The sequence below is a fragment of the Arvicola amphibius genome, chromosome 5 (genome assembly GCF_903992535.2).
Source record: "Arvicola amphibius chromosome 5, mArvAmp1.2, whole genome shotgun sequence".
NCBI classification, from domain to species: Eukaryota; Metazoa; Chordata; class Mammalia; order Rodentia; family Cricetidae; genus Arvicola; species Arvicola amphibius.
Genome location: NC_052051.1, coordinates 805,224 through 922,326, shown reverse-complemented (window position 1 = coordinate 922,326; position 117,103 = coordinate 805,224). Strand labels below are relative to the sequence as shown.

Here is a 117,103-nt window from a genome sequence, read left to right as displayed (position 1 = left end):
GTTCCAGCATTTGTCACAGCAGATGGATGGTTACGAGCATCTGAAGTGACATTATTGTTGTTACTTCTATGATATTAAAGCCAAGGTCATTGCAGAAGGAAGAGAGACCAGCTCTGAGACTACCCCCCCCGCCCCCATATTACAGCCTCTGGACACTGGATTCCCCAGACCTGGGGTGCTAACATCCTGACAGCATCTCGAATCTCATGATGTTACCCTCCCCCACTCCCTCCACACCCAAAGAAGCCCTGTCCTCCTGAGAGTGTCTGCTCAGGGGAGCAGTGCACATGCCTTATTGTCAAAGACATCTACAAATAGCTTCGCCCTCACATCTCCAATCCAAAAATCCAGTGTTTCAAACTTGTGTTGTTTCAAACAGGAGCCAACTCCATGCCTGCCAGGGCCAGCGGCTACCTAGGCAAAGCTACGTGGCTCATGAATATTCATGACTGAGGACACATTCACAGCCTTTCCATTTGCCTCCAATTAAGCCAATTGAGCTTTCCCAGGAGCCCCAGTCCCTGACTTTGAGCTCCTCTCTTCAGATGGTTCTCTTCTGAGCAGATAGGGTGGGCAGACTTAACCTCTCTTTCTGTGTGCTGGCACCAGTTTCAGCCAGTTTCAGCTCACTGTCTCTGTGAAGTTCATGGTACATTCCTGACCTGTTCTCAGAGAGCCCTGGCCCTTGTCCCAGCCCTGGTGAAGATAATTACCCTGATGTCCATTTGCGGAGTTTAAATATGATTTCAGCATTGGAAACATGAGTTTGGCTGTGGTATGTTGATGGGTTAGCGTGTGTTCCTTCCCTCTGGCTGGGCCCCAGCTGGGAAAGTCATCTCTGTTGAAGGCCAGAAGGTTCCTCTTCATTGGGCCCTCAGCACCAGCTCAGCCATGGGCATCAACCATCAGAGTACAGGAGCCTGTCCATTGAGGAAGATCACTGCCTACAGAGTACCTAGATGTCCCCATGGGCCAGTGCCAGCAAGAAGCACAGCTCATCCTATGCTTTTTGTTTGAGTTAAGGTCTGGCTGCCTGTCAGCTTTGCAATCCTGAAACTAGGCTCCATCTTGAGCAGGGAAGACAAGCAGAAGCATAAGGGAGTTGGGACTATGGAACACCAGTAGACTGGAAGACACTGCCCATCCAGGGACGTCCCAAGGGCAGGTTTGAGATCTCTAAGATAACTATGAATGCCAGCCATCCCATGGCTCCATGTTCTTGTTCTTTGGTGAGGACTTACCCTCCCTGAAACAGGTCTGCAGTTCAAGGCCCAGACAGTCCAGTGATGGGCTGCTGTCCATCCATTCAGCCTAACAACCGTCTGGGCATGCTGCCAGCCCCACCAGAAATAAGAACGAAATAGTCCTACCCCATCCCAGAGCTCAGATCAGAATGACGTTTTGAGCTGAATGAGGAGACAAATGAACCCATGATATAACTCTGTCCTTGGACAAAAGGACGCCAGTGCTCTGGCCTGTCACCCTGCCCCACCTCTCAAGTGTGTGGCTAGTTCTTGAACAGTCTAAGCTCCTCCCATTTACCTTTCTCCTGTTTCACAGAGCTCTTAGCACAGCCGGCTGCTTCACAGGGGGGCCGTTGCTGCATCATCCTGGGTTATCCTGACTCATGCCTATGACAACACCTCTGAGTGTAAAGACCGGGTGGGGGTGGGTTAGCAGAAGCTTTGGCTAGCCTGGTGCCGTTAGATATTGGGGACAATCCTTCTGGCCTGATGGAGGAGCCAGCTGTGGCTGAGAAGGCTTAAAAGGAGGAACATGGGATTGACTTTTTTCTATATTGAAAATCCTGCCCTAAGAAATCAATCTGGCATTCCAGAAGGAGGCCCCAGAGCTGCGTGTGAGCCACCATCCCCAGGTGCCTGACCCCAATCTTCTCGGTGAAGTGGCTCTGAGAGGCTTTGCAGGCTGAGTAACAGCTTCTTACTGGGTTTCAGCCCTGGTCTGCATCTGAGCTATGCCAAGCACTTTGGCCTCTGGGACAGCACCCTACTTCCATGCCTCCTGATGCAGCCCGAGGAGCATACCCTGGGCTCCCCACCTACCCCCTGCAGCGCTCGCTGTGTTCTAGCAGAGCCCAGGGCAGATCTGAGCCTTTGTCATCTCCCTCACATGGGGGTCACATTGAGAGTCACCTAAGCAGGCCTGAAGGGACAATTTGGAACCATGTTGCCACCAGTCCCTTGCTACTGCCAAAATGTGCAGCCAGAGCTTGCTCCCCACACGCAGTGGCCTCTCTTGTTCTCTTTGGGAATCCCTGGCTCAGCCGTCAGGAGGAAACAGTCTCAAGTTGACACAGCCAGGGTTCAGCCCCAACATTCGCTAGGTTTTGGTTCCTGAGCAGGTCTTTTCATTTGTGCAAGCTAAGTAGGACAATCAACACCCAGTGCTCAGCTGTGGAATTAAAAGCCCAAGACAGCAGGGCCTTGGCACAAGACATTTGTTTCTTAGATCTGTCCTTAGAGCCAAGCCCGAGGGCAGTGCCTTCTAGGAGCCAGGGATAGTTAGGTAGTCATTGTCTGGCGACCACATCAGAGAAGAACCGAGGACCCAAGAGTTGGAGGCCTTGGAGTTTCTTTTTCAAAGCAGGGCATCATTTGGTCCCTGCCAGGAGCCCCTCACAAGCACCCTCTAGACACTAGGGTTCATCCATCCTCAGAAACCCCCAACACCCCATGGTGGAGGTGGGGGTTTCTGTGTCACAGAAGGAGTGTGGTATCGGAAGGGAGGTGGGTCCGTGAGCCCAGGCAGGTTCTCAGCAACGCTAGCTGTGGCAGCTGCTTGCTCATCTATCTCCCTTCTCCAACACCTGTTCTCATCCAATCTGAACTTCTGCTTCATAAACCACCTCCATGCAGCTCTGGAGAGGTAGAGGCTCCTTACGCTGCTAATTAAGGTTCATGCCCCTTACCTCCCACTTAATTAGCAGCGACACCCACTCAGCCCCAGCGGGCTCTCTCTATCTCCTACAGAGGTTCCTGTAGGCTTCACACAGAGCTCCTTCATCTCCCACAGCTCCGGATGTACGGGGCGGTGTGCTCTGCTTGCCAGCCGGGCTGCTATGACGCTGTAGCAGAGACGCTTTGCTCAGAATGATGTTAATAGAATTCCTATGCCTGAGGCTATGCTTGCTGGATAGAAGCAAGTGGGAGGAATCCTCAGGGTTTACGGGGACCCCTCTCCCACCTCCCAGGATATGTAGGGTCTCCTGAGATAACCTTCCGGCAAGGCATGGAAGCACATCAGGTCACAGTTGCCAGAGTCTCTAGGATATAGTACGTCCAGCGTTCTCTTTTGAACTCATCACTGGCCCCTGCCTGGGGCTTCTCCTCCACCAGCTGGCTCTAGGACAGGCGGAGAAGTCACTGTGGGCTGTGGCCCCAGGTGGAGGTGGTAACTTTGTTCTGTTCACAGGACTTGCCTTCAAAAGCAAGCTTGCATAGTCGTTCTATTTATAAAACAGAAAAGACAGGGCTGTCCTGACACCAGCTGGGAAGTTTGAAACAGGTCAAACAGCCCCACACCCTCACCCTGCACCAGTTCTGCACCCCCAGTTCTACCCACTACCCCAGACTAGCCCTGTGCCCACCCCAGATCCACACCTCTACATTGTATTAATCCACCTGCATGGACCTGGTGTTTCCCCGGAAGCCAGGGTTCCAGGAAGCAGGCCAGATTCCATCATCTCTGGGATTTGTGACTCAGGAATTTGGGTAATTTTCTCAATAACTGGTGGTAATTCAAGTTTTGTGGACTAGGCACTTCCAGACACACAAGTTTCCTCTTATATCCATGCATTTAAGTTTACTTCAATTCCATGGGTTAGACATATATGTTTGGGAAAGATATCAGACAATCCAAGCAAAGGGAACCATTAATGACTCTCAGTGTTGTCAGGATCCCTGCTCTGAAGGTGGCCTGAGAGCAGTCAGCTAACTGCAGGCTTCTTTAGCACCATGGTGTACATGCTTGTGGTGTGTGTGTGTGTGCGTGTGCATATGTCTGCACATGTGTGCATGTGTGCGCATGTGCGTGCATGTGTGTGCATGCATATGCGTGCGTGTGTGTGTGCATGTGCATGCTTGTGTGCGTGTGCATGTGTGTGCATGTGTGTGTGTATGTGATAGAGACACAGAGAGAGGAGCAGACAGAGACAGAGAGAAAAGGAGACAGAGACAGACACAGAAACAGAGAGGTAAATGAGGAACTAGAAAGGAGACAGGGTACAAAGGTTTGGGGGCTGGAGGACTTCTCCAGGATTTATCATTCACATGGAAATACTTGTGGCTTTGTTGGCAGCTCCCAAACCCTGGTGGATTCCAAAGCCTAGAACCTCTTGCCAGGATAGGCAGGTGTGAGATAAAGATAACCAGCTCCTGGCCCTGACTGCCGCTCCCACAATTCCCAAGAAAGAAGCAGCCGGAAAGAGGTCTGGGTGCCGTGAACATTCATTTGACGGTGCAGATTAGGACAGCAGTTCTCAAACTGTGGGTCACAGCCCACTTGGGGGTTGAACGACCTTTTCACAGTGGTTGCCTAAGGGCATCAGAAAACACAAAATTATAGTTATGAAGTAGCAAAGAAATTAATTTTATGGTTGGGGGTCACTACAACACGGCATTAGGAGAGCTGCGGCCCACTGCTCTAGGAAAAGGAGGCTGGTGATGATAATGACGGAGCTGTGGATGGTGGTGGTGAAGATGGTGAGGACGGTGGCAGCGGTACTCAGGATGTCTGGGTTTTGATCTGACTTTTCTGTGGCTTCACTGGAGCTGCCTCAGTTGCTCCATTCATATCTCTTTGTACAGGCACACCAGAATCTGTAGACAGAGGCTGTGTGTTTGTTTCCCCACCGCCCCGACACAACATAATCACACTGAAACTATACTAATTGCAACACTTCTTGGCCAAGGGCTCTAGTGTATTCCTAGCTAGCTCTTGCATCTTAAATAGACTCATTTCTATTAATCTGTCTATCGCCACATGGTTGTGACCTACTGGTCAGGTTCCATCCAATGTCAGGTGTCAGTCTCCTGCAGTGGCTTCATGGCTTCTCCTTGACTCCGCCTACTCTCTCTAGATCTCTGTTTGGATTTCCTGCCTGACTTCACTCTGTTAAGCCATTGGCCGAAAGCAAATTCTTTATTAATGGCAATGAAACATATTCACAGCATACATCAACCTCCCACATCAAGAATCCTACAAACTGAGAAAGTGTCTCAGTCCCAGAACCTCCCCAGCATCATGACATCATACTAACCAGCACCCCAGCAGGTGCTGCATGAGCAGATTCCAGGAGGAATCAGCTCCTGGACTTTGGGTTCCCACCTTCTGTTTTGCCCTGATGAGATCACTGACAGGTGGGGGCTAGAGAGATGGATCAGAGGTTAAGAGCACTAACTGTTCTTCCAGAGGTCCTGAGTTCAATTCCTAGCAATCACATGATGGCTCACATCCATCAGTAATAAGAGCTGGTTTTCTCTTCTGGCATGCAGGCATGTATTCAGGCAGAATACTACATACATAATAAACAAATCTTAAAAAAAATCACTGACAGGTGCTGGTGATTTGTTGGTGTGCCCAATACTTCACTTACCTATACACAGAGACTGTGCCTTCATTTCCCAGCCACCCAGACCCGAACAATCACACAAAACCAATGGCTCAGATGTATCCCTAGCTAGCTCATACATCTTAAATTAACCCATTTTTATTATTTTATATTTTACCACAAGGCTCAAGGTTTGTTACTTCACATCTTGCTTCTTGGGTGGCTACATGGTGTCGGCCTGACTCTGCCTTTTTTTTCTCCCTGCATTCAGTTTAGTTTTTCTATCTAGTTATAATATGCCCTGCTATAGGCCAAAGTAGCTTCTTTCTTAACCAATGGTAATAAAACATATTCATAGCATACAGAGGAGAGTCCCACATCACTTACCTACCTAATTAATTAATAATGCTAGTAACAATGATGACTAGTTGCTTGTCCCTTTCCAGGCACCTGTGTTTGGGGTAGACTTCTGAGCCTCAGATGGAAGACAAGACTAGAGGGTCTCATCATCAGACCTTGGACCCTTCCTACACAAAGAACCAGCCTACCGGACACACACACTATTCTAGTTCTCCTGATGAGACCTCAGCACCTCCCTAAGACCACAGGGAATGCATCACCATCCTGCTGTGTCTTTGCTCATATCCACTTTGGGGTAACCCCCAGGCCCTGACTATGCAGAAGACAGGAACTGGGAGAGCTTGTCCCAGAGAAAAGCTAAGCGAGAGGCTACACCCTGCAGTGGGCACACGTCTGCGGGCCTCTCCCTCAGACCCATAGGTCTCCTGAAGTCTTACTGTAACAGCAGAGTTGCTGAAGAGGAAGAACTGAGTTCTGATGCCTGCCCTTTATAGTGGGTGGGGCCAAAAGAGGAAAGGAGGAGGGGCATAACACAGCTTTTCTGGATTCCTGTTAGAAGATCCCAGACTATTTCTGAGGTTCCAAGTCCCTATATTTGGCCAAGGAGCACCCCGTAGAGCTGCCGCCACGGAGGGACACCACTCCTCACTGAACTGCTTCTACTCGGGATGAACTGTGCAGAATTTTGTCTAATACAATACAATTCAGAGCAAGAGAATATGCATACCTTCAGAACCTGGGATCTGGGACCTTTGAGAGGTGGGGACCCATAATTCCTTCATACGACTTCATACAGATGGAATCGTCCTGCTCTCTTCCAGGGCCTGAGGAGCTGAACCAGACCCAGACTTCAGGGCAGGAGCATCCACAGATCACATAGCAGTAAGCCAGTTGTTCTGCCTCTGCCACCCAAGCCAGCTGAAGGGACTGAAAGCTTTGTGCCCCCCAGTCTGAGAGTGGTTTTGCTAGGTACACTGGTATCTTTGTGTGAATCTTGGTGGCCTCTGCCTAAGGTTTTCAAGCACCCAGGAGCTCCCTACTTGTTCAGGATAGTCCTCCATCCCACCTCCACTTTGCCCTGCTCTGCTCAGCAAACTCATTTATCTTTCAGCGTCTCTTCTCACGACCCTCGGGGACCCATCCCCCACAGCAAGTAGCCCATGTGTTTCCATAGCAACTAGCACATGTTCTCTTCAGACAGTGAGCTCTTTGAAGGTGCCACCCTGACTTGAATACTTCATGACAGTTCAAGTGTGGGGGCACCGTGACCTTGAACCAAAACCATGGGCAAGTAGGTACCTCTGTCGCCTACCCTCCTGCTCTGCTCATCACCTCCTATGTCATTTCCCTAAGCACATCCTAAAACAGGCTTAACATCATTTAACAGATAAATGGTCAGGCAAATTTAATAGATAAAGAGGTCCAGAGAGAGCTCTCCTGTTCAGATAAAAAGAACAAGGAAATCATGATGACCAATGACAACTATGAACCAGCACAGGACACACACAACGATGGAGTTTGGTATCTCAGTGAGAGGCCAACTGTTGGCTCTAACTGGGAACCCTCTGGGGAGAGGGGTCCCCTGACAGAACAGCTCCAACAGCCCCCTCCTTTCAGGAACTGTGTAGCCCAGGTTATGCCGGAACGCTTGAATGCAGAGATTATGGGAACTTCATGCCCTCTACCCAAAGCCTGTCCGTGGAGCTAGAAAGCCAGGAGCACTCACTGACGCCTCAGTAGCTGGAGCCTGGGGAGGCTGGGGACAGGTAGATGGAGGGTCTACCTCCTTTAGCAGTGAAACCAACTTTCCCAGTGCTGCAACATCTCACACAGCTGGTGTAGTGTCTTGTGGGTTCCCATCTTTATAGCAAGGCAATCAGGTTTTCTAGTATCTACAGTGTCAATATCTAGGGCATCCTGAGTTAGCACTGGGTGAACAAATGGTGACCCCTCAGACCCGGGCTATAACAGGCCCAGCTGAGACCCAGCCCTGTGGCTTAAATCATGTCACACATCCTAAAAGAGCAACAGGAAAAGGCCCCTTTGTGAGCATCTGGCTGTTCTTTCCTCGGGGGCAAGTGAATAGCTTGTATCAATTCACATACACCAGACTCTACATTTCAATTTCTGGTAGAAAAACCATTACTTCTGATGCAAATTTCTCAGCCCAAATAAATCGCCAGAACTTACCCACTGGGGAATAAAACGTGGAGACCATTATTGTTCCTGTGTCTCCGTGACTGCCCAGGGACTTTTGTGGTTTGCTTCAGTGACTCACCTGTCATCACTCCTGCCCCAGCCCTGCCAGCTGACGCTTGGCAAAGACTAGTAGAGACCACTGTGGTGCCACGGGCTCTGCCACACCTTCATGATGGGCACTCAGATCTAGGAGTCCTGGGATGGGATGGGGGGCTGGAAGGGACTGAGACAGAGCTTCCCACAAGCCTGCTGTTCGCTGGACAGGGAAGACCACTGGGTACAGAGGTACACACCACAGCTACTTCAACTTCAAACACCTGACTCCTGCTGTGCACTAGACCTTTTCCCTACCTGCCTCTGTGCTTAGAGCCAGACCTGGGCAGGCCCAGGTTAAGCATGGACAGGGGCAGTGATGGGAGGCCTTGTGTAGAGGGAGTCAAAAGATGGCCAGAGTGGCTGCCCCATGGGAAGGGTTCCCAGGCATGCTGGGCTCCAGATGTTGCCACGGAGGCACCCTGATAGGCCCACAGACTTCTATAGGCAACATCTGCCTTGTCCCATCAAACACTTGGCCCTGCTACGTCTCTAGCCTCAAACCCAGGAGTGGACTTGAAACAGCATCAATGTCTCGTATTTTGAGTTCACCTCGCTCAAAATAAGCTGAACCAAGGAGACTGGTGACTGAGAGATGGTGGCCACTGGATGTAAGGATGTGAACCTAAGTCCAGATACCTTCCCTCACCCTCTCCTGACAATCCTATCATCTCAGAGAAAGGGGACCTGGGAAACCTGCACCTTCTCTTCCTGAGCGATCCGGTGATGCCATCTACCAGTCCCATCCCCCACCTCCGGTCCCAACCCCCAGGTTGTGTTGACATCCCTGGCCATATTAAGGCCTAGGGCAAGAGGCCCTAAGTGAATTCAGTGATGCTTGCCTCCTCCACTTGGAGGTTGCCTCTGGGATACACAGTCTTTCCTGAGGGGAATTACAGCAGAGGCTTCTTTGGAAACAGTTTCTCCAGAGTAGCTCAGACCCTGAGACCCAGGAAACCCTAAGCAGATGCAGCTCAGATATACTATTTAATCTGAAGTCAATGTGCACTTGAGAAAGCTGTGGGTTCATTTTGTGAAATGGATATTAACACTGGCCCGTCCTCTACAAAGGAGGAACCCTGACCCAATCAGGTACAAGACTACGCTCCAAGCTCACCAGAGCCAAACAAGTAGGTGTGACTGCAGTGCCACCTGCTGGAAAACTGTGGAAGTGTTTGGTAGTGGACCCGCAAAAGGATACAGATGCTGGGACCATATTGTTTGGCTATCAATTCTAACCTCACCATTCAATCTTGGCCAGAGTTATCTCATCTTCACCCTAGATGTAATAATACGTATCCAGTCCATTTGAAGGGAGGACAACAGGCAGTGAGGAACCAGAGGAGACGCCCCCAGGAGGGTTAGGTGCCTATGTGGTATGAGCACCTTCAGGGAAGGGGTGGCAAGTCCTGTAACCCTGGTCCTGCTCCCCTGGGGAAGGGGTGACCTCTAGATTGGAATGGAGTAGAAGTCTAAATAGGGACTTCTATCTGTCTCCTCTTGCTCAGGGGAAGTGCTGGCCAGGCTGCCAGTGGACTTGGCAATCCCTTAGTTTCCAAAGTCTTTTATGAAGGCAAATGTGCAGCAGGACCCCAGGCTGCATCCTGCTGTCACTAGGCCTGGCCCCTCCCATAGGTAGGTCTCTTCCACTCTTGATTCATCATCGTCCCTCTCTCTTAGGGAAGAACTTGGCTGCTTCCTGACGTGCGTCATTTTTTAAATATTTATTTATTATGTATACAATACTCTGTCTGTATGTCTGCAGGCCAGAAGAGGGCACCAGACCTTATTACAGATGGTTGTGAGCCACCATGTGGTTGCTGGGAATTGAACTCAGGACCTTTGGAAAATCAGGCGGTGCTCTTAACCTCTGAGCCACTTCTCCAGCTCCCTGATGTGTGTCTTATAACCAGTCTCCTCCTCCCCTTGCCTTCTCCCACCCCCAGATCTACTAAGAACCTGATGGTGACAGGAAGAACCCATTCTAGACTCAGCTAGGCTCCTCCTGCCTTGAGCAGACTCGGGCTCCACGTCACTGTCCTACCAGCCATGGGCCCATCTGACTTGCTGAATTGTCCCCTCAGCTGAACTGTTACGGCAGAAAACATCTTACCAGATTGCTTCTTGCTGCCTGAAGAAAATACATTTCACTTCACATTCTAAGTTGCCACATGGCCCCTTTAGACCTAGCCTCTGAGAGCTTGGTTTAGGTTATTGATCACAAACCCAGGTGTTTGTCTTGTGGAGCTGCTGCCTGGCCACTAAGGATCCACGTCTGTTCTGCATGGGCGGTTTATGAAGCTGCTGCCTGGCCACTAAGGATCCACATCTGTCCTGCATGGTTGGTTTATGAAGCTGCTGCCTGGCCACTAAGGATCCACGTCTGTCCTGCATGGGCGGTTTATCATTCTCAGTTCTGCTTCACTTCCGTTTGTTGTTTTGTTTCCTTTGTCTCCCTATATTTACTGCTTTGCTGCTTGTTTAATTACAAAACTAATGCACCATGCTTGAAACTGTCTTGAGAGTTACGCATGTAATTAGAATGAGAAGGGTCTCCACAAGTCTCCACCAACTGCTGAGACAGGAGCATGACCACCGTCTCCCAGGGCAGCATCCTTCAACCCTTACCTTCTCCTATAACTGGGAGCAAAGAGCTGGAGTGCTTGGGAGAATGGAGGACAGAGGAATGAAGGGATGGAGGGTAGGAGCCCCTTCTGTGCTGCCTCGCACAAGCCTCCATTATCCCTTAATGGACTGCTCAGGGTCCACCATCCCTGCAGTGCACAGTGGTTCCCCAGGGTAGCCAGTGTTCTCTGGGCCTCTGAGTACACAAACCCCCAAAGCTCTAGCAGATATCAGAGAACTTAGGATGGTGGATGCCTGACATTGGGGACACGGGCGAACTTATACCTGTGGGATTTGCCCTCAGGAAAAGAAAGGACCATATGGATAGAGGAACCCCAGTGGCTTTCACCAACACATTCAGGATTTACTATCAGCAAAAACAAGAGCACTGGAAAGCCTGGCATCCATCACACCGACCCCTCTTCCTAGCTCTCCAGACAGCTAACCTGCGTGAGGGAAGGACCAGTGAAGGAAGTATGACGTCATGACACAAGAACAGTATACACGCACACGTCATGACGCAGAACAGTATACGCAGCACGTCATGACGCAAGCACAGTACCATCAGTAGAGCAGAGCTAGGGTCCCTGAACAGCTGACAGGGTGCAGAAAGGAGCATCTTTGAGGCACGGACGCCAAGCAGAAGGGAACAGTTCACCCAGGACACAGTAAGCAAACAAGACCTCTGGTTCCTCTCATGTGCTTCCTGGCTGCCCCAACTTGTTGAGCAAAGCAGGAAGTCTGCAGAAGTGGCTGGTGAACGGAGGAGAAATAGCTGAGGGTCCAGAGCCTTGGAGATTTGTGAGTTTCCGGTTTGAGTGCGCTCCTCCACAGAGGTCTGCTCTGCAGTATTTGGAGAAAGGACCTGCAGGGGTAAGGCCAGTACAAGTGTCCATACAAGGACAGAAGGAAAGTCTTATAACAGACACCAGGCAGAATTCTCATCGGCAGAAGGCAGCTGAAACCAGGATAAATGCTGATTCCGATGCTGATGAACAAATCTTAAAACCAAGATCCAAACCTCGAAGTATTCCAAGAAACATCACATCACCCCATAACAAGTGTCAAAATCACAGGCACGCAAAAATATCCCTACCAAAAGAATCACTGCGGATCAAATTCACAATGTATAACATTAAATCAGATTTCTAGGCATTCAAAAAAACAGAGTAAATGAACCAAAATCCAAACAATTGGAACTGACCACAATTTGCATTTATTTTAGACTTGGCAGACAAGAACATTTGTAAATTATTATAGCTATATTTAACTTACTAAAAAATTAAATAGAGATGGAGAAAATATAGAAAAGATCCAAATGTTTCTAGAGAATGCAGTAGAAGATTTGATAAAACAGAAGACCAGTAAACTTGGACAGCAAAGAAAGGACTAAAAATGAAACATAAAAGAGAATTTTAAAGGAAATAAAAGAAAAATCAATGATCTCCACAACGCAAAGTGACGCAATGCACTTATAATTATAGTCCCCATAAAGAGACAGAAAAGAATACCTGAAAAAAAAAAACATGACCAACTGGACTGGAGAGATGGCTCAGCAGTTGTGAGCACTGACTGCTCTTTCAGAGAACCCTGGTTCAGCTCCCAGTGCCCCCATGGAGGCTCACAACCTTCTATAACTGTGGTCACGGGGAATTCAGTCCCTGCTTCTGGCACCCATGAGCACTGCACCCCGTGTAGTGCACAGACAGAAATTATGGCAAACACTCACATTTATAAAACAAAAGTTTAAAATATCGGGCTACGCAATGGTGGTGCATGCCTTTAATCCCAGCACTTGGAAGGCAAAGGCAGGCAGGTCTCTGAGTTTGAGGCCAGCCTGGTCTACAAAGTGAATTCTAGGACAACTAAGGCTACACAGAGAAACTCTGTCCCCAAAACTTTTTTTTTTTTTTTTTTTTGGTTTTGGTTTTGGTTTTGGTTTTTCGAGATAGGGTTTCTCTGTAGCTTTGGAGCCTGTCCTGGAACTAGCTCTTGTAGACCAGGCTGGGCTCAAACTCACAAAGATCCGCCTGCCTCTGCCTCCTGAGTGCTGGGATTAAAGACACCGCCCGGCCCCCAAAACAAATCTTGACCAACAATTTTCTAGAATCTCAAGACTCCAAATTGAACACATTACAATCATAGGGCATATGTGGGACTTAGTCCATGCAGACTCATCTTAATTAAACTCCTCATAGTCTCTGGCAAATAGAAAATCTAACAGAATCCAATTAAATAAATCTGTAAAGCAGCTGAAGATTGGGAAAGACAAGTCAAAAAAAAAGGAAGAATAAAAAACAAGAGATTTTGGGCTTAGAGGCATGGCTCAGAGGTCAAGGGCACATGCTGCCTTCACAGAGGGTCTGGGTTGGGTTTCTAATATACATTCCAGGCAGCTCACAATCACTTGTAATTCCTGGTCTAGAGGGACCCAGGGCCTCTGTCTTCTACTGACACACACACACACACACATACTATTAATAATAAATTTTAAAAAGGAAAGCAGATGGGACTAGAGAGATGACTCAGTGGTTGCTCTTATAGAGGACCCAGTGTTCAGGTCCCAGAATCCACAAGACATCTTACAACACTCTGTAACACCAGTTCCAGAGACTCCACACACCCTCTTCTGGTCTCTGCAGGTACTGCATACAGATGACACACAGACATACATGCAGTCAAGATGTCCACACATTAAAAAAAGTTGGAAATTAAAATTCCAAAAAGAATAGGAGATTTCCTCTTTTTTCTAAGAATATTGTCTTCCTGGTGAATACAATTGTCTTTTCTTTGGTTTCTTCCAGCAGTGGTTTATACCGTATCAGTACTACATGTCCTTGGTTAGAGTTACTATTAGTGGTTTTTATATGTTGTTTTGCGTGTCTTGGGCTCTTTGTATGTGCAGCCCTGTCCAGCCCCCACAGCCCTCGTGTTCTCCAGAAATGCCTTGCTTGTGAGCTTCTGCTCGTATTTTCCCTCTTTGAGTACCGCTCTTTCTTAGGCTGCTGTGTATTTGGTTTCATTTGTCTGGTTTTCTTTCTTTGAGAATGGGTCTCACTCTGTATCTCTGGCTGCCCCACAACTCACTATTTAAACCAGACTGCGAGTCTGGCCTCAGACTCGCAGAGAACCTCCTGCCTCTGCCTCCCTCCTGATTTCTGGGATTAAAGGCACGTGCTACCACCTGGGCTAAGATTAATCACTGTTCTTAACAGAAACAATGTAAGAAGCTGTGGAGACAATGTATTTACATATAAAAGAAAAAAAACAACCTAGAATTTCATATCTCAATAAAGTATCCTCCAAAAACAAAGGCAAGGCTGCGTCACAACTCACTAGACCGTTCAGAAATCATCACTCCAATCTCCGCAGGGAAACCAAAAACACAGATGATCGTTTCCTGGCCCAATTAGATGTTAGGTCTCAGGGAATCACTTACTTAGAGCCTGCAGCAACACTGGTCTTGTTAGGTAAGGGCCTGAGTGATAGTGACCCAGTACATACTCCTAAGTGCCAAGAACAATATGGCCCTAAACTAGCAAACTGCTGATGCCTGAGTATGAGCTAGTCTCACTGTTAAATTGCTTGGGAGCAAAAGTTTAGGATATTCTACTCTTTCCACAGCCCACTGAGTACTTACAGATCAGGGACATTACGAAGGATCATGCCTCTTAGCGTGGCACTGATTGAGCAAGGGAACAGTGGCATACACTATGCCCAGATCCATCCATCCAGCAGGAGGAGTCTTCATCCACAGAGAACATTGAAGACAATATTGCCACAGAAGGAGAACAGAGAAGAGATCCTTGCCCTGAAGGAATACCATGGAGTGGTCAGCTAACACACAGCTGAGAGCCCGGAGAAGTCAGAGTGTTGGGAAAGGCATAGCCCCAAGATCTCAGCACAGCTCCTGCCTAAGATGGGGCTTACTAATCAAGTGGAAGAGTCACCACCCTACCACATGACACCGGAAGGGTTAGACCGAAATCAAACTGTGTAAAGATTCTCTCTAGTACAGCAGGAGGAAAAAACACAAACAAAAAGGAAGACGTTAAGACCCCCTCTAGTGCAAAGCTATAGCTTGAATAAGGACTGACGGGACCAACCTTAGCACCAGCTTCCTCAAGCCAGCCTGCCCCTGACTTGCCCTCAGACGGCCACATCACCACCTTGAAAGGAAAGCCAGTCATGGCCAAGTGTGAGGATGTCCCCTCAGTGTTCACTGTCCTCCACGAGAGCTAAAATGAGCAAGGAGAACACTCCCAGGAAGCAGAGTGGACGGGATGTGACAGATGCCGGGACTGCCAGGAGAAGAACTTCAAATATGGGCAACAAATAATGGAGACAGAGACAGTGTGCAAGGTGCTTAGAGCTATTCCAGCAGACTGAGCCTATAAGGAGGTAAGGCCCAGATGGAAATAATGACTTGTGCAGAACAGCGCCTTCGATGCACAGGAGACTCGTGCAGCTGAAGAAAGGCAGAAAAGGCCCGGATCTAACCTGGAGCAGAATCACATGAAAGAAAGCAAGGAGAGCCATCTAGACCAACAGTGGCCATTTTGCTTTCAAAGTTAACAACAGACTCCAAAACAACAGAGCCAAGAAAACCCAAGAATACTATGCAGGATAAAAGCCAAAAGAACTATGCATGAGAACATCTACCTCAACATTCTGAAAGCCAAGACAGCAAGATGGCTTAGTGGAAAGTGTGCTTGCTGCCAGGCTCAATGATCTGACTCCAGTCTCCAGAACCCACATGCTGGGAAGAGAGAACCAACTCCCATAAGATGTCCTCTGATCTCCACACTTGTGCTATGACATTCGCAAAGCCACACACATACACACACACACACACACACACACACACACACACACACAAAATGTGCATAGATACATACATTATGTACAATTGCTTATGTGTATACCTACACACATGCACATGAATGCACACTTACATATGTTGTGGGAGAATTGTTCACACTGCCGCTCTGCTGTGCCAACAAAGCCACCTTGAATCAAGGACGGAGTCAATGATTGACTAACCAGGATTAACCATAGAGATGTTGGAGGACTGAGGAAATTGGATAGAGAGGGACAGGAAGAGAGAAGAAGGGACTGAGGGAGATTTTCCCAACCCTTTTCTCTGAGATAATATCTGTCTCTGAAGTTGAGGTGTATTTATTGTATGCAGCAGAAAGATGTGTCCGTTCTGTTAGCTTGTGTCTTGTTATAGGTGAACTGAGGCCACTAACCTGGGAACACCAAATTCTGGAGCCCCTATGTTCCATTCTGATGAAAATAAAGCAGGATATAGGTTATAAATCAGGAAAACTAAGTAAAGTGGCTCAAAGCCCTTATGATGTAGTTAAAAAATCAGAATTATATGTTATTCTCATGGTATTATTAGATTTTCCAGAACCTCTTGGTATTATTAGATTTTCAGTATGCAGTTTTATTTTATATTGAAACTTCCAAACTTATTCCAGATGATTCAGAATTAGCTTTATTATTTATTTAATTATAAGAAATAATTAGGAATAGAAATCATCCCATATTTTATATCAGATTCCATATCAGATTCCATATGGGTCTACCAGGCCTTCTAGCACAAGGTAATGATGAAATCGATCAGCTATTGGTAGGAAATGTACTAGAAGCCTCAGAATTTTATAAGAAACACCATGTTAATAGCAAAGGTTTAAAGAAAGATTTCTCTATCACTTGGCAGCAAGCCAAGGAAATTTCCTACTTGTTCTTTGTATAATCAAGCCCCATGACCTGCAGGAAGTAATCCAAAGAGTAGTCAAAGAAATTAAATTTGGAAAATGGATGTGTTCCAGTTTGCGAAGTTAGAAAAATTGAAGTATGTACATCATACCATAGTTATTTATTCAAGATTTCAATGGGCAACAGCTTTGAGTTCTGAAAAGGCTGATTCTTTAATTACATATTTATTAGAAGTCATGACCACTATGGAAATACTTATACAAATTAAGACTGACAAAGCTCCAGCATATGTCTCTAGTAAAATAAAATGTTTTGCATATTACAGTATAAAACATATTACAGGTATACCACACAATCCTACAAGACAAGCAATTATAGAAAGATCTAATTTTACTTTAAAATACATGCTTAATAGACAGAAAGGAGTAATAAAGACCTCCAGAGATTGCACAATGCTTTATTAACTTTAATTTTTTAAAGTGCTAATGAAAAAGGCAGAGATCTGTGAAGAGACATTGGATAATGGGGGGAAAACCCTGTTGAATTAAATTAGCCTGTGTACTTAAGATGTTTTGACCTTAGGATGGAAACCAGGATATATGCTACACTAGGGAAAAGGTTTTGCTCTTGTTCCCACAGAGAAAAAAAGCTAAAGATATCATCACGATTAATAAAGATTAGATTTGAACAGGAGAGGCCTCATGACTAGGAAAGGTGATAATTTATCAGCCATATGGTTTCTATCTAAATTAACTTATAAGACTAACAAATGTCTTTCATTTGAATAGACAGAACTTGCCAAAAAAGGTTTTGTTTGTCTTCCCAGGAGAATAAAAGCATCCTGGTATGGGAAATCCTTCTGTATATGTGCTGCTTTTGTTAGTTAATAAAGAAGTTGCTTTTGGCCAATGGCTTAACAGAACATAGCCAGACTGGAGAAGCAATATATAGAGACGGAGTTAGGAGATGCCATGTAGCCACCAGAAGAGAAAGACACAAGCCACCAGCCAGAACCTTGCTGGTAGGCCATGAGCCTCATGGTAAAATATAAAATAATAGAAATGGGTTAATTTAAGATGTAAGCGCTAGATAGAAATACACTTAAGCTATTGGCCAAACAGTATTGCAAGTAATATAGTTTCTGTGTGGTTATTGTGGGACTGAGCAGGACAGCAACCTCAGCCAACAGCATCCAAGTAAAGGATGTGATGACACTGGACAAATAAGACAGCTGAAGAAGAACAAATCATACAGAAAAAAAAGGTTCCAAGAAAAAGAGTAAACTGGTTTAATGGCATAACACATTTCTAAGAAGAAGTTTCATAAATCTTCCCAAGTGTTTGTTTCTGCTGTTCTCTACAGACATATAAAGCAAATGGTCTTTTTATAGTTCCAATTCAATTAAAATTAAAAGCTGGCTTTGGAATTGAAGTGTGACTTTCTCCCTCTCTAAACTGTCTCAAAAGCATGCTCATTACAGGAAAATCTAAAGTATCTGTCTCATGTCAAAAAGCCACCTGGAATGGGACAGAAGAAAACTAAGGGACTATTCTATTGCCACTAATCTCATAAACTTTGGTTTTATTTTGACTCTTTAAAACTTGTCTTAAGCTATAAAGATTATCTTAAAATGTGTAAGATAATATATTCACATATTTATATATGTATACACATACATATATATACATATATATGTATATATATATAAACTTTCTGTCATGATATTAATGGTCATAAGGAGTACTAACTCATTCTAGAAATAAACTTCATCTACCTTCCTGTACATGATTTAGGGCTTCGGTCTGAAGCAGGTAATTTTATCCCAGATGTATTGGCTAGCTTACAGTCCTACAACCTCTCTAAGATCTACTGCGCATGACATTTAAAATGTTTAAATTTCTGCAGTGAACTGTCACCATTCCTAACGGTGACCCCCTAAAGTGTCCAAAAGGATGCTGCGACCTCACAAAGATAAATCAACCTGGATTGTGATAATGCCACTAAACAGACAAACACCCTGCACAGACCAGTTTTGGTCTACAAACTGCTCAGAACAACTTCCAAGTAGTTAGCTAAGCTGGTCCAACATCATAGACTACTACAGCCAGGACTTCTGATAAGTCTTGCACTTTTCCCATCACACCAAAACTAGAGAACAGCTAAGTCTTCCAGGACTTGATCTTTACCTAAGTTTTACAGGGTCCCCTAAAGATGCCATCACTTCCTGACAGAAGGAAGTAATTTTAAGATCACAATGACCACATTTCCAAGAGGTAGGGTGGGTGGGTTTGGTCATTAGATAGATGTTTGTCATTGTTTAGGTAGGTTGGTTTCAATTGTTATTGGTTATGGTCAGGGAGAAAATTAAACAAAATAAATAAGTGTCAGGGATCTTGTTCTGAAAAGAAAAGGGGAGGCTATAGAAATGACAGGATAAAGGGGTAGATTATTGAATCTACTTTCAAACTAAAAAAGCAAATACTAGTCTCAAATATTTTACACTGGTATGGATTTTTGTATATTGATACAAATTTAAGTTTTTTGTTCTATTGAGTTATGTTTCTATTTCTTGTTTAAGGTATTGTACCTATGCAGCTCATTTAAATATGTAATATAAAGTTCTAGTCCTTGAAAGTTATTTGGGATAATAAAGAAATATAGGTTAGTAGTTACTTATTTATACAATCAAACTTATAGTCGTGTTAGGTATGCTTTCAAGGTCAAACAGAGATATATTTTAAAGAGATAGATGGTCTTCAAACACTTCAGAATAAGGTATTTAAAATGTTTTTACTAACGTAAGGCTTTTAATGACAGTGAGACATATCTGCTCCTGGCAACACCAATTTACTTCAAAAGAGGATGATAGGCATCAAAGAACCTCCATATGGTTCTTTTTGTGTTAAAGTTAGCCACTGGGCAAAGAAACCTTGCTTGCCTCGACTGCTGACAGAATGCTGTCCAAATTGGACTAGCAGAAAACCAAAGAAGACAATTGCAAACATTGCCAAGACGAGGTGGGACGGTTCTTCAGAACTCTAGGACCATAGGCTAAAGGTGGATACCCCAATGTTGCAAAGGAACCTTGGGGTGACTATCCAGGCAACCAGATGTCTCTGTCATTTCTTAGTTTTAGAAGCTGCTTGCTCTGCACTTCCTGTTTAATCAGATAATATTATATCCTTCTTGGGGCTCTGATAAGGTTGAAGATTAGACAGTATAGTTACAGTTTTCCATAGTTCTGAAAGAAAGGAGGTCAGATACAAAACTTTGGAATCACCAAGATAGAATAATGGAGTATTTTCTTTGAATTTTCCGAATACTAATGGACTGGACATGGTGAGTGTATTTCTTATTTGATAATTATTCTTTTTTTTAAAGATTTATTTATTTACTATGTATAGTATTCTGCTTGTATGAATGCCTTTAGGTCAGAAGAGGGCACCAGATCTCATTACAGATGGCTGTGAGCCACCATATGGTTGCTGGGAATTGAACTCATGGCCTTAGGAGGAGCAAGCAGTACTCTTAACTTCTGAGCCATCTATCCAGCTCCTTGATAATTATTATTGTATATTGGTTTGTTACATTAGAGTTAAAACCCTTCCTTTTTACTTAGACAAAAGGAGAAAATGTTGTTCACACTGCCGCTCTGCTGTGCCAATAAAGACAACTTGAATCAAGGATGGAGTCAGCAATTGGCCGACCAGGATTAGTCATAGAGATGTTGGAGGACAAAGGAAGTCAAGAGAAGGAGGGGCTGAGGGAGATTTCCAGGGCTTTTGGATGGAGAAAACATGGAGAGTAGGGTCAACATACCTTCGGTGCTCCTTGAATTTATCACGTTTTTAATCTCGATTTCTGATCCCTGACTTTTTATTAATACTAGAACACCTTAGGTAAATACAATACACATATAAGCTACATAAACATAAAAACATATACACTCACATATCATATACATGTTCACATATATACGTACATATACACATGTAGACAGCGTACATACAGACAGCAGAGAATCAAAGGTGTAAAACACACTCAACTTGGAGCAAGAAATCAGTGGGGTGATGCCTTAACTGAGAAACAATGCTGTCTGCCCAGAATTCAATAGCCAGCAAAATGACCATTTATTAAGGAGAAAGACTTCCTTAGGCATAGCAAGGCAAAGAATTCATCACCTCAGATCTCCTCCTCGACACACTGGGGAACTTCCTCGGGCAGAGGAACCACCAAGACCATGGGTGCACATGAACCAGAAGTGATGGAAATCACAGTGACTCTGAAATAAAATGTACTTTTCTTATTTCTACTTGCTTTTAAAAGATACTCCATTACCCAAAGTAAAGACAGAAGGACCCCATTTCCTGTTGGTAAGATACAAATGAAACCATGTAAAAGACCCACAGGAGATGGAGGAACTGAGGCTTCGTGGTGAGCACCTGACAAACTGGGAAGAGGGAACTTTAGTTAAGGAATTGTCCACAGGGCTGGCCTGTGAGTGTGTCTGTGAGAGTATTTTCTTGACTGCTGATTGGTGCAGGAGGCCCCAGCCCTCTGTGGGTTATACCATGCCTAGGAGGTGGGCCTGGGCTGCAGAAGACGTAGCTGGAAAAGGAACACTGAACGTTACTACTCCAGACTTCAAGATATGTGATAGAGCTAAAGCTAAAAAAATCTGTCCAGCTAGGGAAACAATCAGTCAAGTGAAGAAGAAACCCAAAGACTGGGAGAAAATGTTTGCCAGCTATGCATTTCACAAAGGATTAATATCCAGAATATACAAAGAACTCAAAAGAACAAACAATGACCTAATCAAGAAAATCTATCACAGGTGTGTCCAGCTGCTTGGGTTTTAGTTAATCCCAGATGAAATCTAGTTGACAACCAAGATTAGCCATCACAGTATGTAACGAAAATAAGAAAAAGAGGCTATCAGCTTGAGTAGGGGTGGGTGAGAGGAGGAGCATGGGAAGAGTCAGAGGGAGAAAGGGGAAAATGAAAAATTATATAATTCTATTTCATTAAAATATTTTAAAATTTGTAATTGAAACAAAAAAAGTTATCACTTTCAAAAAGAAAAGGAGCTGGGCAGTGGTGGTGCACACCTTTAATCCCAGCACTCAGGAGGCAGAGGCAGGCGGATCTCTGTGAGTTCTAGGTCAGCCTGGTCTACAGAGCAAGTTCCAGGACAGGCTCCAAAGGTACAGGGAAACCCCGTCTTGAAAAACAAACAAGAAAAAAAAATTAAATGGGCAGCCTCCAACTTCCTGCCTTGACTTCCCTTGATGATGGACTTGAAACCTGTAAATCAAATAAACCCTTCTCTCCCTAAGTTGTTTTCAGCCAGTGTTTTCTCACAACAGAGAGCGAACTAGATCAGAGAGAAGAGAGAAGCAGGGACAAAGGGAATAAAAGCAGGCACAGCCTGGTAGATTTACTTCGCCAGTGTCCAGTGTCACGATGAGCGAGAAAGCCGTGGTTGGAATGCTGCAGAGAACCCAAGCAAGCCCCCGGATACAGCTCCACTCAGAGGGACCCCAGCACGTGCCTCCCAGTAGCATGTCTTGCTCTCAGCAAGGCAGACTGGATCCTGGGCCACAACGCGGAGCCTCCTGTGAGCCGAAAGGAGCAGGACTCACACAAACTGTGGTTCCAGAATATAAAGAAATTAAACTGGATTAAATAGTGGCCCCCAAAGGATCCCCAGAAATGAAACGTAAGGAACATGAAAATCTCCTTAGAACTGAAATGAAAATGAGGCGCACATATCGAATGTGTGGGAGGCAGGCAATGTGGTGCTGACGGAAAGGCACGGGTAGCATCAAAGCCTGCGTGTAACAGAATAGTTCAAAGATGCTCTGAGCTCTCACCTAAAGAAGCTGAGAAGGAGAGAAAATTAAACCTAAGAAGAAAAGCAGAAGAAAGGAAATAGTGAAGATCAGAATAGAGACTAGCAAAATTGGCGATAGAAAGCAGCTGTCAATCAGATTAAACTGTGATGGGGCAGGTCTGGATCCAGGACCCACAGTGGCTTATATAACCAATGCCCCAGCAGAGAGGGTGGGCAGGTAGAATGTACCCTAGTACCAGGGAAGGAAACATGGAGACATTCCTACCAGAAGGGAGCTGATGAGTGGGGAAGGAGGTGTGCTCAGACACCTTCACAGCAAAGCAGGGGCTGTTGAGCAGGAAAGGGAGCTATGTCCTCTGTCCAGATGAGGACAGAGGTCAGGATGGGGGCAAAGCCGCTCATGTCCACCAGGCTCCCTGGCGGAGAGCAGTGGGCAGGTGTGAAGCGTCCATGCTGCACCAGCCACGGAGAACTGTCTGCCAGCAGCAGCAGCAAAGAAGTTAGCGGGAATCCATTCCAATGCAAATGTAAGACCCACGTGTGAGAGAAAAATAGCAGCTCTGAATGTCAAGCGTAGCCCCAGATGCAGCTGTCTGGCTCTGTGCAGGATTGGGAACACGGTCTGCAACTCCCTGTGAGAGCCAGGCCGCTGAGGGCTGAGAGACTACAGGGTGTGGTGAGCAGAGATTTGGGGGCACTCTTCACATCTGGCAGAGCCCAGCCAGGAAAGAGCTGTCCCCTGGGGCCTTCCTTCCGACTGTGGCTATACCTAGAGTGGATGACAAGGTCCAGTAAGACAGAGTTACACCTGATCTAAGGTTGCTCAACCAGCCCGACTTCACCGTTAGGCCAGAAAGTGGATTCACAAGGCAAAGGTGTATTGAATTAACCCTCTAGATGCAACCCGGCAGCCTTGCAAGAGCTCTCAGGTCCCTACCAGAGTTTGGTGCCCTGGTTTCCTAGGGTCAAACCTGATAGGGATGCTGTGGGTTACTTAGATATAAACAGTACCCGAGGATGAGAACACGGTAGTGGACAGCCCATAGCAAACTGAGGCCCAATGGTAAGAGTCCCAAGGCCACAGATCAGCCAGGCATTGGGCAGAGAATGCCAGGCAGCACCTTCAGTCGGGGTGGGCACTGCCAGGCAGTAGTCCTGCAACAGATGCTGGATAGATGCCCCTGGCCACAGTGTCAGCCTGGGCAGCACCTCTGTCTGCCACCAGCTTGCAGACTTGGCAGGCTTTGTCCAAGGTTCCCACTTCTAACTTGGTGCATGTTGTGCTGAGAACTGAATCTAGGACTTCTTCATTTTAAAATGAAAACAAACCTTCTGCTGGGCGGTGGTGGTGCACACCGTTCATCCCAGCACTCAGGAAGTAGAAACAGGTGGACCTCCGAGTTCGAGGCCAGCCTGATCTACAGAAAAAGTTTCAGGACACACAGGGCTACACAGAGAAACTCTGTCTCAACAAATTTAAAAAAAAAAAAAACAATAACAAAATCTTTCCATTTCACCTTGTAACAGAGCAGATGTGACTGTAAACTGAGAGGGCATTATTGAGGACTAAGAGGTATCCAGAATCTACCTAGCAACAAGCCCCCAACCCTGGATGCCAGGAGCGGAACCCAATTAGAGGGACAGGATCACAGAGGAGGCCATAGGAACAAGAGTGCTCCATGAGAAAGGCTACCTGTGGGGCACAGTGCCTGAGGGGCAAGAAGTGTGGCGGACACAGCAAGATTTGAGGTAAATTTAAGGGGAAGAGGACATTGTAAAAGAGGGTAAGAAGAAGGGAATGGGTTTGGACCCTAAGGAGAAGATGGGAACCCAGCCAGGTGGAAGGGCAGCCAGGTGAAACTAGAAGAAAATTACGTCGAGTTTGGTGCAGAAGGTCGGCATCAGCCTGTAGAAAACAGATTGAGGGTAGAATGGGGCTGTGTGGTTTTCAAGTCAGCAGCTTGAAAAGTGCACCAGGTGTTGACCGTGGGATACCTGGGGTTCCTTGCTGTGGGAGCCTGAATTCAGCACCTTCGTAAGTAGCCAGCTGCTCTCTGAAATCTCCTACCTTCCTCGCACAGGTGCCCGTACCTGAGAGAGCTGCTCAAGGCAGAAGGACTGCAGGAACAAGAAACAAGGAGGAGGCTCTAGAGTTCTGTTCCTGACAGCTGTTGTGCCTAAACAATATTATTTATTGTTCCAATTCCCTGGCCTCAGTTTCCCGGTCCCTGAATAAGCAGACCCATGCTTTGGGCGCCACTGTTATTGCTCTGGTTGGGATTCTACAATGCAGCAGAATCAGGGGTGGGTGTGGGGCCAGAGGCTCTGGTTGAGGGTCAAGCTCACAGGGGAGGTATGAATAGGAGCATGTGGCTCCAGGCACCAATGATTCAAGAACCTCTTGGGCCTCAAGGGGCAAAATGCCCTTGCTTGCTAGGACCTGCATACTAGGCCAGGAATAGCCTTCTTTCCAGAGATTGGGACACAAGGAAGTCAAACCAGTCAGCTCTAGGGAGGTTAGGCGCCTTTAAAGTCAGATCCTGTGGAGGTCACATCCTGTGGAGTAGAGATCCATGGAAGACAGGCCCAGCTGGGTCCTGTGGAGTTTGGGCTTTGAAGGGCATCAGTGCTGGTACACACCCTAGGGAGGGCTACAACAAGCAGGGGTGGAGGCCCTCTGGGTCAGGCTGAGAGTGTGGGCATCCGGGGTATGTATGACTCCAGACAATGAGAGAGGCAGAGGGCAGGCTCCATGTGGCCCCCTCGGTTCTTCTCACACATCCCCCTCACCTCCAGTTTGGACCTATGCAAGAGGCTGGAGCCAGAGCTGAGACTGACAAGAAAATGCCGGAGAGATGGGTTCACAACTTCCCAAAGTGAGACCCCCACATTAGCTGTGGCAACAGCCCTCCTGGGCAGATTTGCCTCCTGAGTCATGGGACAAGCTGAGCCTTGGTGCTCTGGTCAGGATGGGGCCTGAGATCGTGCATTAATCAGCTCTGCACAGAGGCCCTCTCTGTGCCCTGGCCCTGGGCACTGGACGTTCATTGGTTCAGGTTCACATTGACTTCAAGGGTCTAGGCTCAAGTCCCACAATCCAGGACATTCCAGAGACTACCATAGCTGGCAACTCCCATGCTTCCCTCTGCCCCTTGGGCTCCTGGTGACCTGTGTGGCTAACCAAGTCTTGTTAGCCAGGCTGAGAAAGGCAGGACTTAATGGGTGTGCCTGGCCTGACCTCTAGGAATCTGGATTTGCCTGTGACTAGTGGCAGGAGTCTTCTCCTGGTAAGCATTGCCACCTGGTGGCCTTCCTAGGCATGGCCTCCCCTCCAACATCCAAAGCCTCTGGGACATCTATCCCTGAGAGACGTTAGCAGCATCATAAACTTAGGGAATCATTCCCTAGCCGCCTCTAGACAGTTAACCCCCAGTGTCCCTCAAGCCATTCTGAACATGGCAGTTATCCACATGGTATCTGTAGTGCAAATTCTAATTGTTCTTTATAATAAAAGCCCAGAGTCAGAAATCAGAGGGTGAAAGCTGAGAGATCAGAGAAGCCATGCAGTCAGCAACTAGAGGGACTTTTTACCTCTACTGAATCTTTAGACTGAGGGGGCGATCCTGTCTCTACGGATCCTCAGACTGCATGCTCAGACTGCAGACTCACGCCTGTCTCCACCTCCCTAGTGCTGGGATTAAAGTGTGCACCACCACTGCCTGGCCTCTATGGCTACCTAGTGGCTTAGCTCTGCACTCTCATCTTCAGGCAAGCTTTATTTGTTAGATCATAATCAAAATATCACTATAGGTACATTGTCCCTTCTGGTCTGCGAACACACCCCATTTGGCCCCTGAGAGTGTGCCTTCTCATGAGAGACCCCTCTCAGGTGACGGGCGAGTCCCTAGTGGTCTAAGTGGAGTGTGGGGTCATAGTGTATTTTGCCCAGATGTGTGCTTTGTGTACAGAGGTTCACTAACACTCAGTTGGATGTCACTACAGACCTGTGGGTGTTGATGTCACCAGGGGGAACCCATCTGAGGCAATTGGATGAGGTCCTTCTGCTAAAGGGATAAATTTGACCATGAACAAGAGAAAGGAGGGGAAGGAGGTGTCAGGAGAAAGACAGGAAAATAGACTCAGTGGATAATACATGAATTAAGGAACAGGAAAGGCCCTCGGAAACAGTACCAGGATGCAGTGGCTTCCCAAGGCCAGAGTCTTGGGGCCTTGGGTTTTTCTGTGCCTACACAGTCCCTGAATGCCCAAGCTCACTGCTTACCTAAGAAGAGCATCCCTGGGTGTCGGCTGTCCATGGGATCCCTCATAGGATACAGCCCCAGGCTCAGTCTAGGGACCTGCTTCTTATTCCTTCCCACCGGCAGGCCACTAACCCATATTAGCCGTTAGCTTTCTAAAGGACCCATAAGACACCACGGTGTGGCTGCCTGGTGAGGGTGAGAACAGGGGATACTCCCAGAGTATCCCCAGCGTGGCCATCCTTGAAGGAACTTGCCAGAATGCTTCTGCACTTCCCTGCTGACCAGAGACTCCCAGGCTCCCATACGCCAGTTTCCCTTTCTGTGAGACGGAGTAACAGGTGAGGCTGCTGCCCTACAAAGATAGCATAGCACAGAAAGCCTGGGCAGGGCACCGTGGCCAGAACAGATTGCAGAGAGCCTGGGGCAGGCACAGCTCTGATCCGAGGAAACCATCCTTGATACTCTACTCTGTCTACGGTCACTGCCTGACTGGCCAATGTCTATAACCAACGGCCATGTGGCTCTGATGTATGGATCAGGTGCACCCAAAGGGAACACACATCTGGTGACCCCCCCACCCAGTCATCTTTACCCGTTCTCTTAATAATGGGCTTCTTCTTCCTTTTTCCTTTTTTTTTTTTTTTTTGTTTGTTTTTCGAGACAGGGTTTCTCTGTAGCTTTTTTTTTTAGAGCCTGTCCTGGAACTAGCTCTTGTAGACCAGGCTGGCCTCGAACTCACAGAGATCCGCCTGCCTCTGCCTCCCGAGTGCTGGGATTAAAGGCGTGCGCCACCACCGCCCGGCTAATGGGCTTCTTTTAACCAAGTATTTCCCGGTCTTCTGGCTGCAATGGCCTTACTACAGTGGTCATATTAAGAGTGGTAGCCATACCCTAAAGGAGGAAGCCATGCAAAACAAGACAGCAGACTCCCCTATACTGGGGTGATATCTCTGTGAACAAGTGACAGGCCTTCTCTTTTCACCACAGCCAACTCTTAATTCCAATTCCAATCCTATAGGAGACCTCTAGGCTCAGAGAAGTGAGGCAGGCACCACTGAAGGTGATTATAGCCAAAAAGAGGAGCACAGGACATTGGCCATGCCCCAAAAGGTGGAAGCCATCATGAGTCAGGCCACCCAACTGCCCTCAAACTCAGACTGATCACAATGGCCCAGAAACAGAAGGCTTCGCTGGCATCCACAATGCCTGCCAGGATCATGTAGCCCCATAGACTCTCTGGAGGTCATATTGCAAAGGAGACATAGGATGTCTTTTTAAGCTCTGCCAAGAGCTCTTGGCATCTGTCTAGGGAGAGCTACCACCTTGAAGAGCTCCAAATCCAAGTACAGCTACTCCTCATGCTCAGCTGCTCCTCATGCTCAGCTGCTCCTCATGCTCAGCTGACCCCAGAGGCCTAGAGAGGGGCTGTGGGGTAACAATTCCAGAGGTCAGAGCAGCAAAGTCCCAAACTTACAGGCCAGAACCTACCACAGCGAGACTCCTCCAACATTCAGGCAGTAGAGAGACAGACTGGGTGGCTATCTATCCTGCACCTCATCCTGCTGGGGTTCAGGGTACCCAGAGGATAGGTAACCAAAAGTCAATGCAAGAGCCAGGGGAGGGGAAAGGTGTCAAAGGAGAAGAGCGGGTGGGCACACAAGGGCAGTAATGTAGCCAGGACGATATCAGAGCCCACGCCATGTGCCAGCAATAAATCAAGCTTGGCCAGAGAGATCCCTGCTGGCCCAGGTGGTCACAAAGTCAGGACATAACATAAGGGCACGTGTCAGCATGGAAATCAGTGCACTGTTGAAGAGGATGGGATGGCCCCAACCAGAAGCACCTGTTGTTCCAGGATCCTGCTATCCTGACACCTGAGCGCTATACCCTGAAGATGCAGACTTGTGCTGTCTCAGGCTGGTTCCCAAATGGGCGGGGCATATCTGGTGTTTCATAGTCTCAAGTCTGTGGCTATTTGAAGGTGCCCTGTAAGGTGTTCTGGTAGAAAGATGAAAGACCAAAGGCTGGGCAGGGCCACACTTTGACCAAAGCTGTTTGGTTACACATACCTCTTGTCTCCTATTTAAACTTCAGCCTAATGGCAAGACCCTGAAGATGGATTTGGTATGTGGAATGGGGTGGTGTGAGTAGATTTCTTCATCTTCACTATGTAGCCACATTAAAGATCTTTTTCTGCTTCTATTCCTTCATGACTGATGGGCCTACTGAGGATGAGTGGCCGAGCCTAGGTTGTTAAGACTGGAAGGACCCAGCATCTGACGCTAACAACTCAGGTAACAGCCCCAGGAAACACAGAGCCTGGGACTTGAGAGGCCCCAAGTTGAAGTGCTGAGTGGCCGGGCCTCCCCAGCTAGACCCTCAGCCCTTATACCGGCTTCCAGGAGACACGTGCAAATGAAGAGGCCAGGCAGTTCAAGTTGAATCACTGTTTTACTAAGTGCACAGGTCCACTGGGCATCTGAACTCAGCCCTGTGGCAGCAAAACTTTCCAGAACCATCTGCATGCATCCCTGTTGCGGGATTAATGCCCCGAAGTTCCCTGCGAGCACACACTGGCCTGCTCGCTCACACAGCACAAGTGCCATTCTGTTCATGTCGAGTAAGTTAGCATTTCAGCTAGTCAGTTAGAAAACTAGAGTTCATTCCCTGGGCATCTATCCCTAGAAGACAGCGTTGTGTGCAGGTGGCGGCACGCTGGCCAAAAGGAGAAGGCCATTTGCTGTGGCCCAAGGGCACGTACAAAATGTTTAGGGTGCACGTCAGTATGAAGGCATTATGAAATATTCTTTGGAGCATGAACAAAAGTGCAAAGACAGCCAAAGGCAACAGCGCAGATGGAGAAGCTGCAGCCGCAGCTGCGGCCGGGGGGGGGGGGGGGGGGAGGACAAGACTGCAATGGGCAAGTGTGGGCTGGAAGCGCAGGGTGCGCGCTGCACTGTATATGGAACCATCCCGGGCAGATGGATGATGTCAAGGGGATCACAGCTTTGAGCCCCTCCGTGTGGGACTGCTAAGGGCAGCCCACCATCCAGCACTCCTCTCCAGCAGCAGGACCTGGAGGTGGAGTCCAGTGTCTGTATCAGGCAGAGGCAGGGGTGACCTTGGTGAATTTCCCTCAACATACATTAAGGCAACAACTTTGTAAAGCCAATCCCAATTGGATGTGCGGTGTTAGCAGTGTGTACTCCTGCCTAAGAGTCCCAGAACAGCCTGGGGACTATCCCTTCGCGGATAGGGAGCTAGACCCCAGGGGAGCTTCGGGGTGGGTCATAGGTCAGGTCCAGTATACTCTGTCAGCCAGGACACCAGGAGTATCTAAGACAAAGCTCTGAACAAACAAAACCCAGGCACCTCTAGGTGTTTGATGGGTCTCCTTCCTAGGATGTAAACCTTTCTCTCTACTCCCATTCCTGGTGCTCCCCAAGGCCTGTTGCTAGAACCACCTCATAAATAAGCAAAATTAATCAAACTGTGGCCCCAATTTATTTACTCACAGGGACACTGGGCCCCCTAAACCTAGGGCCTAAGGCATGTGTTGAGCACATGCTGAAAACTCCTCAGAAAGAAGAGGCACCCTCATTTCCATTATAATACCTCCTCTGGGAAGCTCAGCTGGGGCACAGTAGGAACCTGGGACAGACAGACGGACAGACAGACATGCCTGCAGACTCTTCTTGGAACTCTTTCCCCACATCCTACATCCTATGCCCTGGGAAGTCTCAGGTGAGCAGAAGGCCAGTGTCTCTACATCATGGGAGCAGATGACATCATTCCAGCCACGTGAGCTTGGGTTTCAGGGGTATTCTGTGTATGGATTCTCCACTCTAACCCAGCCCACCCTGCCGGAATGCAAGGTGCCCCAGATATCTGGGTCCTTCTACTGTGGGCCCCACTGTTCAAACCAAGTTTTCATGTTTATTTCAAGAGGTTGTGGCCTCAGAGAAAGGCCCACATGTTGTCCTGTTGGTGTTGGGGTATGAGCCATGGGCAAGTGTATTAGCCTCCACTCTCTGCACTACTTACAGTCAGAAAACTGAAAGACCCAATCTCCGGTGTTTCAGAATGGCATTCCTGCCCCAGATTTCTCTCACCTCTGAGGTCTAAAGACATCTCTGGGCCCACTTCTTTCCACAAAAAGCAAGGGTGTTCTTCACAGTGCCCCTGATATAGGATAAACCCAGTAGGGATGGCAGAAGGCAGGTTGGCCTCGTTTTCCACATTCTGAGTCTGTAGCCACCTGCTCAAGGGGAAAAAGAACCTTAAACCAGTGCATTAATGGTGGACGGTGGTCCTGGACATGAGTCCCCTATTCTAGGGACTGGGGATGACTACAGCTTAGAGTGTCCTCCAAAGAGACCCTTTTAGTGTCTAGTGCAGATTTAAAGGGAAGCCCATAAAGGCGAAAGGGTAACAACTAGATTAATGGACACTTGGTCTGCCCAGACCACATGGAGGACAGCAGATGGGCCCTCACCCCAGGTATTCTGGCCCTGGTAGACAAGAGTACACTTCCTGGAGGCCAACTGAAAAGGTCCAGAAGGAAGATGTTAAGCCAGAAAACACCAATCACAGCCTGGCATGATGAAGCAGGCATGTATACAAGAGGGCACTGAGAACTGGCCAATACCAACAATGACCCAATGCAAAGACTGATCTGGACCTCAGTAGGCACTAGAACTGCTTCACCCTGACCTAGCCACAGTCTCTCTTGGCACCTACAGACAGCTACCAGCTAGTCCAAGGAGAAGGCAGTGTGGGAATTCAATGGGCTCTCTACCACTGCTGCCCAGAAGCTCTAGACAGCAAAACTCCCACCCAGTCAGTGCTCAACACTTTAGAACAGTCATCGTTAACTCTTGTGGTACCCTCTCCAGGTAGCTCCCATTAGGAAAAGCCAAAGACAAAAAGATTAAAGTGTGGGGCGCTGAAGCCTACATGTGTGTATACATTATACATACAGGTTACTCATATGTGTGTGTGCACATGTGCATATATGTGACTATGCAGGTATAAAGGTGGATACCTGCTGTATGTGCACATGCAGAATTAACATGTAACCTATAAGCCTGTATGTTTACATGTATTCATATGTATGTGTATATATATGTATGCATGTGTGGTATGGCAAACTGTGAGTTTTCATGTGTATGTGTGTAACAAGGAATACATGTTTGAAAGTATACCTGCTATATGTACACTTGTGTCTTTGTGTGTATACTTGTATGTGCATATGAAAGCATGGTCTGTAAGCTTTTATGTATACATATATGAATGTACCTACATGCCCATTGTATGGGTATGTGCTGGTAGGCATGTGAGGGAATGTGTTGGGACAAATGTTTTCAGGAGAAAATTTTGCCATGGGGCAGCTGCTGGCCTTCAGCCTCACTTGGTTACATGAATACCCAAGAAAGTGCACAAATTTCTTATAGGAGCTTCTAGCCTCCATCCTGTTCTGTTTCCCTGAGGATGGGGATGCCAAGGCAGTGGACATTTGTGTTGTTCAGGCCTGGGTCTAGGTCCCCAAGAAGGGGTTCAGTAATCTCTCATATTAGGGTTCCCATGTCACCCCTCGAGATGAACTTGCTCTGAGTAGCCAACACTGCAGCCTTGACCAGCACACCTCATTTGCAGAGCAGGCCACGGCCTGTCTCTCTTTACTGTAACCTAAATGAGAGTTTCTGATAGATTCTGTATGGTCAGGATTTCTGGGGAAGGGAGGGTGCCTGTCCACCTTCATCCCACAAAACCTCAGCTCAGGGTACCCCAGGCTCTTGTATCCACAGCAGCTCTGGGGGCAGGATGTGGGGCCACGAACACAAGGCAGGATACACTGTGTGTCCATGTAGGACAGATGCAAACCTCTTTCCCACATTCCCTAGAGCTGAGACAGCTATGCCTACCCAGGTCTAGGGGAGGAGTACTCTGGCGGCTGGTCTGCCCAGGGCAGGTGCACTTGCCCCTCTGCTCTGGAGTCTTCCCCTGTGTCAGGTGGAGGGTCTGAGCCCAGGCTCAACTCTCCAAGAGAAGGCTAATGAAGGGGCGGCTACTCTTCCTATCTACACTGCCCACCACGCCCACAGAGGAAGAGATATCTCTCATACCAAGGAGCTGTCTATGGCACTGGCCCTAGGGGACCAAGGGGCACATAGTGTGACACCAGTTCTCAACCAGGAGCCTAGCAGAGGCATCCTGAGGTGCAGTCCCTAGAAGCTGTGACATGGAGGCCACATCAGATAGAAGACACAGCTCCCCAGATGCCCAGGTCCCTCACAGAGACATGACCACAAGCTCTCCTCAGGGATGGGATGCCTCCTCTGAGTTTAGCCCCCCCCCCAAGCTGCTTCTACCCCTTCCAGAACACTTAAAAGGGGATGGGGGAGAAGTGGGTAGAGCTCTTCCCAGGCTCAAGCTCTCCAGCCCTCGCCTTCACTGACCAGGAAGGCTGTGGCCTCATAGAGACTGGGGCCCCAAAATGTTATATAATTCATTGCCAGACACCCCTGTGTCAGATGTTGCAGGACCACAGCTGAGGGTTCTACCTTGTCTTCCTCTAGAGCTGGCTGCCATATGGTCCGAGATGGCCCACTCACAAGATGGACAGAGTCCTGCTCACCAGAGGACTTCTCAATTCCCCCAAACACTCAGAGGCCACAGCCAAGGGACCTAGAGTGGATGAATGACTGTGGATGGCCGGCTTCCGTGGGAAGGATCCTTGACCAGACACAGAGGCCATGCTCTCGTGTAGAAAGAGCTGGCAGTTTGACAATGTCGTGCCATCCAGCCCTGCCTGGATCTGTAGGGCCAAGTGGGCAGCAGGCAAGCTGGTGCCCTGGCTGAGGACAGTGCTGGTCTGTTCACCAGATGGTTCTCTTGACGTACTGGCTACAGCCGGAAGACCAGCGCCACACCAGGAAAAAGTGAGACCATGAGGTGCCAAGCCAGACCTCCCAGGCTATAGTGCCAGGGAGGAGGCAGCCAGAACCTCCCACAGAACCCCCTTCCAGAAAAAGGCTATGGGCTGGGTACTCCCCTAAGAGGTGGAAGCCAGGGGTGGGGCCCAAGGGTCAGTTCTAAGCTCCAGGTTGGTCCCTAAGGACTCATCCCTTCCTCAACTCCAGGAAAAGGGTCCTGATCTAAGGGCGGCTCCCATGGAAGGGTCCACAGAACCTGGAAGAGGAAGATGCTGGCCAGCAGCTCTCTAGCTAGATGCCCAGGGACGAGGGGCATTTCCTAGCCACACACAAACAGTGGGCCTGGCAATACTTTACTGGGGCAGTCAGGAACTGGGAGATAAGCAGTCAGGTGTGATAGTGGGCCATTCCCAGCGACCTATGATACCTCCTGAGCTTCCAGCCTATGCTGGGAGACCCCTGGGCCTCAGGACTGGCCATCAGCAGTAGACAGGCCCTACTTCACCGCTACCACCCACATACTTGATCCACACCCTCACCCTCACGTACAGGTGCCACCGTCTCTCTGCTGCTCCTCACGCACAAGGTGATGTCTGTCCCCCAAGAAGACCGAGCAGGGCTAGCTTTGCTGTCATAGGTAGCTCCTGGGGCCTCCAGGGTCCCGCCTCAATCTCCCCCTCTTGGTTGGAAAAGAACTTCTATAAAATGTTACCATGTGTGCCAAGGAGCCCTGCCTCATCTCCACTCCACATGAGCCCTGAGAGCCAGATCCCACAAGCATCCCCTCAATCCACACTACTCTATGTCATTCTGTCACGTTAGGAGAGGCCCTGGAACTCCAGCTCCAAATCAGGACCTAGAGTGGGTGTGGCACGGGGCCCAGCAGCCCAGCCCAGTCTCACTTCCTGGGCCCCGCCCAACCCACATCTCCAAAGGGGCCCTCGCCAGTGGCAGAGCGTGGGGGAGGCCCACACGGTGTGCAGAGGTCTGAGTCTGTGTCAGACTCCCCCTCCGCGATGTAGGGCCTGACCTTGGCACACGGCGCCACGGCTGCATAACAGCTGCCTAGAGCATCCAGGTTCTCCTTGGACTGGGAGATACTGAAGCCACTGAAAGAGCGCTCCAGTTCCTCATGGTCCACAGATGGGATGGAGATGGAGGTGTCGCTATCCCGCAGGGCACCCTCAGGGGGCCTGCAGGCTGGGGCACTCTCCAGCCTCAGGAACTCTGTACTGGGCCCGGTTTGCCCCCACTGTAGGCAGACAGCGACTCGCATCATGCGCAGGACGCAGGAGGCGTGGTGGGATGCGTACAGTGAGCCATGGTCTCCCACAGGGGAGGTGCCATGGCGCTGGTGACCGTGCTGCCATGAGGTGGACGGAGGAAACTGGGGCAGGGGGCATGGCTGGGGGGTGCAGCGTAGTTCCTCTGGCTGTAGACACTGGTGGAGCGGACTATCTTAATGATACAGCCATGCTTGTCCGCATGCTCACGGCTGTCCTCTGGACTGTGGTATGGTGGTGCCGGCTCAGGCTCCTTGGCCCCAAATAGGCCTCTGGTCTCTTGCTGGTGGGATGCCCATCGCTCTGCGTATAGATGCTCACCAGGAAGTCTATCTTCTTTTCCATGGACAAGACCTGTAAGAGTGGGAAGCTGTTTGACTGCGCCTTTGAGGAGAGGACCCAGGATGCACCCAGGTGAGAAGGGGCAAAGGAAGGAAACCCGGGAACTGTGTTTCCTCTACCCCAGACTCCCAACAGCTCAACCTCTGAGCTTAGTGTGTGTCTGAGCTCAGGCCAGCTCACAGAGGGATTCATGTTATAGCTCCTAAGGATCCATTTCCAGCAGGCAGAAGACTAGCACTGGGCAAGGAAAAGACAAAGGGAAGAAGTAGGGCCAATGTGCAACTTCCTGGCAACTTCCTGCTGCATCTACCCTTATGCCTGGGCTACTCAGCAGCCACAGGTTAACAAATGAGGACTGAGAGAGACAACAGAGACCATTCCCCTCCCAAGCCTTCTCCCACCTGTTTCTCCACCTTCCCAAGCCGTCCCATCATGCTGGGGTCTTCGGGCAGCTCCGTCTCTGCTGGGCCTTTGGTGCGGTCCTTGTCCGTTATTGTTGGGCCCCGCCCCACAATCTGGTCCCACTCTAGCGGGAATAGAGACCCAGCCCCCAAGTATGAGTTTGGGAGGGTGTGGCCAGGCCCCTGCCCCTTCTTCCTGGGCTAACCCGCAGCCCCCCAAGATCTGGGCTCCGAGCCCTATCCAGAGCCGACCGGGGGGGCAGCAGGTGCCAGGCAGATGGACACTGGTGCCTCATGACCTCAGGCTGCCTCCTGACACCTTGGGTCCTGTTTCCTATTCTGTTCCATCCCCATGGGATCTGGCACATTAACAAGGAGTAAAGGGAAATGCCTCCCTAGGGCCCTCCCTAGCGTGGCTCCAACCCCACTGGTCTTGCTTCATAGCTCTTCCCAGACTGGGATTCACTGGTCTTTGCAGCATACTTAAGGCCCAGGGGGTCAGAGGTGGTTGGTGGGGCATCTAGGTCAAGTGATCAGAGTAGGGGAGGGTGTGCCTTTGCCCAAGGAGCCGCCCCCTGCGAGCTTTACTCCCACATTAATGTGCCATGGAGTTCCTTGGACCCCAATGGGTATGACAGGGACAGTGTTAAATGTCTGCAGCAAGGACAACAGAAGCAGGGAGAAAGTGAGTGTCAGCTCCATGCATCAGACGAAGGGAAAAGGAAACAAGAGCCACATAGGAACGGTCAAAGCACAACCAGGGGAGAGATGAGCACTGCCAACCAGGGATTTGTGAGGTGGGGGTGGGGGGATATACGCACACAAGTGTGCTGATGCATGCATGCAAGTGTGATGCATGTGTACTCACATGTGTGGGGGTAGACTCACACCCATGTGAATGTGTGTGCTTGTAAAGTGTCGGGCGAGGTGAGAAACTCAACTGAGTTGGTCAGTGATGATAGCATAATACCAACAAGAAGGGAAGAAGTTCCTTTGTCCTCAGGGGATGGGGTTCCTATCTGCCCAGTGGGCACCAGCAGATCCAGGCATGTTATGCGAGCATGAGGCGAGGCTGGCAGGTGTCACAGGGAGTGAGCATGGGCTGGGAGCTGCAGACCACTTAATAACAAAGAGCCTGTGAAGAGCCTAGAGCCACTGCATCCAGAGTGTGGCTGAGCTGTGTAGCCCCACCCATGAGCCACACGCCAGCAGGTGCATTTCATCAGGTTCTCCCTTCACTTTATACGAACTGGGTGGTGCCCTCCCTGCTTTCCTGGCAACTCCAGAGGGAGGTGCAGGCTTGCATCAGCCAGGGGCGGCTTCTGCATGCTCCACTGGACTCGTGCTGGGCTCATGCAAAGGAGGGGGGGAAGGGATGGCAGGGGGACCTTCTGGCTCCAAAGCAGAGTGTCAGTGACAATGGCAAGGGAACAGGTTCCCTGTTGTCCCGCTGTCCCCACGTCCAGGCACGGTGCACAGCCCCTTCACCCTGCCACATGATGAGCCATCTGCCCAGTGGGTCTCAGGGGTGGGCTTCAGACAGGGGTCCTCTGCAGACCTGCACCACTCCTCCCCCAAGGTTCAGGCTGGGGCATCAGACTCAATCCCCAGGTGCTGCTCACCTCTTGGGTGAGAGAGCAACTGTGCCGTAAGACCTGTCCGTGTGTTGTGTCTGTCTATCACCCTGCTGCAACACAGGAGAAAGCGAAGAGGGCTCTGAGGTCTGCAGAGCCCTTCTCAGCCTACGCCTGGATGGCTATCTCTACCACGACTGTCAGAGAGAACCAGGGGACCAAAACGGGCTTCACGGGCTTCTAGTGTCCTCGGCAGGTAGTGTCCTGGGCCACTTCTTTAGTCTGGAAGTCATCTGTCGGACCTCTCAACTGCCCGCCTCCCCCTAGGGTCCCTCTCACATCGGATTTGGTATACTCATCACATTGACCTTTGTTGCTCTATGAGCAGCAACCCTGAGCCCAAAAGGGCAGATGCTACATCTGCCAGTTTCCAGTCTTCCCAAACTCCTTTGAGCTTGCCTTGGAGCTCTTCTGCCCCCAGGCTGACAGACAGGGCAGTGTCTACCTGCCCTCCTGGAGCCTGTGCTCCTGGGAGCTTTACATTTTTGCTGGCCCACCAGAGGGAGACAGGAAATTATCTGAGTGGTCACAGGGTAATCAGGCCTTGAAGTCTCTATTAACCACACCAGAGCTGGCTTTTGCCATCTGACTGTTCCCTGGCCCCCATCTGTCATCTGGATATGGTGGGCTGCCATCTTCCTTCCTTTCCTTCCTTCCCTTCCTTCCTCCTTCCTCCCCCTCCCTCCCTCCCTCCCTCCCTCCCCCTTCCTCCCTCCCTTCCTTCCTTCCTTTGATTATGTATACCAGGGTTCTGCCTGCCTGCATTCCTGCATGCCTGCAGGCCAGAAGAGGACACCAGATCTCATTTTAGATGGCTGTGAGCCACCATGTGGTTGCTAGGAATTGAACTCAGGACCTCTGGAAGAGCAGCCAGTGCTCTTAACCTCTGAGCCATCTCTCCAGCCTGCTGCCATCTTTCTTATCTATGACATCAATGATAGTGGTGGTAACTTGAAATAACACCAGAACTGAGAGAGTCAGCTTGGGGGGTGGGTGTACTATGGGGATTTTCTCATTTATTTCTGTCCCCTGCAGTGCTGGGAATTGAACTTAGGGGCCTTACACATGGCCCAAAAAAGTGCTCTAGCACCAAGCTACATCCCCAGCCTTCACTATTCTTCAGAACAACTTTAGGAGGCAGGTGCATCTCAAATCTAAGGAAGAAGCCCAGGAAAGTAACCCCATCTGCTTTAATCTACACAGAGCCAAGGAGTGCACGGTGGTCACCCCAGTAATGGGCAGCGTATGAAGGGCCTGAGCTGGTCAAGGGCACAATGTCCTCTGCTTTAGTAGCCTCACCAGATAGACAGAGAAGTCCATGGAAAGTCAATCCCTGTAGATGGAGGACTCTGGGGCACTACCTAACAGCCCTGGCAGAGAGAGCCTTCTTCTCTAACGTTGCCTTTAGGAAGAGAAGAGAACCTGAGTGTCCCCTCGCCCTGTAGAAAGAAAAGTGCAAGCTGCTGCCATTCATGCGGCCAAGAGCAAAGGGGCTGGCCATTCACAGCAGGGTTGGGAGGAGGCAGTGCATCCTAACCTAGGTGAGTACTGGGGTGACTCTCTCGAAGGGGCCGTGGGTCCTTTGGTAGGGTACTTCTTGTGCCCGGGGAGTTGAAGGGGGCTGCTGGGTGGGGGGCCCACAATCATATCTATCCTGGCAGCATAAACAAGAAGAGAGACACCAGCAAAACACATCATAAACAACCCAAGGTGACTTGCGAGGCATGCACAGAAACATGGAATAACGTGACAATAGTGATTCTCCGAAAACATGATCAAAACAGATGTGGACCCGCACTGTGGCCCTCACATCTGCCCAGGCTTCTCCCATGTCCCAAGAACCATCCAGCCTGCCCACTGAACCTCAGGCGAAGTATAGGATGCATTGGTGCCTGGGCGCTAAGTACCACAAAGAGACTCTGCAGTCACAGAGCAACCCGAAGTCTGCATCAGAGGCCAGAAGCACAGGGCTCCCTCATTGGCCGTATGTTTCCCAGATAGGAAGAGAAGGAGCAGGGAGTGTGGAGTAAAAGGCGTGGAGCAGATAGTTTGTGGTGATGATGGGCATGGCATTCAGCTAGAGGCTGGGGATTCTCACTCACCCACGTGCAGCATATATAGTTTCTTCTGCTCTGGGAAAGTTAGTCAGAGGGCCCAGACTGAGCTGATATCACCTGCCTGGCCTCTACCTATGAGAGCAGCTACTACTATAGAAGCCCTACTATCCTGACTCCTGCCATTGCTGCAACTTTCTTTGACCCCAAGGAGTCCCCCAGGCTGTCTTTATGCTCCTTACTTTCTGTCTAACTGAAACCCATGCTCCATTTCCAGGACTGGAAAGCAGGGTGTGCCCCCACTTAGGAGACAGGTTCCTCCTATGTATCACAAACACACACGTGTGCTAAGGATGTGTGCCTAGAAACATGGGGAATGGGGACATGCTGGAACAGTTATGGACACGGTCTGTGCATAAGCCTGTGTGCTCCTGCACATGGGAATGCACACTTGTATGTGTGCATCTGAGGATGCATTCCTGTGAGCATGTTGTAGCAGGGGCTGAAACAATCATGGACTTGTTGCTGTATATGTACAATCCGCATATGTTGAATACATGTGTATGTGTGGGTTGACTCAGGCCCTACTCATGTGTATATGATGACATGTGTATATAAACTTCTGAGTAAGCAAGCCTGTTGCACACACAGAATAAGCCAGTGGCTGCCCTCTGATGTCCTCCCTACTCAGAAAGTAGGACCCCATCATGAGGAAGCAGATGGCTGTATCTTGGAGGAAACAGCTCCAGGGTCCCCAGCCACTGACTGGCAGGACCACAAGAATCCCTGTGTTTCCACTTTCTTCACAGAAACACTTCCATCTCAGCACATATGTGCCACACCACACAATGCATACATCATTCACCAACACACATATGCATATATACAGCACAGCACATGGCTGCTCGTGCATACACCCACACATATATGCCAGTTGCACACATATATGCACACATGCCTGCACTTGTGCATGCACATGAGTATATTCAGATGCCCACACATGTACAACATTCACACACATGTACACTCAATATATACATTGGACACACACACATTATACATACTTGCACCACAGTGCAGGGAGTGGGAGGAGAAAAGGGAGGGGCAGAAAAAATACTAAAGACAGACCAGATAGTGTGAAAACACAAGCAGAAAGCAAACAGAAGCCAACAAGGTGGGAAGAGATCTCCAATGGTGGCACTGGCCCTGTTCTGCACACCTGTCACCCAGCCCTTGGTGCCCCCTTGTGCACGCCCTGGTTTTGTCCGGAGGGCCCTGTTCATGCCCAGACTGGACAGGCAGGGACTCTTGCCTGGACTGCAGGCTCTTGATGCGGGACAACATGTCCAAGTGTCCAGCCGAGTACTGTTCGATGACATCCATGACGTCATAGGGACGCAGACTCTCTTTGAACTTTCGCTTAGACACCAAGAACCGCATAACACTGCAGAGATGGAGAGATCATGAATTCTAGACAGAGGCTATACTGCAGGGCCATTTCCCATATCCACCCTGCCTGTCACCCTCAAGACCACATCCATGGGTAGTTAGTACCAATTCTATCTGGGATACCACACTCACCCTTCCCCCACCATGGGCCCAGTCACTGCCCAGCCTCAAGATAGGTCCCATCCTCCTGGAGCAATGGTATGGGGAAGCTGTTACTTGTCTGCAAAACCCTCCTGCCCTTAGCCTCTGTCTCATCCACACAGTCAGGGTCTGTGCTCTCAGGTTCCGGCAGCTCCACCAGGGCTCCCTGGCCCTCTGGGCTCTAGTTGACAGATAGAGGAGCTAGAACGGGCAGGGGTCTCCCTCAGGACTCTCTGTGCTTTCCCAGGAGTTGTGGTCACTGCACAGGGTCCCTCACCACACAGCTCTGATGCTGACTTTGAGGCCAGGGGTGAGATCTTCGGTCGCAAACTCGCAGTTGCAGCTCTTGTTGTCCTCCACGATGTCTTCCCCGGGGAGGCTTGCTTCTGGGTGGAAGGAAGCACAGACTATGAGCACACAACCATAGGGCCCACTCAGGCTCCCCCACACCCCTTCACCCCTGCCTCTCGGCAACTCTTCTTTCTCAGTCTCTTTTCCATTAGCTATCACCTGCACAACACGAGGGTTTAAAAGGATATCCCTGCCAACAGATGCATGGTTGACCACATTGTGGTCACTGCTCAGCCAAGAAATGAACGAAGCTATAACATTTGACAATGCGGATGATCCTTGGAGACACCATGCTCAGTGTGAAATAAACGGCCACCATGGCCCATATGAGGCTCAATATCATGCGTGTGGCATGCACAGACTGGAGGTAGAGAAGCAGGTATGGCATCCTGTGCTGGAGAGGGCTGGGGTGATACCTAGAGGGTTCGGGGCTTCTCCATTATCTGCAGAGGTCGCACCGCAGGTGATGGAAAGACGCCAATGAATGATGTGTGTCAAAGCGGATCATCTCACATGTCGCTTAAAGAATAAGAGTGGGGGCTTCCCGCTCCAAGAGACTTCCATTTGTACCATATAGCCAAGTGCTAATGCCCGTCCCCTAGCAGCCTTGGGGAAGGTGGTGCTGACCCACCTTCTGAGTTCTGCCGGGATGCAGCACCCTTGATACGGAAAGCCTGGCGTGCACGGCTGCGATCACCAAAACTCCAGCTCTTGGGCACCTTGCTTGGGCTGTCGTCAAGACTCTGATCAGCACTGGGGGACCGCCGGACCGTCTGGGCCTGGGGAGACCCCTTCCCCTTGGCAGCCACGCCTCGGGGGCTGGAGAAGACACGATCTTTCAAACTGACCTTCTGACTGTTCCCAGGATAACCATTCAGCAGACAGAACGGGCAGACAGACAGACAGAAAAACAGCAAGAGAAATCACTCTGGAAATAACAAGTCATGTCTCTTTGAGACTGATACCCCCAACCCACCCCCAAGCTAGGAGGGAGATGCAAGTCCAAAGAGGAACCAACCACGCCGGGAACAGGGAGCAGTGGCTGGTGAAGCACAGGGGAGAGGTGAGGTGCTGCAAAGGTGTGGCCAGACCTGGGGAAGCAACGGCGGGACTCCTGAATCATTCAGCTAACACCACAAGGTGCCAGAGCTCTCTCCACACTGTCCTGTCCGCTTCCCCCAAATGACTCTTAGACACATCCCCATACACTTGAGACTGGATCTCTTCCCTGGGCCTTGTCTGTACTGGCCCAGCCAACAGCTTTCCCTGTTGCCTGTGCCAATGTCTCCACCAACATCCTACCACTTTCCTCTCTTCCAGGATCACCAGAAATCAGGGCTACAACTAACGCGACTAGTTCCACCTTGGCTCCAGCCTTTTCTGTGAGTCCCAGAAGCTGCCTGGCCTCTGTGTGGGACTAATGCCCAATACTCTCTGGTCTCTGGGCTTCAGACCCCTTCCCCGGGATGATTCTAGAACATCAGGGATGAGGTCACTCTGAGGCTAGGCTTCCACTGTCACAGGAGTGGCTGTCCCAAGCCTTGGCCAGCCCCAGGCCGTGGCTATAGAAATAGAGAGATGATGGCCAGCCCCTGCCCAAAGTTCTTTCTCACTGGGATGCTCTTTCCAGACTCTAGAAGGTCCTAGGACCTCCCTCACCCTGTGTTTCTTCATAACCCAGAGTTCAGCAGCTCACTGTGATCTAGACGTCAAGAGACAGAGAGTCTGTGACTAGGTTGCTCCAGACAGAGGTGACCTCCACCATTACTCTGGAGGCAACGTGCCTCAGTCCAGGCCAGTTACTTTTTCTACTGATGACCCCACCGTAACTCCAGAGGCAGAAGGCAGTGAGTCTCTTGTGAAGTGGGACTCACACGTTCAGCCACATAGGAGTCACAGGACTTCCAGGAGTACTACAGACAGGGCCCACGCCAATACCTGACAGAGTACTAAGGGTAACTCCAAGGAAGTTTCAGTGTTCAGTATTGCTCATCAGTGCCTCAGAACCCAACTTCACACCCAGTCACAGTGCCCCACCATGGGCCACCAGCCAGAGACATGTTCAGCAGACAGAGCAGAGCTAACTATTGCAGAGAAGCCACCGTGCTAAATCCATCCACTTTGGACTGCGGATGGGGCTAGTGGCCCTCCCCACCCCATTGGGACAGTACGCGACTTGGGAGATCATCCTTGCCTGCTCAAACTTTCTAAAGAAGAAGGAGAAAGAATAGGATGTCAAGATTCAAAATGTCCTGTGTCCTGGGGGCATCAGGAGCCAGGGGCATCTGCTAGCTTTGGAAAATGGCCTTGAGTCTGGACTTCTGTGTTTCACTGAAATACTGGAGGCCACACATAGGCAGTTGGTGGCCAGGGACACCCAGAATCCACATGACTCTCTGACCCCTTTCTAAAGAAAAAAGTCTAGTTAGGTCTAAGGAAAACTGGATATTCTAGGGTCTGTGGCTTCCATAATGTTCTCTCCTCCTGTGGGCCCCTCTATCACAGGAACTGGTCCACCCAGGGTAGACAGGGTAGGAGCTAGGCTGGGGGAGCTCACATTTCCCAGTATCACTCAGGGGCTCCTTCTCTATCCCTCCCCACCCCCACCCCAGCTCACACACTGAAGGAAGGGAAATGAGTCACCACTAAGCAGCCTGGCTTTGATCATCCTGAATCAAGTTACAGAGCTGCCTTCCTGCTGGGGTCCCAGGAGTCACTCAACGGTGCAACAATTTATAATCAGTGTGCATTTAACTCCGGCTGTCAGTCAGACTGAGCTGGTGAGGTCAAGTCAGGCTCTCCCTGACTCCCGACCCCTGACTCCTGTTACATCAAGAGGGACTTAAATAGGTCCCTTCTGGCAGATTACCCCAAGTCAGCCCCTTTTCCTTCCTAGTAGTGATTTCTTCCACAGCCACCAAGAAAAGTTATCAACCACACAAATGCAGGCCTGGACTCCAGCCCTACACAGGGCTGCAGCCCACAGCAGAGGTACAGCTGCCAGGAAAGAGACCCCCCACCCTTCATCTTGGTTCTTCAGTCTCCAGCTCTTCACGCTGTCTCTTCCTTAGAAGGAGGCCTTGACAGAAAGGAACAAAGTGGATTGCTGTTGCCAGGACATTCGGTCCCCACACAGCCTTCCACATCTCTAGGGCCTGGATAGAGGCATGGAGTCTAAGGGTCTCCCTCTTACCTCCCAAGTCACCAAGCCAAGATCAAAGCAAACATCAGGGAGGAGGCTCTCCAGAGTGACCCCAGAAGCCCCAGCAAGTGAGCCCATGAACAGAACTACCCTGTGTGTCACAGGCATGACATCAGCCAGGAGTCAGTTCAGGAAGACTGGGGAAGCAAGCAAACCCCCCAGCCTCTTTCTTCCCGTCACCCTCCCCAGAGTTAAAATTACAAAAGGAAACCAGCCATGAGATGGGCCTTGCCCTAGTCAGTGCATGGGGACCCAGACTTAGCAATGGCAGGGAGCCAGCATCCATAGAGAACTGCCCAGCCTGTGCTGGACCGAGGATGCCCAAGAGACAGTCTACAAGAACACACAGGGCAAGGCAGACTTCGGCTGGGCTCCTGCAGGCCCATCCTTCCCAGCCCTTATGGTCTTCAAGCAGCCTGACCTTAGCCTCTGCCCTGAAGGTCCAACCTGTGGCCAGAAACGCCTGGACACGAAGGCCATGGGCAAGCAAGGCAGTTTCAGCCAGGGCCTCAGCAGGCTGCCTTGCAGGGCAGTCCAGACACCCAGCTCCCTGTCTACAGCTGCAACATTCTCCCCACAAGCACCCACCTCCAGCACACAGAGTCAGCAGAGAGGCCCGTGGGGTGTGGAGGTGGCCTTCAAGCCCCTCTCCCAGTGGAGAAGGACACGGAGCATGCACGGGTGCAAATGCACAGCATGCTGCTCGGCACGGCCGGCCACATGCACACGATGGGGGCTCCCCCATGCGGGGGCCACCACAGCTGCCTGCATATGGCTGGGTTGCACCAGCCAGGAAAGGGACAGGCATGGGAGGGCAACCAGGAGGCAGGGGCCCCAGAGCAAGCAGGACAGATGCCTTTACACACGGACAACAGACAGGGGGATGGGACGGAAAAGGTGTAGTCAAGGTGCAAAGGGTTCGGAGGCTTTTCGCTACCCCGATTCCAGTCTTCCCTAATCCAGGCCTGCAAGTCAGAAGGGGGAGACATGGCCTTTGGCTTTGGGGGGTCCTGAAGGGCCCAGAACACAGCGAGCTGCCTCCCTCAGTGAGATGCCGGCTAAGGTTCGGTCCTTAATGCCTAGTAGAGGTACCAGAGTGGCCGGCCCCAGAGGAAACGTTCCTTGAAGGACATCGTACTGTTTCTAAAGCAGTAACCCTGGCCAGCCAGCCCCCTGCTCTGACAGGAGGGGGTTCTATCTAGAGTCAGAGGCCAGGCGCCCAGCTCCGCCCTGTGCTTAGGCATCAGGGAACTCAGAGTTGGGTGGGCACCGTGCCGGCTCCTCCTGAACCTCTAGTAAGCAGGGAGGGCAGGAGCGTGCAGCGTGGTCAGTCCGTGCGAGCATTGCGTGGTACCTAGAGTGTCCGGGGCAGCATCCACACAGGCACCCTCGGCACGGTCTGCCTTTACTGGAAATGAGGAGAGCATAGTTAGTCCCGGGGGCGGCGACAGGACCGGAACAGAGAGCAGGTAACTGAGGCACTGTGACCACCCGGGGAGTTCAGGCTCACAGTCCCCCAGCCGCAGTATCTGCGCCTGAGCAGGGACAGAGAGAGAGAGGGGTGCGCGCGAAAGTCTTCCGCGGCCTGGGAAAGAAAACAGTTTTCTATTTTTGGAGAAAAGGAACCCCTGTGGTTTTCCTCCAAAAATACCTTTTCCTTCCAAAGCCAGAGAGTGTGGGTTCATGTTTTAAGAGATGTATTATTTTTTGCTATATTCATGCCAACAAAAATAATAATAATACATGAACCAAGATGTTGCAGGAGGCCAGATGTGGATGGAGACAGTCTGGATGTGACCGCTGCAAAGCATGCGCCTTTTAGGGAGGGAAAAATGTGCAGTTTAGCTTAACAAACCGAACGGCAAGCGGCGAGGTTTTGCCACACCAGCCTATGGCCCTGTTGGTAGTGGACTTTGATTTACCCAGGAGGCAATGGCTGCCCCCAATCAGAAGGAAGCTCAAGAGAGGAGGCTTGGAGACACACTCGTATTTAGGACTGACCAAGTACATTCATCTGGGATTCCATGAGTCCATCTTATTGCGATGTCCAGCTCCAAAGAGGAACCTGAGATACCTTAGCAAAATCCTAGCAAACACTGGCCCTTTCCAAGAATCCCTCCAAATTTTTGAGATTTGTTTTGCATTAGAACATACAAAAAATAAGTAAAAAAAAAAAGAAGAAACAAAAAAGAAGGAAGGAAGGAAGGAAGGAAGGAAGGAAAGAAGGAAGGAAAGAAGGAAGGAACTGGTGTCTAAGGTGAGCCTTGTCTACAGAGTGAGTTTCAGGACAGCCAGGGCTATGCAGAGACACCCTATCCTGAAAAACCAAAGAAAAACGAAAAGGGAAAGAAAAAGAAAAAGATAAAATTACAAAACACTTTTTTTTCTCCAGGCCTTCTTCCTGTGTAGTTATAGCGGCGCTGGTACAAACTTTGCACCTGAGGAATCCAGCATAAAGGACATAAAAGACCGTCTCACATCAGAAACAAGCCCCAGAAAGCCACTTTTTTACATATTTATTCAAGCCACTTCCACTCTCAGCTTTGTGTCATTGATGCGTGAGCCTCTCCACTTAGGAACAAAGGACGTATTTCGCTAACTGGTGTAAATAGAAATTAGAATTGGAGCTAGATTCTGGAGAGCAGGCTAGCCCCCAAACTGTTTGTACTTCTGCCCAGGCATGGACATACGTTTGACACTCTAGGTAGATGAGCAGCTTCAGGTGCCTCACACACTCTCAGGATGCTGGACAAAAACTGGACACATCCTCATGACTTACTACAGGGTGCTGCTGTCAGGAGCATTCCCTGACTTGACTCAGGGTTAAGCAGCAAGTGAGCACCTAGCCCCTTGGGCCATGGCCCCTAGGTCAACACTGAGAACAAAAGACAGAGGTGGTTCATTCCTAACACCTTTGACAAAAGTCCCTTTTGTTCCTCAGCTCTCTGGCTTCTTGAGAAGCCAGGATCTGAGGCCTAGTTCTGCAGTAGAGACCATCTCTGATAGTTGTGCTGTCTAGTGGGGTGGCCATTGACCACACCTGGCCACTGAGACTCAGGAATCAATACCAACTGTGTCCATTTTAATGAATGCTGCAAGTGGCTGGTCATTCCTGTCTGGAAAAACATGGTTTGAGAGCCTGACAAGATCTGAGCAAGAGGAAGCTTCTGTTCACAGCCTTCTCTGATTGGTGGGTGCCAAGGGTGTGACACTGTTCGTTCCCTCGGACCCCATTTTTTCTGACCCATCAGCAATGTGAAGCTCTGCCGTATCTGTGAATGATTGGTCGATCTCAATCCCATGTAGATACCAACTGGCCAGCCCACAAGGAACCCAAGTGGGGAACAGATATGCCCATAGACACTGGCTCAGGCCAAACAGGGCAGATGGGCACCAAGACACACAGACACCTCCATTGTGAAGAAGAGTGGATCCATATGGACAAGAAAGGCAAAGCTGAGGTTAAGGGCTCCTCTAGGCACAGGGTAGGAGACAATGAGGAAGAGGACAGGCCCACAAAGGACAGTCACAGCAAGTGCAGTCACAAGAAACACTGATACAGCACAGGCCTGAGCTCCCACCTGCCCTGGACCCCCCAACCCAGATGCCCCTAGTAATTCCAGCCTAGTCACGTGGGTCTCCTCAGGAACCAATCCCCCTACACCTTTGTCCTGAGTCATAAGACACTGGGAAGGTATCTTCGGACAGCTGAGGGAGAGGCCCTGGGGTCACACCACCCACGTGTCTAGAGAGATAATGCTAGCTAGGACTGCCAGGCAGTATCTAGAGCCCATCAGAGCACGGCCACTGACTCCTGCTAGACTACAGCTAGTTGAGTCCAAGGATAGAGAGACTCTGGGGAACTAGGCTTGCCCCCACACACTCAGCATTTCAAACAAGGCTCATTCCACTATTTCCATTTAAGCAGCAGTTTCCTGCACACTTCCTGTGTTCTTGATGCTAAAGAGGGGGTATAGCTGCTCCTGGGAGAGGCTAAAGATACCACTCCGCCCTCCATGACCTGGCCAGCAGGTGTACAATGAAGGAGTAGGGGTCTTGACAGAAACTGTTCCTCACTCGCTCAACACTCAGCTCTCCAGGTGCCCCAACCTCCTTGAGGAGCCCAGTGTCCGTGCAAAGGTCCTGCACACCCTTCCCAGGGATGGCAAACTGCTGCCCCAACTGAGCGTTTTGGAAGCAGGGCGTCCTGGGAGGAGGACTGGGTTGGTGGGCGCTGGCCCTCAGGGAAGGGTGTGGAGGTACAGGCAGGCAGGGGCCACTAACACGCAGGGAAGACAGAGGAGTGGCAGGGTGGAGAGCAGGGGAACCATGGAACATACCGGAGAGCCAGGGGGCTCCCGTGGGTCCTCACCTTGAGTCCTGCTTTCAGGGTCAGCACCTCATCCCAAAAGACAGAGCAGACGAGAAAGGGGCCCAAGAAGGGCAGTGACAGTGTTTAAAAGCACTTGGGGGCAGCAAGATTTTCCAGATGGGGGCAGAAGAGGAAGAGAGAGAGAGAGAGAGGCTGAGACGAGGATCGCGCAGGGCGTGCTAAAGCTATGGCAACAAGCGCAAGAAACTGCGGGAGGCCAGATGCCTCCCGCACAGCTCGCTCCCAGTCAGTCAGGGTAGTGTGGAGACGAGACAAAAGGTCTGGACCCATCACCACCAGGACAGTCTCGGTTCACCTGGGGCAGAGCCGAGCGTTAGGCCAATCTCAGCCCTGGTGTCCGTGATCAAAGGGACTCCTAGCCCTGGGGTCACTGGAAACAGTGCCGCGCAAGGAACAGACCAGAATAGCCCTGATGGACGGTGAGGAGCGAGAGTGGGTGCCCGTAGACAGTGAGGCTGCCAGTGTTGTGTTACCCACGCCAAGGCCAGGCGAGGCCAGCTCACCTACCTTCACTTGTCAACAACCACGACTACACTAGACTGCCCGTCTCTCTCCAGCTAGCTTTCTTAGTGACCAGGGTTTCCCTTCATTGGTTGTCCGTTGAGGTGATTTGGGAAGCTAGTGTTTGCCACTCGGACAACCACCCATAAATTCTCCTTTTGTATGGGGGGGAGGACGGTGTCCTTCTCGAGGGGACAGAGGACAGGTTCAGCCTAATTCTACCCTCCTCTGCACAAGAGCAGTTTATTAAAGAATATATTCTAGGTCACCCTGCTATGCGGGGAGAGGGGCACAAGAAGGCAGGCCTAAAATCTAGGGGCCATAGTCACATTGCACCCTGTGGACAGGTCACTTGAGGAGAGGGACAACTCAGCCTAAAGGCCTTGGAGACTCAGGCAGATGCACACCGAACTCAAAATCTGCGAGGTAGTCTTTCTTTGTTTATAAGCGCCAGGACAGCATGGTCTGTGTCCATCTTTACCAAGCGATAATGACACTGGATCCCCATCTAACCAGCCTGGGCAAATAGAACTTCCTTGGAGGGCAGCAGGGTCCAGGAGAAGGAGCAGCGAGGTGGAAATCTCCATGGAGATATGAGAGGGGATAGGGTACCTCAACCTCCTCAGGAGGGCTCTGACTCTCTCCTACCCCAGGGGGCTCTCAGGGTAGCAAGATTCTCTTCCCCCCTGCCAGCATCTGGCTCGATATCCCCACACACACTAGACTGGTGGGAAGGACACCTGCTTGGGTTGCCAGCTGGGTCTGCAAATTCCAGCAGCATACACAGGAATCAGCCTCAGAATCCCATGTGGGCAGTGGTGGGGGTAGGGGTGGGGGGAATGATCCCAAGGAGCCCCACCCTTCTGCTGCCCAAATCCCTGTGAGGAGGCTGCAACTGAGCAGTGACTCCGGATGTGTGTCAGGACACACTATCACACACTGCACACAGAAGCACACACAGGGCCCCATGGTAGCCCCGCCCCATGGCACGTGGTTTACACAGGGGGAGCGAGGCGAGATGGGCATGGCACACACCAGGGCAGCTGGAGGCAGGAGGGACTGACCTTGGTGATGGCTCTGGTTGTGGCTCCTTCCTTCAAACAGAGGAAGAGAGAGTTAGTAGAGACCCCCTCTGGTAGCCCCATGGCACACCCAGTGGCCCAGGAATGGGGACCTCCCTGGACACCCTCTAGGATCCCTCCGATCTGCTCAGGCCCTGACACCTGTCATGCCCACAGGTTGGGTTGTATGTTACAGGACCCAATGCAAAGAGCGGTCTTCCTAGAGTACCTGACAAGGCCTAGGAGCAAGGCTCGGGGGAAGAAAGGGACTCCCGACGGGACTGTGATCCTCTAACCCAGAGGGCTCTTTTATTTGAGATTAATGGATACTCATTTCAACAGGATCGTACCAGCATAATAATAAAATTACAAAAAGAAATGTGGTTGAAGAAAGCTCTTGACTTAATGGAATTTCCCTCCTTCCGTCCAGTTTTTCAGTGGTAGCAGGAATCAGACAAGGACTCTGTCGAGGTCTAGGATCAGCGTCTGTTTCAAGGCCAGTAGTCACCCCCGGCCCTGATCGACCTACAGGCCTATGTTGTCCATTATCTGTTTTATTGGGATTGGTTCTTTCTGGTGGCAACACTGAGACAGTGGCTGGGTCTTATTTAGCGGAGAAGGGAAAATGAGGAGTGAGCCCTGGTGCCCTCAGGAAGGCAGTGCCCTGGTGCCCTCAGGAAGGCAGTGCCCTGGTGCCCTCAGGAAGGCAGTGCCAGGCCAGTCTTCTGTATGACATTTCCAAATGCTGTGCACAACAGCTACTGCACCTCTGAGGTTGGCAGAGACGACACAGCAGAGATAAAGTGGTTCAGACCTGCTGCCGAGAAGCCCAAGCCATTGCAGTTCCCTCCACAGCCACATGGAGGCTCCGTTGAGGTAACCCTGTGATCTTTCCCAGAGAGCCTGAGCAGCTGAGGGACGTGCACACTCCCACCCACCCTATCAACCCCAGCTGCATCTGGGGGCAGTCAGACATTCGAGACTTCCCTTCTTGGCTCTGAGGCCACAAACCCAAAGCTAAGGTGTGGATAGCCACTCCTCCAGTGGACCAGGGAAATGGCCGTCTCTTCCAGCTTTGGGGTTCCAGCTTATTTTGGTTAACAGTTCATTTCTTAAGTTTCTTCTTCCATCTTCCCCTTGCGTACATTCCGGCATTCTGTGTCTCCTCTCCTGACCTTCATGCAGACAGTCACATAGATGCTGAAGCTCTTAACTTACAACCTGAACAAGGGCCTTTTTTTTTTTAAGTTATGTTCATATTCACAGACATGTTTTCAGTGTTACTGCTCATGCACCCATATTTGTGTGTGAGGTCTAGAATACACCACCCATCCCTAAATTCCTTAAGTCTCAACCCTCTGCAGTATCTGCTCTGTTTAAAAAAAAAAAATCACTTAATAAGCCAAGTGGTGGTGGCACATGCCTTTAATCCCAGCACTCGGGAGGCAGAGGCAGGCAGATCTCTGTGAGTTCGAGACCAGCCTGGTCTACAAGAGCTAGTTCCAGGACAGGCTCCAAAGCCACAGAGAAACCCTGTCTCGAAAAAAAAAAAAGATGAGAGTTAATTCCATGACATCTAGGGCTGATTCCACAGAGAACCCCCCCCCTATCTTGAAAAAAAAATCACTTAACTTGTCCGTTAAAACAACATAAATGAGGTTATCAACAAACTCCAGTGTGTTGTCCTGTGCGAAGCCCTCTACACACAGGCATGAATCTCAAAGTCAATCCACTCATTTAGTGGCCTGCGATGGGCAGGACAGACATAGGGTGACAGTTTCTCTCAAAATGGAAGGTTGGTAAAGGGATCCCTGGCTATCAAAGTCTGAAATGAAATACTCAGATTCAAGAGTTAGTAAAGCCAACCTTGGTTCTATTAATCTTCACTTCTGCTGCTCTGACAAACAGTATGTGACTACTGGCATCCTTCCTGCTTTGTTACAATCTACAAAACTGCCTTATTTCACTTGTATCTGCCCTTTTCAGTCCAAGCTGAAGTGTCTCTGCTGCCCAGAACGTTGTGGTACCCCAAAGAGCCCCAAGAATAAATATTACTAGTCAGGGGGATCCTCTGTGTAATCCTGATGTGGCCCAAGGTGAGTGCACTAGCCAGTATCTTAATGTGGGACACTGAAGTAACCCATGATAAAATTCATTGGGCACTGTAGAATTCACTGTAGAACCCTGAAGAGGCTCAGCCATGAACGACATCAGTCAGGAGAGTTCTCTGAGTGACCAGAGGCAGTCCAAGAGTGGATTCTATTAGATATGAGCATCCCATTGAGAGCCAGAGGCAGCTGAGGAGTGATGTCATTCCATGAAGAGGCCTTTGCACAGCTTTCCAGGATAAGCACCTTCAAGCCTGACTTCCATCAAGACGAGTGATTGGCCCTGATTCGCACGCCGACTTTCTGCCTCACCTGCAGCCTACGCTCTGTAGCTGAGCAGCCTCTCCCTGAACTGCTTCTCCTCAGGCAAAGTCCTTTGCTGTCCAGACAGGCTGAGAACATCCCAGATTTCCAAGTTTCAAGTTCTCATCGGGGTTCCTTAATTCTTTCTCTAAAATTGAAGATCGAACATTAAGGAGAACAATCAGGCAGTACTCCGGTACTTGCAGGAAAACTCGAATGGCTAACCATCCAAATCTACTTCATGATTCTGCTTCACCCAATGGGGAACAAAGCAGGCCAAGCCTTTGAAACTCCACCACAGGCACCATCTCTCTTAGTTTCTTTGCTGACCTTCCTTCTGAATGGTGCCAGAAGTATCAATTCCATTTAGTTGGATAGGAAGTATCTCCTTGATCATATCATGTGCTGGTCTTGGTCCTCAGACAATGACATTATTGAGATGTGATTGAGTTAATCCATTCATGAGTTCCTAGTGAACAGGCTATTAGCAGTACAGGGATTGTAGACAGAGACAGACCAGTGGAGCGTGGTGTACTGTGAGGGGTGAGTCAGGTATGCTCCTGGCTTCTTCCTGCCTCTCTCTCTATCTTCTTTATCCATCACATCCTTCTGCCATGATGGTTCTGTCTCCCCACATCCTATAAGCAATGGAACCAACCAACCATAAACTGAAACCTCACTTCTTGGGAGACCTCCTGAGTGTCTGTAACACCAATACCTTCCGTCAGCCATCCCTCAGCGGTAGTGTGTGTTTGTTCTAACATGCACCTCGAACCTCTTCCAGCCCAATCATTATCCCTTTGAAACTCACGGTCACGCTTTTGGGTATTTGTTACAGCATCACCCCATTTTATAGACTCAAATCTGAGTTGTCTGGAGCTTCAGAAAGTCATAATCGAGTTGTTGACCCACAAAACGTTACTCTCTTATAGTTCCTGGAGTAGAGATTCCAGACGTCAAGGTGCATGCTGCTTGTCTTCCACAAACTCCAGGGGAAGAAACCACCTTGCCCCCTCTAGGTAGCCCTTGGTTTGTGGCTCTATCACTACAGCCCTCTGCCTGTGCCTTCATTTGGCTTCTTCCCTGTGACTCCAAAATCCTTCTTCTCATACGGACATTATGAATGCACCCAGGGTCCACTCAGAAAACCCAGGTGCAGAACGGTTGCTGAAGGTCACATTAGCAGGTTCAGAAGTTCCCATATGTGTTTAGGAACAGGTCCTACCGTTAGCCCACTGCCACCCTCCTGCCCTTCCAAAGGCTCTTCAGAGTCAGGAAGCTGCTTGGGGTTCTAGCTAGCCCTATTGTCTACTTCTGTAGAGAGCAAGCCCTTCTTTATACCCATCACTGGTCCAAATACCGTGAGTCACAGATTCTGTAATTAAAGAACCAGTAGGTATTATGACATCTTTACCACCCAACACTGGGAGATTTCATTGCTGGGACACTACTTCCCACCAGGGTCCTAAGCATGAGCCATGAATGGAGCCAGATGACTCTTTATCAAATTCCACTCCTTACCCAACTCACCTTGGGCCCATCTCTCAACTAGCTACTCTCCTGGGAGCAGGATCCTCAATCCAGCCAGGAGACGCAGAAGTCACCGACATCATCAAGACTAGCAGTCAAGTATACACCAGTCCCAGGGCTTTTTGTCACTGGCCAAGGTTCGGGAGTCTCTCGGGAGACTCAGGTTTGCCCACCTGGCCCAGTGTTCGGCCTTAGGAACAGACCCTCAGGAGGAGACCCTGTGCTGACCTGAAAGTGAGTCCGGATTTGCTCTTGAGGTTCCCTAGCAGCTCCAGCTGGTTCAGAGGTGGATGAGTCTGGTTGCAAGAGGAGGGAGAAGTGAGTAGCCTAGCCTTCAGGAGAGCTGAGGCCTCAGCTCTGCACACCCACATCCACTTCACCCTTGGGAGCAGGCAGCAGATGCCAGAGCATGGTGTAGAACACCTGAATCTCTGAGCTCAGCGCCTCCACCTCTCCCAAGCTCAGGGCTTGTCTTTACTCTCTCTCTCTCCTCTCATGTTGTTCCTGGGGCCTCAGGACACAGGAAATGGTCAGGACCCAGCATGGACAGCAGGGCCATCGGGGCCCAGCCCTTCAGCATGGAGTAGATCAAGAGAGCAGAGTTGGGATACCTCCTCCCCTGACCTCTCTTCCATTCTACTTCCCTGTTCCTGAAATTTTTCAAGGAGCCGCAAGCACGGCACCCCCAACATATTCAAAGTCTCTTAAGTCCCCTGGGGGAGCTTCTTGGCTAGAATGGTACGGGGAAGGTCACAGAAAAAGGCTTTGCTGGGCAAAGAGAAGCTCATTTCTGGGTCTATGGGATGTCAGCTTGGACAACTGAGGGGAAAGCTCTGGTCTCAATCAGGTCCTGAAGCCCTGGGGACCCTCATCAGGTAGCCTGACTGTTCCTTTTCCTGACCTGGCTGTACACAACTCTCAGCCCCATGCCTGGCCTCTGCTTGCCTGCCCTGGCACTTGATTAGCCCATTGCCAGTCAGTCTCAGAGAAAACAGGCTTCCATGTGGAAAGTGAATGACTCCCTTCCCGCACAGGGGTAAAATCTCATCCCAACCTGTTTTTGCCCTTAGACCCTCAGCTTCCTCCTGGCAAATGCCTTTTTTTACACAACCCCCCCATTTTAGGATAAACACAGTGGTCCCTTGGCTCCTGTGACCCCAGTCCTGACACTCTTGTCCCGACTCTGACTATACCTGCTCTAGGACAGCCTCACTCTGCAGATTCTCTTGTATCTCTATATATCAGTACTGGCCTCCTGGAGTCCCAGCTACGCACCCGGACCCTCAGGACCCTCGCTCTGTCCTTGCTCTTGTCTTTCGTTCTTGGCCCCTCAGGTAAGAAGCGCAGAACTTGGGTTCTTGTGCTTGGGTTCCTTACAACACTTAGCTGCCTCCTAGCCCATCACTGCCAGCCTCCTCTCGGTGTGGCCATGGGAATGCCCTCTCTTCCTCATCCTCCGCCTGCCTCTCTCACCATCTCTCTGCCCCACCCTACTCCATTAGCTCTCTCAAATATGCACAACAGTCTTGCTATTCTTCTACTTGAACATTTAATGGCTTCCCACCACCTCCAACACAGAAGAAACACTGGGTTTCCTGGAAAACTAGTCTTGCTCTTCAATCTTGTTCCTCCACTCAGAGAGACCTACCCTGCACCTCTGGGCCACTGCTGCCTCTGCCTTCTCCTCCCCTCTCCCTTTACCCCAGAGCCACAGGCTCTGGCAAGGATACCTATATCTGGGCCCCTCCTTGCTTCATAGCCACAGCCCCAGAGCCAGACCTAGAGGGTCACTGAAAATGTTGGTTAAAAAAAACAAAACAGAAGTCCCATGAGCTTCTCTCCTTTACCCCTTTCTGCCTTTCCCCCAACCCCAGGCCATTCACTGTCCTGACAAGTCAGCCTGAAAGCAGGAGCCTAGCATTCAAAGTTAGCAGCTAGAACCCTGAGGGCCTCCCTCTGCCTTTTCACCCAGCCCTGGGGCCTGGAGCAGAGGCCTTGGCACAGTTATCTCCCTTGGACCCCCACAACCACCACCACGTCAACCCGGGTTAGACACATGTAAAACCAGTCCTCCCAGCCACACTGGACGCATGCCCAGGACACACAAAGCAGCCACCAGGGGTAGACACATGGAAGTGGGGCCGTGCACATAGCTGGTCACCCCTGAGCAGTCACAGAGGATTGAGGGAGGGGCAATCCCAGGAGAATACTGACTGATCTGTATAGTGTCGGTCTCATGGGACAACTCCAGACTGGGGACAGTGTGTGTGTGTGTGTGTGTGTGTGTGTGTGTGTGTGTGTGTGTGTGTGTGTGGGGGGGGGGGCATCTTCTTTCTGGGTGTGGTACTGGCTGGAAAAGATGGGCTGAGGCGAGGAGGAGCAGGACAGGACACAGTTCTTCCATGTGCCAGGCGACTGGGAGCCCCAGGAAAGGCGGGACATTAGGATGTTACTTCCACAGCTACCCGTGCCTCTGGCATCTGGGAAGGAGAAATCCAAGGGCATCCCCAAGAGAACAACCCTTCTATTTTGAGAGACAGGATGCAGCTCCAGAAAAAAGAACTTCTACCTGCTCCTGGACCAGGTCAGGAGGGACTTTATAGGGCTGTGCTGGTACACGGGTCTTCCTCCAGCACAGGCTCCTCCTGGACCAGGTCAGGAGGGACTTTATAGGGCTGCGCTGGTACGCGGGTCTTCCTCCAGCACAGGCTCCATGCAAGCAGGGAAAGGCTGGCTCGCCCTGAACAGGTAGGGTAAACCTTCCTGGGCAGCTCAGCTGCTTGCACATGAGCAAAAAATAAGCTTCATGCTTCTCAAATTGGCCCTAAACACAGCAAGAGGGAGTCACCACTCAAAATAATCTGTTTCTGAGCCTTCACACTTTCTCCACTGTGGTATTAAGGCTCCAGGGTTATAGGGGAGATTCAGACTCTGGAAGGGAGACCCTGGAACAGATGACCAGAGTACAATAACGGTCTGGGGTGTGCTCCTGGTCCCAGATATAGATCTTTCAGAAGCATGGTGAGTCCCATGACCATCACTCTGCTCGTAAGTGGGGCTGTGGGGGTGGAGTAGAGGCAGAGGTAGGGAATCAGCTGTAAGACAAGGCAGGAAGCAGGCCAAGAAACAAGACACACTGAGGACAAGGGATCCAGCAACAGGAAAGCAGCAGCTGAGGAAGCAGGAGTCAGAGAGGCAAGATGTGCTCACACTGGTCTAGAAGGAGCTACAGGTTAACACAGGGACTCCAGGCAGGGAGGGGCCACAGGGCGACAGGGTCCAACAATGGAAGCATTAGAACTAAAGGGTGGGTACTCTGGGGTGGGATATAGGCTCTAAAGGGCTTGCCACACTCCGAACTCAGACAGACGAGAGCTACACACATCTCCTATCCCATGCATGTCCTACCTGGAGGCCCCATAGGTTTGAGTTTGCGAGCTTTCAAGGGTTTCACACACACACAGAGGGAAAAGAACCAAAAATTTTTAAAAGAACGGGATAAGAAAAAGAAAATGAAAAAAAAAAAGTTGAGGGAAGTAGGGGAAACAACAGAATAAAGAAAATTAGCCCACAGCTCAGTCCTGTCCCAATGCCCTGCAAGGAGCATGGAGCTTGGGGCAGGGCCAGGCAAGGGCTCAGGGCTCCAGAGGAGCCTGGGGTGGGTGCTGAAAGAGGACCGGCAAGGCCATCTTTGTCCCAAGCAATGCCTGGCTGTGGCTGACGCAGGCAGAGTGGTGTATGGTCTATCTGACCATTGCCAGATCCCTGAAGATGATCCCCAGCCCAGGAGACCTGGCAGAGCTCTGTGCCCATGCTACCTGGAGGTGACTCGGATGGATAGAAACAGGTGGGATGAAATGATCTGACAGAGGCAATGAAGCTGAAGCTGGTCCAGCCTCTTTTCTCTCACAGCACCCAAGGAAGGGGCTCTGACTTTAAAGCATCAGGCCTCCCCTCTTCACCTAAGCTCAAGTTTTGTGCACACAATTCCCAAGCCAGTGCTGCTACCTGACTTCTGAGCAGTGGCCCTCAGTCCAGCTGGCACTCTTCCCTGGTGACCCCCCAGAAAGGCACTTCCTGACCTCTTCCTGCTTTTAGATCTTCCTGGGGTATCGGTATCCATCCTGTGCTCTGCCTTGCTAACGCACGCGCACACACACACTCATGCTCACACACACGCTCACTCACGCACACGCACATGCTCACTCATGCACACGCACACACTCATGCGCGCGCGCACACACACACACACGCACACACGCACGCACGCTTGCTCACTCACACACACACACACGCTCACTCACGCACACGCACACGCTCACTCATGCACACGCACACACTCATGCGCGCGCACACACACACACGCACACACGCACGCACGCTTGCTCACTCACTCACTCACGCACACCATCATCACCCTGGTCTCTTCTGGAGAGCACAGTCAGAAGAACACAGTCACCACGGCCCTTCTTCAGCATTGCAGCACTAAGGTCATTACTCATCTCACGGAACAGCTTGGGGTGGGGATCACAACACAATGTTCCCCAAAGAGGAGTGGAAAGCAAAGGATGGGAACAAGAGTAAAAAAATAAAAGCCACGACACTGTAAAACAAAGAACCAAATCAATACGGTGAAATAAACCACACAGAATCCTTTGTGGAAAAATACATACGCATGGGGAAAAAAATCAATGGGGTAAAGAACAAATGGAAATTAAAAAGCAAACCACCATGCAGGGTGGCAAGGCCGGGCCTGGCGCAGTACCTGTACATGGGGACAGTGACGGTGCGTTCGTAGTACTGCCACGTGGAGTGCAGGTCGGTGCGTGAGAGGTTAGTCGCATAGAATCTCCAGGCAGACTGCAGTGGAAAGAGATGGTCGCGGCTGGGCTGAGGCTACCCCGCTCCAGGGACCTCATCGACGTGGACCTGCAGCCCCCGTGCCTGTCCTCACCCCACAGCCTCAGGGTGTGGGAGATACTCGCTCTGGCTCACAGTGAGCCTTGGTGATCTCCTTCCCCTCTGTCTCTCCTGACATCGAGTGGGTGACTTCATTGCCCTCCCCAGGCCAAACAAGACCTAACCCAACCCTATGAGACCTAGGGAGGGAGGTAAGGTAAGGTGGTAACTCCTTCCTCCAGGCAAGATGGCACAGGCTCGGTCTTCCTCACTGGCTCGGGCTTCTTTCCATTCCCTATATGTTCTTTTGTTGTCGTTGTTATGTTTTGTATGCAACATAATCCACACAACATAAAAGTCCATCACTTTGACTGCTTTACACACGCGATTCTGTCACCATGGCCGCTATCTAACCCTCAGAAAGGCATGCCCATACTTCCATTCCAGCCTCCTCCCAGGCTCTGGCAGCATCAGCCTTTTAGTCTCGAGAGATTCAACTGTTTTGGAAATTTCCTAACCATGATTATATGGCCTGACTTTTAGTTTCTGACAAGGAGGGAAAGGCCCTCGGAGCTGACCTGAACTTCAGTGCGCACTTAGCTCCATCCCTTTCCTGACTAAACACTTGGTTGTACAGGTATGTCACATATACTTTGATCATCCACCAGGGATCATGGCTATCCCATATTCTGGCTGTCATGTATAGGGCATGATAAACATGCAAGCTTTTGGCTGAATACCTGTTTGGGGTTCTAACAAAGGAGAGAACGTGTGGGTAAGAAAACAATTCCATGTGTCACGTTCTTTTCTGTTTTTCTTTTCTTTCTGGTGCTGAGGGTAGAATCCAGAGCCTTGCACATGGGAGACAAGAGCTCTCTACCAGTGAGCCCAGCTCTGATTATTGTCTTCTGAGTGGCTGCTGTACCATACATCCCCTCAGTGATGAGTGAAGACCCAATGCCACCAAGTCCCCAGCAACACTTATTTTCCATTTTTTAAAGTTTTATTCATTCCAGTGAGTGTGAAGTGGCATCTCACGATTTGATTTTCATTTCTCTAATGACAGAGCATCTTTTCACAGGCTCATGGCCAGTTGTCTCTCTTCTTGGAAAAATGTCTCTTTGAGTCCCTTGCCTCAAAACCCTCTGGGTTGTTTGTCTTTTTGTGATTGAGTTTTGGGGGTTCTTTATAGATTCTGGATATTAAATTCATTTCCAAACTTTTTTCCCATTCTATAGGTTGCCTTTTCACTCTTGAATGTCCTTTGAGGAACAAGTTTTTTTTAATTTTAATGTCCTCTAATTATTTTCTTTTGTTACCTTTGTGATTTTTGGTATCATACATAAAAGATAAAAACAACAAATCTTGTTTACTTCTAAAGCGTTTAATAGTCTTAACTCTTTTATTTGAGGCAAGGTCTCACTGTACATCCCAGCCAAGCCTCAAGCTCGAGGACTTCTTGCCTCCATTTCCAGAGTTCTGGGAACACAAGCAAGCACCACAGAGCCTGGCCAAACATCACTGAAAAAGAAAACAAAACTCCAAACGGAGTGCGAGGTCTGTGGTACAGAACTTAGGAGGCTGAGGCGAGAGGATCACATGAGTTTGAGGCCAGCGTCTGCTACAAAACAAGCAAAAACGCAATAACAATAACAAAACCGGTCTCCATTGTCCCACACCATGGACTGAAACAGTTCTCATCTGTAACCGGCCTGCAGATGGACTAACTCAAATGAGCACTCACTGTTCTGCGGGTGTACCTGCCCTTACGTGAAAACTACACCGTTTTGATGACCACAGCTTTGTAATTTAAAAGCTGAAAGTGTGAGTCCCCATACTTTGTTCTCTTGCTTCAGCACTGCCTGGATATTCAGAGTCTGACATAATTCCATAGACACCTTAGGATTAGCTTTTCTGTTTTTGCAAAATAGGGGTGGAGGTCATTGGACTTATGACCAATGCAAGGGACCTGCATATCAATGCTTGGGAAGAGCATTTTAACGAGACGAGGTCTTCTAGTCCATGAACATGGGATGACTTACTTTGGTCTCCATCAATAGTTCAGTTACATCAAGTACATGGAGTCCAGGTTGGCCAGACTGACTTAGACAGAACGGCAATGCTTTGAGAGCTTAGGAGGCCCTGGTACCTCCTCTGAGACTCCCCTCCAAGCATTTTTCTGCTTGGGAGCCAGAATCATACCCAAGTGATAAATCTCTTGAAAAACCAGTCTTTATACCCTTGCCCCTACCTCAAGGCTACTGGGGTCACCGCTAACCAAATCTTTGGCTCCCAAACATGCAGAAAGGTCAGCTTCTCTCAGTGGAAGGGCCTTTTGATCAATTACTCTATGGCCTTGCATCATAAATGGGTTGGAGATATCTAGAAGACATCTTGAAGTCACAGTGGAAAAACCGTGCAGGTAAGGCAGAGAGATTGCTCTGTCCTAATAAGGACACTTCACCCACAGATGTCCTCTGTCACTTGTGGGTGAAGCAGGGACAGCATATGCTGTTGCTCTTTGGTGGCACTTCTGACTTTTGGAAAACTCATAGGCGGCTGCTGAATGGCCTTTTAGAGAAGTATATGGGGAGACAATTTTTGCTGTCTTCTGTTAAACCTTTGGACCCCATGGGCATGCAGTCATTTTCTTTTTCAAATGAGCATTCTGTTTTTGTTTGTTTGGTTTTGGTTTGTGGGGTTTTTTTTTTGCAATTACAAAATAGTAGCCATGTGTTTTGTGGTGAAAGCTATGTAATACATACACAAAAAAAGGCTAGACCCAAGGTCTAGACTGTGAAGGCCACACCTTTAGAAAAGAGAGACAGATATAGGGCCACATTCAGCTGGCAAGAAATCCTGGCCAGCTCTAGGGTCCAGCAGAAATATCTGTTTTCTTGCACGCATGTTCAGGTGTTCTACATTCCATCTGCCCCTAAATGATAAGGCCAGCTGGATAAGCTCAGGGAAGGAAGGCACCGTGTGCACAGGCTGAGCAGCTAGGCTGAATTAGCACAGGTGTGGCTCAAGCGCCACTTGATGCCAAACTGCCAACATCTTTAAGCTGTGGGTCTCACGGCTGCAGAACGGATATGATGAGACACCTACCCACAGGGCACTGGAAGGATCTGGATGGTACAGCCTTAGCCAATAACCCGCTGGGAAGAGAGCCCAGCCACCATCATTACCATGAGTCACTGGGTGTGACCTCAGGTTGTCTGAACTATTCTCATATTGAAAACAATCTTGTCTTCCAAACATGGGTCTATCCATAGACATGGAAAAGCCTGGTACAGCCATGGTCAATGTCAAAATCTTGGTGGGCTCCCTTCTAGGTAAAGTGGAATCAGAACGGGGGCTGGTCCCTGGCAGGGACTAAGGCTTACCTGGATCAGACCCGCTGCAGGGTTCCGTCGCTTCTCAAAGTGTTTTTGCCGATGCTGCTCTTGGACTTTCAGAGCAAAGCCAGATCCCAAAATGCCCTGCAAGTCACTGAGGTCAGACCACACCCTGGGACCACGACCCTCCTCACCCTTGCCTACAAGGCTTCCTACATCCTTGGGATTCCCTAGCACTCCATCACCTAGAGACCAGGCTTGGGGGAATCTCTGGCCAGCAGAAGGCAGTGCCTAATGATCCCAAACAGGAGCCCTCCTAACCTGCTCTGTCCACAAGGCAGCTGCAGCCAGCTGCCCTCTGCCATCCCCAGTGCAGCAGTTGGCACACCCATCCTATTCTGTATAGGGTGAATGAGGACCCCACTGTCTAGGGTCGCTCAGATGGGAAAGCCACAGAAGTCGACAGAGCTGTGTCAAAAGGCCTGGTCTGAAGATACTAGGAGTCTACATACTCAGATAGTCATCAAAATCAGGAAAGCCTCACTCTGGTCTGGTATGGGACCTCTCTAGGGAATGTGAACCCCATGGAGACAGTTCACAGGTGGCCTGTGGCTACAGGGAGCCTCTGAGACACCCCCTAACATCCCTAGGGCAGGAAGGGGTATAGGACTCACTGCAGGAAGGGCGAAGAACGAGACACCAATGAGGGTAAACGTCGCGGCCAACAGCCTCCCGTTCCAGGTCTGAGGGTACTTGTCCCCGTAGCCAATGGTCGTCAGGGTGATCTGAGGGGCAGGGGGCTCCGGTCACTTGGGCAGACTGGCAATGGCCTACCAGAGGCCTTTAATCCCAGGCCTGATGTCCCTGCTCAGTTGTGAGAAGCTCACCCAAGTAGTTTGCCTGTATCTTTGGGGGCAGCTGGACCCTGAAGCCACTCAGACTTGGGCTGGACAGACAGGAGGGTCACCCTTGTCACATCACCCATATTCAGGCAATGCAAGGCCAGGGTCAGCATAGGCTGTCCTTTATCCTTCAATCCCACCAAACCCCAATCTCTCTTCATTCCCAAGACTCTAGGGAACACTTGAGAGGGGTGGGCTACACAGTATACACCAGAACCAAACAAGGACAGTAGTTGCCATCAGGCAAGTTGCTGCCGTATCTAGCCCCTGCTCTGTGTTCAGAAGTAGGGGCATCAGTGAACTGATAGGAAGTGCAAGGATGCCAGGGTCCATAGAGGACAGGAGAGTAGGTTTCATGGATGATGGGGACAGTCTAGGGTAGGAGGAGGGCAGTGGTGGCAGGATAGGGGTTGTCCAAGAAGACAAATGAGTAGCAGCGAGGGGGGCTGTATTTTAGGAACCAGTAAACATTTTAAAATACAAGAATTACTTCAAAACAATACCGATAAAATGTTTGCTTCAGTTCTGGGAGAGAAGAAAGGCCTAGGCCCAAGAAAATTCTGAAGAGACTGGACTGCATCACGCTCCAGGACCCAGGGGCCAGCTGGTTACAGCTCTGATCTCCTGGGCGCCAAGTTGACCCCTGCGGCAGAGCCTGGGCACACGGTCAGACAGTCCAGCTGCTCCCGCCCTGTGCCTATCACACGCTCGCATTGGCACGTATCTCCCAACCTTAAATTCACTTCACTCCCAACAGCCCTGCTCCTGCCCAGGAGGACACAGGATTCGGGGCTGTGGTCATTAGGAAGATCATTAATAAACTACCCTGTGGCTTCATCCCCAGGGACGCTGTCTGATCCTCTCCCAGAGACTGCAGGTGCAGCACCTGTCTAGATCACCATCTCATGGGCTTCCAGGTGACAACAGCCTCTGTCCTGAGTCTCCAAGGAGTCCAGAGCACTGGAGTAGGAGGGGCTACAAGAAACCCATTTCTCTCTAATTGGTGTGGTCTTCAGAAAAAAATGGGTCCAGGAAGCCTGTCATACTTGCCCACTCCAAGCAGAAGTCCAATGGTGTCTAACAGTCCCTCTGAAAAGGGACAGTGACAGAGGACTTCTGGAGTATCCCAGGCAGAGTCCAGCATGGGGAGCCTCGGGCATAAAGGCCAGGTAATGTTCTAGCATTTGGGCAGCAGCAAGTCGGGGTCACTGTCAACAGGTTGCAGACCATCTAAAAAAGCCCCAGAGAGAGTCAGGGCCCCTTTTGCAGTGTGTATGTGTGTGTGTGCATGTGTGTGTGCGTGTGCATGTGTGTGTGTGTGTGTGTGTGTGTGGTCATTCAAGCTTTTACATGGGTGCTGGAGATTCAAACCGAAACTTCCATGCTATCAAGGCAAGCAGGTGACGGGGAGAAAGAAACCCAGTCTGTCCGCTACCACATCTACCAACACAATAACCACATCACCCTCAACTGTCATCTCCATCATGACTACAGTCAGACACCAGGGGGCCTCCACGAGACATGCCCACTCCGGTCAGCCTAAGGGCTGTCAGGTCTCCCCTCCAGGTCCCAAGGGGCAGGGTATATCTTCAGGACAGCAGTATCAAGAGGATGTGGAGGAGGAAGTGATCCGTGACCAGGACTTACCAGGCCCCACCAGAGTGCATCTGCATAGGTGTCAAAGTGGTCATTCTCACCCTTCTCTGCCAAATACACCAGAAAGGAAGCCAGAATGAGGCAGAGGAATCCGATGTACCAGGCAGTCACCAGTTCCTGCAAAAGCAGGAGAACTCAGGCCAACTTGGACAAGGTCAAGCGTGAGAGCCCTGCCCTGAACTGTGCACCTCAAGGGCTTTGGGGGGGGGGCTGGAAAGATGGCTCAGTGGTTAAGAGCATTGCCTGCTCTTCCAAAGGTCCTGAGTTCAATTCCCGGCAACCACATGGTGGCTCACAACCATCTGTAATGAGGTCTGGTGCCCTCTTCTGGCCTGCAGACATACACACAGACAGAGTATTGTATACATAATAAATAAATAAATAAATAAATAAATAAATAAATAAATAAATAAATAAAAGGGCTTTGGGGGATAGAGTCCCCTCGTGAGGCCAACAAGGTACAGCTAGAGTAGACACTGGTCAGGGCTGGCAGCAGGGCTTGTCTGATAATCAAGGGTGACTTCTGGCCGATCAGCACAACTCTTTCAACTGAATATTTTAGACCTTGGAGCAGAGCATCCAACAGCCCAGTAAACATCCTGCCCATGGCTGGGAACACATACCCCAGGCCAGGAACTGTAGTCCCAACATTGTTTGGATACTGTGGAGATATCCTCAAAAGGGGGTGCAGGCCTAAACAGGTATACACTCAGTTCCTAAAATTGAGGGTACAATGGAGGGAGGGTACAATAGGTTCCAGGGAGCTCAATTTCCCCAGGGTCCAGTGCCTGCTCCCACACCACCATGGCCAGAAAAGGGGGGGTAGCAGGATAGAGAGCATTTGACTCAATGAGTCCATCATGTACACAGAGGCCCCATAGTTCAGGTCTTGGCCACTAAGAACTCCTTCAACACAGATCGTGTGCCCACAGTCACCCCATGAGTACCCTGGTCAGCAGCCACCACAAGCCACAGCTTAAACAATCCCTACGCAGGTGATTCAGGCATAGTATCGATCCAGGCCCTCAGAACCAGGAAGGGAAACACTCAGCTACAGGGGCTGCCAGCTATAGGGAGGACAGCTCAAACTAAAAATAGAAAACAGCTTCTGGAGACAGGTGAGGAAGGAAGGGGGAAGATCGTCCATATCTGGTCCCTGGTTACATCCACTTTAGAGCACCCCCGGACTTTGGAGCCAGGGTAACCAGCAAGACCCAGGTTGGGCCAGGGCTCACCTTGCTGTGAGCATACACCACGGATCCCAGGAGCTTCCAGGTGCCACCCCTCCTGTCCATGCGGATCATACGTAAGATTTGCAGGAACCGCAGGCTCCGAAGCGCGGATGTGGCAAAGACATTTCCCTGGGAGCCGGCAGCCAGCACAGCGATGGAGGCAATCAGCACCATGATATCTGTGGAGACAGGCACAGCGCCCAGGGTCACCTCCTCCGGATCCCCAAAGGATCAATGGCCCCATAGACATGCAAGGTCGTGTAGGGCCCGGGGAAAGGTGGTTCCCAGTGCCCACACTGCCTACCTGTGGTGTCCAGGGAAGACTGCCTAGCACTTTGTCCCTCCCAACATCTAGGCCCTGTCAGCCAGGGGCACCAAATCCAAGTCAGTAGTAAGAAAGGCTTCCAGATGACCCTCCCCTTTCATTCAGCCCACGGTGGCCAAGACAGAAGCTACTCCTGCCCCAGACCCAACTCTGGTGGCCATGTCAGCCAGGCCTCACCAATCACACAAAACGGCTTCCTGGCAAACTTGAGCCTGCCCCTCCAGCCTCGATACCGGCAGCAGCAGCCCGCAGCCCAAATCCTCACAAAGTACTCAACGCCAAACACCACGATGGTCACGATTTCCTGGGAGGTGGGAGGAGCACAGATGAGGACACTGTCAGGTCGTAGGAAGGCTGGCTGTATACTACACGGGCAGTCTCAGGACAGGGATAGGTAAAGTCCCATGGCTCAGGAGCTAGAAGTTAGAGCTGCAGGTTTACCCCACAGGTCCCCCAGCTCACGTCAGCCAGGACTGAATCCCTTCTAGATACACTTCTCCCAGGACTCACTGCTATCAGCAAGTCCTGGCCTATAGACCGCCAGAGGAACCACCCTTCCTGCCTCCCTTCTGAGCGAGATCTGTCCTGTTTGAGATGGCATGGAAGGCTCTGGTGTCAGGGTACTGGGTGGGCACACTGACCGGCACTGAGCGAGTTCTCAGTCAAAGTGAAGGGAGAGCAGGTTCCTCTAGAATTCAGGCAGCCCCAGGGCAGTGGGGGCAAAGTGGGCGGAAGAGCATCCTAGTGGGATTGTTCTCCTTGAAGGGCCACCTCCGTTACCAACGGCAACAGAGCAATTACGTACTGTTTCCATGACGCCCACCCCGGCCCCATCGCAGGGTTTATGTGAGTGAGCATCACGGCCTCCCACCCCTTCACCCACATCTTCTGTGGAGCACCACACACTTCCAGGGGAAGCACCTATGCACTTAGACTCCAGAGAGCCGGGTGGGAAGGAGAGGTGGTGAGAGCTGTTTGATGTTGTGATGTCACTTCTACTGTGGACTGGGAGTCTGGGAACGGGCTTGAGGTCTGCATCACAATGCCGGAAGCAACAGTGGCTGTGGATGTATGAAAGCCTTCTGCTCTGGAGGAGCCCTGGATACAAAGGCCTGACTTGCTCAAACACTCAAAGTTAGGGGCAGAACTGGAGGGCTCCAGGGCTTGGGAGGAAGACTACTGCAGAGGTTTCAGCACGGGATCAATCAGGGCTCTTTCCCAGCCAGGCCTCTCCTCCCCGCTGCCCAGCCCAAGGGTACGGCTTACCAAGATGTAGAGGGCCCCCTCTGAGCTCTTCTCGTACTCCTTGATGGTGGAAAATACAGAAAGCACAAGGCAGGAGAAAACCAAGAGAAACCTGCAGGAGGTGAGAGGCACGCGGTTAGTGGGCCAGCCTGGGACGACAGTCACTGGAGGGCCCTTGGAGAGCAGCAGGGAGAGCACACTTCTCACTATTTCCTACCCAAGACTCTGTAATCACACTGGTTGCTGGCCAGGCCCCTCCCTTTCTCTGGTCTATCTGGTTTGGGTCCTGACAACCTCAGTTAGTGCAAAAGCAATAAAAAGAACCAACCCCACACTGCCTGCCCCACAGAAGACAAACATTCGTACTTTTTCACGAAATGCAACACTTCCTCCCTAGGTTCAGAGGCCAAAAGCTTCTCTTCCAACTGGATTTGGTGCTGAGCAAGAACGTCTCAGATCATCGTCCCAGCCTTGCCCTAACTGCCGTAGTCTCTCCGTTTCCCCTTCCTGAAGATGTAAAGACTCCTGCTGACCAGTGTGTGCTGGAATTATTCTTCTCTCTCCTTTTTTACCTGACCCTCCCTGGCCTACCAAAATTCTCCTGCAAGATCTCTGCCTCTTTCATGGCTATGTGCACCCTCTGACAAGCTGTGTACCTTCTCTCTTACCCAACCCCAGAGGACAAGTGCCAGAGTTCTACCACAGAAGCCCAGCTTGCAGCCTTTGACAAGGGCACACCAAGCGACCTAAACACATGATAGACAGCACAGCATTAACACTCCCGGCTGAGGACCACCACACCCACATCTCATCCCGGGAGACTGGAACAGCTGCAGCTAAATCACCAGAGGCAGACTCTAGAGCCGGTGAGATGGCTCAGCAGGTAAATATGCTTGCTGTCAAGCCTCAGGACCTGAGTTTCATCCCCTAAACCACATGGAAGGAGAAAACCAATCCCCATAAAGGGGATGGGTGGAGGAAAGAGAGAGAGAGAGAGAGAGAGAGAGAGAGAGAGAGAGAGAGAGAGAACTATAATAAAAAAATTTAAACAGAATATGAAATCTCCAATACAAATGAGCCTCGCAGTTGTGCATGGGATGTGTGTGTGTGTCAGGAAGCCACCTCTTAGGCAGCTCAAGTAAAATTAGCACTTCTCTGCAGATGACAACACATCACACAAAAGAGGCACATCCAACACGGAGTCATGGGGTCCTGTGCATGGAACATGCTTGGCCACAAGGCACCAAGAAGAACTCCATGTCCATCCGAACCACAAGAACTCTTGCTCCAAGAGTTTCTCCGGCCTGTTTCCACCTGCTGGCCGTCCCCTGCTACCTTCAAAGGCCAGGCGTCCATCCACATGCCCAGCACACGATGATAGCAATGATGATGACTTTGTCAACAGAGCTACCACGCTCCTGTTGGGCCTCCGTGTCCTCCTGTGATATCCCTACCTGGATAGCAGACGAGTCCAGAGGGTCAGGTTCCTTCCACACAAACCTCCCTCAGCCTAATGTGTGGCACCGGCCACAGTCCCCACCCGTTATCTCACAACTTCCCTCTTGCCACGCTTCGATTTATGCTGCTGCAGGCTCAGGGTGCTGTCCAGGAGGACACGCTCCCTCGGGTGGTCACCTCCAGCCCAGATGGGTTTGGAGCACAGCACAAAGGAATTGCGCCCAAAGATTTCCAGGAAAACCAGGAGTGTTAAGCACACAGAATTGTCCTCTCAAATGAATGGACTTAAAACCTGTTCCTTTATCCAGAAAGCTAAGAATTGGAGGTGATTCACAGCTTGGTGATCTGCATTATCTGCTGGGCCAGGCCATATTAAGCTCCCACAGCCAGGACCAGAGGTGGCGAATCGTCCAAATGACCTCTACTATATCCATATGACTGAGACCAGGCCACATCCTTTCTTAGGCCCGTTAGCTAATACAGGTAGCCCATCTCCAGAGCCCATCCTCTTGGAAGAAATGACATGTACCCTGAGTAGAGTTTCAGCGTAATTATGCTTCCTTGTGCACCGGGAATTGTATTACACTTGGAAAATTTCCCCCAAATTCTATTGTGTTTAAATATGCTGACAATAACCCCTCTCCCCTGGCATCAGACTCTCTAGATGCTAGAGTCTAGAAAGTTTGATCCAGGTTGGCAGAGTCAATGAGCCAGGTTTCATTCTCACATGGGCACAGTTTGCTTCCCTACCTGCCATGGGGTCCTCCTCACAGACACACCCCTTGTCACATGTCTCCTTGGGGATCACTTCAAACACAAACATAACCACTGTCATTGAGTTGCTGTTATCAGTATGGGGAGTGTGTGCCTTCTCTCCTGTACAGCACAGGCACACTCTACTTCCTAACTGTCTTTTCTAGTCCAGGGTTCAGAGTGCTCACGGGTAAAATCCTAGCCAGCCAATGCCAGAAGTATCAGCCCAGGATTTTTGCCCAGACATCCAGGACAAAGGTGACCCTTTCCACCTGGAAAACGGTTTTAGCCTAGGAAATTAGTCTGTGAGTTAGGTCCCAGGAAACCAGCCACAGGCAGATGGGGAAGAGAAAGAGCACACAGCTGAGCCCTCCCATCCATTTCTGCCAGAACCCCTGGAGCTGCAGGTGAGGACGCCCATTACTAAAGATGCTGCGTCTGGTTTCTGGTCCTGCAGATTAAAGACCTCTGACTTTTCTAGGCTGAACGTGGCTGAGGGTCAGGGAAGGCTTTCTACAATCTCACCACTCATCATAATGGTGCTGTGGTCTACCTCACCCTGGCCCCTTCCCTTCAGACAACCACAACGAATGAGACATAAGGCAGAAAACAAGGAGCTGTGGATCCTGTTTGGTTGGCAGAGTTCCTGCCCTGGGTTTGGTACCCGACAGAGTACAAGCCAGGCATGGTGAGGCCTACCCATCATTCCAGCACTCAGGAGGTAGAGGCAGGAGAATCCTGAATCCCCAAAGCTGGGTCCCACATCCTGAGAGGAAACAGTACACAGCACACAGGTCCAAAGGCCTGCTGTCCAGGTGAAGAACCTAGGACCACCAGTCTGGCATCTCAGACCCTCAAGGGTCCAACATTCCCAAAGCATAACTGGCCCATCGGGGTAGTGACAAAAATTCAAGCACTTCATTGAGCCTGGCACATATCAGTAATCAATACATACCCATCCTGTGTTATCATCAGTTGCCCACCTGGCCGCCTGAACTCAGTGACTTGCTGTAGGCCTTACTCATAGATGCTTACTATCTCATCCCCCATTCAGCAGGCTCCTGGCACCAAAACGGGCTCTGAGACCAAGCACATCTCCACCCTCCATGATTCCAAGTACCTAAACTCTATTGAGCATGACCTGTACTATGGTTTCTGACTAAAGTGTCCATTACATCTGAAAACACAGCAGCACCAAGACGTGCTTGGCCAATGGCGTATACTAGCACGGCCACACTGATATATACAAATGGCTTACATAGGTAAGGAAGGGACAAGGGGACTTAGCCAGGTGCTTGGGGACCCCAGCTGAGTTACGGTCAAAGGGGAATGCCCTGATGATACTCTAGGGCTTCCATGGGAAGAGATTTGGGGCCAGGTGCCACCAGCAAATGTCTCCATCACTCAACACTGACCTCACCAATATCTACCCAGGATCTGGTTACCCTACTCTCAAAATGCCAACTAGCAGGTACCATAAAGACCCATGCAGGCCACTGAATATACCATGCCATGACCTATGCAATATGCCGGCAGGCGTATATCCAGCCCAAGAGGATGGCGAGGTTGGGGTGGTACTCTCAGAAAGACATAGGGAACTGGCCAAGGGAGATAAATAAAGTATACAGTTCAAAAACCGAAAAGTAACTCCAAGAGACCGAGAGGAAGCCAGCTGGTGTGAGAGACAGTGTACCCAATCACTCTGATTACCAGTCAAAAGTCAAGACACCATTTTTCCCCAGTGAGAGCCGAGGATGCCACAGGGGCCCACACTGTATGTTCCAGCTTGAATCAGGCCACAACAGCAGATAGCCAGCAGCATTCAGAGAGCATCTGTCACCAGGATTCTCAACCTTAGCCTTAACTAAAGCTCCACCAACACTGGCCCGGAAGAGATGCATGGTCCCTGACGATCTTCCTGGACTTAGGTCCCAGGTTTGTGGTTCCTGAGAACACCCCACCCTGGAGCCCCAGGCTTCCGAGTTCCTGAACAGAAGAGGCACTGGCGGCAGTGGCAGGCTGCTGGCACAATCAGAACAACACAAAGCCACAGTCACATTTCAAAACTGCAATTAATTTCCTTTGCTCATTAGCCAATTTGTTCAATTAACTAAGCACTGAAAAGATAAAAGAAAGTACAGACATCTCGAATGCCTCCTAGCACTTACTCCGACTGCCTGGGTGTCTACTCCCAACGTGGTCAGCAGGAAAGGAGTGGGAAGGAAGGATCCATGCCCTGACAAGGATCACGGAGTCTTGAGTGGTGATGAAAACATGTGAGAAACACGTGAGAACACCAGGAGCAGCTCAGCCTGGGCAGGAACCCAGGGGAAGTTTCCACAAAGAGGGGTCCCTGGGGCCAAGGCCTGCTGAGTAGTGAGGAGCTAGCTTGGCCAGAAGGGAAGCAGGGAAGGTGTTGTGATGGAATGGTTTGGCAGAGAGGATGGATTTGTGCTGGACATGGGCAGAAAGGAATTCAGGGTGAGGACAGACCTACAGGGCAGACCTCAAAAGCAGAGAATCCACACTCAGTTCAGAGAACCCAGTTCCCCGTGGTACAACATATTGTTTTATGTTTAAAAGACCCAAGGGACCCTGTCTTCCTATTACCCATCTCACTTAACCCTTCCTGTACCAGTATTCTCTCCCTGCCCCCTCCCTTAAAACCTCCCTCTTGCCCCTTAGGGTTTCTTGGGCTTCTTGGCTTCATGCAAAGACCCGCACAAGATCAATCCAGAATGGAAGAGTGGGGTGGTCATGAAGTCCCACCTCTGGCTGAAGAGCTATTGGCAAATTACGGCTGGATAAGATAGAGCCCATTTTCTTCAAGGATCCTGCCCCCAAGAGGCTATCTACCCCTCAGCCCATGGCCTGACACTCACTACACATTAGCAACACCAAGTGGACCCAGAAGGTTTTTAAAAAAGAACACATGAAGTTGGGAGGAAAAAAATAGTGGTGGGTGGATAAGGGAGCAATTAGAGAGGGGATGATGGTAGATTTAAACACACATTACATGCATGCGTGAAATTCTCAAACAATAAAAAGTGAAGAATAAATGTATCCAGGTTTTTTCCCCATAAAAAAACTAAAAAAAAAAAAAAATCACTGAATCTGAGCCAATGAGATAGCTCAGCAGGAAAAAGAGTCTGCCACCAGACCCAATGACCTGAGTTCAGTCAGACCCACATGAGAGGAGAAATCAGCTTGGCACATATGTGCATGCCTGCATGCAAACACACACACACACACACACACACACACACACACACACACACACACACACACACCAAATAAGTAAATTTAATAATAAAAAAAAAAAAAACACTGAGGCCAAGGTGCCCTCTCAGAGCATTGTAGGGTCCCTACAGGCAGGGGCATGTATGAATGTGGCCATGATGACCTGATTACATAAAGCCAATGACGGGAACATCAACCCTAGTTCCCCAGAACACTCTCATGCAGCCAGCGGGTTATATATCATCCACCGTACAGAGAAAAGCCACTCTGGAGCCCTGCTACCCCAGCAGCTTCCAGAAAGTGCCTGCCATGGCGCCTCCACTCCACGGTTTGTTTTTTAAGTTTTCAGAACAGACAGAGCAGATGGCCCCCTCCAGGAAGGCTGGTGCAGGGGAGGCTGCAAGGGACACGCAGGAAGAGTAGCGCCCACGCTGCTCTTGGAAGCTCAGAGACAGGAAGGAGCTCAGGCTGTGACCAGGCTCCTCCCAGGCAGGAAGCCTCGAAGGAGAGGGGGCCTAGCCTAGCCTCCAGGCCCAAGACGACTACCTAAACACTTGTAACTTCATCCACCTGTAAGTACCTCAGTGACGTGACAGTCCCGTCCAGCACACACCGGGCCCAACACATCCCACAATCGTGTCCGCTTTAGAGAGGAGGAGGGGCACTGGGGCTCTAGAAGGCAGGCAGGGCTCTTCCTACCTTCTAACCTTGGGAGGGGTAATGGATGCTCCCCTACTCTCTAGCCTCCATGATGTGGGCACTTCACAGGATCCAGGTCTCGGCCTCAGTATGGGGGAGAAATGACAACAGGAGAACCATGGCGATCTCCCTCAGACCTACCCCCTACACAAGGCTAGCCTCCTCCAGGCTAAACCATCATGTGTCAGTGGTCATTCAACCACGGGCAGAAACTGTCCTGGGGATGTCCAGCCCCTCCCTTACCCCCTGCCCTGCTATGCTGTGTCCTGGTTTTTTTGTTTGTTTGTTTGTTTTGTTTTGTTTTGTTGTTTTTGTTTTGACAACTCAGGAACTGCAATAGGAAGATAAGCAACACTTTCCTTCCCCTCTGAGAGAAGACAGAAACCCTGGGATACTCAGCCAGCATGAGCACCAGTGTTCCCAGGGCCTGGAACCATTCACTGGGACATAAGAATTGTCCCTGTGATAAAACATTCGGACTTGGAATTCAGCATTGTCCTCAACCAGACAGGACTGGGGGGACATGGGAGAAGCCGTTTTGGGGGCTCCAAGCCATTAGACACCCTCTGACGCTTGGTCATATCTCCCCACAGCACCCCCAAACCAAGGTTAGGAGCCTTGGATGAGAAGAGGTTCATCACAGTCTGCAGTACAGCCATTACTAAGTCTGGAGGCTCAGAAAGAACAAGAGGCCTGGGTCAGGAAGAGGGCTGGTTTCTCTGCAGCCAAGAATTACAACACAGGGGTTTCGGGGCTAATTATGATAATAGATTCAACTTCAGGAGGCTTCCCTGACAGCAGTTGCCAAGGAGACCAGCATCATGAGCAGCTGGTCCCCAGCCTCAGATTTCAAGAGCCAAAAAGGAGCAAGGCAGGGACCTCAGACAGTCCTTGGCAACCCACCCTAGCTCAGAGAAAGTCACCTAGAAATGAAGCTTGCATGGAACTGTTCTGAATCTAGAGACATATCCAGGCCCAAATCACAAGAAAGCACTGGGAGAATTAGAGCCAGGCTATCTTTATCCAACAGCTAGAGGGACTTCTCAACTCTGGGTAGAGGATGATCACTTGAACCAGGATGCAGAAGAGAGGAGACAGGCTGGAAGCAAAGGTGGGGGATGGGCAAAGATGCAGGGCCAAGGGGCCCTCAGTCAGTCCCAGAAGCACCTCCTAGTGGTCAGTGGCAGCCGGTGCCAGCCTACGTTGTCGAGGGCACAGTTTGGATATGTATGCAGCCATGCAAGGATCCCTGCACACTTGGAAGGCTGCCACCCCAGGGAAACACTCCTCCTCCCGCCCCCTCAGTCTTATAACAGGGAATCTTTCTCTTCTGGAAAAACATAACAAAGGTGCTGCCATCTCCTCCCAATACTGCCTCCCACTGGCTATCCCACTGCCAGACCCAGAACACATTCCAGCCTGGATCCTGATGCAAAGGCTGCCCCAAGGAGGCCAGGGTCCACTATCCTATTGCATGTTTAGTAACTGAAAAAAAAATCTAATGTCTGAACAGTAAAGGAAGAAGGGTTAGCACAGATCTCCACAACTCTTAGACTACTGAGAGCTGGGTCCATGGGCTGAAAGTCTCAGCTGGCGTACTTCACGCCAGGTGTGTGATATGATGACCCTAAACGCAGACTGCTGCTCTTGCCCCCACTTACAAAGGGTAAAAGAGAGACTCCAAGGCCACTGGCGTGGCCCACGTGGGACTCAACTAGAGCAGGCGAAGTTACCCTGTATGGGAACCCTGTCCATAGAAGGGAATCATATGCCCACACGGGGTCCCCACCACCAGGATAATCCCCATTCCCACAATGCTGGGCCTCTCCTGCTCTGAGGCTGGAGCACCGTAAGGCCCGAAGAGGGCAGCTACAGCGAGACCACGCACAGCCCCTCTGGTGCAGATCACACATGACTCCCTAAGGACCTCCTGCCGCCTCGTCCATTAGGCGCAGGCAGCGCTGTAACCTGGAATCTAATTTCTGCCCCTAATAAACTGCTCTGCTGCCAGGACGACTGCCTCCGTCGATGTCAGAAATGAAGCAGAGCTGGGATGCTGATGGCTGCTCATCCCCTGCACTTAGACAGGACGAGGCCACGCTCCATCTGAGCACCTCTCTGCTGGAATGAGTCCTACCCTCATGCTGCCCTACCCCGGAGGAGTGTTAAACAGGCCTGTCTGTCACACCAAAGCCCATCTACCCAACCCAGAGCCACTCACCAGAGTGAGTCCACTCACTCAAAGTCCTCGGGAGGTGAGAGGAAGCTGCTCAGGAGAGACAGACAAGGCTCTGCACACACCAGAAGCTCTGAAAATGCCTTAGACCCTGAGGGCCATATCTCAGGAAGCCCCAGGTTCTCAGAGGCTCCGCTGCTGACTCAGCATTTGAGACCTCCACAAATGGCCCCCATCTTGTCCCTCATCTCCACCAAGGTCGGGAAGGATTCTCAAGGGACCCCCTCATCCTCACTGACTGACAATGGTTATCTCAAGGACGGGGATGCTACAGAGGTCTGGAGTTTCCACTGCCCCGACCCACGCCTACACATTGCTCTCTTGTTATTCATCCCATCAGAAGTCCAAGATTCACAAGGACTCCAGCCTCAAAAGCTGCTACAGACACCATTAGGCTTCCCCAGAAAGCCCAGGTATCTGCTACAGGCACAGATGGCCAAGCTGAGGACCATGGAGGGCTCGGCTTGGCAGAAACCTGCCAGCTCAGCACAGGAAGAGCCCTTCCCAGGCACCACCTCAGGACCTGGCACCTCTTACACGGGATCCCTGGAGACTAAACCTCCACAAGGTTAATTTACTCCCATTAGTCTTCATGGGTGCCGGCCAGAGTTCGGTATAGATCAGCTACGGCTGTCCCGGGCCTACACACTGCATCCCTGTCTGTCGAATCATCCAAGAAGGCAGCCCTACTGAAGGCTTATAGCCCTGAACCTAGAATCTTTACCACTTCCCAAGAGCTTATCTCTGCCCTCCCCTCCAGGATGCCCCACGCCGGTCTGCTGTGCAGTCTCGAGACCATAGGAAACCTGTCCCATCTCAATCCCAGGAGCGGCCAGAGTTGCGGTGGAAATGTGTGTCAGCCGGGTTCACAGGTCTATGCTGGCCCCAGGGCCCTAAGATCCTGGCCATACCTGGTTCTTTCCTTACTCCTTTCCGCTCTTTCTCAGCCTTGCCATGACCCTCCCATTCCTCGGGACCTTTGCACATCTCCTTTTGATGCCTGGAGCTTCCTTCTACTCACACAACCCAGAGCCGCGTTTTCTCCAGACTCTCCTTCCTCAAGCAAGTTCACTTTCACTGAGGACACATCTCATCTGTTCTGTCCTCCCCAACGCCCAGAAAGCCACGCCCACACCTGTGCACAGGCCATGGGTCCTGACTAGTGGGATCTGGCCCTGACCATACTGGAGCCAGCTCCAGAACATGTGTTCATGCCACTTCCAGCATCACTTGGGGGTTCTTCGTGCGGTTCACAAGCACGGCCAAGGGGGCCGAGACAGAAGGAAGTCAGTACGGTGTGTAGGTCTGAGCACAGATGAGATCAGGGGCTGCACAAGACCCTGGCCACCCTAAGCCTGGCATGGCGCAAAAGCAGCTGACCACAGACAATGCTGTGCCCCCAAAGAGATTACATGTGCATCACAGAAATTAGCATCTACCTATGGCTATGGCTTGCATTGCCTAATGATACAGATAACCCACGTATCCATCAGCAGACAGTTGAACAAATAGACCCCAGCCATCCACAGAAAGAAGTAAGGCCTACAACCCAGGCACTCAGAGGAAACCGCACATGGGGAAAAGCACTGGACACAGGGAATATGATGATCCCACTTGTAGGAAATGTCCAGAACCAACCTATCACAGACAGGAAGATATCAATGAGCATCAGAACATGGAAATGGGCACTGTGGGGAACTGCCCATAGAGACCTGAGTCCTTGGTGCCACGTGGTAATTCCTCAAACTACCCCCGATTTATCCACCCACAAATGGTAAGGGTTATGCTAGGAGAATTTCATCTCAGTTTTAAAAAACAACAGGCAAACAGAGAAAATTATTTCTCCAGAGTGGTTAGCTCTGCTCCAAGCAATACTTCTGCTTTAGGGTCTCTTTGTAAAAGGACAGGCTGCGTGCTCTCCAGAGACTCCCCAGCCCGTGATCACTGGGCTCCATGGAGCCATCTTTGTGAAAATCGAGATAAAGATGAAGGGTGCTCTCTGGGGTCTCTGGGGCAAGACCAACCAGGTTTCTCTGAACAGGACATACCCTCTCCCACCATTGAAAAGATGATGCCCTTGGTCAGTACCAGTACCAGTCCCTCCGTACCCAGGCACTCCTCCCTATATCAGCTAGTCCTTGATACTCAACCCCCAACACAGATGATACTCCCTATTAGCCAGAGCTCCTCCCCATATAGGCCCCACCTTGCAGCTTTGATGGGTAGAAGTAGCTAACAGAAGTCCTCATGAAAGTGACATTTCTCCCTAGCTGCTGCTGATGAAACCCCTCCTGAATGTGAATCTCCATTTTCTTCCATGGTTCAGGTGGCTTTCCTGACAGAATACCTCCCAGGCCTCCCCATCCACTATCCCAAGTTAGATGGACAGCCATGCCCCTGCCTCCTGCCCAGGCTGTGGTCCTGGGCTGGCCCCACAGCTCACAGCATTGATTCCTGATCATTACTGAATACTTTCTCACATAAATGTGCACAGCTCCCATGATGGAGATCTCATCCCTCAAAGAGAAGTTCGTCCTGATACTAGCCTCTCCTGGGCCACACCAGGGCCTCTCTTGCTCCTTATCAGACTTCCTAATGATCCAAATGAATGGAGCAAGGGACGGGACCATAGTCAGAAGCACAGCCTGCAGAAATGACCCAGCTGGACAGAATATACCGTGAACAAAGGCATATGTAGACATACAGGCTTACAGGACACTAACTCTGACACAATCCTAACCTGGGTGTCCCCAAGTGAACTAGATGGAATGACAAACAGTCCCTAGGAGAAGACACAGCACAGAACAGATGATCCGTAAGGAAACCCCAGTGTGGTGTGAACACAGGAGAGAAACCAGACCCCAGGTCTCATGTTGCTCTACAAACTCACAGAAAGGCAGAGGATGGAACTCTCTACACACTTCTTGTTTTCCAGCATGTTCCCAGTTTCCTACACTGGGGATATAATAAAAAAGAAAAGAAATAATATCCATAACTAAGCGCTTCTGTGAGAGACAAAGCAAGCTGGTCATACCAGCGCCTCCAGAGCTGTCCGCCCACACATTCCTTCCGCATGCCAGAATTCAACACCTGGCTAATTCAACGAGGTGTCACAGAACACCGTTATGGAGTTCTTCTCATGCTGACCCAGGAAGAAGGAAACCTCCCTGTGCCTTTGACTCATAGTCCCTACTACCCCATAGAAATCATCCCCCAAGCTCTTGCGCCTTCCGAGGCTAACAACTGTGAGCTGAGCCTCATTTTGTGAGAAGGCAGGAGCAGTAATCACAGCTTGGAGCTTTTCACCCAAAAGAAAATACAACTGTGCACTTGAATCCAGGACCATGGTCAGCACCACGGAGCCATTCCTCTCTCCCTACCTCCTCCCCAAGTGCAGCAGGCCTTCCTCTGCTGGGCATCCTAATAGAAGGGGTGACAAGAATGGCCCAGACCCTTGCCTTGCTCCACATTGTTGTCTCCCACCAGGGGCTTTCTACAAACATAATGAACACCAAGCACCAAATCCATATATCCAGCCTGAGAAGAAATACTGTTTTTGGATGAGAACATTTTCACAGTAGTCTAAAGCTTCTTGCGATATCTCCTACAGCCCAGACGTGTGTGTTAAGACATCCAGGGATCTCACAGCAGCAATATTAGCAGAGGCAAAAGCTCAGACCCGTCCTTCATTCCTATCAACAAGGAACCCTTCACACGTTAGGATGTGCCCAGGCAGCGGGCCTGGAGTGGGGTTGGGCACCTCCTCCACACTCAGTACAGGAAAATGCCAGGACTGGCAGGGTAAAGGTGGCAAAAACAAGGCTATTATAGATTCCACATGATCTAAAAATGTACCCTGGGAATACGTATAAACTATATCTCGAGAGGAGAGAAGAAGCTGGAAGACACAGCTAAGCAGAGAGAAGGCCAGTCTGGAGAATCTCTGCACTGCTAACCACCTCATATAGCCCCAGGTTTTTCCACTGGACTGCTGTGTGATTCATGTGAATTTTGCCTATTCTGGAAGTAAGGGCTGAAAAGAGTGAGTAATACCCCCCACCTAGTTCTAATAACTACACACACACACACACACACACACACACACGATGCATGCACACACACGAACATACACATGCGCACATGCGCACACACACACACGCATACATACATGCATGCACACACGCGCACACGCACACACACACGCACGCACAATACTCAAAGAACATCAAAAAAGAGAAAACTAAAGAATGTAAGAGTTGGAAGATTGGAAAGCCTGCTGTGAAGTGTCCTCTGGATGTGACCTATCCATTGGACAAATGAACTCACAGCAGCTGTGTTTACCTACACAAGACCTGCACAAGATCAGACAGCTAATAATTCCAACACAGAAGGGGAGGAGAGTCACCCAGGCCCCACCCCCAGCTAAGGAGCTATCAGCAATCGATGGCTGCTGTGGAAGGGTGAGTCGCCTTTCTTTGGGAGGTACAACTGGTAGGTTGCCCAGGCCCTAGTGGATAGCCCACACCCACGTTTTAAAGGCCATACTAGCTGGATTCAGTGGGTTATAAAAAGTAAAACAGCCAAGTGTGGTGGTGTAGGCCTTTAATGCCAGCACTGGGAGGTACAAGCAGGAAGATCTCTGTGAGTTTGAGGCCAAACTGGTCTACATATCAAGTTCCAGGCAAGCCAGGGTTACATGGTAAGACCTTTTCTCAAAATAAAGTAAAAGTAAATCTAAAATTAAAAACAAAATTTAAAAAAAGAGGACATGAAACAGATAAGATAGCTGGGGAAAGGAGCAGGGAGAACAGGCATGGATATGATCAGGATATATTGCATATGTGTGTGAATCTTTCAAAAAATATCCAAACAAAAATGAAGAGAGCATCTAAAGAGCCTCCTGCCAAACCGTGGTGCTCCAGAAGTCCTTCATGTGCCTCCTCCAGGAATCACACAACACCATTGCATCTGGCTCAGAACCCCACACATCCACTTCAACACAGCCTCTTCTGAACAGGGTCTCCAAATTTTTCTCATTTCTATCTTGCGTCCCAAAATTGAGTTGACCCTTGCCTCATGCCCACCAATCAGGGTCTTTCCAAGTCAAAGTAGACAGGTAGCACCAGTCTTGTGACATCTCCAGCACAGGACAAAGTTGGTGGCTCTTGTATGGAAGGGGCCAAAGTCCAGGCAGAACCTGGAGCCAGAAGAACCCCCCTACTTAGGGGAAGGAAGGCTCTCCAGGGATGCCACCTTGGAAGCGACTGACACCCGTGAGATCATCAAGGAATCTATGCAGACAGTTTCCAAGCAACTCTCATTTAGAATATTCTAGAATAATTGCTCTGCTAGGCATTCACAAAATTATTCCCAATATAAAAAGAAGAAAAAAGAAATTGAAGATCTAATTCTGCTCCAGCTGGATAGCCAGCAGAGCCCAAAGACAATGAAGAGTCTGTCTGGAACATATCCTGCCTCCTTTTTCCACGTAGAGAAGCCACTGTCCCACAGCCCTTGCAGCCACTCCCTCAGCCAACTGAAGAGAGACCGGGATGGCCAGGGAAAATGCTAAGAGCTTCCCCTTGGGTGGGTCTCTATGCCCAGACCAAAGACCACCTGCTCAGAAGGAGTGCGGGGGTGGGGGGACAGCTGCTGCTGCTCTTAGCCCACATCTTTCTAGCATGTCCCTCTGGAACAATCCTTAACCTCACCACTAAGTCTCTCACCTTGGGTGGTGCCAGGAATGATAAAGAGAATAGGGGCTAGACAGATGGCTCAGTGGTTAAGAGCATCGGTTGTTCTTCCAGAGGATCTGGGTTCAATTCCCAGCACCCACTTGGCAGCTCATAACTGTTTGCAACTCCACTTCCAGGGGATCCGACACCCTCATAGACATATATGAACACAAAACACCAATGCAATGGAATAAAATAAATAAATCATAAAAAAAGATAATAAAAAATGAGGCTAGGGAGATGGCTCAGATGGTAAAATTCTTCATGTACAAGCACGAGGACCTGCGTTTGATCCCCAGTACTTGTGTTTAAAAAAAAAAAAGGCATAGTGGTACAGTCTTGTTATCCTGGCACTGAGGAGGCAGAAAGAGACTAACTGAATCAGTGAAACCCAAGTCCTAGTGAGAGACCCTGTCTCGAAAAGCAAGGTGGATAGCTCCTGAGCGCCTCTACACACATGCACACATAGACCTGCACACACAGGATAAGAGAGGATGCAGAATGCCAGGACTCTTGCTGCCTCCAGTCCTGCACAAGGAGGCAGTCCTGAACAGGACGTGCATCTCCACACTAGACAGTTGCTCTCAAGACCCTTGACCTTGGACATAAAGTATAGCACCCTTCCACAGCTCACAGCACACACCTCAGATTCTGAGAACTATAAGCAAGTCAGCAAGAAAGCAGAGTTCACTTGGAGCACAGACCCCCAACGAAGGCCTGACTGTAAAGGGCTGGGCAGGCACATGGCAGCCATGAGTCACCGCCAACCTGATCTTTGGGGACAGTCACGGGTCAACTCACACCCTGCATTTGCCCTCAGATTGGCTGAACTGCTTCTGCTGCTGTTAGGCGGTTGGAGGGCTGCAGCTGGGTTTCCTCCTCCAAACCACAGCTTGGTGTCTGGTATACCACTGTGAGTGAGGCGGTGTTGAAGAAGCTCCCGGAGCTACCAGCAAATTGTTTTCTGGAAGCAAAGCTCCAGCCATGACAAGGAAAGGCCCATGCTCGGCAGGCATCCACACACAGAGGACAATGCTCGCTGTGAAGGGAGCCCAGCCAAGCCAACTCATCCACATCTGGGTAGAAACCAGATGTCTACAGGGCTTACACAGCAGTTCCTCTGCAGTCTGAGGGACTTACCGGTAGAACCTGCACACTGTGTTTGTCAAGACAGAAGCAATCCTCTCCTCAATGCCCAATCGTGAGAGTCTTGTAACATATGCCGCTCAGCTCCACACAGGAACACATCCTCGAACTTCCAAACACACAAACACATTGTTCTAGGGAAACGGTTGGTATTCCAGGAGCTGAGAAGCATTGGAAAAGCTTCTGACACTCAGAACTCATGCCTAAGCCTTCTAAATCTGTGCCTCCTGCTAAACAGTGGCCCAAATAGGCTTTCCAGGGTCAAGGTACAGACTATATCCTGAGGCTTTGCCTAAGGACTGACTGATGCGTGGGAGGCGGAAAGTCACTGTCTACAACTGGGCCAGCTGTGGTCCCCACTCTTCCACATCCACTGGATAAGGTCTCAATCTGCCAATCTTAGGTGGCATAATCCATGAACATCAGTACCTATAAATCTTTGTGTCTAACGACCCAAATCCACACCCACCTAGGAACGTCACTCATGTGTGATGGATGAGGGAACTGATGTCCAGAATCTGGAACTAGTCAGTGGCAGGAGGGCCATCCAGAACCCTCAGTCCCGACTCTGTCATCCGTCACCCCTGAGAGGTGATAAGAGTCCCCTGCCAACCCCACCTTCAGCAGCTAGAGCACAAAGGTGCACACGTGGTGGGTGGAAGACATGTAGGTAGTTATGTGACGAGGTGGTCTGCTTCACTTAACGCTATTCGTAATAATAAGAAAGTCCCTGAAAAGAAGCATCCCCTTATCAACTCTGCATTACCAGGGGACAACAGTGGCCGGCTCAGAGCTTACTCTCCTCCCAGAATGGGGCTCACGAGTGTCACTTCAGCCTTTAAAGGATATGGCCAGGATCAGGGCCAGGGCCAACCCTTTCATCCAACTTCAAGGATACACAGATGGCACACAGCACATGCTACATCCTTTCTCCATGCTTCCACATGTCAATTCAGCCCACGCATGCTCAAATCCAGCTGTTAGTAGAGCCCTTGGTCCTAAGGACTTGCCCTTTCCCCAGATTCAACCCTACAATAAGTAGGGGACTCACCGTCCTCACTTCAACTGAGGGACCCTGTTCTTTCAATAACAGGGGGTCAGAACACCTCACCCAGGATGCAGTGACTTAGCCAAGATCATCAGGATGTACAGAAGCTGTGTATTTTGCTTACTGGACACTAAACACTCCACATTCACCACTAGGTTCCATCTTACTTAGACACTGTCCCTGGCCCCTTGAAAGCACTCCAGACTCAAGCACCTTTCAGAATCAGAGATAGGCCTCCTACCTACAAGGCCAGCACTTGCACTTGGGAGCATTCCCAGCACCTAGCAATCTCCGTGTCAAATTTCTTTAGGCTGACAACATGCTGTGGGCCCTTCTGAGTCTCCATATAGATGACTTTACATATCTGACTCATTACATATCTGACTCATGCTGGTGTCCGTAAAAATGAGGTTTCTCTGCTCGCATCTGGAATGCTACCCAGAGAGCTCCTTGCCTACTTGCTAATTCATTGTTTCTTTACAGATGCAAGGGTGTTTAAAGATTTACTCCACACATAACCAGGGCAGAGGGACTGCAATTGTTCATCTCTTCAGTGTTGTTTGAGTTATCGCTGAGGGTTAGAAACTGTGAGCAGGCTGGGGAAGAAACACAGGTTTCCCTGGAAACCACAACTCTCTGAGGTATTCCCATCTTTTGGGAAATTTCCATAAGATTTTCTGAATCTCAATCAATGAGGATGCAGGAAGACCTGCTACTTGAGAGAAGCTGAGCACACGCCACCGTTCAGTGATCAGGGTTCTTCCCCAAATGCCATAAACCATACAGTCGGAGACCAGACCTTGGAAGTCCAAGTCAACATCTCTCCTGTCTGCTCTAGTGAGGACCAGGCCTGTACCTACTCCTCAAATGGTCCACCAATTCCAACTTCCAGCCTCAGAGCTAAAAGCAGTTAAGTGGAATGAGAACAAGCTACAAGGCAGCCCAGATACCATTTTACTGGGGAAAGAGGCCCATCTGGGTCCAAAGCACTCAAAGACCCTTGAACAAAGCCCTGATCCTGGATGTTGCTCTTACTGTAAAATGGGAGGTGTTACGTAGTTGGACAGCCTCTAGCAATGGCACTGGGACTCCTTGGGCCCCTATGGGAATACCTAGACACAGTGGACAGAGGGGTCTTGGTGATCAACCCAAAGAGATGAGCCATGGGCAAGCCTAGAATCCACAGAACAAACCCTCATGACTTGGTTCTTTACTTAGCTGTTTCAAATGCCATTTCTTTTCTAGCTGGCCGCTGGCCTGGATGTTGAAAGACCAAGTAGTCCACACTCTCAATTCTAAGGCCACCTCTCTGCTCACACGGGAAAATCCTTTCAGCCTCAGTTTCCCCACCAAGCTCCTCTGGCCATGAGGCAATTAGGCTAGCGTGTGGTAGGAACATCATGACCCAGCAACCTTTCCCTTTGTCCCCGAGTTACTTGGAGCTCCCATCCAGCTCTCTTGAGCACAACAGATGGATTTGATCCCTCTAAGGCCCCCATAATACTCCCACCTCTGCCTAGATTTGTCTTTGCTGTGGCTCACCCTTGAAAAGAGCGAGGCAATCCACAGTGTCTCTGCCTGGGTGACCCCCGCCCCTGCTCCAGATGAGTGCAGAGCTGTTTCTGAAAATATCTCTCACAAGCAGTACACAGTGGCATCACTTTGTAAAAGGCAAACGGCAGGGCCCTGTGGACGGTGGGTCCAACTGGCCTTGACCACCAGAGTCCAAACCAAGGGTGGCCACCTCTCTCCTGACTCTGGACAGCGGCTGACCTTCAGAGAGCCAACAGGACTGGACAAGAGGCTGGTACAACTGCACTGCTCACAAATCTGGCTTTGGTGGTCAAAGGCAGAAGGAAAGTAGTCCAGGGAAATCCAGCACAGCTTAGATGAGGACACACTTCTATGAGCCTTGGCTCTGTTACCCGCGAGATACCAGGAGAGGCTGCATCTTCCTTGGTAACCAGTGAACAAACCAAATACTGCCGAACACACAGCATGGCCTAGGGGGGGGGGGGGGGTGTGGAGCAACTGTCAACAAAAGGGCTGAATGCAGGCTCAGGAATCTCAAGCCACTGGACTGCCTAAATCAGATAGAGGTCAGTGTGGAGGATTCCATGTCTGGAAGCTGGGGGGATGGGTCGTGAGCAAGACAGGCAGTCAGATGTGTCACCGTTCACAATGGGATCAATAGGCAGCCTAGAAAATACCGGTTGGTCTATATAAAGTCCAGGGAGCCAGGAGTGGCTGTTATCGCCTTACTGATGAAATGATAAAGCTATCAGGGGTTCTGAGACTAAACACTTGTGTTTGGTCCCAAGTTAGCAACCAGAGATCCTCTGTTCTTCAATGCTCTCCCTCCTGCTCCCAACCCCCAGGCACCTCCCTGTGAGCCTTAGGCACAAAGTAGAGGAGCCAAGGGACCTGCAGTAGGCTGAAGCAGGATGCCTTCATGCTACAAGTCTAAACCCTAAAGTTTCTAAACCCTGAAGTGTGCCCTAAAGTCTGGCACACTTCAGGGGCAGGGGTTGCTCTCTGATGAACTGGGGCTAATGTGGGGATAGGTAAGTTGGAGTAGGACACACAGCCCATAAAGCAAGGGCCTCCCATGCTGGACTCTGAGCTCTGGATGCTGCTGCTTTTAGGAATCAGGATGCAGGCAGCAGAAACAGAGAAACTGACAAGTCAGACCCAGGGACAGGACAGGGCCCCATAAAGGCTACAGACTCAAAAAAAGAATCCTAGATAATGCTGCCATCCTGGATGTCCACACCCAGCCCTGTGGACACAGGATTCCATCCTGTCTCTGTCCCAGGCCAACCACAGAAGAAACCCTTGTGCCTCAAGACAAGGATGGAAAAAAATGGATATAGCTGAAGAACACATGGGCTCTTCCTTGGAGTAAAGAGAAACACAGTGCCCTGAGCAGGGGAAAATCAAATTCACCTCTCTGGAGGGGGTAGGAGTTGATCCATGGGCTGCTCACCTTGGCCAGCCTATCTGGAGAAACCTCTGCCTTGGGGAATCTCAGGACTGTCCACAGGAACACACACACATACACACACACACCAGTTGTGGCTACCCTCTGGACATCATTCTGCAAGCAGCTCAGAATTCCCCTCTATGGACCTTCCCTTGTCCCCAGACCTATCCAAATCACATGCAGAACACTCCCAGACACACACTGGCCCACTCACAGGACACACACCCTGCTGAGGCCAGGACAGGTGAGCACTTTGATAGAGACTTTTCCTGAACATGAATCTCACTCCCATCCCCAAATGCTTCTCATACAAAATGGCCGAGTCTCAGTGCTCCTCCTCTGTCCCTGGTTCCACTGGAATGGGAGCGCTAGCGTCCTTGCACTAGGAGGTTATACACACACACACACACACACACACACACACACACACACACACACGAACACTCATGTGCACATGAACACAGGGTTGCCCCTTGCCAGCTGTGCCCCAGGAGGAGTTCCAGACTTGGAGACAAGGACCAACCAGTCCCTTCCAGGCCCAAAGCTGGCAGTGCTGGGGGTCAACAGTGGTCCCTACTGATGGCCTCCACTTGGGGATTTAGAGCCCAGAATGTACAGAGGGGCCATCAGCAGGTGCAAACGGGCTGCTTGGAGTGTAGAGGACAAGGTGAGTGGGCCTCCAGGAATGGGTGCACGCAGCTGCCCTCAGCCCAGCGCTGAGGTGATGTGATGTGAGGTCCCCTCCCCATTTCTGCAACCCGGAAGCTCAGATGGGTAGCAAGAGGTTAGGAGGATGGGGGAGAAGAAGCCAGCCCTCTTCACCACCCCTACTTGGTTGTCGGAGAGACCCATGGGTGCAAAGGGGCGGATGAGTTCAAACCTAAAGCCTAGCCGCCCTCCCTCCTCGCCGGCCCTTTGTTCCGCGCTGCGGGCCGTGGGGAGGGGCCTCTCCGGCTGAGGGGGGCTGGGGCACCAGCACATCCCGTCCTGCGGGGGAAGGGCTGATACAACCCAGGCAGGCAGCCGTAAACGCCCCCCCCCCCCGCAAAAAAAATCAGTGACTCCAGAATGATCTCCAAAGTCACTCTCCAATCTCTGTCCTTCGGTTTAACCAGAGACTGCAATGCCGTGACCCAAACCCCACGCCCACGACGCGACCCAAGCGCGAGCGGGGACACGCACACCAGGGCCCCTCAGTCCTCCGCAGCTGCGCCCGCAATCAACCCACGGCCGGGCTAGGGTATCGCAGGCCCACCGCGCACCACATCGTTTGGACACTTACACGTAGGCGTGGTAAATGAACGCCCAGCCGCGGGGCCGCTCCAGCACGTTGTAGAGGAAATTCTGCAGCTTGCGGTAGAAGGCGTTGCGCTTCGGGGGCTTCCCGGCTCCCGCGCCACCCGCGCGCGGCTTGCTCAAAACGCTGCCGCGCTTGGGGGCCTCGGAGCCCGCGATGAGCAGCGCACCGTCGCGAGTGGAGTCGGGCGCGCCGGGGTCCAGCCCCACGAAGCCCACCTTGAGCTTCTTCTCCCCGCTAGTGCCGGGGTACACGCCACCGTTGCGCGACTTCTGCACCATGGTGCCTGCTACGCCCAGTGGGGCGCGGGCTCAGCGGGGGCGGCGCGCGGGGGGTGGCGCGGGCCCCAGCCCAGGCCTCCGGTCCGGCAGCCGCATGGCCGAGGCGGCTGCGGCGGCTCCGCGTTCCTACCTGGCCCGGCCGCGCGCGGGGACGCCGCAGCCGCCCGGCTCCGCGCGCGCCTCGGTGCCTGGCCCGCTTCCGCGAGGGCTCCGCCTGCCGCCCCGCCCCGCGTGCCTTAACCCCTAGGACGCCATTGCAGAGGCAGGCAGGGAGAGTAGGTCCAGGTGTACTGCCTCACCGGACAAGGCTTCCCACTCTCCTAACCTCGTGATGCTTGACAGGGAGTCCAACCATGTTGCCACCTCTGCGAAAGGCAAAGCTACACTAGCAAGTCCTGTGACCCAGCTCCAGCTCTCTGAGGAATCCCAAAATGGGTCCAGAGTGGACGTGGGGTCAAGAAATGGATCCCTTTGGGAGAGGAGGATACTGACCATTGTTAAGTTCTGAGTTAAAGATCGCCCATTAGGATCTTAGCTTTTAGCATCAAGCGGACCAAACATGGGGGCTCCATCTCTTCACTGGGTAGGTATTCTGGAAGTCTGTAGAGGCTCTCCAAGAGTTAGCCTGAGCAGTGCCTAGAACAGAATCCTTGCCTACTTCAGGCTTACTGAGCCAATTGGACTTGGTTAAGGGAGGTCTAGCTGGCTCAACCCAGTCAGTCAGAGGAGGTCTTGATTTTTCCAGAGGAGAAAAGTGCTGCCCACTCCCTCCGCAGACTGGCTTTATCATGACCTCTGGGTCATCTTCTCCAAGCAAGTCTCTGTAAAGGAACTACTTAAGTCGAGCTGGAGAGATGGCTCAGTGGTTAAGAGCACTGATTACTCTTCCAGAGGACCTGGGTTTGGTTCCCAGCACCCACAGAGCAGTTAACAATTGTCTGTAAGGCCTGGCAATGGTGGCTCACGCCTTTAATCCCAGCACTCGGGAGGCAGAGGCAGGCGGATCTCTGTGAGTTCCTGATCTGCAAGAGCTAGTTTCAGGACAGGCTCCAAAGCTATGGAGAAACCCTGTCTCGAAAAACCAAAAACAAAAACAAAAACAAAAAATGTCTGTAACTCCAGTTCCAGGGGATTCGACACCCTCTTCTGGCCTCCTTGGGCACTGAAACCATATGGTACATGTAAATTCATGCAGGCAAAATATACATACACATAACGTAAAAATAAAAAATAATACTTTTTAAAATAACTAGATAAGTGACCACAGCTCATTGATGACAACTTGGGAGGGCCTGGCCCATTTCAGCTCTCCTCCTGGGACAGCAATTTTTCTGATTAGAAGTCAGAGACCTGAGGGACAAAGGTCCTGGTTCCCAAGAAGAGAAATGTGTTCCCAGAGGAGACATTGAGAAAGGGGCAGGTTCAAGGTTGTCTGTACTTCCATGACATCATCTCCTCTTTCAGGGAAAAAATATGGGAACACATCCTTGAGGTTGTTAGGAGCCATCGGTTAGCCTCACAAACCCCCTGGTGCTGCAGAGTAAGAACACACACACACACACACACACACACACACACACACACACACGGAAGCTCATAGGGGAGTCAGCTTGGTGCAGACACCACGACACTCCTCAGATCTCTGTTCTCTTCTCTACCAATGTTTTATGAACCTACAGCTTTGCTACATTTCAGAAAATTCTAGAAAGTGACTCCTTCATCATAGCTTATAACTCCCTGCTTCCTCTGTTTAGGATGTCTTCCCAGCAAGCTGGCTCATTAATCATTTATGATATTTTTTTAAATATCATGCCTTGCTTACCTGTGGGCCATGCACTGTCAGCAGCTCAGTTACCAAAATGCCACTGGCCTCCCCAAGACTGAAGAAAGTGGGTCATGAACACCCCGTCAAACAAGCAACAGGAATTTCATTTGATTTAAAAGTATATGGCAAAAGCTTACAGACTCAGGCCATCTATGCCAAGACTGCATCGACAGGATGCCAGAGGGCGGGGTGGGGGTGGAAAAATTCAGATGCACACGATACCCAGCTCCAGCCGAGGAAAGAGAGCTCTGGTCCAGGCTGCAGGCACTAGCAAAGTCATCGCCCGCTGGGCGCTGTCCCTTCAGCACCCCCTTCTCAACCTGACGGCTCAGCCTGTTCCCTCTCCTGCTCCTGGGGTTTGGGAGACAGCGGGGTTGGGGGGGGGAGCTCCCCTGCTCTGTTACCACTGAGCTACATGAAGTAGGCAGAGACGTCAGGCCATCAAAACAAGGGATCCCATTGGTTCCTGCTCTATCAAAGAGCAGTATGAAGTTCATGCCAATCCCCATTGCCCTTGGAGTCCTCCTTCATATTCCTTCCTATACGAAACAAGTGCCTGGGGGTGGAGTTGGTGGTAAAGTGCTTGATCAGCATGTATAAAGTCCTGGGTTCCATCCCCAGAACCTTTTCAAAATTAATGTATTTATCCAGGTATAGTGGGTCACACTTGTAATTCCAGCACTCGGGAGTGAAAACAGGAGGAATATCAAAAGTTTGAAGCCAGAAAGACCCTGCCTCAAGAAACAAGTAATAAGGGGAATGGAGAGATGGGTCGCTGGTTAAGAGCACTGGATGCTCTTTCAGAGGACCAGGGTTCAATTCCCAGCACCGACATGGCAGCTCACAACTGTCTGTAACTCCAGTTCCAGGGGACCTGGCACCCTCATACAGACATAAATGCAGGCAAAACATCAATACACATAAAAAAAAAACAAATCTTAAAGCAAAAAAGAAACAAGGAATAAAATTCAAGAGGTTATGGCCACATATTTCCTACCTGGGTCTTTCTGAGTCTGTATCTTTGTAACCAGTGTCCCAGAGCCTGGAACAGGTGAGGGTCTATAAGCCATGGGTCTTTTTTTAATATTTATTTATTTATTTATTATGTATACAATATTCTGTCTGTGTATATGTCTTCAGGCCAGAAGAGGGCACCAGACCCCATTACAGATGGTTGTGAGCCACCATGTGGTTGCCGGGAATTGAACTCAGGACCTTTGGAAGAGCAGGCAATGCTCTTAACCACTGAACCATCTCTCCAGCCCAAGCCATGGTTCTTGTGGCTACTCAGGATGGAGGTCCACCAGCGTAAGAACCTCTCTGGAGAGCTACACAAAGCTACACCGGTCAGAGGAATCCCAGTGCTTTCTGGATGGAAACCGACCATTCTTTTCCCCTCCAGCTGAGGCTGGGACTCTGGTCTCACGGATGCCAAGCACAGGGAATGCTTGGAGAAGGATGTGGAAAGGATGTCCAGCTTCCATGATCTGTGCTGCCCAGACCGTCAGAAGCCTCGAGTGAAGCCACAGAGAATATGTGCAGACACTTGCCACTATCCGAAACCCCTGCCGGGAAGCCCAGCTTCATGCGTTCAGCACACTTGGCTGTTACGTAATAGCATCACAGCCGGGAGTTTGGTCACCCCCATGCTAAGGGTCAGTGATCACAGTACATGGGGGTGCTCCCCACTGCAGCTCTTCCAACAGAGACCTCCTTCCAAGCGAGATCTCAAGAAGATAGAACAGCTGCTGTGGACCAGAAGAGAAAATGCTGCCAGCCGGGAAACAGACTCAATTTGGGGAAATGAGAAGAGACAGGTTCTCAGTCACTCTGACTGGGCAGAACTGTGGTTGTTTTAATCCTATAATTTGGACAACAGGAAGTGCCTACCCAGGCAGAAAGGGCCCCCTCAAAGGAATTTTCCACTATTAAGAAGGACTGTGTTGGTCTGGATAATGGAAAGCACTGGAGTGAAGATGGGAAAGCATCTTGTTTTTTTGTTTTTTTTTTTTTTTTTAAATCTGACAGGAACGCTTACTGGTTGAAGTCAATAGGAATTTAATTAATAGTTGCTTCATTTTTTTAAGGACCAGAGCTCTCAACAAGCTGCCCTAGCCCCTGGCAAACTAGCTAATTACATGAGGAACTGAACTTGTACTTCCCAACCACTGGTAATAATTTCACTGTGGTGACAGATAGAGACGGACAGGGAATGGTGGCAGCCCTAGAAGTGTCCAAAGAGGCCCCAGGACAAACTTTCCAGGCTTCTAGAAAGCTCTGATCTCCCTCTTCTATTATGGTCTTATGTCTTTTATATCCCTCCTTCTTCGTTTCTGGACCACAGTTTTGTAAGTACCACCTACACACCCCTCCTCACATCCTAGAAGCTGTGGCAATTTTCCCTGTTCCATTAAAGATAAAAGGTTAAGAATATCGTGGCCCCTTGATCCAGTGAAAGCATGATACAGCCCCCACTGTGGAGCAATCCATGATGCACCACCAGGGCACGTGTGTGCTAATATTTTCCAACTCACGGCCACTCATCTGTGAGACTGGTCCTGCCACTCCCTCTCAGACACTGGCCAAGCAGAGCACCCTAGTGACTGTCACACAATTACAGGCAGTGCACTCTGTCTAGAATGCTGTCCTCTATCCTGGTATTGTTGGATGGACACTGTGTCTCTGCTCAGGAAAGCCCTGAAGTCAGATATCCCCGTTCCACTGCCTTCTCTTTCAACCCAAGTTCCTTGTTGGTCTAAAACTATCGCTCATTTGCCTACCATATGTTCATCTTCCTTGTGCAGTAAGCTTGGCTCAGGGTTTTATGACCCCTCACAGTTCACAGCCTAATTCACAGAGAGACTTGTCCACTTTCATCAGAGAATGGTCACTCTGAGCCTCCAGCCACATGAGCCCTGGAGGGCAGCCCAGGAACTACATGACTTGGAGCCCTTGGAGTGTACTCTGGGAGGGTGTGGGTGGCTGGAACTCTGTTCTCTAGAGATGCTCCTGCTGGTAGAGTGGTCAGCACCTGCCCACGCACAAGCTATCTGCTGCTGGCTCCTGCCTACAGCCAGTCCAGGCTTGCTATGGTGCCTTGCTTGACCAGTAGGCTTGAACAATGCTTTCCAGCCTGGGGAAGTGCCCATGGGTGTTTGAGGTTACTTCTGCAACTGGCTCTTATCCTCAGAAAAAGTTAGCAAATGCCCCACCAGCAGATGACTTGGGAATACTCAACAGGAGCTTCAGACTCTTCCTGTGACCCCTGTGGCTACATCCCAGCATCCAGCAAATTTGCCTTCCTCTTTTGTCAAAGTCAAGGTGGTACTAAGGGCAGGGCAGGGCCATGCCTGCTACAAAGTGTGGCCCCCAGGATCCCTGTAGCTCTTGCAGATTGGATGACCTTGAGCAGCCCAAGGGCTAGACTCAATTTGTTTGAGAAATCCTGGACTAGACTCAGTTTGTTTGTGTCTCCCAAGTTGATTTGTTGGGGTCCTACCCCCAAAGTGATGGTGTAAGTTCAGGGCATCTAGGGAAGAGCAAATGGTGAGGATGGAGCCCCATGGTCCAGTCCAAGGCTAGGTAGGGAGCTGAAGCCTAAGTGCCATTGCTGATCCCTGCACATGAGGCCACAGAGAAGGTTGTAGGTCCAGAGTCAAACCCTCCCCATACATCTCAGTCCTGGACTTCCATCTCCAAAACATCCTGGCTTTGAGTTCTTCTGTCACAGCTGCCAACAAAGCCCCCAATCGTCCTCTAGAAGAAGGAGAATCACAGCCTCCTCTTAGAACAGAACAAATGGCAAAACAGCCTGACCTTCCTAGCTGTATCTAGCTACTTAATGACAGGAGAATGCCCACAGTGACCCAGGTCCAAGCATCCATCTCCTCCATGGCTCTAATACAGACCTTCCCATGGTTACAGTAGAAGAGAGAACGCTACATAACCTGAGGCTGGCTCTTAGGAAAAAGACAGGAATATGTGCGCTGCAGGGAGGCTACCTGTCCCCAAAACTAGTGTAATCACACTTAATGCAGTGTACAATGTAAAGACACACCATCCTCACAAGAGAATGATCCAGCCCAAATGTCACTGGAGCTAAAGTTAAGAAATGGGGGTGAACCATATCCTTCCTTTTTTGTCTTGGGTTTTTTCTTTATTTTTGAGATTGCAATATAATTACATCATTTCCCTTTCCTTTTTCTCCCTCCAAAGGCCTCTCATATAACCCTCCTTGCTCTCTTTCATGGTTCTAGGAAGCACGATGCCAGCTTCCAAAGGAAGGAAGCACCAGCAGTCAGTCCCACCTAGCTGTGAAGCCTCTGAACCACAACAGTGACAAACATGGCACATAACACTGAGCGTGCAGCAGTAGTAGTACCATGAACTGCTATTATATGGCATAACTAACAGTGCTTTTATTGGAATTAAAACCTATTCAGCAAGAAGGGCATCATGGGGCTGGAGAGATGGCTCAGCGGTTAAGAGCATTGCCTGCTCTTCCAAAGGTCCTGAGTTCAATTCCCAGCAACCACATGGTGGCTCACAACCATCTGTAATGAGGTCTGGTGCCCTCTTCTGGCCTTCAGACATACACACAGACACAATATTGTATACATAATAAATAAATAAATATTTCTTTAAAAAAAAAAAAAGGGCATCATGCTTGGTGTTGGAAACCTCACCAACTACCCAGAGCTAGTGAAGGCATGGGTCTTGGAGGAGAACCTACAGCAATCAATTTACTAAATCAACATAATCCTATAACTACACTCTAAATATTTGTCCTTAACCCCCATAGATAAGTGTAGTTCTCACCCTTTGTCAGGAAACATCTCTTTATAACAGATGGATACCATTACAGAAAACCACAACCAATCAAAATGGGTTTCAGAGCCCAGTCCCAGGGAACAGATCTACAAAACAATTCCTTCAGGGAACATAGTACAAAGAGGGGTGGAAAGATTGTAAGAGTCAGAGAGAGGATCAGGCAGTTTTCTGTGATACTGTATCTTCTAGAAATGTCAGAAACATAGCCTTTCTTTAAATGAGCCTGTTTGTGGTATGTAACCTAGCGTGAAACAGCCAAAATAAACAGATCCTTCACTCACCACCCACCTCAATGTTGCTCTGAGTACACCAAAGCCAAGAGATGATAACTTCCTTGAGAACGGAAGGCAGAGTGGAAGCACATGAAAGAAGGCTACCCATCCCCCAGGAAGGGCTTTTAGGACATCCAGAAAGTATTGGTGTGACCCCAATGTCCAATTTCAGCAAAGCAACTTTGGTGTTTCTGTTCTCAGTTGGTGGGCTGATGCTTCTTTGAGAGCCCTGCAGGATAGTGGGGCCACTGCCTGTGTTTTTCAGCTATGAGCTTAACTTCCAGGAGTGGTTCTGGGGAGGTAACTGAGTCTCTGTGCCTTTGTTTCTTTACCTATAATGGGAATAAGACAATCACACTGCAGGATTGTGATGACAGTGGAATGAGATTTGTGAAGCCCTGGAACGATACTGTGCAGTATTATATAAGTGTTAAGGTAAAAATAAATGAGCCGACTCTGGCTGGCTAGGCATATCTCTGCCAGGCTCTGCCTTCCTCAGCACTCAGTACAAAACCCAAGGCCATCAGGGATGCATCAGGGAAGCAGTGAGAGGGTACCAAAGACAGCTAAAGGGCCAGTTGGAAGCAGCCTCAACCTTCCAGGAGGTGGAAATACAAGGAAAAGCCTATGACCCACGGCACACCCTGCACAGGCCTGGGCTGAAGGATCCCTTCCCAGTCAGGATGTTGACACCCAGAACGAGGCAGGGTGGGCAGCCTTTTTTTGGCATCTTCAGGGAGACAACCAGAGAATGTGAACTTCTCTGTGTTCCACAAATCCCTTCCCAGATTCATTATACAAGCGCTGCCTCTAGCTACATCTCCAGCTCCAGTCACACCCCAAAATCCTGCTACACCCCCAGCTCCTTCTGTACCCCCAGCTCCTGTTGCACCCCCAGTCTCTGCTACACCTCCAGCTCCTGATATGCCACCAGTTTCTACTACAGCCCCCGACTCTTTATGCACCTAGTTCTTGCTCCACCCTCAGATCCTGCTATTTGCCCCAGGTTACACAGTACTCTCAGCTCCTGCTACATCACAAGCCCCAGCCCATCCAGCCTGTCTCCTTGTGAGAAAGAGACCTACCGCAATGTTCTTCAGTCCTTGGTGCTGTAGCATCTTCCAAAGAACAAAGTGAGCCAGTGCCAGGAAGAGTAGGGGCCTGAAGCCAGATAGTGGCACACCCCTGCTCTGTAGCCAGGACAAAGGCCTCATCACCAAGTGGCCTCCTTCCAGCCACTTGGAGATAGAGAACAAGAAGTAGGGCTCCACATTCTCTCATACTATCCCAGTTTCTGTCCCTCCAGCCACTCAGACCCTCCATCCAAATTCTGACTCTGATTTGACCAACACACTGGCAGGAACCATGACCAATGCTACACCTAAGCAGCTCTCAGCCTCATGCAGACTTAATGACCTTGTTGGTGCACATGGCCCTCTTCAGCCAACCAACCCCAACTAAGATATCAGGCGCAGCAAAGGAAGCCAGAACTGAGCCTGCCCCTCACAGCTCCCCAGATTTCATTTAGGGTTCTCATTCACCATTTCTACGGAAGAGATTTCCCTCACACCAATAAACAGAGTCTTGAAGTAGACACCAGGCCCACGCATGTTCCAGTACAGTCCTAATTCACACCAGCTCCATGCATGGCAGAAACAGCTTCCCCAGGGCTGTTTTGTTTCAGCCACCCAGAAGGCCCCTCCTGGACAGTCAGCCCCAACCCAGGAGTCAGCCAGCAGCAGAGACAGAGCTAAAGCACGGGCATGAAACCAATCTCTTTGTATGCACACACACACACACACACACACACACACACACACACACACACACACAGCATATACTGGTAAGCAAGCATATTCACACAAGCATATACACATGCATATATAAGCTACCTCTAACATCTCTGAGACATTCTTTCAGGTTCTCTGCCTCACAGTCTGCATAGGTGCAGTTCCACACCCCGGCTACACCCACACAAGACCCCAGGTCCACACAAGCACACACTGGTAAACACTAATCCTCACACTCACAAGCCCATTCAGAAGCACCTATGCGTACCCACAGCTATCCTCAAAGAGGCTATTACTCTCGTCACAGAATGTGGGACGATCCAGAGTCCCAAAGCTGTCACAAGGCTCAGTCCTTAAAAGGGGGCTCAGAAGCCACGGTCCAGACAACAGACTGTCACCCTCAGGACCCTGGGGAAGGAAAGAAAGGTCCCTCTACAAACATTACGGGAGGGTGCTGCATCCCTGAGACTTGGCCAGCTCAGCATCCCTGAAGCCCCACTTTTTATGCTTGCTTCATGAATCTTTCAGAGTCCTTCAAAGTGTACATGGAGGCTACTGGTCAGCATTGGTGGAGCCTGCTGTAAATCGTTCACTAACCCAGCATTCCCTGGCCCTCACCCCATCCCATACGCTGCCTTCAGAAATGTGACTCTTGATACTGTCACTCCTGCCGGGCCCCTGAACGTTATCAGCTATGGTGATGCATCATTATCCTACAGCTTTCCTGTCTGACCGCCTACTATGTACCCCAAGTCAGTGTCTAGGGGCCAGACTTCAGTCTCCCTGTGCCTGCCTGCTCACTATTTACCCCAAGTCAATGTCCAGGGGCCAGACTTCAGTCTCCCTGTGCCTGCCTGCTCACTATGTACCCCAAGTCAGTGTCTAGGGGCCAGACTTCAGTCTCCCTGTGCCTGCCTGCTCACTATGTACCCTAAGTCAGTGTCCAGGGGCCAGACTTCAGTCTCCCTATGCCTGCCTGCTCACTATGTACCCCAAGTCAATGTCCAGGGGCCAGACTTCAGTCTTCCTGTGCCTGCCTGCTCACTATGTACCCCAAGTCAGTGTCTAGGGGCCAGACTTCAGTCTCCCTGTGCCTGCCTGTTCACTATGTACCCCAAGTCAGTGTCCAGGGGCCAGACTTCAGTCTCCCTGTGCCTGCCTGTCCTCAGACACCGTTTGTCATACGTTCTCTCTGCTCTAAGTGCCCCTCCATCTCAGTCCTGGCTCAGGCAGCAGCTGAGGCATGTACAATGGTTGCTGTGTGCCCATTCTTCAAACCAGCGCTGGACATCCCTCAGGAAAGCAGATGTATCTCTTACTCCTTTTATCTTTCAGCTCTGATAGTCAATGGCTACAGTCCTCTGATGTCCCTCCTGGCCTAAGTGTGGACAGCTCCTGGAATTCCCCAGAAACCCAGTAGAAAGTGGAAAATCAGTTCTTGCCCTCCAAGAGATATAGGTAGGATAGACATAAGAAGCCCCAACTCAGAGGACAAAGGGAATGTCCTGGCAGTCTCAGAGGTGACTCCATGTGTTGGCCCCACTGGTTACAGACACCAGGAACTCAGTCCAGATGTCTGCCATGACCTGGAGTAGAGACTACAGTAAGGCCTCAGACCCTTACTGTACAGATCTGTGTCTGCCTTTATCATCACCATAGCCTGGAAGAGGGGACCAAGGCTTAAAGAACTTTCCCAGAGGCTCCACCTTCTAGACACCACAATCAACAGATACTCATTTACCAATGACCCCAGTGGAAACCAGGAGTGCAGTCCAGGGAGTCCTTGGAATGTGCCATGAAGGACATGTTGGACAGCATGGCCAAACACACGCCACTGTGACCAGCTGGCCAGGCAGAACTGGGACAACCTGTAGTGTTTGGGTCGCCAAGGTTCCCGGAGAACACAAAAGTTTGCTACAGGAGGATGAGGCAGGTCTGCCTACAGTTTCCTTTAATTCCAGCCAGGGGCTCTTACATGTGTCCTCTCTCAGGCTAATGGATTTCCTTAATTTGGCTCCAATTCAAAGAGGGCTAAGTGTTAAACAACTTTCTGTGACTGACACACTCTACCTGGCCCTTCCTGCCAATAATGGTGGCCCGGAAAAGACCCAGAATTAGCCAGATGTCCAGGATATGCCTAGTGTCCTTGGACAGAGTCATCAGACAAAGTACAGGGCACCCAAACCAGAATTCCAGATTAACAATCAACTCCTTTTTACTATAAATGTCTCAGATCTTTTATATTAAAAAAGAAAGTATCTGCCAGGTGGTGGTGGCACACGCCTTTAATCCCCAGCACTCGGGAGGCAGAGGCAGGTGGATCTCTGTGAGTTCAAGACTATCCTGTTCTTCTACAGAACAGCAGCCAGAGCTGTTGCACAGAGAAACCCTGTCTCCAAAAAAAAGTATCTGATATTCATCTTACGTTCAGATTCACCTGGGTGTCTGTATCCAACAGCCTTCCCTCAGAGGCCTGGGATTCATCGGTTCAGACCCATCTTGTGTGGATCTGTGGGCACAGCTCTGAGGAACCACTTTACCAGACACATCATTTTAAAAGTTATGAAGGTCTTCCTCCCTTCCTATCCTGCTTCATGGATGCTGAGGTGCCCATTCTGCCTTGTGGTTAGGTGGGAGAATTCAGACTGTGTGCCTGTTTCTCTGGAGGTCAGAATTGCCCATCACCGCTGCAATGTCTCTGTCTTCACCTAGCCTAGGGGCTGAATGTATCGAAGGTGTCGGGAACCTGACACCTGAAACCTGGAACAGCAACTGTGAGCAAGGAAAGATTTTGAAGATGCAATTGGCAAGGTGGAAGCTTATGTGGGTTCTCAGATATGCTCTAAGCACAGCCAGGGGTGTCCTTATAGAAGAGAGATTCACATTCAGAAGAGATGAAGCTACATGAAAAGCACAGGCTGCAATGGTTGGGCCAATAGCCCCGATATGCCAAGGAAGCCAGGAGAGAGGAAAGTTACAATGGTTTCAACTCTGTCCAGTGGTGCTGATTTCAGCCTGATCTGGCTCCAAAGTCACACTAGGCATGGCCATTTGTTACAATAGCCCTGGGAGATTGACACAATGGGACCTGGGAACACTAAGGACCAGTACCCTTGCCTGATGTTCAGAGAGCTTTACCTTGGCTTTGTGGAGGGAATCAACTGCTACGTGCAATAACATGAACAGACCTTGAGAGGTGGGAAGTGGGGAGGCCAGCGTCACGGGACAGCAGTGAGTGGAGAATAGCTTTGCCTGGCCATCAAAGTCATGGCATGTTCTGGGACAAGTGGACCAATCCCAGCCCACCTAACATAAGTCACTGGCCTCTGGCTTCTAGAGCAGGTATTGCTGCAATTTAAGGGTTTAAGATCTGGGCAGCATGGGCATGGGGCTGGCTCAGCAGTCAGGAGTGGAAGCAAAAATGGGCTTCTATCAGAGCCAAGAAACCTAGGGGGAAGAAGTGTGTGCCCACACTCATGGGGAGGATCTCTCAGTTCTCACGATTTCTTAGGGGGACCCTTCATGACACCCAGCCACAGTTTTGGTTCTACGATCGGTCTTGCACATCCCACCGAGGCACACAAAACGGGTCATAGCCATCAAAGCCATTTGGTCTTTCCATTCTCACCTAGCTGCGAGTTTCCAGCACCCGCTCGGTGGACCCACACAGCTTAGGAGGGTAGGTGGCTAGGTCACCTGTCAGCGGTGAGATGTGCCAGCCTGAACACCTTGGGCAACAGGACTTTAACAATAAGGGCCCCAGCAGTAGGCACACACGGCTCTGGGGTCGCTCAGTTTATTGGGAAAACGGGCACTGAGCGTGGTGAGCGCTGGTGCGGAAGCCTGGGGCGGGGGCGCTTTTCCTCTTGAAGAATTTCCACTGGACCTTGATGGCGAGCATCCAGTCGCTGACGTAGAGCCTCTTACAAGCGGAGGTGCAGACATGCGCCTGGCGGGGAGGAGGGGTGGAGGGGCCGCGCCTGGGCCGGGGGAGGGGGCGGGGCCAGTGCCGGGGGCGGGGCTGGGGGCGCGGCGCGGCGCCGTCGGGGAGGGCCACGCCGCGGGCGCCCGCGCTTCACTTGCCCGCTTTCTGCGCCTTCTGTGCGGACTTGGTGACCTTGCCGGCGCCGCCGCTCTTCTTCTCCACGTTCTTGATGACGCCCACGGCCACAGTCTGCCTCATGTCACGCACGGCGAAGCGGCCTGCGGAGAGAGATACATAAACTGCGGGGGCGCCCAGGATGCAGTGTGCAGGTGCCTTGGGCGTCCGCAGAACAGCTTAACGCCATTTAAGTGGTTTAAGGGGGTGGGGATCTCTCGACTTGCTGTTGGTCCCGGGGAAGTCCCTCAGGGGTACTTCCTCAGAAAAGAAGCACCATCCCAGATCTGTCTGTCAAGCACAGAAAGGGACGGTAGTGTGTGTGTTTGGGTTGAGAAAGAGAGGGGGGGGGGGGGGTGGGGGAGGGAGGGAGGGAGGAGGAGAGGGAGGGAGAGGAAGAGGGAGAGAGACAGAGAGAGACAGAGAGAGAGAGATCCTACTAAACACTGCACTTTGCTCAGTAGTAAAGGAGCCCCTGACCCTGCCCGCCAGCAGCGCATTCACCCCAGCTTGGATCAACCACCTAGCTCACCGAGGGGTGGGTACTGTGAGAAGCTCTCCACACACATGGGTTTTCCGGGGACCATCTCAACAATGGCCGCATCACCAGACTTCAGGGACTTGGGATTGTCCTCCAGCTTCTTGCCAGAACGCCGGTCAATTTTCTCCTTCAGCTCGGCAAACTTGCAGGCAATGTGGGCTGTGTGGCAGTCGATCACTGGCGAGTAGCCAGCGCTGATTTGCCCGGGGTGGTTCAGGATGATGACCTGAGAGCAGAGTTGAAGACAGCCATGAGTCAGGTCTCCTGGAACAGTGTTAGACTGGGTGGCTCTAGTCACAGGGTCACCTCCCGATCCCCATGTTTGTGTGCGAGGAATGCTCAGGTCACAGGGATCCCTTCTGGGCTCAGACCTCAACATCTTGCTAAGCATATAGCAAACCACGACGCAATCAACAGACACCTGCACTGTTTGAAAGGAACAGGACGACACAGACATATTAACCCTAGTCAGAACCAATTATAGTGCTTCTATTACATTTCAATAAAACTATCCTAAAATCTCTTATCCCATGAAGAAGTAATCGAAGAGGGTTCCATGAAAACGTAGAGAAGGAGATTCAGCAAGATGACTCTGGACAAAGGTGCTTGCTGCCAGGTCTTGAAGACCTGAGTTCAATCCCTGGAGTCACATGATGGAAGTAGAGAACTGATTCCAAGTTGCCCTCTGACCTCCACACACGTACTGTGGCACACACACAAGCACACACATGCAAGCAGATGTGATTTATTTTTAGTTAAGAGAATAAAATGCTAACAGTGATACCCCAGTCAGTAAGTTAATAAAAGTATTTTTGAAGGTCAAATATCCCATAGTAGGACTGCCCAGGGAGACCTGAGGCTCTGCTTACTTATGTGCACCCATGTAGCCTTGGAACATGAGTGGCCTTCGGATGAAATGAAGGGCTTTCCCCTTCAGTTCCAGGTCACTGTTCTGTGACACCTCAGCCCGTCTCTCCCCTATTCCGAGAAGGAATGTCCATACACACGACCAGTACAGCCACCAACCTGGGAGGTGAACTGGGCAGCCTCCTGAGGCGGATCAGACTTGCTGTCCCCGCAGACATTGCCCCGGCGGATGTCCTTGACAGACACATTTTTCACGTTGAAGCCGACATTGTCACCCGGCAGGGCCTCGCTGAGTGCCTCGTGGTGCATTTCCACAGACTTCACCTCTGTGGTGATGTTTACGGGTGCAAAGGTCACCACCATGCCGGGCCGAAGAATACCAGTCTCCACTCGGCCCACAGGCACTGTCCCAATGCCTAGGCCAAGAGAGGGCACACTGTGAGAGGGCAGGCCAGAGGAGGGGGAATGGGGTCATCCCCTAAAGGACAGCTGTCCCTCCTCCGAGGGGGCATCACAAGCCTTCCTCCTCTCTCTGAGAACCAAGCCAGGCTCGGGTCAACTCACTAGGCTTGCTCTTGCCCACACAGGACTCCCTGGGTCCTCCTGTGACTCTGCGGTTCTAACACTGAAGAGGCATCTGGTCCCAACCCTTCCGACAGGCCTGCCCACAATGGCAGTGTGGCTACTACAGAAATACCTCGATGAACAAGCGACTGGGAGAGGGAGCACTACTCTCTGTCTTCTGGGAGCACGGGGGTGGTAGCATTATGGGGTGACAGAGAAGAGCCTGCGGCTGCAAGCCTCAGCATGATATTCTCATTCCTCTCCCTTTGCTTGTTCCATATTTTCCTTTGGTTTTTATTGACTAATGACTTGTAATTCTCATTCCTGGACTAAGACTGCCTCCCATGAGACAGGCACCCCTCTCCCTGCAGGTGAAGTGCAGGTCAGCTCAACACTCCCATCTAATGTCCTTAGCTCTGGCTGGTGGCTTGGGGGAGTGGGGCGTGGGAAAGGAAATCCTACTGAATGCTGGGTGAATGGATGGGTGGGAGAGGTGACTGGACGTGGATGGATGGATAGAACAAGAATCAAGATTGGTGGATAAATGAATGGGCGTAAGAGAACATGGTCTTGTGAGAGAGGTGGAGACAACCGGCCTGAGGGTTCCTTGCTGATGTCCTGGTCAAGGCTGGGGACAGAGCCTGCTAGCACCTGCAGGGAGCAATGAGCCCCAGTCACCACCACTGGGGCCTCACTCACCACCAATCTTGTACACATCCTGCAGCGGCAGGCGAAGGGGCTTGTCAGTGGGGCGAGTTGGGGGCAGGATTGTGTCCAGGGCTTCCAGCAGGGACACACCACTTGCGTTTCCTTCCTTGCGCTCTACCTTCCAGCCCTTGAACCATGGCATCTGGGCAGAAGAAAGAAAAGGTGCCAATTAAAGGGCAACCCACCTGAGCACCCCCTCAGCCTCAGGTCTCCAAGATCTGGGGGTGGCACCTGCCTAAAGGGTAGCCTGGGAAAGGAGACTCGCTGTTCAAGATGAATATTTGCTCCTCAATCCCTTCTCACATACCCAACCTCACAGGGACCCTGAGAAAACATAACTTAGAAAAAAGGGAAGTGGCAAAGAGCAAAACCAAAAACAAACAAACAAAAACACCTCCCCAGGCTGTACTGCCATGTCCCAAACACTTACAAATGAGGCCCGTCAACCTGGCCTGATTCCCTGCTCTGTCAGGGACCTGGTCAATCACAGCCCAAGACAGGGCAAGAACCAGGAGAGTAGGGATTCAAGTCTGACCAATGGCCATGTCCAGGATAAAGTCCAGTCTACGTCCCAACCCTGAAACCCTGCTGGCTACCAAGCTGCCCAGGGTCTACCACCACCACCACCACCACCACCACCACCACCAGGGCCTCTTTGGAGGTGACTTCAACCCCTCCTAACACAGATCTCCTCGTGGTCCACCTGCCATAGACAAGAAGTAAATCCACCGAAGGGGCTGTGTGTCCTCCTGACTTTATGACAAAGTCTCAGGCATCTCAGGTCAACAGATGGCTCTTGAAGAATGGGTGAACATGGGCCCAGAGCACAATAGAGCAATAGGAAGCGGGGGGGGGGGAGTGGGTGGGGACCCCTACTGATCAAAAGTCTCCAGGGGATTCTAAGGTCCTGATGATCATACATCAGCAAGAGCAAGATGAGGTATCCCCTGCCTGTCAAACTCTGTCCCGGTACCACCAGGCACTGGTCCCCAGCTATCTCCAGAGAGCCTATCCTCACACCATTTCATTCAATGTGGGCAGCTGCAAAACTGGCTAAAGCCGAGTGCCCACCTTCTGGACAAGGGGTCTCCTCTGGATAGACCAAGATCTAGGTCCCAGGCTCTATCTGAAAATCTCCTCTTCACTTCACCCCCAACTTAGAGGCCCAGAGCTGCAGAAGCGTCAAGCTTTCCATTGACCAGTGAAGAGACATTCCTCCACAATCCAGCCCAGCCCAGGGAAATGCATGCTTCCCAGATACCAACATACTCTTCAGACCTCAGAGGAGGCAGCTAAGGAGGACCTTGTGGCCTTGCTGGTCCTGCACAGTCTTGAAAGCCAGGACAGAGACTTGGGAGAAATAAAAATTGATCTTCCCCCAAAGTGAGATCCAGGGCTCAACAGTCAGTGGCCAGAGAAGGAACCCCATCTTCCTCTTTTGGCCTCATGGGGATCCCAAGTACAGGTCCCTTACTAGGGGAGATCCCCAGGAGGTTGGCACCCATCAGTACAGTGCGCACAGAAACCCAGCTAGACCAAAGGGAACTTGGCCCACCCTGACTTGGAGTCCCAGAGCCCTCAGCCCTGCCCCCACCATCCCGGTCCTCACTCACATTGGGTGAAGGCTCCAGCATGTTGTCACCGTGCCAGCCTGAGATGGGCACGAAGGGCACTGTGGCTGGGTTGTAGCCGATCTTCTTGATGTAGGCGCTGACCTCCTTGACAATCTCATCGTAGCGCTTCTCGCTGTAGGCTGGTTCCGTGGAGTCCATCTTGTTGACACCCACAATGAGCTGCTTTACACCCAGAGTGTAGGCCAGGAGCGCGTGTTCCCGGGTTTGCCCATTCTTGGAGATACCGGCCTCAAACTCACCCACACCTGCTGCCACGATCAGCACTGCACAGTCCGCCTATCCAACAGGTCAGACACAGTGAGCCCCTGGGTCAGCCTTTTACCTATCCCAACCACCCACAAAACGGGGCCTGGGCTCTTATCCTTCGGATGGAGACTCGGGATCTCTACCTCAAGGGTAACAGGGGACTCCTCCACCAGACCCCGCATCAAGGAGGCCCAGAATTGACCATCAGCTCCACCATCAGCAGGCTGTGTGCCCTTGGATTTGGTCTCTGGTTCTGTTCTGTCTTCCTGTAATTGTCTGACTGATTTTCTACCCATCTCTCACTGTCCCTAGAGTGGCCTCTTCTACAAGATTCTGTCTGTGAAGGAACATGCCCACAATTTCCCCCTCTGTTTGTCTGCTGGCCCCAATAGTGGTGGGGTAACCCTGCAGGTACCCCATCTAACTGACTCAGATCTTGAGGAACTCTGTGCCAAGCAGGATGGAGGTGAACTGGGCGGGGCTCTATCCTGGCAGGTGCTCTCCCTGCACACCTGGGAAGTGCCAGTGATCATGTTCTTGATGAAGTCCCGGTGGCCTGGAGCATCGATGATGGTTATGTAGTACTTGGTGGTCTCAAACTTCCAAAGGGAGATGTCGATGGTGATGCCACGCTCCCGCTCTGCCTTCAGCTTGTCCAGCACCCAGGCATATTTAAAGGAGCCCTTCCCCATCTAGAAGGGTAGGACACAGGACTCAGGGGTCACATCCATCTGCCTGGCCTGCCCTGGGCCATGGAAGCAGTCATGAGAGATTAGGATTGGGCTAAAGCACCTTGAACCAAGGACCTCTGCACCATCTCTCTGGTCCTGACACCCAAACCCTGCTCTGCCACAAAATGAAGCCACCCAGATGAGCCAGCCCCACCCCTACTCCCCTCCTAAATGGCTGTGGACACACAAGTCCCCCAGCAGGGGGCATGAGGGTCTGGAAGTTGCCAGACCTCATTTAAACTCCTATCCCTGGCAAAGGATTCCTCACTGCCTGAGGCTAAGGCTCCACACCCTAGACAGTTATAGGCCAATCATCTCATGAGTTTGGGGCTATTTAAAAAAAAAAAACTTTCTGAGTTATTTCAAAACAAAAATTTTAAAAATAAATAAATCGGTCAAGGTTTTGAGAAACGTCTGGCTTTCCAGCTCTTTCTGTAGCTGATGAGTACTTCCAAACAGCTCTGAGACATCTCCCCTTTCCCCTTCCACCAAAAGAGGAAAAGAAAGAACACCCCTACTAAGAGCAAGGCTGCTCTCTCTGCCAGCTTGTGCCAAGTTGAGAGTCCTGATGAGACTCCTACAACATGGACCACTGTGGTCATTGCTCAGCCTAACGCAACTCCCTACCAGACTCTCCCAGGACAGGCTTTTTTGCATTCCAGGGTTGCTACCCAGCCTGGAGGAGCAGCCAGACCCAGACAAAACCCAGCTGGGACCTGACCCAGGTGACCTTCAATTACTCAGCTCCCTCCTACCACCTCCCCTCATAATACCCCCAAAGGGTAAAAGCATCAGGCTCAGACACTCAGAGTTGTGGCTCAAAACCCACATACACACAGAGCAGGAGTTCAGCACAGAGAGAGTTGCTGCCCTCAGCCCTTACCCAGGAGCCAGCTCTTCTGGGGCCAGAGTAGAGAATCCAGTTACAACTACTGCCCATTTGTAGGTCTCTGCCAGGAGCAGGCTACCCAGACCCCCCACTCCAGGCATCATCCTGAACCAGCAACCTTCCAGCTTATCTGGAGAAAGTGGAGCTGGCAAGGCTGCTGCCCATCAACCTGCTATTAATAGCATCCTTGAGCCCTGGCTGCTACAAGACAAGCAAGGGCAGCATCACATCCAGCTTCAGCCCTGAGGAGCAAGAGGATAAGGCTTGAGGGCCCTCTGGCCCACTGAGACCAAGAATCCAGAGCCCTCTGGTGGACCTGAGCAGGGAACAAACTCTCCCTCCCTAAGTACAAAGCAAATCTAGCAGCATTCTCAGAGGGAGGCTGCCCTGTTCACCCCCATCTCCAGACACCCCTATCCTTGGAACGGAAGGAAGTAAACCGAGCAATGCCAGCACCAGGCCCCGAGGTGCTCACCTCTGCTGCCTCCTTCTCAAACTTCTCAATGGTCCGCTTGTCGATGCCCCCGCATTTGTAGATGAGATGGCCCGTCGTGGTGGACTTGCCCGAATCCACGTGGCCAATGACCACAATGTTGATGTGTGTCTTCTCCTTGCCCATTCTGCCTGGTGGAGGGAGGGGCTGGCACTGTGGGGGCTCTGGCTCGGGGTTGAGGGTGTGCTGGGCAGGAACTCTGTGGGGCCGGTGACAAGGAACACAGGTGGTAGGAGGCCCAGAGAGAGCCCAGCAGAGACACCCACTCCACTCTTCCAGTGTTTGAGAGCTTGCTCCCACCCATCACCTGAGGTAGGACGAGGAAGAAGGACTGCCCCCTACCCTGGCCCTAGCCTAGTCCAGCCAGGTTGCACTCTTAAGCAACCTGATCTCCTTAGCCCAAATGGTTTGTTGGAGTGTAAATGTTTGGAGAGTTGATTCAGAGGAAAGTTCCCTAAGGAAGGGTTAATCCGGCCTGGACATCACAGAGCAGCAAGCAGGCTGTGTGATCCTCTGGAGCAGCCAGGAGCCCTGTGATGAGTCACTGTGCCCAGCTCTCCAGTGCCCTGTCCTCCCTGTCCTCGATGCCGTCACCCCCCCCACCCACACACACACACATACACGGCTCAGGGAGGGACACTGCCCTACCCCCATCTGCTGCCACCATGAAGAAAAGGCCAGCACTCCTCAGCCCCTCCTCAGGCGAGGGCGCCATCTTCCTCTCTCTGCCCACAGGCTGGCAGGGGAGACAGCTGGATGGGGCCCAGGCATGGGCCCAGAATAGCTCAGGCCCTCCCCATATTCAAGCAGGGGGCAGCCATCAAGGCTGAGAGGTGAGTGTCCTGTTCTAGCCAGAGGAATAAAAATCTCACCCTGACCCAGCTCAGTAAGTGCCCTCAGAGATTCCCTCACTCACCCTCGCCCCCTACCATCTGGTCCAGGCCCTGGGTCTCAGAACCTGCGCATCGCTGAGGTCAACGGAGAAGCTCCGGGCCCGGGGTGGGGAGGATGGGAGTCACGTAGGGCGGGGTAGGGGTCCTCAGGTTTCATCACCTTCCCGACCCTTCTCTGACAAATCACTGACACCCCCAGAGCCCCGAACCACGCCAACATCCGCACTGACCAGCCTGTCCAGCCCCGCAGCGCCCAGGAGAACCCCAAGGTCATGATGACAGCGTGATCCTAGGTTTCAGGAGAAGGTGCCCTGCCGCTGTCACTAAGTAAACAATCGCCTAGGAGACACGTAGTCCGACTGCCACAGGGACCCACCATACCCGGTGTGCGACCGAGAGACCTCCAAGCCAGGTGTGTAGCTCAGCTAGGTGCCCCGTGTCCCCTTCTACCTTGGGTTGGATTCCCAGGGAGGCGAACTCTTGGTGGAAACCTAAGCAAGGGTCGCGGGCCGGAGTGTGCGTCCTTACCCAGAGCCGAAGTCTCAGTCAGAGGGACTGGCGGCGGCGGCGCCGGCGGTTTTATCTCTCCAGGAGGGGGTCCACCTATTGACGGTGTCGGCGCAATGCACTGCGCCCCTGCAGTACGGCAATGCGGTACCGGCGGGGGGAGGCGGGCTCCGGGAGACTGGCGGATGGGCTGCGAGAGATGCGCGGACGTAGGGGCCAAGCACCCACCGGCGCCAGCCGGCGTATCGAGGATCCGAGAGGACGCAGCTGCAAAGATGCACCCGAGCAAGCAAGAGAATCAGCGAGCTAGAGCGCAGATCAGGAGAGAAAAACAGGCAAAAGGGCGGGGAGCACGCAGAGGTGGGGGCAGGGAAACAGAGCCAGGAAGGGAGGGGCAGGGATGGAGAAGGGAAAGAAGCAACCTACAGAAGAGCCGGGATAGCAGAGACAGTGGTTGCTATAGAGCAGAAGAATAAAAGGTACACCCAACATAAAGATGTTCCCGCGAAGGTGGAACATAAGACAGGGAGCCAGCGAGTGGAGGTGGGATGGGGAGAGAAGAGGCACAAGCCTGGATCAAGGCCCCTGCAAGTCTTGATGTGGGCATCCAGTGCTGGCCCTGCTCATGGTTGAGTCCCAGTGAACATGAAGGGCAGTTTCCAGAGGCTTTCCATGATGTGATCCCCCTGGTACAGTGCCCCTATGCTTGCTCACATGGGCCCAACATGGCAGACCTTTGAGGCCATTAGCAAGTCCAGCCCAGACAAACCTTGTTCTAAAGCCCTGGAAAGAGGCTTTTTCCACCTATTCCCTTAGGTGTGGGGAATGCATGAAGCCCATTAGAGTTCGTGCACACAATCCAGGTCAGACTGTCTTACCTAAGACCACCAAGAACATCCAAACAGAGTTCAGACCTCCACTAGCCCAGGATTGAGCACCAGCATACTTCAGGCCCCATGGGTGGGAAATAGAGAGACTCTGAGGATTCCAAAATAGGCCTTAAGGAGGTTGTGGCCACCATATGTCATCAGAGGCTTCTTCAGAGATCCCTATCTTGTCACCTCACCCAGAGCTTCCTATTTTCTAATGCTACCACCAGTGTTTGCCACTGCAGGGTATGGAAGGGCAGGCAGGAAGCAAAAGCTCCTTGGGTATTTATGCTGAATGACAGCAGGCCTATGTCTATCCCTTCCACTCCGGTGTGGAATTGATCAAGACAGAAGCGCCAGGTCAGGGCCCAGCACCTCCTACTGAGGCAGTGCCCACGAGGAGCCCCTGGAGATGGGTGCCCTGTAGGACAGGCACTTAGCAAGTGTGAAGGAGTAAAGGTGAAGTTGAGGGTCCGTCTGGCCGAGGGCAGTCAGAGACCAGGCAGGCCTCTCCGATGACCTGGCACTTCCGCAGACTGCTGATACTGTCAACTGGGAGCCAGGAATTAAAAATAAATTCTTGGCAAGACATTAGCATTCACCACGCCTGCTTGCCCAGCTCGACTCTCCACAGAAAGCCTTCCTTCTTGCATGGAGATCAGGCCTGGTTTGGGATTCAGAAGGCTGGGTGGGCTCAGTAGAGGGGCCCCAGAGTCCAGAATCCTTGGGGATAGCCACCAGTCCTTCAACTTTGGAGTTTTCATCAGACACCCGTTCCCTATGTAGTCTTCCTCTATGTGCATCTGACACCAATGAGCCAGCAAGACACAAGGCCAGGAGCTTGCCCTAGTCCTAGAGGACTGACCACTGGTTATCTCCTGCCTGAAACATCTCTATGCTGACCTAGGGGAGGCAGGCCAAAAGTACCACCCTGTCATTAGGACATACTTTGCTTACCAGTGCCAATCCCTGAAGCCTTTGCCAGCGTGGAAGACCCTGTGACTATGCAGAAAAACAAACCTTCAAGAGGTAACAGTGCTAAGCAATAACACACTAATCCCACTGAGCAACCTTGGGGGCAGCAGTTCCAAGAGGCTATTAACCTAGCAGCAATTGCCAGGCACACAATAGCTCCAGCATCTGATCAACAATTGCTTCCATCTGCATGTATCCCCAAAGTTCAGCGTTGGGACCAAATCCCAAGGCAATTGTGCTGAGATGGGGCTTTCTAGGGGGACTTAGGTCCTGAGTGTGCTGGCCTTTCCCATGGATTAAATACCACCATAAAAAGTGCTTGTGGAGCCGGGCGGCGGTGGCGCACGCCTTTAATCCCAGCACTCGGGAGGCAGAGGCAGGCGGATCTCTGAGTTCGAGGCCAGCCTGGTCTACAAGAGCTAGTTCCAGGACAGGACAGGCTCTAGAAACTACAGGGAAACCCTGTCTCGAAAAATCAAAAAAAAAAAAAAAAAAAGTGCTTGTGAAGGGCTCTCCTGCCCTTCCCCTTTCCTCTGTAGGGCCTGGTTGGGCAACATGCCAGAACTTTGGTCTTCTAGCCTCTTTAAGTGCATCGTTAGTAGTACTTAACCAACTAAGAAGTCAGCAACACTAAATAAAAGCAGATCCAATAAGTAAGCCTGGGGACCCCAAAACCTATAAGGAAACTGGGCAAAGAAAAACTAAGCCTACCATCTGAGATCACATAGCAAGTAGGTGACTCAAAACACTAGAAGTATGGAAAGTATGACTTTCAGATTGAAGCCTAGGTCTCACCTGTGGCCTGCTTCTCAGTTACTCATCACAGTGACAATGGGAAGCTTCCAGAGGTGGGGCAGGGCAAGCAAGGAGAGGCTACAGGAAGCCAGGATTCTTCCTAGGGGCAGTGTGGAGGGTAGAGTACAGGCTCTGTCCCTCCTCAGCTCCTACGGGAGCCCCCAGATGCCATCTCCAAGCTGTTTGGGGAGACAGCATCCCCCTCTTTGGCTGGTGGGGGTTTCACAAATGTTGGGAATGAAGATACAGCTAAAATTAACCGTTATCAAGCTGCCAGCCCTGCAAATAAACCTGCCTCCCATTGGCTGTTGGTGATGTCACTGTCAGGTTAATAATAGCTGCGGTGCCCAGCTAACCACCTGTGTGGGTGCCTTCTGTGAGCCATGACCAGGCCAGCCTCCTGGAGTCAGTGTCCAACAGATGTGTGTCACTTGGCCCACGGTGACTTACACAGGGTCTTGGGGACAGGGTGACTAGACACCTTCTAGTCAGAGAGTTTCCAGGGAGCTCCACCTGGTTTGGGTTGTCAGATGCCTTCCGGCCCCAAAGCCCGGTCCTTGGGCATGGAGCCTGTCACTACTCATTTACCTGAGTCTGAGTCCTGGGCAGCCACTGAAGCAAAGTCCTCCCTTGAGACCAGCTTCCAGGCTGGTACCAGGAGACTGAGAAAGCTCCTGGGGCAGCAAATAAGCTGTTTCTATGATGAGGGAAGTTCTAGGCTCTGGGACCTTAACAAACAATCGGTACCTTCCTGAGTTAGAGCAGCTGGGTAGGCGGCAGGTGAATTGCAGACCTGGGAAATTTCAGCCTAGCCAGAACCAAATATACTATCCTCCAAGGCATGAGGCCTGCAAGGTCTGAGGCATCCTGAGTCTGTCAGGGAGCCCAGAGCCACAGGGAGCTGTTGCCATGGTGAGCAGCAGCTCAGCAGGCAGGAGGCTCCTCCCTCCTCCTCCAGGGAGCCCAGCAGTGCATCATCCAAGGAGCAGAGGACTGCTCGTCCTCTGGAAACCATTAAGAGTACAGCAGACACGGTGGGACACAAGTCACATTCCATCGATGACACACAGCAGACCCGTTTCTGGGGTGAGGTCAGGGTACTCCATCCAGTAACACCCAGAAACGGAAGGGAAGACCAGGAGAGTCTTTAGGTCATGGAACTCGCAGTCATTTTAGTAAGAGGAAAGTACACCAGGCAAGTCACTCTCCGCAGCCAAGTCCAGTAGGATGGAGGGGACCCTGGGTGTGCGGCCAGGTCTTCTGAGGACTCACTGGAGGCAAAGCTCCCGTCAGTGGTCCTGTCTTTAACTGGGGAAAGGGGATCACAGCACCTGTGCATTTGACACATGTTCTTAACCGCCTGACTGCCCACGGAACAGTGCTCACAAGTGCCTGTAGGAACCCTCACCCCTTGAAAAGAATCACCTTACATAGTCTGCATGATCCAGGAGAAGCCCTGGGAGGCCATCATCCCATGCCACCAATAGTCACACCTGAGGGCAAAGGGACACAGAGGGGGTACAACATATAGAGAGTATAGTTCTTTAACTTTTTTTTTTTGTTTGTTTTTTTTGTTTTTTCGAGACAGGGTTTCTCTGTAGCTTTGGAGCCTGTCCTGGAACTAGCTCTTGTAGACCAGGCTGGTCTCGAACTCACAGAGATCCGCCTGCCTCTGCCTCCCGAGTGCTGGGATTAAAGGCGTGCGCCACCACCGCCCGGCGAGTATAGTCCTTTAAAAGAAGATTTATTTTAAATTATGCATAATTTTAAATCTGAGGGGTGTCTATACATACAAATGCAAATGAGACATCGAATCCCCTGAAACTGGAGTTACAGGTAGTTGTGAGCTACTGGAAGTTGGTGTTGGAAACAGACCTCCTGAAGAGCAGTGCTCGTCCAAACTACTGAGCTATATCTCTCTAGTCCTGTGCAGATCCTTTCAAAAGAGCGTGAACAGACTTGGAAGACCATATTTTTGGAGTTTCCAGAGAGTGAACATACCCTTGGAATCAACATCCAGATCACTCCCTTGTGCCCATCCTGGTAATGGCCGCTGCTCAGTGGCCACTCCTGTGAGGACTCCTGACACAGATTCACTGGTGCTGTTTTTAAACAGTACAAACTGGAGCCTCCAACCCGCATCCTCCATCTCACTCCCCTCCCTGCTCATCAGCTTCCTGTCACCGTAACAGACACCTGATATGAGCTGGTAATGAAATCTGCCTTCAGCTCTGGGGTTCATGGTGAAATAGCCCCATGCCAAGACAGGAAGATGTCAAAGAACAAAATCGCTCACCTCCTATCCGGGAAGCAGAAAGAGAGGCCACCCAGGTCTCCCAGTCCTCAAGGGCACAGTCCACTACCCTAAAGCCCTTCTCCTAGGCCTCTGCTCTAAAGAAACCACTCTCTCCAATAGTCTCACCTCAGGGACCAAGCCTCCAAACACACCCACACTACACCACAGCCATAATGGCTGTGGGAATCAGTCACACTGTGTCAGACGCTATCATTTGTTTTGGGGGCTGAATACTATCCCACGCAGTTTTAACCTGCTACAAGCAAACTTGCCATAAACAGGTGTGTACGCGTCATGTGTGACCGCTCTGAAACAGAGAGTCAAAGACTTTGGCGTACTGCCTCTTTTTTTTTTTTTAATTTTTTTTTGTGTGATTTATTTATCTTTATTTTATGTGCATTGGTGTGAAGGTGTCAGATCCCCTGGAACTGGATTTTCAGACAGTTGTGAGCTGCCATGTGGGTGCTAGGAACTGAACCCGGGTCCTCTGGAAGAGCAGTCAGTGCTCTTAACCGCTGAGCCATTTCTCCAGCCCCCGGCGTACTGCCTCTTGACTCTAAATTCAACCCCTGTGATGGTGGACAAGATGTGTATCTGTATCCCCATTGGACTCAGGCAGCGGCTTATCCCCAGACAACACTGACCAGTCCTGAGCAGCTGGAAGCCCTTGGTGACTGGGTGACTGACTGACTTCCCTCACCGTGGATGGCGCTGCCCTCATCCCTCATATACCTGGTTTCCCTTCACTGTATACAGAGCTTTGGGAAGTGACTCTGGGTTCTGTGATCTCCTCTGGAGACGGCTGGCCTTTGCTCAATTGACGTTCGGCTCCCAGACATACACAGACTGCTTCCCAGGATGTTAGAGCCACCATGTGACTCCTTCTGAGTGCCATTCAGCCTTCAGCCTCTGTCTCCCCGCAAGGCTTCCAGTAGACTTGCACTGAACCTGTGCTGGATGTATCTGGGGCAGGCATTACTATAAATCGAAGCCCTTCCTCAAATAAATAAATAAACTGGGAAACCCACACATGCTGGCTGGATCCATTGCTGTCCAGTGCCGTTTGTTTCCTAGAAGTTTCTTTCTACTCAGTCATGTGGTGGCCTCAGCCAGGGTCAATGAGTCACACCTTTGAGTATTTATCTGTCTTGGTTCACCTTGAGACTGTGAGCGGCTGGAATGTGAGAGCAACTGGTACCTGCAGGCTCCATCTTATAGCCTACGTGGTAGATGCTCCCGCTGGGTGAGAGTGAGCTGGGAGGGGCTTCCAGGCTGTAAGTCAACAAGAAGAGTTAGGTTTCCCTAGTGACCAGAGATAGGGAACATCTTTTCACATAATGATTGGCTGTTTGTAAATCTCTGGAGAAAGGTCTGGTTAAGTCCTTGACCCAATTTAAACTGAGCTATTTATTTTTTTGTGTGTCAAGTTTCGAGAGTTCCTTAAAGATTATGAACACAAGTCCTTTGTCAAATGTATGATCTGAATACTGTCCTCTAGTTTGTAGGCTACTTTTCTCTCTCTCTCTCTCTCTCTCTCTCTCTCTCTCTCTCTCCCTCCCTCCCTCCCTCCCTCCCTCCCTCTCTCCCTCTCTCTCTCTCTCTCTCTCTCTCTCTCTCTCTCTCTCTCTCTGTTTTTCGAGACAGGGTTTCTCTGTGGCTTTTGGAGCCTGTCCTGGAACTAGCTCTTGTAGACCAGGCTGGCCTCGAACTCACAGAGATCCGCCTGCCTCTGCCTCCTGAGCTGGGATTAAAGGTGTGCGCCACCACCGCCCGGCACTTCAATCTCTTAGCAGTATTGTTCACAATGTTTTTCCAGCATGGTGGAGTAGATGTGCAGTCTCAACAACTCCTAGGCTGAGTGTGTGAGGCTCCCTTGAGCCCAGTCTCTTAAAAGGTAATATTGACAAGATCAACTAAGTTTTTAACTTGGATGTAACCTAGTGTGTACATATTCATCTGGAATGGCGTGCTGTTTTTACACTGGCTGGTCTCAATCACAGTCATACTTGCCTGTTACCCATTTGTATATCTGATTTATAGCAATGTTTTTATTTATTCTTTGAGATTTGGGGGGGGGGCTTTTTGAGACAGAGTACCACTAGTGGCTACTAGAGTACCACTGGAACTCATTATGTAGACCAGGCTAGCCTGGGATTCACAGAGGTCTGCCTGCCTCTGCCTCTGCCTCTCAAATGCTGGAATTAAAGGTGTAGCTCTATGTTTGGCTTATTCTTTGAGAATTTTATACAATGTGTTTTGATCACATTCATCTCTCCACCTCAACTCCTTCTAGATTCTTCCCCTCTTCCCTATCCACCCAACTTAATGAGTTCTTAAGTTCTCTCTCTCTCTCTCTCTCTCTCTCTCTCTCTCTCTCTCTCTCTAACAAACAAACAAACAAACAAACAAAAAACAAGAGTTTAACTTGT

The 117,103-nt window shown here is 50.7% G+C and overlaps 2 protein-coding genes and 1 long non-coding RNA gene across 3 annotated transcripts; 1 reads left to right on the top strand and 2 right to left on the bottom strand.

The window, feature by feature from the left end:
- Window positions 1–34,522: 34,522 nt before the first annotated feature.
- Window positions 34,523–88,850, bottom strand: Kcnq2 (potassium voltage-gated channel subfamily Q member 2). Its single transcript, XM_038330510.1, is given in 19 exon segments — window positions 34,523–35,014; window positions 35,017–35,187; window positions 35,190–35,261; window positions 35,651–35,775; window positions 38,814–38,938; window positions 40,651–40,782; window positions 41,206–41,314; window positions 41,911–42,134; window positions 50,440–50,469; window positions 54,606–54,704; window positions 57,786–57,815; window positions 59,143–59,237; window positions 62,663–62,758; window positions 63,289–63,399; window positions 65,164–65,289; window positions 66,408–66,583; window positions 66,907–67,033; window positions 67,996–68,086; window positions 88,555–88,850. Coding segments are annotated over 19 exon segments (2,727 nt in total).
- Window positions 88,851–101,642: 12,792 nt separating this feature from the next.
- On the top strand, window positions 101,643–103,959 carry LOC119814253. The gene is made up of 2 exons (XR_005285381.1): window positions 101,643–101,821; window positions 103,662–103,959. It is a non-coding gene; the product is annotated as an uncharacterized LOC119814253 (long non-coding RNA).
- Window positions 101,643–108,465, bottom strand: Eef1a2 (eukaryotic translation elongation factor 1 alpha 2). Its single transcript, XM_038329781.1, has 7 exons — window positions 108,322–108,465; window positions 106,739–106,918; window positions 105,960–106,256; window positions 104,338–104,488; window positions 103,234–103,490; window positions 102,199–102,433; window positions 101,643–101,770 (listed from the first exon to the last, which is right to left on the bottom strand). The coding sequence occupies exons 1-7, from the start codon at window positions 108,463–108,465 to the stop codon at window positions 101,643–101,645; spliced, it is 1,392 nt and encodes a 463-aa protein (XP_038185709.1).
- Between the last annotated feature and the right edge of the window lie 8,638 nt (window positions 108,466–117,103).

Coding starts and splice junctions, on each gene's coding strand:
- Eef1a2 (XM_038329781.1), bottom strand. CDS start 108,465: ATGGGCAAGGAGAAGACACACATCAACATTGTGGTCATTGGCCACGTG. Junction 103,491..104,337: donor GGATGTGTACAAGATTGGTG/GTGAGTGAGGCC, acceptor CTCTTGGCCTAG/GCATTGGGACAGTGCCTGTG. Junction 102,434..103,233: donor CTGCCCAGTTCACCTCCCAG/GTTGGTGGCTGT, acceptor CTCTGCTCTCAG/GTCATCATCCTGAACCACCC.